The sequence below is a fragment of the Arachis ipaensis genome, chromosome B6 (genome assembly GCF_059453495.1).
Source record: "Arachis ipaensis isolate K30076 ecotype BB chromosome B6, ASM5945349v1, whole genome shotgun sequence".
NCBI lineage: Eukaryota > Viridiplantae > Streptophyta > Magnoliopsida > Fabales > Fabaceae > Arachis > Arachis ipaensis.
The window spans coordinates 19,074,754-19,209,569 of NC_142441.1; the positions used below are offsets into that span (position 1 = coordinate 19,074,754).

The window sequence follows — 134,816 nt, forward strand, 5'->3', positions numbered from 1 at the left end:
GTTAATTATTTTTTGAGTTAATTATTGTTAATTATTATTAATTATGTTAGTTAATTTTAACTTTTTAATTTTCTAAGTTAATTATTGACTTATTGTTAGTTTTTGTTAATTTTCTGAGTTTATTGTTGTCTGAGTTAATTGTTTTCTGAATTAATTTTGCTGAGATTGATTGTTGTTAATTTTGTTGAGTTTGTTGCAATTTACTCATTTAAATATATGAATTATGATTGGTTTGTTTAATTATAATTTGTGTGTTGATTGTATTTATAGCTTGCAATTGAAGGTGTACAGCCTACTATTCCAAAAAATGTGCTTGTAGGCGGTAGGTCTTCAGTGCTAGTAATTCTTTATTCATAGATTAATAGTTTATGATGCAAAATCTCCAACTAATTTTGTAATAAGTTGCTGAAATTGTATAATCTTAAATAGATATACCATTTGAGAGATATACATATGCATGTTATTGGATTACTTAAAATCTTAATGTATCATGATATGTTAATTGATTCTTTGTGAATTTGTCCCATTTGCCTATAACTTGCACTCTCTTTGTATAATTAATTTGTCCTGTTTGCAAATAAACATGAATTACTTATAATTTTAATTTGTCCCATTTGTATAATTAATTTTTTCTTTCAACATTTTATTGTCTAGAGAGTTTCAACTATACAATTTACTTAGCTACTATGAGATATCTTGTTTTTCATATCAAACCTTATGTAAGTTTATCTATTTTGAATTTAGAGTATATGTTTATAGTGCTACCTTTTTTCTTACACAAGTAATTATTATTATTTTTTTGGTCTTAAACTTTGATGTGTGAACTTATTTGTAAACTTTAATGGAAAATTATTGACAAATTATTATGAAAATTTGTCAAATTTTAAATTTTGTTTGTTTAAAAATTATTGAATCTAAATATTTAAAATTATATATTGAATTTTTAAATATTTTTTTAAAAAAAATAAAATTTAAGTTTACCGTTGGATTTATTAGGGAATAAATTTGACGGTAACAAATTGTAGAATGTCAATTAAAAGTTAATATTCACCGCTAAATCTGCCGGTAATTAGCGGTGAACAAAAAAAATTCGCCGATAACTAATTTATTAACGAGGTTTATACGGTCAAATTTATTCCACTACTAAATTCGACGATAAACAGATTACCGAAAGATTTTTTGTGATAAATCTGTCAGTAAATCTAATGGTATCTGAAGATTTTCTTGTAGTATTATATCTGAAGATAATAGTGTATCAGTTTCCTTGCAAATGTTATTGTCACAGCCCAAAATGAGCCATGACTGGCGCTCAGGAAAAAGAGTTTCCTAGCAAGCCTAACAGATTCGAATATAAGATAAATAAAAAGGTTACAAATCATTTTTGATAAATTTACACTTTCTAGAATGAATAATTACATAATTTAACAAAAATAAAATAAATAAATATAGATAGATCCGGCCTGTGACATATGGAGCAGATGACGTCTAAGAACTCAACAAACAATAGAACCCATTGCAGATCATTACTCTTGCATAGAAAGGCTCATGTAAGTAAGTACTTATTCCTGAAAAATATTTTTTTTAAAAAATTGGTGAGTTTTGCAACTCAGTGACTAGACAGTACATCTATAATTCACATGAGACAATCTAAACATTATTATGAAAATAATTTTAGTTACAAAATAATAATTTATATGAATAAGTGAATCAATATAAGGGAGTTCTCATGCAGAAATCAAATCAAATAGTCCACACTTGGGCGGCTCCACCTCTAAAGGTAGCCCTTTGCTCTAGTGTGTCCGTATGGAATAACAGATCCAACGTGTGGCCTACACGTTAGGCTAGCAACGCCCCTGCTAGCTGAGGTCTGAGCCAGATGCATCTAGGTTAACATCATAACCGCCGTTAACTACGGTTTTCTAATACGAGCCTCCCAAACCAATTCAAAACATATAATTTCAAATACAACCAATCTTTGATCTTTCAAATATATACAGTATCAAATCAAATCAAATAATACTCTCTTATCAAATATCCTTTTTAGTCGTATGAAATGTCAAATATACTTTACAAATTCATAGTATATGAGTGAGTATTCACAATACTTTAAAATTTTAAAAACACATATTCAATAAAATTGAATATTCTAAAATAATACAAAAATTCATCAAACATGTATATAGTCTCATGTACAGATTAAAAATTCGAATTTCACAAAAATAATATTTAGTTCTAATAAATCCATTATTAAAATCAAATTCAAATCCTTTGTTAATAACTTGTAAGTATAGTCATAAATTCAAGCAGCATATATCAAAATAATTATAGATGTAAAGCCAAATAATTATAAATGTAAAGTCTACTCACAACTTAGTCTCAAGGGACTGAAGATACCAAACCTGGAGTACCAAACTAAAGGGTACGAAAGAGCACAAAATTTGGACGGAGGCAGTCGCAGCTCCAATAGGCAAGCAAAACAGCGAACAGAGGCACAACAGAACAGAAGTGACAAATGGATAAAAGTAGAGCAACGACAACAACATCAACAACTGTGGTAAAACAATAGCGAAATAGAAACAAAACAGAACAACCACTAACCAGGCTAGAACGGTGGTGAAATAGAACTGATAGAGGTGTGAGACGCTTCCTACGACGTTTTCAAAGGGCAAGGATAATGGCGGAACCAGTGGAGGAAGAATGGTGAATATAGCATGGTCGGATAGGACAGTAGCTTTTCGACAAGTTCTCCTCCAGCGGTGACACAGCAGCTCAACGACGAGCTCCTTCAGTGACGACGGCAACCACCGTGACAACCCCAACAGCGACGGCAGCGTCACTGCTCTCTCTCTCTCTCTCTCTGCTCGATCTCTCTTTCCTCTGGTGTGCAACGGTGGCTTGGCGAGTTTGGCGGTGACGCGGCAGAGCATGGTGGCGGTGAAGCAGCAACAAGGCGGCGACGGCTACGCGACGGCGACTTGGTAAGTGCGGTGACGGCAGCGACGAGGCCCACCAGCACTTCTGCATCTTCTCCTTTCTCTCTCTCTCAGATATCACTCTCAGATCTCCCTCTTCTCTTTTCTCTTCACCGGTCTCCCTTCCCCTCTGCTCTCCCCCTTTCCTTCTTCCCCTCTTCCTTTATTTTTTTTCTTTCATTCCCAGCTGCTGCTATTAGGTGTGTGTGTGTGTGTGTTGCTGAAAAAGAAAGGGGACTAGGGTTTCTTTGGGGTAAAGGGATAATTGGGTGTTAATTAGGGTTAGGGTTTGGTAAAAGAAATAAGGGTAGTATAGAAATTTTGATAAAATTGGAGGGTTGGATAGTAATAAAAGAAATCAAATGTAAAAGGTTTTAAAAAAAATTCAGGACATTACATTCTATCCCCCTTATAAAAAATTTTTCCCTAAAAAATTAATATAGTATGCAAAATGTTATGTGATTTTAACACTTTACGAAACATGAGAAAGAATTTTTAATGGGGTGCAAAAGTTACAAAATAGATTTGTGTTAAAATGACGTGGTTGACATTCATCTACTCTTGTTCCCTTGACAACTCACTATACATAGCACTTTTCACTTTGTTCATCACTCCTAAAATACATCCGAACGTTAAACATCAGGACTAACCTTTCAACTTGTACCAAAATCTCCTTAATTTCCCCCTTATAACACTCCTACTTCATAATCTTCTTATGACATCGCATACTTACAAGTTTCACCTTCCAAGTCTATGAGCCGTGTCCTAAAAACTAACGTATTGCTTGCTATATCTAGGAATCGTACGTGACAATGAAACAAGCTCAAGTTCACTCAAAAGGATACAAAACTTACGAAGCGAAAAGCAAACATCATAGATGGAATTCGCAAGAACTTGGAAGGATGTATAAGATTGCAATTAAGCTGTACAAAAACAATGAAGTGTGCCAGAAAGAGTCAATCACATCCTAATAAGAAAATCTGAATCAAGGATCTTTTATAGAAGCAATAAAAGAAGGATGGAGTATTAAATCGAAACAAATTCAAGCTGAATAAAAAGAGCAACTAGCTCAGACGAGATGACCACTAAAGTCGATGGCAATGTTCACGAAGGTTTAAGAGAATTATTAGGAACACAATCAAGCAGGGATATGCATAAGCAAAAGGACAAAATCAACAACAGAGAAAGCAAAGTAAAACATAAATTAAAAATACGACAACACAATTTAGAATAGTGATAAACCACTATTTTATGGTTTATCTTGTGCTAATTTGAGTGGTTTTTATCAAGTCTTTGCACACTTATTCATACAATTTGCATGATTTTACCATTCCTTCCCAATTTTGTTCTATGGTTGAAAACTTGCTTCCTAAGCCTTTAAATTGTGTATTTTAATTCCCCTTTTATACCATTCGATGCCGTGATCTGTGTGCTAAGTGTTTTCAGGCTGTATAGGACAGGAATAGCTTAGAGGATGGAGAGGAAGCTTGCAAAAAATGGAAGGAGCACAAGAAATAAAGGAGATAACCAGCAAGGATCGACGCGCACGCATAACTCACGCGCGCGCGTGATTTGGAGATTTTCACAGCGACGCGTACGCGTACCTGACGCGCACGCGTGACACGCGAAGAAGACTATCGACGCATACGCGTGACTGACGTGTACGCGTAACATGTGCCACGTGCAGAAATCGCAGAAGACACTGGGGGCGATTTTGGGCTGAGTTTGGACCTAGTTTTTGGCCCAGAAACACAGACTAGAGCCAGGGGACAAGCAGAGACTCAACACACATTGACATTTACACAGTTTTTAGTTTTAGTTTGGAATCTGAGAGAGAAAATACTACTTCCTCTAGGGTTCTTCATATTCATAGTTTTAGAGTTTTACGCTTTTGATTTGGATATTGAGAAGAGTTACTACCTCCGTTGAAGTTTCTATCATTCTAGATTGTTTCCTTATTTCCTTACTCTTTTATCACCTATTTACCCTGTTCAGATTTACATATGGATATCTTTGATCTCTGAAATTATTAATGCAAGAATTATTTTTACATTTAATTTCATTATTGGCTTGAGTATCATCTTTCCTTAATTTATTACTTGAAAATTAGCTTTTATTAATTTAAATTTAGTTACCATGTCTCTTCTCTTTTCCCTTTACATATCTGCGACATTGGCATCCATGTCAATGGAGTAGGCTCTTAACTTGACCTTGGAGTTGATTAATAGGAGACCCTTGAGTTGAAATAGTGTTAATTTGCAATTAGAAGTTATTGGCTAACTCTCTAGTTACTAACGCTAATCCTTCCATAGGAGAGGATTAGGACTTGTGAATTAGAGTTGGCTCAATTACTTGACTTTTCTTTATTCGGTAAATGTTAACTAAGTAAAAACAACAACCTCTTACTATTACACTTGGGAGAATTCAACAAGGATAGAACTTCCGATTAATCTTCTCCTGGTCATGGATTTTTTATTTCAATTACACAAAATCTCTTGTTAATTTTCATTACTTTAATTAATAATTATTTTATTTTCCCGTTCTCCAACTCTAAAATCTCTCAGAAAATTCCTGACCAATAAAATAGCACCCTTTTGTCAACTCGTTGGGAGGCGACCTGTGAATTCTACTCCCAGTATTTTATTCTTAAATTGTGACAACTCTTTCTAAATTGATAAGTAGAATTTTCGTCGGTTAAGAAGTGTACTTGCAACGCTGTTCTTATTATAAATTCTTAATCGGCAAATAGTCAACTTGACAGTAATAAAAATTGAAAACAGTGTCACAAAAATCAGTATGCTTCCTTTCCCGTTCTATAGAAACCTTCAACAAAGTGCCTTTAGATTATTATCATGACCTTGGATATTAAGTAACTATGTCATTAATAGATAGATTATGTAAAACATGACGGAAGAATGTAAGCAATCATCTCATTATCCTCTAAGCCAACATTTACATCTAACTTATTATCATTGTAAAATACACTCAAATATTTTCATATGATCACACAGTTATGACTTAATTTACAAATAAAGCACATATAAGATAATGAAAATAAAACTAAAATTTGACGTGATTGCAATTAACTTAAACTAACATTAGTTATAATAACAGCTACTTTTTATTTTGTCTAAATCTTTAAACGTAATTTAGCTTTCAATATAATTCAAGCACATAGCAAAAGAATTTTATGAATTTAAAGTAATAAGACTAGAGTTTTATTTAAAACTAGTTCTATTTTGAAATTCAAACTGGAGAATTTCCAGTAGAGGAAACAAGTTGCTGTTGTGTTAAGCATTCTGCAGAAAAATCATATTTGACATCCAGAATTCAAAAACTCACCATAAATCATAAACTTAACAGAAATGTCTCAAATTCACCAGTCCAACTCCTTATATTCCCAAGCTTAATCTAGACTTGGTCCCATACAATTTTGATCATTACAGAATTAGTTATAGATTTTCAAAGTTTCTAATTTTGTTTAAAATAATGCAAAAATCAGATTTTATAATTCAACTTCGAAAAATCATAACTAATTCTCCAGTTAATATGAAACCTTCAAAATTGAATTTTAATAACTATACTTGTTGTAGTTTGCTTAGCTTTTAGTCTCATATCATTCCAATCACTATTAAGTTACTGGTTCACTTTCAAAGTTGTCGTTTTATTTCAAAACTCAGATTTTCAGCAAGTAGTTTAGTATTTCAAAATTCAACCCTTTTAATACCTCTCAAAATCAATTCCAAATCAACTATCAGTCAATTTCACCATCATTACAATATATCAATCAACCAGTTTAGCGGCAATCAATCCAATGTAATCCACCAAAAATTTAGAATTCCCATTAATTATTGGTCAAACAATTCATGATTCACATAATCAATCAATATCACTAAATCAACAATTCCAATCACATTTTCACAGTCACAATTCAACCTTCATTTAATCAATCAATTACTCACAATAATTAAACATATTTGCAGTTATTCAATAAACTTTATGGGCATTCTAAAATTAAAATTATTTAAAATTAAACCCCTTACATATGCAACAATTCAAGGTTTAAACCAGAACATGGTTAACTTGCACAAGGTAAAGTAATTTCAAGCAAAATGCTTTTCGGATCATAAATTCGGAACTAGGAAATAGCTGAAAATCAGTAAACAGATTAGGAACTTGTAAGTAAAGGGTCTTCAATGAAAATTCAAACAAGCAAAGTATTACAGAATTGCGAGGGTAAAACTTGCATTGATTAAAAGTTTAAAACAAAGGTTTATAAAGGAAGGAAGCTTGAACATTCAAAGCACTTTCCCATAAAATAAATAATGTTACAGTATTAAAAAATCAAACAAATAAAATGCACAAAAAGAGAGAACTAACCAACAAGTATAAGTTCAAAACTTTTGAAAGGTATTGAAAACAATGCTCAACTTGAGTGTTGAAAAACAACAAAGAATCTTAGATTTCAGAACATGATTGAAAAACAAATGAAGGAGAAAAGAAAGACCCTTCTTTAAAATTCAATGCAATATTCAGTACACAATAAACTAAATTGGTTTGAGTTGTTTTTCACAAGGTAAAGGTATTAATCCAAAGCAGCATCAACCAGTAGGAAAACGAAAAAGGAAAAGAAAAAAGAAAGCATGGGTTTTGAAAAAGTGATTACTACATAGAAATTTCTATTCACAAAAATTCATGCCCCTAATTTGCATGCTATTTTGAGTTATTTTACCATGAAAAATATGAAGTGCTGTCAGTAACTGAGCAGAAACAAAATAAGACAAAATTGAAATCTAAAAATTTCAGAATCAAAGGAACCCTAAGATTGAAAAGGAAAGAACTTGAAGGTTCCTAGAAGAAATAGTGCAATTGAAAGAAACGCCATGTTCAACAAACAAAGCCATAGCAGAACAAATTATCAAATAAAAAAAAGTTCAACCAAACTTTCAGATCGGAAAAGATCTTCAATTCAACTAACAGATCATAAAAAAAATGTTGCCACACCTAAACAGAGAAAATTATAATTCCAATCTAGCAAACAAAAATAACACTCCATGCATATATTCGTCATGTAGTTCTTCTACTTGAGCAACCGAATAACAGTTTTTTTTTAAATTATTGATTCGAAAGAAAGAATCACGAGTGATTCAAAATTATGTTAACTTCAAAGATCATCAACATAAGAAGAACAAACTTGTTTTATTGAAATCCAAAACAAAGCATCTCAGTCAGCAACTAAGTGAATCCACAATCCACAAATCCAAATACTGTTCTATGAGAGGAATAAGATAATAATTCACAGCAAAAACATATCGAATCTTCTAGATAATGGATGAAATCTTGAAATCAGAAACCATAGAAAACAACATGAAGATGAAGAAGATTAAAGCAAATATTCACAAAAGCGAGGAAGATTAGAACTCGCTACAAGGCAGGAGTTGCAAACCGGAACCGAAATTAAAGTCATTGCAAAAGCAAGTTCAAGACAAGCTACCAAATAATAACTCAAGGGTGGGTACAAAGAAGAGAAAAGAGGTGGCAAGAATCGACAGATGACTCGTGATGACAGGAACCAAAAGACAAGAATAACAAAAAGAGAAGGATGACATTCCTATAGGCCTCTGATAGTGCCACAATTTGTACAAATAGGCACGCTTCTATTTATACAATTGTGATCCTACCATAGGACACTTGCTCCATATTACACAGATTAAACCTAAGCTCTGATACCACTCTGTCACAGCCCAAAATGAGCAATGACTGGCGCTCAGGAAAAAGAGTTCCCTAGCAAGCCTAACAGATTCGAATATAAGATAAATAAAAAGGTTACAAATCATTTTTGATAAATTTACACTTTCTAGAATGAATAATTACATAATTTAACAAAAATAAAATAAATAAATATAGATGGATCCTGCCTGTGACATATGGAGCAGATGACGTCTAAGAACTCAACAAAGAATAGAACCCATTGCAGATCATTACTCTTGCATAGAAAGGCTCACAAAAGCAAGTACTTATTCCTAAAAAATATTTTTTTTAAAAAAGGGGTGAATTTTGCAACTCAGTGACTAGACAGTACATCTATAATTCACATGAGACTATCTAAACATTATTATGAAAATAATTTTAGTTAGAAAATAATAATTTATATGAATAAGTGAATCAATAAGGGAGTTCTCATACAGAAATCAAATCAAATAGTCCACACTTGGGCGGCTCCACCTCTAAGGGTAGCCCTTTCCTCTAGTGTGTCCGTACGGAATAACAGATCCAACGTGTGGCCTACACGTTAGGCTAGCAACGCCCCTACTAGCTGAGGTCTGAGCCAGATGCATCTAGGTTAACGTCATAACCGCCGTTAACTACGGTTTTCTAATACGAGCCTCCCAAACCAATTCAAAACATATAATTTCAAATACAACCAATCTTTGATCTTTCAAATATATACAGTATCAAATCAAATAAAATAATACTCTCTTATCAAAAATCCTTTTCAGTCGTATGAAATGTCAAATATACTTTACAAATTCATAGTATATGACTGAGTATTCACAATACTTTAATGTTTCAAAAACACATATTCAATTAAATCGAATATTCTAAAATAATACAAAACTTCATCAAACATGTATATAGTCTCATGTGCAGATTAAAAATTCGAATTTCACAAAAATAATATTTAGTTCTAATAAATCCATTATTAAAATAAATTCAAATCTTTTGTTCATAACTTGTAAGTATAGTCATAAATTCAAGAAGCATATATCAAAATAATTATAGATGTAAAGCCAAATAATTATAAATATAAAGTCTACTCACAACTTAGTCTCAAGGGACTGAAGATACCAAACCCGGAGTACCAAACTAAAGGGTACGAAAGAGCACAAAATTTGAACGGAGGCAGCCATAGCTCCAATAGGCAAGCAAAACAGCGAACAGAGGCACAACAGAACAGAAGTGACAAACGGCTAAAAGTAGAGCAACGACGACAACATCAGCAAATGTGGTAAAACAGTAGCGGAAATAGAAACAAAACAGAACAACCACTAACCAGGCTAGAACGGTGGTGAAACAGAACTGACAGAGGTGTGAAACGCTTCCTACGACGTTTTCAAAGGGCAAGGATAATGGCAGAACCAGTGGAGGAAGAATGGAGGATAAAGCATGGTCGGATAGGACAGTAGCTTTCCGACGAGTTCTCCTCCGGCAGCGACACAGCAGCTCAGCGACGAGCTCCTTCAGTGACGACGGCAACCACCGCGACAGCCCTAACAGCGACGGCAGCATCACTGCTCTCTCTCTCTCTCTCTCTCTCTCTCTCTCTCTCTCTCTCTGCTCGATCTCTCTTTCCTCTAGTGTGCAACGGCGGCTTGGCGAGTTCGGCGGTGACGTGGCAGAGTGTGGTGGCGGCGAAGCAGCAGCAAGGCGGCGACGGCTACGCAACGGCGACTTGGCAAGTGCAGTGACGGCGGCGACGAGGCCCACCAGCGCCGCTGCATCTTCTCCTTTCTCTCTCTCTCGGATATCACTCTCTCAGATCTCCCTCTCTTCTCATGTCAACAGCGGCGGTGACGGTGACAGTAACACCCACCACTCCCCCTCCTCCCTCTTCTCTTTTTCCTTCACCGGTCTCCCTTCCCCTCTGCTCTCCCCCTTTCCTTCTTCCCCTCTTCCTTTCTTTTTTTTTTCTTTCATTCCCAGCTGCTGCTGTTAGGTGTGTGTGTGTTGCTGAAAAAGAAAGGGGGCTAGGATTTCTTTGGGGTAAAGGGATAATTGGGTGTTAATTAGGATTAGGATTTGGTAAAAGAAATAAGGGTAGTATAGAAATTTTGATAAAATTGGAGAGTTGGATAATAATAAAAGAAATCAAATGTAAAAGGTTTTAAAAAAAAATTCAAGACATTACAGATATTTATCTGCTAAAAAATAATATAACCTTTTTATTTATATATTAGGGCGTGTTTAGATGATATATTCTTAAATTTTTTATATGTTAAATATAAGGGTAGCAAAACTTTTCGAAAACGCAGAGATATTTGTAAGTATTGCCTCAAATGAGGACTCGAAGATGGAGAATTTTTTCTGCAAGAATAGGAATGGGATAGAAATTTTTTCGAGACAATTGCAGGGACCTAAGCGGGAATCCCACCTCGTCTCCATGATCTCCGAATAATACGAATTTACTTAATTATCTTTAATATTTTAGCTATTATTATAGGTATTTTAATAATCTCATTTATTATATATATTTTTGTTAGAGTATTTATTTTATTTTTTATATTATGTTATTATTTTATTTTTTTGACTTGGATATTAAATTTAATTAATTTATTATTTTAAAATTTAGACAAAATGTATTTATATGATGTTTTTATGTATTATATGTTTTTTTTTATTTTATAAAGTTTTTTATTAAATTTTTTTTATAAGAATACAGGAAGGTGGAGAATGAGAATTCTTATGGAGACTATGGAAAAACAAAAAATAAAGGTGAAACCCAGTTATTCCCACAACGAGGATCAGGGCAAGCACAAGGAGATTTTGGGGGTTCGAAGACATGGAGAGGCCCCTACTTCCGTCCTATTCGGTTGACATTTTTAGTTGAATATATAAAGATTTTTCTGTTATAATTAATTTTTTTAATTTAATTTTTTGTGTGAAAGCAACTGTATTAAGCTTTGTTTGAAAAAGATAGATTATTTAATTCATAAAATATATAATTGATTTTATTATTTATTTTTTCTATTTTTAAAGTGTTAATGCATTAAATACATTTTGAAGGAGAGAGAGAAAAAGAAAGAAATTGAAATTATTGTTTTTGGAATAGATCCTTCAATTTTTTTTTTTAAATTTGAGAATGTAAAATATAATTTTTAATCTTTTATCTTTAATATTTTTTTTGTCTCGCTTATAAAATATACGGTGAGAAATCACACTTTATTTTCTCAAATGAGAAAAAAGTTGAAAGGATCGAATCTATCTCTGTCTTTTGGGATTTTAGATTTCTTATTCTTATCAAACTTAGGTTGGTTGAATTGTCAGCTCACTTGTTCGTTAACAAAGTGTTGGAGGTTCAAATCATACCTTATATATGTAACAACCGCGGTAGACTCTAAATAAAATTCAAATTCGCAACAAATTAATCCTTAATATGTTAGGACTTAAAAAATATGTAACAACCGCGGTAGACTCTAAATAAAATTCAAATTCACAACAAATTAATCCTTAATATGTTAGGACTTAAAAAATACTGTGTGAAAGCAAAAAAATTCCTCATTCTTAATAAATAAATTTCTGTTAAAATCTCTTGAACCTTGAAATTCTTCCTAAAACCTATCTAAGCATCTTATTTTGCTATTAAAAATTGAAAATATTCTCTCAAATTATTTTTCTCCTTTAATTATCCCATCTAGACACACTCTTAAACATAAAAACTAGAGGATAATTTAGTTTTGTTATTTAGTTGTGGATAATATATAGTTTTTCAATTTATGCAACAGTACATTGTAAATCTACTGATTACTGAATTAGTAGTTGTGAGAGATAAAATTATGTAACTGTTGTATGATTACCATTTGTCCAAATGTTGGTCGCATTTGCTTGGTAAGATGTTGATCATAAATGCAAAAGTATTTGAGGCAAAAATTCCATCCATTTCACATATGAACCAAATTACAAGGGAAGTGAGAAAAATGCACAAGTACACTGCCAATATAAAAATGAAAAAGAAAAAGAAAATGTTGTCTAAACTGGGAACATCACAGGGTGGCTTCATTTCCTTTGATTTATCAACATCACTTATGATGTCCATCGTCTTCCTACAAACTCAAAACAGTTACTATGTGCATGTTTGGACAAGCTTATTTTAGCTTCAAAATTCAAAATCAAAAGCTTATGAAATAGCTCTTGAAAAAAAAAAAGAAAGAAAAAAAAGAGAAATTAGTATTTCCCTTTTGGAAAGAAGCTGTACCAAAACATGCTCTATGTTGTTTCTTACATTCTAAACTATGTATGCAAATTTCATGAAGAAGAATATTCCGTTGTGTTGGAAGGGAATATGGTGTCGAAATCCACTTTATCAAGCAGCATATCGAAATCCATGATTGGGGAATTGGTTACTGAGGTTGGAGTTGAAAGTATCTCAGTTATATCAGATTCTGAGGATTGGACTATTCCATTATTATTGCTGCTTCCAAATTGGCATGGTGATAAACAGAAAAGGTCTGATTCTGAAGTTGATGGTGATATGAATGATGCTATATCAGAGGAAAAGCTTTCCAAGAACATGGAATCAGATAACAACATGTCGTTATCACCGTTTTCGGATCCCATTGAAGGAGAAAGGTAGCAGAACCATGGGAAGATATCATCATCCTTGGTTGTGATGTTGGTGTTAGTGTCCAACTCAAGCTTTGGTTCAAAGTTGAAAATTTCCTCTTGGGTTTGTTCCATTTTCTCCTGCTTTTGAGGTTGGTTGTTTTGGAACTTGTGGAATTGGTTCTTCTCCAACACTGGCAACATTGTTTTTGATGGAAACGCTTTGTTGGAATGCTTAGATTGGGTGCACGTGTGTCTTCCTCTGTAGTTCACCTCAATCATTGTTGGGTCTACATCTGATCTTTGAACTTGTTTTGTTGCAAGGCACCCTTGTACATTTCTGTATGTGCATCTGTAATATCCTCTGCAATGCAAAATCAATGGTTTCAGATTTTGGGGAATTCACAAAGGAATGCTCAAGGAAACAAATAAGAGAAAAGAAAGAAGAATTGTGAAGATTCTAACCTTGGGAACTTGGCTCGAAGAATATCCTTTTGTCCATATTTTCTCCAGCTATACCCATCATCCAAAGATCCCTCAAGTCCTGTTTTTGAACATACTTTCACTTTCTCTGTCCATTTGGGCATAGTCTTCCTGTAATGGGAGGTGGAATCAGACTCTAATTCAATTCTATCAATCTAGGAATCTCAAAAAGTAAAGAAAAAAGTAACTTGTTGAGATTAGTTACCTCTTCTTGAGGGGGGGTTTGTCCTTGAATTCTTCATCATTATCAATGAGGTCACTCCTTGAAGGGCTCCCATTTATAGAAGAAGAAGAAGAATGGGAATTAATGAGATTGGTAATGGTGGAGTCAGAGTTGAGCATGGTGAGGGCTTTCTCATAGGTGGAAAGTATCTTGTCAATTAAGATTTCTTTGGATGATGAAGAAGAAGAAGAAGAGAGGAGATTGCATAGCTGCTTTGCTAGCTCCTTCCCTTGGATGAGTTCATTGATGAGACCATGTTCCCCATTCTCAGTATATTCCATTATGCTAATGTTGTGTTCAAAAGATGCAATGGAATGACACTAACACTTTTTGATGCACCTAAAATTAAGGTTGTGAGAAAATGAGCGAGTGATGAAGGTTATAAGGGGCTTGCTTAATGCTTAGCGAAGGTGAGGCGAAAAGGGGGATATAAATAAGTGTGAAGTGTGAACATAGTTTTGACTGTCCAACCTCACTTAGTTTTCCACAAACGTGGTCCCTCGATGTGGGACCATGAACATAAGAAAATAGTAGTGCATAAAACGAGAGTGATGACCATTTCAAATCAAAGCCAATGGGGAGGGCACACACGTAAGGAGTCAGCAACAACGACGAAGGGGGATCGAAGATTCTTTGCCATCATACTACTGAAATCTCTGACTTGCCAATAACAAATCCCTTCTTTCTTAATTATTCAATGTGCAATAGTCACTTCATTCATTCGTTCATTCACTAAAAGTGATGATTAAACAGAAACAAAATGACGATGTTGGTAACGTAATCTGGCATCGTAATGCCTACGTTGATGTGGATACTTATCCGTTCCAATGGGACTACTCTTGAGTTGTTGTTTATCAACTCTTCAATTCACTATTTACTATTTAGTATTTACTAACTTGGATGTGTATGGAATTCTCATTTATTAAGGCCTTAGATATATACATAGGTAGATACAGACAGATATACAGTAAATATTTAAAACATAAACATGCACATGCGTTGGTAGAAGTACAAACTACTTGTGCCATTTTTATTTAGTTTACAGAATAGCTCAGATGATGTTAATTTTGATACTGTAAATCAAACCACTTTTCTAAAAGATACTACTTAAGAACTACAAATAACATAAATAAATTAATTAGACTTTAAATTTACTCAATTGTAACTTTTTAAAACAATTTACATATTTACAATTTTTTTAATTCTATGTAAATCGCTGAAGAATAGTACATATTATATGAAAAAAGTGTAAAAAAAAAAAATCGCTAGAGGGTGTAGCAGTTTTTAAAGAATCTGAACTATACTATAATGTACGAATATTGACACAGACACAGAACACGACACGATACAGGACACCCGGACACACAAGAATACGGGGACACGGTATATATATAAAATATAATGTATTTTTTAGATAAATTATAATAATATTTTAGTGTTTTATTGATATTAATAAATAAATATATTTTTTAAATTATTTTTAACATTTTTTAATTATATAAAGTATTTAAAATATTTTTTGTTTTAAAATTAATAATATATATTATTTCTAAACTCATTTCAAAAATATATGTTAAAAATAAGGCTGGACACACTGACATATGATGGTATTTAGGTGTGTCTAAATATGTCCGAAGAAGAATTTTTTATTTTTTATTAAAACACGGTTAAACACAAAAGACATGCGTGTCGAACGAGTATTTATGAGTGCTGTATCTGATATGCAGACACGCCAAATCGAAAAAGTGTCCATGCTTCATGTATAAACCACTAATGGATATACATTAATGTTATCCAAATCTCTCAAATAGATTACGGTGGAATGGTTAAAAAGGTTTAAATTAATCTGTTAATTTAAAAAAAAATTTTAAAAATGTAAAATTTAATAATTAGATCTGTATCAATATTTGTTGGCAAAATTAAAGATAGCTATAATATAATTAACATTTGACTGCTGAAATAATAATATGATTATTTATCAAATAAAAAACAAAAATACCATTAAACTAAGAATAGAAGGTAGTGTTGCATAGTGGTGCATTATTTTATCTTCTTTTGATTTTTTATTTTGATTAATTATATAATGTTTATGAATTGGTATCTAATTTTGTCTAATTTATTTTTTATAGCAAATTTTAAATTTTTAAAATTTATTTATTTTTATAATTTTTAAATTAAATATTAATTTTTATTTTTTTAATAAATTAGATACTATTTTTTAAGCACAATAAGTCAATAACAATCACCTTTATTTACTTAAAAAATAGAGAATACATTACTCTTTTATTCTAAACAATAATAAAAGTACAATATTCAACTGTTTGTTTTTAAAAGAAATTAATTCATTCTTAAAAATTGTCTTTGAAAATATATTATTTTAAAATTTTAAAAGTTTAATTTATCCAAATAATTTATTCTTACAAAAAATTATTGTGGTAAAATTGAAAAATTTTATTTTTATTCTAAAAGTAACAATAAATATGTATAAAAAATATATTTAAAATTATTTTTTAAAAATATTAAAAAATTATTTTTATTATCTTTTGAGAGTGTTTAAGAAAACAATTTAACTTTTTTGTTCTATAAAATAGAAAAAGTTTATAAATATAATCAATAGTATATAGAGTATAGACATGTAAAAATAAATAAATTTTATTGAATGATAGTAAAAATCTTAAATTTTTATTTATTAAAAAAATATAAAATTTAAAATTTTAATCCGCTACAGGTGCATTGTCAAAAATTATTCTACCCATTATTTTTTTCATAAATTACTATATTGGTTTATGTATAGTACATATTTTTTAGAAATCACTACGCTTTCTAGCATTTTTACTTTATACTTTTTTACCATACTACCTATAACAGATGACATGCAAGTTAAAAATCGTTATACTTTGTAGTAGTTTACATAAAAAGTTATAAATATATCTGCTATTTTAAAAAATTATAATTGAATCAATTCCAAACTAATTCGATGTATTTAGATAATTTGTCCATTTATTTATTCTTGAATAATGAAAGTGGCAGTGGTAGAATTAAACCTTATTTTATATATATATGGAGTTGAAAATGCAAATGGGACACCACAAGGTAATTAATTAGGCGAATAGGACCGAGATTCATTCGTCGTTGAAGTTTTCCTTCCAGCGTATTGTTTATGACTGTATTATCAATACCGCGTTTTTGTACATCAACTTAATGATTGCTGAGCCCTGAGCCCAAGACTATATATAAGTTTTACTTTATGTATACCACTGAAATTTGTTGAATTATTACCTGCCACTCAAAGTTGAATAATTGTCTATATTAATAAAGAAAAAAATGATATATATATATATATATATATATATATATATATATTTAAATTTTTTTATAAACTAACTCTAATTAAATTAAATAATAAGACTTAAAATAATACTATCTATAACTGATTTTATTGATATTAGACTAATTTAATGAGTGAACACACGGGCCTATAATTGGAATCACAATATCACATTCTATAAAGGTTAGTGGGGATTCAATTTTAGGATTTTCTAATGTCTTAACATTATGGTTTAAGAATATAAAAAAAAGTTTGAGTTTATTATTTCTTTACATTCATTGTTATTAGAAGCTTATACATTTTAATATTTTTTCAATTAAAGCTAACCTTCTTCTTAAGCATGAATACATCCTTAAATAGTAGTGCACTTTTAGGTTTTAGCATAATTGGAACTTCAATCCACAACTATGGTAGAAAAAATAAATTGGGAAGAGTTTAAAATTATTGGTTGAGAAATTGGGTGCACTTATTATTGTGCCCAATTTTTTACTTGAATTAATGGAAACCCTAACAAAAATTATATCTAATTAATTTAAAATTTAATTTTCAAAATTAAAATTAATATTTTTTTTAACTTATTGTTTGTGTTGTTTAAAAAAAAAACGTTGTTCTCTATACTTTCTCTCATTATATTTTTAACCAAAAATATGTAAGAATTAAGAAGAGTAATGATTGAGAATCATAATTCATCATCTAGTTATCTTTTTTATATTTAAATAAATAAAGTCAAATATATATTATTTTTATAAACATAAACAATAAAAAATTCATTTTTTAAAAACTTAAGAATGAAGGGCCCAAATCATTTTTCAATTAATTAAATATTTGTCAAAAGATTAAAACTTTCACAAATCCATTATTATATCTGGTAAAAATAAAACATGAAGGCTTTTCCGAATATAGGCCAAACATAATATTGTTGCAGCCAGAAAATGTACATATATATTGATTAATAATAATAACAAATACGAAAAAGAAATGAGAAAAGGAAAGGGCCACAAAATTTCCATGAAATTGCGAGGTTATTCTTATGAAAGGTGATGGCGACTCTCTCTCAATCTATATTTACGCGTTTGGCTATGCCTTTAAAATTTGATGTCACGTTGCTTCATGATTTGGCTTGTTATTCCTTGAAAATATTTGTACGGTTAGGGAAATAAAAGTAAAAGGAATCTAGAAACTTTAGAAGCCGTTAAATAATCAGTTACCCTAATATTTTAGAGAGGGCAACTAAACGAGTAAGCAGTGTGAACGCGAAACATGGTCCCAATTCTAAGATAATGTTGAAAAAGGAGACAGCAGTAAACAAAGGGTTCAAATTAAAAATTTTTGCCGTGTCCTTTGTCCTTACTCCTTAAGACCTTAACTACTAACGTGTTTCTTTGAATTTTCAATTGCGAATCAAAGGGAAAACTCACGGTATATATCATATATAGTACACTCATCTGTCTCATAATAAATTAAAGATGGAAGGGTAATTCATAATTTTTTTTTTGAATAACACAAAAAGTGGAGCATAGAGGACAACACAGAAATAACAAATAAAGCAATGAAAATTAAGCAAAACAAAAAAATAGACATAGATATTTTTCTATCACTTTTAATATTGTCATTAACAACAGAAGGAGTCTAAATCTAATCACTCTTTATAGTTCAGAAAGGACATGTTGATAATCTCCTCAACTCCTTTTCTTTTGTTCTGAAAAATCATCCGGTTCGTTCCAACCATATATTCTAAATGATCGCACAAAAATTCATCATCCATCTCTTGCACTCCTCTTTTTTATTTGAGATCTCAGTCCAACTTTGGAAGTGTTCCTTTATTGTACCCGGACAAGTCCATTGCACACCAACATATGATAACTAAGCACACCCATACTTGCCAAGAAAAACTACAACCAAGAAACAAGTGGTAGCCACCTTCAACACCATTGTTACATAAAACACATAAAATCTCTTCTTGGTGAATAACCCCAAACTGACTCAGTCTCTCCTTCGTACTGACCCTGCCAGTCAGAACAAACCAGACGAACAACTCCACTCTAATTGGGACAAGTCCTTTCCAAATAGTCCTAGTAAAGCTATAGCTTGATATATCCTCTGGGACCATTTTCACCTGCAACACCTGCACAAATGAGTTAGTAGAGAAAATTTCTTGTTTATCATATTTCTAAACAACTCTATTCTCTCTTCCATATGCAAGTTTGACTAGCCTCAAAGTTTGGTGAAACTCGTTCACTAGATCCAACTCCCATTAGAATAGTTCTCTCCTCCACTAGAAGTTCCATATCCAAGCTAACCCATCCCAAAACCCACAATCCCCTATCACTGATCCTGTTTGGTTCGAAACTGAGAAGAGCCTTGGAAAGCGATCTTTCAAAGAACCTCCATGAATCCAGACATCCTTCCAAAACCGAGTTCGTCTCCCATCCCCCACCTCCATGAACAACCCAGTAATCATCTTCTACCGTACTTCTTGATTCTTGAACTATATCTGACAAATATCCTTCTACGGACCCCCCGAACAGGTAATTCCTGTGAGAATAGAAGCTCATTTGGATTCAAGTTGTTACAGGAGCAGGCCACCTTCTTCCACAACGAACACTCCTTTTTAGAGAATCGCCACCACCATTTAAACAGAAGAGCTGTGTTTCGTATTATAGCATCCCCAACTCCCAACCCGCCTAACTTTTTAGGAGCTTGTACTACTTCCCACTTAACCAAAGACATACCATTCCTCCCATCCTCTTTACTCCATAAAAATATCCTCTGCAAGGAAATCAGTTTCTCTGCAACAGCCTTTGCCATCTTATACAAGCTTAGATAATAAACCGGAAGGCTATTCAACACCGATTTGATAAGCACCAACTTACCGGCTGGTGCACGAAATTGTGATCATCAACAATGGCGCCAAAGGACTTGGAGCTCTCAAACGTGAATCACACTTTGTCACAATTCCGCACAACTAACCAGCAAGTGCACTGGGTCATCCAAGTAATACCTTACGTGAGTAAGGGTCGATCCCACGGAGACTGTCGGCTTGAAGCAAGCTATGGTCACCTTGTAAATTTCAGTCAGGCGAATTCAGATGGTGATGGAGAATTGATAATTAAAAGATAAATAAAACATAAACTAAAGATAGAGATACTTATGTAATTCTTTGGTTGGAATTTCAGATAAGCGTATGAAGATGCTTTGTTCCTCCTGAACCTTTGCTTTCCTATTGCCTTCTTCCAATTATTCATACTCCTTTCCATGGCAAGCTTTATGTTGGGCATCACCGTTGTCAATGGCTACTTTTCGTCCTCTCAGTGAAAATGTTCTACGCACGCTGTCATCGCACGACTAATCATCTGTCGGTTCTCGATCATGTTGGAATAGGATCCATTGATCCTTTTGCGTCTGTCACACGCCCAACAATCGTGAGTTTGAAGCTCGTCACAGTCATCCCTTCCCAGATCCTACTCAGAATACCACAGACAAGGTTTATACGTTTCGGATCTCAAGAATGGCCGCCAATAATTCTAGCCTATACCACGAAGGTTCTAATCTTAGATTAGAAACCCAAGAGATACACATTCAAGCTTGTTTGCATGTAGAACGGAAGTGGTTGTCAGTCACGCATTCATAGGTGAGAATGGTGATGAGTGTCACATGATCATCACATTCATCATGTTCTTGGGTGCGAATGAATATCTTGGAGAAGAAATAGACTTGAGTTGAATAGAAAAATAATAGTACTTGTATTAATTCATGAAGAACAGCAGAGCTCCACACCTTAATCTATGGTGTGTAGAAACTCCACCATTGAAAATACAAAAGTGATAATGGTTTAAGCATGGCCGAATGGCCAGCCTCCAAGGTCTAGGGACTAAACGTCCAAAGATCTCCCCCAAATACAATAGCAAAAAGTCCTATTTATAGAGAACTAGTAGCTTAGGGTTACAGAAATATGTAATTAATGCAGAAATCTTCTTCCGGGCCCACTTGGTGTGTGCTTGGGCTAAGCATTGAAGCTTCCATGTGTAGAGACTTTTCTTGGAGTTAAACGCCAGCTTTTGTGCCAGTTTGGGCGTTTAACTCCAGCTTTTGTGCCAGTTCTGGCGTTAAACGCCAGAATTCTTGAGCTGAGTTGGAACGCCTGTTTGGGCCATCAAATATCGGGCAAAGTATGGACTATTATATATTGCTAGAAAACCCAGGATGTCTACTTTCCAACGCAATTGAGAGCGTGCCAATTGGCCTTCTGTAGCTCCAGAAAATCAACTTTGAGTGTAGGGAGGTCAGAATCCAACAGCATCTGCAGTCCTTTTTCAGCCTCTGAATCAGATTTTTGCTCAGGTCCCTCAATTTCAGTCAGAAAATACCTGAAATCACAGAAAAACACAAAAACTCATAGTAAAGTCCAAAAAATTAAATTTTAAATAAAAATTAATAAAAATATAATAAAAACTAATTAAAATATACTAAAAACATACTAAAAATAATGCCAAAAAGCGTATAAATTATCCGCTCATCACAACACCAAACTTAAATTGTTGCTTGTCCCCAAGCAACTAAAAATCATATAGGATAAAAAGAATAGAATATACAATTAATTCCAAAAACATCTATGAAGATCAGTATTAATTAGATGAGCGGGGCTTTTAGCTTTTTGCTTCTGAACAGTTTTGGCATCTCACTTTATCCTTTGAAGTTCAGAATGATTGGCTTCTATAGGAACTCAGAATCCAGATAGTGTTATTGATTCTCCTAGTTAAGTATGTTGATTCTTGAACACAGCTACTTTATGAGTCTTGGCCGTGACCCTAAGCATTTTGTTTTCCAGTATTACCACTGGATACATAAATGCCACAGACACATAACTGGGTGAACCTTTTCAGATTGTGACTCAGCTTTGCTAGAGTCCCCAATTAGAGGTGTCCAGAGCTCTTAAACACACTTTTTTTGCTTTTGGACCACGATTTTAACCGCTCAGTCTCAGGTTTTCACTTGACACCTTCATGCCACAAGCACATGGTTAGGGACAACTTAGTTTAGCCGCTTAGGCCAGGATTTTTATTCCTGTGGGCCCTCCTATCCACTGATGCTCAAAGCCTTGGATCCTCTTTTATTTTACCCTTGCCTTTTGGTTTTAAGGGCTATTGGCTTTTTCTACTTGCTTTTCTTTTTTCTTTTTTTTTTCTGCAAGCTTTCTATTCACTGCTTTTTCTTGCTTCAAGAATCAATTTTATGATTTTTCAAATCATCAGATAACATTTCTCCTTTTCCATCATTCTTTCAAGAGCCAACAATTTTAACATTCATGAACAACAATATCAAAAATATGCACTGTTCAAGCATTCATTCAGAAAGACAATAGTATTGCCACCACATCAAAATAATTAAACTGTTTTAAAATTTGAAATTCATGCACTTCTTTTTCTTTTTCAATTAAAAACATTTTTCATTTAAGAAAGGTGATAGATTCATTTTTATAGCTTTAAGGCATAGACACTTAGACACTAATGATCATGTAATAAAGACACAAATATAAATAAACATAAAGCATAATTTTTGAAAAACAGAAAATAAAGAACAAGAAAATTAAAGAACGGGTCCACCTTAGTGATGGCGGCTTATTCTTCCTCTTGAAGATCTTATGGAGTGCTTGAGCTCCTCAATGTCTCTTCCTTGCCTTTGTTGCTCCTCTCTCATGGTTCTTTGGTCTTCTCTAATTTCATGGAGGAGGATGGAATGCTCTTGGTGCTCCACCCTTAGTTGTCCCATGTTGGAATTTAATTCTCCTAGAGAGGTGTTGATTTGCTCCCAATAGTTTTGTGGAGGAAATTGCATCCCTTGAGGCATCTCAGGAATTTCATGATGAGGAGTTTCCTCATGCTCTTGTCCATGAGTGGGATCTCTTGTTTGCTCCATCCCTTTCTTAGTGATGGGCTTGTCCTCATCAATGAGGATGTCTTCCTCTATGTCAATTCCAACTGAATTACAGAGGTGACAAATGAGATGAGGGAAGGCTAACCTTGCCACAATAGAGGACTTGTCCGCTACCTTGTAGAGTTCTTAGGATATAACCTCATGAACTTCTACTTCCTCACTAATCATGATGCTATGAATCATGATAGCCCGGTCTATAGTAACTTCAGATCGGTTGCTAGTAAGAATGATTGAGCGTTGGATGAACTCCAAGTCTCCAACCATCCCCTAGCCACGGGCTTGAGGTCATGCCTTCTTAGTTGAACCGGCTTCCCTCTTGAATCTCTCTTCCATTGAGCGCCTTCTTCATAGATGTCCATGAGGACTTGGTCCAACCTTTGATCAAAGTTGACCCTTCTAGTGTATGGGTGTGCATCTCCTTGCATCATAGGCAAATTGATGCCAACCTTATATTTTCCGGACAAAAGTCTAAGTATTTCCCTCGGACCATTGCAAGCCAATTCTTAGGGTCCGGGTTCACACTTTGATCATGGTTCTTGGTGATCCATGCATTGGCATAGAACTCTTGAAACATTAAGATTCCGACTTGTTGAATGGGATTGGTGAGAACTTCCCAACCTCTTCTTCAGATCTCATGTCGGATCTCCGGATATTCCCCCTTTTTGAGCTTAAAAGGGACCTCGGAGATCACCTTCTTCTTGGCCACAACTTCATAGAAGTGGTCTTGATGCACCCTTGAGAGGAATCTCTCCATCTCCCATGACTCGGAGGAGGAAGCTTTTGCCTTTCCTTTCCTCTTTCTAGAGGTTTCTCCGGCCTTTGATGCCATTAATGGTTATGGAAAAACAAAAAAAGCTTTAGCTTTTACCACACCAAACTTAGAAGGTTGCTCGTCCTCGAGCAAAAGAAAAAAGAAGAGAGTAGAAGAAGAAGAAATAGAGGAGATGGAGGGGGCTTTGTGTTTCGGCCAAGGGGGATGGGTAGTGTGTATGTTGTGTGAAAGTGAAGGAGTGAAGATGGATTTATATAGGAGTGGAGAGGGGGGCATGGTTCGGCCATTATAGGTGGGTTTGGATGGGAAAGTGGTTTGAATTTGAATGGTGAGGTAGGTGGGGTTTTATGAAGGATGGATGTGAGTGGTGAAGAGAATGGTGGAATTTGATAGGTGAGGGGTTTTTGGGGAAGAGGTATTAAGGTGATTGGTGAATGGGTGAAGAAGAGAGAGAGAGGTGGGGTAGGTGGGGATCCTGTGGGGTCCACAGATCCTGAGGTGTCAAGGATTTCTCATCCCTACACCATGTGGCGTGCAAAACGCCCCTTGCTGCCAATCCTGGCGTTAAACGCCAGGCTGCTGCCCATTTCTGGCATTTAACGCCAGCTTCTTGCCCATTCCTGGCATTAAACGCCAGTCTGGTGCCCATTTCTGGCGTTAAACGCCTAGAATGGTGCCAGACTGAACGCCCATTTTGCTACCCTTACTGGCGTTTAAACGCCAGTAAGTTTCTCCTCCAGGGTGTTCTATTTTTCATTCTGTTTTTCCGTCTGTTTTTTCTTTTTCGATTGTTTTTGTGACTTCACATGATCATCAACCTACAGAAAATATAAAATAACAAAAGAAAATAGAAATTTAACATAGATAATTAAAGATTGGGTTGCCTCCCAACAAGCGCTTATTTAATGTCAATAGCTTGACAGTGGCTCTCATGGAGCCTCACAGATGTTCAGAGCAATGTTAGAACCTCCCAACACCAAACTTATAGTTTGACTGTGGGGGCTCTGTTTGTCTCTGTATTGAGAGAAGCTCTTCATGCTTCCTCTCCATGGTTATAGAGGGATATCCTTGAGCTTTAAACACAAGGGAGTCTTCATTCACTTGAATGATCAATTCTCCTCTGTCAACATCAATTACAGCTTTTGCTGTGGCTAGGAAGGGTCTGCTAAGGATGATGGATTCATCCATACACTTCCCAGTCTCTAGGATTATGAAATCAGCAGGAATGTAATGGCCTTCAACCTTTACCAAGACATCCTCTACAAGTCCATAAGCCTGTTTCTTTGAATTGTCTGCCATCTCCAGTGAAATTCTTGCAGCTTGTACCTCAATGATCCCTAGCTTCTCCATTACAGAGAGAGGCATGAGGTTTATGCTTGACCCTAGGTCACACAGAGCCTTCTCAAAGGTCATGGTGCCTATGGTACAAGGTGTTGAGAAATTTCCAGGATCTTGTCTCTTCAGAGGTAATCTCTGCCTAGTCAAGTCATCCAGTTCTTTGATGAGCAATGGAGGTTCATCCTCCCAAGTCTCATTACCAAACAACTTGGCATTTAGCTTCATGATTGCTCCAAGGTACTTAGCAACTTGCTCTTTAGTAATATCTTCATCTTCTTCAGAGGAAGAATACTCATCAGAGCTCATGAATGGCAGAAGTAAATTCAATGGAATCTCTATGGTCTCTGTGTGAGCCTCAGATTCTCATAGTTCCTCATCAGGGAACTCCATGGAGGTTAGTGGACGTCCATTGAGGTCTTTCTCAGTGGAAATCACTGCCTCTTCCTCCTCTCCAGGTTCGGCCATGTGGGACGTGTTTATGGCCTTGCACTCTCTCTTTGGATTCTCTTCTGTATTGCTTGGGAGAGTACTAGGAAGGAGTTCAGTAACTTTCTTACTCAGCTGACCCACTTGTGCCTCCAAATTTCTAATGGAGGACCTTGTTTCAGTCATAAAACTTTGAGTGGTTTTGATTAGATCAGAGACAATGGTTGCTAAGTCAGAGGGGCTTTGCTTAGAATTCTCTGTCTGTTGCTGAGAAGATGGTGGAAAAGGTTTGCCATTGCTAAACCTATTTCGTCCACCATTACTGTTGTTGAAACCTTGTTGAGGTCTCTGTTGATCCTTCCATGAGAGATTTGGATGATTTCTCCATGAAGGATTATAGGTGTTTCCATAGGGTTCTCCCATGTAATTCACCTCTTCCATTGCTGGGTTCTTAGGATCATAAGCTTCTACTTTAGAGGAAGCTTCCTTAGTACTGCCTGTTGCTGCTTGTATTCCAGACAGACTCTGAGAAATCATATTGACTTGTTGGGTCAATATTTTATTCTGAGCCAATATGGCATTCAGAGTATCAATCTCAAGAACTCCTTTCTTCTGAGTTATCCCATTATTCACAGGGTTCCTTTCAGAAGTGTACATGAATTGGTTATTTGCAACCATTTCAATGAGTTCCTGAGCTTCTGCAGGCGTCTTCTTTAGATAAAGAGATCCTCCAGCAGAGCTATCCAATGACATCTTGGATAGTTCAGACAGACCATCATAGAAAATACCTATGATGCTCCATTCAGAAAGCATGTCAGAAGGACACCTTCTGATCAATTGCTTGTATCTTTCCCATACTTCATAGAGGGATTCTCCTTCCTTCTGTCTGAAGGTTTGGACTTCCACTCTAAGCTTGCTCAATTTTTGAGGTGGAAAGAACTTTGCCAAGAAGGCATTGACTAGCTTTTCCCAAGAGTTCAGGCTTTCTTTAGGTTGTGAGTCCAACCATGTCCTAGCTCTGTCTCTTACAGCAAAAGGAAAGAGCATAAGTCTATAGACTTCAGGGTTAACCCCATTGGTCTTGACAGTGTCTCAGATTTGCAAGAATTCAGATAAGAACTGATGAGGATCTTCCAATGGAAGTTCATGAAACTTGCAATTATGTTGCATCAGAGAAACTAATTGAGGCTTAAGCTCAAAGTTGTTTGCTCCAATGGCAGGGATTGAGATGCTTCTCCCATAGAAGTCGGGAGTAGGTGCAGTAAAGTCACCAAGCACATTCCTTGCATTGTTGGCATTGTTGTTTTCGGCTGCCATGGTTTCTTCTTCCTTGAAAAGCTCTGTTAGGCCCTCTAGAGAGAATTGTGCTTTAGCTTACGGCGCCAAAAAAACTTGGTGCTTTAGCTTCTCTTAGCTTTCTCTTCAAGGTCCTTTCAGGTCAGGATTAGCTTGAACAAGTATGCCTTTATCTTTGTTCCTGCTCATATGAAAGAGAAGAGAACAAGAAAGTAGAGAATCCTCTATGTCACAGTATAGAGATTCCTTGAGGTGTCAGAGGAAAAGAAGAATAGAAGGAGGAGGTAGATAGAAGAGAATTCGAACTTATCAAGAGGGATAGAGTTTGAATTGCACCTTAAGGAGGAGTGTTAGTCCCTTAAATAGAAGGATGTGAGAAGAGGAGAAGAATTTTTGAAAATAAATTAAAAATATTTTGAAATAATAAAAAGAAATTTGAAAATTTGATTGAGATTTTCGAAAATTAAGATTGGGAAAGAAATTAAGTGATTTTTGAAAAGATTTTGAAATTAGAAATAAAAAAGATATGATTGAAAATTAATTTTGAAAAAGATGTGATTGAAAAGATATGATTGAGAAGATATGATTGAAAATCAAATTAAAAAGAGAAAGTTTTAAAATTAAAGTTGATTACTTGACTAACAAGAAATTAGAAGATATGATTCTAGAATTTAAAATTTAATCCTTTCTTAATAGGCAAGTAACAACTAGAAAATTTTGAAGTAAATCATTAATAGTAGCAAGGATTTTCAAAAATAATAAAAAAAATGGAAAGAAATTGATTTTGAAGAGATATGATTGAAAAGATATGATTTGAAAAAGATTTGATTTTGAAAAATTATGAAAATTTGAAAAAGATTTGAATTGAAAACAAAATCTTCCCTCTTGTGTCATCCTGGCGTTAAACGCCCAGAATGGCATCCATTCTGGCGTTTAACGCCCAAAATCCTACCTTTTTGGGCGTTAAACGCCCAGCCAGGTACCCTGGCTGGCGTTTAAACGCCAGTTTTCCTTCTTCATTGGGCGTTTTGAACGCCCAGCTTTTTCTGTTTGATTCCTCTGCTGAATGTTCTGAATCTTCAATTCTCTGTATTATTAGCTTGAAAAGACACAATTTTGAAAATATTTTTGAATTTTTAATGATGAGAAACAATAAAAATGCAACTAAGATCAAATAAACAATGCATGCAAGACACCAAACTTAAGAATTGACACTAAGATACATAAAATATTTTTGATTTTTATGATTTTAAAATTTTTTTTGTGATTTTTCTAAAATTATATGGAAAAGAGAATAAAGAGATTCAAAACTTTTAATAAGAATTCCAGGAATCATGCAATGTTAGTCTAAAGCTTCAGTCTAAAAAGATTAGACATGGCTAGCCAACTTCAGCAGGACATTACATTCAGCAGCTAAATTAATGAGAATCAATCAGCTTTTGTGATGATAAGAACATCACCTTGAAACTCTAGAATTCATTCTTAAAAATAAAAAGAAAATTACCTAATCTAAGCAACAAGATGAACCGTCAGTTGTCCAAACTCGAACAATCCCTGGCAACGACGCCAAAAACTTGGTGCACGAAATTGTGATCATCAACAATGGCGCCAAAGGACTTGGAGCTCTCAAAAGTGAATCACACTTTGTCACAATTCCGCACAACTAACCAGCAAGTGCACTGGGTCGTCCAAGTAATACCTTACGTGAGTAAGGGTCGATCCCACGGAGACTGTCGGCTTGAAGCAAGCTATGGTCACTTTGTAAATCTCAGTTAGGTGAATTCAGATGGTGATGGAGAATTGATAATTAAAAGATAAATAAAACATAAACTAAAGATAGAGATACTTATGTAATTCTTTGGTTGGAATTTCAGATAAGCGTATGAAGATGCTTTGTTCCTCCTGAACCTCTGCTTTCCTATTGCCTTCTTCCAATCATTCATACTCCTTTCCATGGCAAGCTTTATGTTGGGCATCACCGTTGTCAATGGCTACTTCCCGTCCTCTCAGTGAAAATGTTCTACGCACGCTGTCACCGCACGGCTAATCATCTGTCGGTTCTCGATCATGTTGGAATAGGATCCATTGATCCTTTTGCGTCTGTCACACGCCCAACAATCGCGAGTTTGAAGCTCGTCACAGTCATCCCTTCCCAGATCCTACTCAGAATACCACAGACAAGGTTTAGACGTTTCGGATCTCAGGAATGGCCGCCAATAATTTTAGCCTATACCACAAAGGTTCTAATCTTAGATTAGAAACCCAAGAGATACACATTCAAGCTTGTTTGCATGTAGAAGGGAAGTGGTTGTCAGTCACGCGTTCATAGGTGAGAATGGTGATGAGTGTCACATGATCATCACATTCATCATGTTCTTGGGTGCAAATGAATATCTTGGAGAAGAAATAGACTTGAGTTGAATAGAAAAACAATAGTACTTGTATAAATTCATGAAGAACAGCAGAGCTCCACACATTAATCTATGGTGTGTAGAAACTCCACCGTTGAAAATACAAAAGTGATAATGGTGTAAGCATGGCCGAATGGCCAGCCTCCAAGGTCTAGGGACTAAACGTCCAAAGATCTCCCCCAAATACAATAGCAAAAGGTTCTATTTATAGAGAACTAGTAGCCTAGGGTTACAGAAATATGTAATTAATGCAGAAATCTTCTTCCGGGCCCACTTGGTGTGTGCTTGGACTAAGCATTGAAGCTTCCATGTGTAGAGACTTTTTTTGGAGTTAAACGCCAGCTTTTGTGCCAGTTTGGGCGTTTAACTCCAGCTTTTGTTCCAGTTCTGGCGTTAAACGTCAGAATTCTTGAGCTGACTTGGAGCGCCTATTTGAGCCATCAAATCTCGGACAAAGTATGTACTATTATATATTTCTGGAAAGCCCATGATGTCTACTTTCCAATGCAATTGAGAGCGTGCCAATTGGACTTTTGTAACTCCAGAAAATCCACTTTGAGTGAAGGGAGGTCAGAATCTAACAGCATCTGCAGTCCTTTTTCAGCCTCTGAATCAGATTTTTGCTCAGGTCCCTCAATTTCAGCCAGAAAATACATGAAATCACAGAAAAATACACAAACTCATAGTAAAGTCCAGAAAAGTAAATTTTAAATAAAAACTAATAAAAATATAATAAAAACTAATTAAAATATACTAAAAACATACTAAAAATAATGCCAAAAAGCATATAAATTATCCGCTCATCACCGGCCTTATTGAGTACCTTGGCCTTCCAGAGGCTAAGTTTCCCCTCTACTTTGTCTATTATTGGCTTCCACGTCTTAACCATCCTTGGGTTTGCTCCTAGCGAGATGCCCAGATATTTAACCGGAAGAGTGGCTTGCTTACAGCCCAACACACTACACATACGTTGTACCCACTACTCATCACAGTTAATAGGAATCAAGCTTGATTTATCAAATTTAATACTTAAACCTGACATCAACTCAAAGCAGCGAAGTAGCCTTCTGTAATTTTTGATCGTCTCTTCCTCAGGAAGGCAGAATAAAACAGTGTCATCTGCAAACTGAAGATACGACAACTCAATATGATCTATCCCAACCAACAATGGCGATATGCGACCGTTTCTCACAACCTCTCCAATTATCCTATGTAGGACATCAACAACAAGTACAAACAAAAATAGGGACAGCGGATCACCTTGTCGCAGGCCCTTTTCCATCTTGAACGGCTTGGATGGCGAACCATTTATCAATACTGACATAGAGCACGTACTGACACACTCCATAACCCATCCCCTCCATCTTCGTCTAGAACCCATCTTCTGCAATACAAGGTCTACAAAACTCCACTTATCTCTGTCATACGCTTTCTAGAAGTCTAGTTTTATTATTGCCGCTTCTTTCTTCCCCTGTTTGATCCACTGAATCGTTTCGCACGCGATAAGGGCCCCGTCATGAATCTTCCGACCCTTGACAAACGCACTCTGCGTCTCGCCTACTAACCCTGGCATAATATGTCTCATTCTCCTAACCAGCATCTTCGATATTACCTTATACACACACCCCACCATGCTAATCGGACGCAGATCTTTGATTTCCTTAGCACCAGTAAACTTGGGGGCCAGTGCCACCCAAGTGACATTAGCATCTGGCGGCAACCTAGAAGATTGGAAAAAGCCCAGTACCGTTGCCAAAAACTCCGAGCCAATTTCATTCCAACACTTCTTTATGAAATTTATGTTGTAGTCGTCACTTCCTGGAGCCTTGGAAGATTTACAATCCCACAATGCCTCTCTAACCTCCTCAAGGGACGGTAGCACCTCTAATGCCAAAGCATCCTCCTCGCTAATCCTTTCCACCAGACCATCTCTGAAGCCCACCATAGGAGACCTCTCTTGATGATATAAGCCCTTATAAAATTCCCTGATGGCAATCTTAATCCTAGCCTAATTCCTTATCAATCTTCCATTAATAACCAGAGTATCAATCCTATTATTTATCCTTCTCGCAGAAGCTAAGTGGAAATATCTCGTGTTTTTATCCATGTCCCTCGCATGCCTCGACCTTGACATCTGCTTCCAATTTAGTTCTTTTCTCACATACTATTTCTCGCAATAAGTAACTAGAGCCTTCCTTCTTGCTTCCACTGTCCCATCATAACTCCCATTACCGACCGTGTCATCAATCTTCTTAATCTCTTCCTCAAACTTCATAATTTTCTTGTCCATATCACCAAAGTTGTCTCTATGCCATCTTCCCAAAGGAACCGTGGTACGCGAAATCGTGATTACACTTTAACTATGTAAAATTCATTGCTCTTTCTTTCCCTGGCAATGGCACCAAAAACATGATGCCAAGACCATGGTTCACAACTCCGTGTAACTGACCAGCAAGTGCACTGGGTCGTCCAAGTAATAAACCTTACGTGAGTAAGGGTCGATCCCACGGAGATTGTTGGTATGAAGCAAGCTGTGGTCACCTTGTAAATCTCAGTCAGGCGGATATAAAATGGATATGGAGTTTTCGAATATAATTAATAAATAAACAGAAATTAAAGGATAGAAACACTTATGTAATTCATTGGTGAGAATTTCAGATAAGCGTATAGAGATGCTTTCGTTCCTCTGAATCTCTGCTTTTCTGCTATCTTCATCCAATCAGTCTTACTCCTTTCCATGGCTAGCTTTATGCAAGGGCATCACCGTTGTCAGTGGCTACATCCCCTCCTCTCAGTGAAAATGGTCAACGCACCCTGTCACGGCACGGCTATTCATCTGTCGGTTCTCGATCATGCTGGAATAGGATTCACCCTCCTTTTGCGTCTGTCACTAACGCCCAGCACTCGCGAGTTTGAAGCTCGTCACAGTCATTCAATCATTGAATCCTACTCGGAATACCACAGACAAGGTTTAGACTTTCCGGATTCTCTTGAATGCCGCCATCATTCTAGCTTACACCACGAAGATTCTGATTAAGAGATCTAAGAGACACTCATTCAATCGAAAGTAGAACGGAAGTGGTTGTCAGGCACGCGTTCATGGGGAATGATGATGATTGTCACATTCATCACATTCAGGTTGAAGTGCGAATGAATATCTTAGAAGCAGAATAAGTTGAATTGAATAGAAAACAGTAGTACTTTGCATTAATCTTTGAGGAACAGCAGAGCTCCACACCTTAATCTATGGAGTGTAGAAACTCTACCGTTGAAAATACATAAGTGAAAGGTCCAGGCATGGCCGAGAGGCCAGCCCCTCTGATCTAAGAACCAGGCATCCAAAGATGATTCCAAAGATTCAAAGATTCAAAGATTCAAAGATTCAAAGATGTCTAATACAATAGTAAAAGGTCCTATTTATAATAAACTAGCTACTAGGGTTTACATGAGTAAGTAATTGATGCATAAATTCACTTCCGAGGCCCACTTGGTGTGTTCTTGGGCTGAGCTTGAGTGTTGCACGTGTAGAGGTCCTTCTTGGAGTTGAACGCCACCTTTTGTGCCAGTTTGGGCGTTGAACTCTGGTTTTGGATCCTTTTCTGGCGTTGGACGCCAGAATTGGGCAGAGAGCTGGCGTTAAACGCCAGTTTGCATCGTCTATTCTTGGCCAAAGTATGGACTATTATATATTTCTGGAAATCCCTGGATGTCTACTTTCCAACGCAATTGGAAGCGCGCCATTTTGAGTTCTGTAGCTCCAGAAAATCCATTTTGAGTGCAGGGAGGTCAGAATCCAACACAATCAGCAGTCCTTCTTCAACCTCTGAATCTGATTTTTGCTCAAGTCCCTCAATTTCAGTCAGAAAATACCTGAAATCACAGAAAAACACACAAACTCATAGTAAAGTCCAGAAATGTGAATTTAACATAAAAACTAATGAAAACATCCCTAAAAGTAACTAAATTCTACTAAAAACATACTAAAAACAATGCCAAAAAGTGTATAAATTATCCGCTCATCACAACACCAAACTTAAATTGTTGCTTGTCCCCAAGCAACCAAAAATCAAATAGGATAAAAAGAAGAGAATATACTATAAATTCCAAACTATCAATGAAACATAGCTCCAATCAAATGAGCGGGACTTATAGCTTTTTGCCTCTTGAATAGTTTTGGCATCTCACTTTATCCATTGAGGTTCAGAATGATTGGCTTCTATAGGAACTCAGAGTTCAGATAGTGTTATTGATTCTCCTAGTTCAGTATGATTATTCTTGAACACAGCTTCTTTATGAGTCTTGACCGTGGCCCTAAGCACTTTGTTTTCTAGTATTACCACCGGATACATAAATGCCACAGACACATAATTGGGTGAACCTTTTTAGATTGTGACTCAGCTTTGCTAAAGTCCCCAATTAGAGGTGTCCAGGGTTCTTAAGCACACTCTTTTTTTGCTTTGGACCTTGACTTTAACCGCTCAGTCTCAAGTTTTCACTTGACACCTACACGCCACAAGCACATGGTTAGAGACAGCTTGGTTTAGCCGCTTAGACCAGGATTTTATTCCTTTAGGCCCTCCTATCCACTGATGCTCAAAGCCTTGGGATCCTTTTTAATTGCCCTTGCCTTTTGGTTTTAAGGGTTATTGGCTTTTTGCTCTTGCCTCTTGGTTTTAAGAGCTTTTGGCTTTTTCTGCTTGCTTTTTCTTTTTCCTTTTATTTTTTTTTCGCCTATTTTTTTTTCTGCAAGCTTTGTTCTTTACTGCTTTTTCTTGCTTCAAGAATCATTTTTATGATTTTTTAGATTATCAAATAACATGTCTCCTAGTCATCATTCTTTCAAGAGCCAACATATTTAACATTCATAAACAACAACTTCAAAAGACATATGCACTGTTCAAGCATACATTCAGAAAACAAGAAGCATTGTCACCACATCAATATAATTAAGCTAAGTTCAAGGATAAATTCAAAACTCATGTACTTCTTGTTCTTTTGAATTAAAACATTTTTTATTTAAGAGAGGTGATGGATTCATAGGACATTCATAACTTTAAGACAAAGTTACTAACTACTAATGATCATGTAATGAAGACACAAACACAGATAAGCACTTAACATAGAGAAAACGGAAAACAGAGAAAATAAGAACAAGGAATGAATCCACCTTAGTGATGATGGCGTTTCCTTCTTGAGGAACCAATGATGTCCTTGAGCTCTTCTATGTCTCTTCCTTGCCTTTATTGCTCCTCCTTCATTGCTTTTGGATCTTCTCTGATTTCATGAAGGATGATGGAGTGCTCTTGATGTTCCACCCTTAATTGCTTGCTCCATCCTTTTCTTAGTGATGGACTTTAGAGATGAATCTTTCCATCTCCCATGGCTCAGAGGTGAAAGCACTTGCCTTCCCTTTCCTCTTTGAGGTTTCTCTGGCCTTAGGTGTCATTAATGGTTATGGAAAAACAAAAAGCTTATGCTTTTACCACACCAAACTTAGAATGTTGCTTGCCCTCGAGTAAAAGAAGAAAGAATAGAAGAAGAAGATGAAGATATGGAGGAGATGGAAGGATGTGTGTATGGATGTGAGTGGTGAATGGAAAACAGAAGGGATGACCATGAATGGAGAGAGAGAGGGTGAGGTGGGTGGGGATCCTGTGGGATTCACAGATCCTGAGATGATCCTGTGGTGTCCACAGATCTTGAGGTGATCCTGTGGTGTCCACAGATCCGGAGGTGTCAAGGATTTACATCACTGCACCCATTAGGCATGTAAAATGCCCTTGCACACAACTCTGGGAGTTTAGCGCCAGGTTGGTGCCCATTTTGGGCGTTCAACGCCCATTTGTTGGCCATTTCTGGCGTTGAACGCCAGAACCATGCCTGTTCTGGGCGTTCAGCGCCCAAATACTGCCCATTTTGGGCGTTCAGCGCCAGAACCATGCTCTGTTCTGGCGTTGAACGCCAGACAGATGCTCCTCCAGGGTGTGATTTTTCTTCTGCTGTTTTTGATTCCATTTTTAATTTTTTTGTTTATTTTGTGACTCCACATGATCATGAACCTATAAAGACATATAACTAAGAAAAATATAGTTAGATAAATAAAAATTGGGTTGCCTCCCAACAAGCGCTTCTTTAATGTCAATAGCTTGACAGTGGGCTCTCATGGAGCCTCACAGATGTTCAGAGCATTGTTGAAACTCTCCAACACCAAACTTAGCGTTTGGATATGGGAGTTCAACACCAAACTTAGAGTTTGGTTGTGGCCTCCCAACACCAAACTTAGAGTTTGACTGTGGGGGCTCTGGTTGACTTTGTTTTGAGAGAAGCTTTTTATGCTTCCTCTCTATGTTGACAGAAGGATGACCTTGAGTTGTAAACACAAGGGAGTCCCCATTCAATTGAAGGACTAATTCACCTCTGTCAACATCAATCACAACTCTTGCTGTGGCTAGGAAAGGTCTTCCTAGGATGATGGATTCATCCTCTTCCTTTCCAAGACTATGAAATCAGTAGGGATGTAAAGGCCTTCAACCTTTACTAACACATCCTCTACTTGTCCATAAGCCTGTTTTCTTGAGTTATCTGTCATCTCTAAGGAGAATTTAGCAGCTTGCACCTCATAGATTCCCAGTTTCTCCATTACAGAGAGGGGCATGAGGTTTATTCCTGAACCAAGGTCACACAGAGCCTTAAAGATCATGGTGCCTATGGTACAAGGTATTAAGAACTTTCCAGGATCCTGTTTCTTCTGAGGCAATGTCAGTTGATCCAGATCACTTAGTTCATTGGTGAACAAGGGAGGTTCATCTTCCCAAGTTTCAATGCCAAATAGTTTGGCATTCAGCTTCATGATTGCACCAAGGAACTTGGCAGTTTGCTCTTCAGTAACATCCTCATTCTCTTCAGAAGAGGAATACTCATCAGAGCTCATGAATGGCATAAGGAGGTTTAACGGAATCTCTATGGTCTCTAGATGAGCCTCAGAGCCCTTTGGTTCCTCAGAGGGAAGCTCCTTATTGATCACTGGACGTCCCAGGAGGTCTTCCTCCTTGGGATTCACGTCCTCCTCTCCCTCTTTGGGTTCGGCCATTTTGGTTATGTCAATGGCCTTGCACTCTCCTTTTGGATTCTCTTCTGTATTGCTTGGGAGAGTACTAGGAGGGATTTCAGTGATCCTTTTACTCAGCTGGCCCACTTGTGCTTCCAAATTTCTAATGGAAGACCTTGTTTCATTCATGAAACTTACAGTGGCCTTAGATAGATCAGAGACTAAGTTTGCTAAATTAGAGGTATTTTGTTCAGAGTTCTCTGTCTGTTGCTGAGTGGATGATAGAAAAGGTTTACCATTGTTAAACCTATTTCTTCCACCATTATTAAAGCCTTGTTGAGGCTTTTGATCCTTCCATGAGAAATTTGGATGATTTCTCCATGTTGAGTTATAGGTGTTTCCATAAGGTTCACCTAAGTAATTTACCTCTGCTATTGCAGGGTTCTCAGGATCTTAGGCTTCTTCTTCAGAAGATGCCTCTTGAGTACTGTTGGATGCAGCTTGCATTCCATTCAGACTCTAAGAGATCATATTGACTTGCTGAGTCAATATTTTATTCTGAGCCAATATGGCATTCAGAGTATCAATCTCAAGAACTCCCTTCTTCATAGGCGTCCCATTATTCACAGGATTCCTTTCAGAAGTGTACATGAACTGGTTATTTGCAACCATGTCAATGAGTTCTTGAGCTTCTGCAGGCGTTTTCTTTAGGTGAATGGATCCACCTGCAGAGGTATCCAATGACATCTTAGATAACTCAGACAGACCATCATAGAATATATTCAGGATGGTCTATTCTGAAAGCATGTCAGAAGGACACTTTTTGGTCAGTCCTTTGTATCTCTCCCAAGCTTCATAGAGGGATTCACCTTCTTTCTGTCTGAAGGTCTGAACGTCCACTCTAATCTTACTAAGCTTTTGAGGAGGAAAGAACTTGGCTAAGAAAGCCTTGACCAGCTTATCCCATGAGTTCAGGCTATCCTTAGGTTGAGAATCCAACCAGAGTCTAGCTCTGTCTCTTACAGCAAAAGGGAAAAGCATGAGCCTGTAGACTTCAGGATCTACTCCATTAGTCTTTACAGTATCACAGATCTACAAGAATTTAGTTAAGAACTGAAAAGGATCTTCAGATGGAAGCCCATGAAACTTGCAGTTCTACTGCATCAGAGAAACTAGCTGAGGTTTCAGCTCAAAATTGTTTGCTCCAATGGCAGGAATGGAGATGCTTCTTCCATGTAAATTAAAATTTGGTGCAATAAAGTCACCAAGCATTCTCCTTGCATTGTTGTTGGGTTCGGCTGCCATCTCCTTTACTTGTTCGAAATTTTCAATCAAGTTGTCTCTGGATTGTTGTAATTTAGCTTCTCTTAGTTTTCTCTTCAGAGTCCTTTCAGGTTCTGGATCAGCTTCAACAAGAATGCCTTTTTCCTTGTTCCTGCTCATAAGAAAGAGAAGAAAACAAGAAAAGAAGAGGAATCCTCTATGTCACAGTAAAGAGGTTCCTTATTGTTAGTAGAAGAAAAGAAGAGAAAAAATCTGAACTCAGAGAGAGAGAGAGAGCTCGGATTTTTTATGGGTGAGGAAGAGATGTTAGTAGATGAATAAATAAGAAGAAGGAGATGAGAGGAGGGAAATTTCGAAAATAATTTTTGAAAAAAGAGTTAGTGATTTTTGAAAATAGTTTTTGAAAAAGGTTAGTAGTTTTTTTTTTCGAAAATTCAAAATAAAAATAAAATAATTAGTTAATTAAAAAGAAATTTTGAAAAAGAGGGAAGATATTTTTGAAAATTAGAGAGAGAGAGAGAGAGAGTTAGTTAGGTAGTTTTGAAAAAGATAAGAAACAAACAAAAAGTTAGTTAGTTAGTTGAAACAAATTTTGAAAATCAATTTTGAAAAGATAAGAAGATAAGAAGTTAGAAAAGATATTTTGAAAATCAAATTTTTGAAAAAGATAAGAAGATATTTTTGAAAAGATATGATTGAAGTTGGTTTTGAAAAAGATTTGATTTTTAAAATCACAATTAATGACTTGATTCACAAGAAATCACAAGATATGATTCTAGAACTTAAAGTTTGAAGCTTTCTTAACAAGTAAGTAACAAACTTGAAATTTTTGAATCAAAACATTAATTGTTATTGTTATTTTCGAAAATTTGATATAAAAATAAGAAAAAGATTTTTGAAAAATATTTTTAAAATTTTCAAAAATAACTAAGAAAAATGAAAAAGATTTGATTTTTGAAAAAGATAGGATTTTTAAAATGAAAATTTGATTTGACTCATAAAAACAACTAGATTTTAAAAAATTTTGAAAAAGTCAAATCTAATTTTCGAATTTATGAGAGAGAAAAAGGGAAAGATATTTTATTTTTTGAATTTTTATGATGAGAGAGAAAAACAAGAAAAATGATGCAATGCATGAAAGTTATGGATCAAAACAATGAATGCATGCAAGAATGCTATGAATGTCAAGATGAACACCAAGAACACTATGAATGTCAAGATGAACACCAAGAACATATTTTTGAAAAATTTATATGCAAAGAAAACATGTAAGACACCAATCTTAGAAATCTTTCATGTTTAGACTCTATGAATGCAAAAATGCACATGTAAAACAACAAAAGATGCAAAACAAGAAAACATCAAGATCAAACAAGAAGACTTACCAAGAACAACTTGAAGATCATGAAGAACACTATGAATGCATGAATTTTCGAAAAATGCAAGATGCATATGCAATTGACACCAAACTTATAACATGACACATGACTCAAACAAGAAACACAAAAATATTTTTGATTTTCTAATTTTTTTTTGGATTTTTTCGAAAATTTTTGTGAAAAATGAAAATAAGGATTCCAAAATCTTTAATATGAATTCCAGGAATCTTGCATTCTTAGTCTAAAGCTTCGGTCCAGGAATTAGACATGGCTCACTAGCCAGCCAAGCTTTCAATGAAAGCTCCGGTCCAAAACACTAGACATGGCCAATGGCCAGCCAAGCTTCAGAAAGATATCAGAATATACTGCTCATTACTTATCAAAGTAACTTGCCTCTATGCTGATGGTTTGGAAGCCTCAGTCCAAGAATTTAGACATGGCTTTACAGCCAGCCAGGCTTCACATGCTTCGTGAAACACTAGAATTCATTCTTAAAAATTTTGAATAAAATTTTTTTCGAAAACAGGTGAGAAAATTTTGAAATATTTTTGAAAAATTTTTAAAAAAAGAAAACGAAAAGAGAGTTACCTAATCTGAGCAACAAGATGAACCGTCAGTTGTCCAAACTCAAACAATCCCCGGCAACGGCGCCAAAAACTTGGTACGCGGAATCGTGATTACACTTTAACTATGTAAAATTCACTGCTCTTTCTTTCCCTGGCAATGGCACCAAAAACATGATGCCAAGACCATGGTTCACAACTCCGTGTAACTGACCAGCAAGTGCACTGGGTCGTCCAAGTAATAAACCTTACGTGAGTAAGGGTCGATCCCACGGAGATTGTTGGTATGAAGCAAGCTGTGGTCACCTTGTAAATCTCAGTCAGGCGGATATAAAATGGATATGGAGTTTTCGAATATAATTAATAAATAAACAGAAATTAAAGGATAGAAACACTTATGTAATTCATTGGTGAGAATTTCAGATAAGCGTATAGAGATGCTTTCGTTCCTCTGAATCTCTGCTTTCCTGCTATCTTCATCCAATCAGTCTTACTCCTTTCCATGGCTGGCTGGCTTTATGCAAGGGCATCACCGTTGTCAGTGGCTACATCCCCTCCTCTCAGTGAAAATGGTCAACGCACCCTGTCACGGCACGGCTATTCATCTGTCGGTTCTCGATCATGCTGGAATAGGATTCACCCTCCTTTTGCGTCTGTCACTAACGCCCAGCACTCGCGAGTTTGAAGCTCGTCACAGTCATTCAATCATTGAATCCTACTCGGAATACCACAGACAAGGTTTAGACTTTCCGGATTCTCTTGAATGCCGCCATCATTCTAGCTTACACCACGAAGATTCTGATTAAGAGATCTAAGAGACACTCATTCAATCGAAAGTAGAACGGAAGTGGTTGTCAGGCACGCGTTCATGGGGAATGATGATGATTGTCACATTCATCACATTCAGGTTGAAGTGTGAATGAATATCTTAGAAGCGGAATAAGTTGAATTGAATAGAAAACAGTAGTACTTTGCATTAATCTTTGAGGAACAGCAGAGCTCCACACCTTAATCTATGGAGTGTAGAAACTCTACCGTTGAAAATACATAAGTGAAAGGTCCAGGCACGGCCGAGAGGCCAGCCCCTCTGATCTAAGAACCAGGCGTCCAAAGATGATTCCAAAGATTCAAAGATTCAAAGATGTCTAAAACAATAGTAAAAGGTCCTATTTATAATAAACTAGCTACTAGGGTTTACATGAGTAAGTAATTGATGCATAAATTCACTTCCGGGGCCCACTTGGTGTGTGCTTGGGCTGAGCTTGAGTGTTACACGTGTAGAGGTCCTTCTTGGAGTTGAATGCCACCTTTTGTGCCAGTTTGGGCGTTGAACTCTGGTTTTGGATCCTTTTCTGGCGCTGGACACCAGAATTGGGCAGAGAGCTGGCGTTGAATGCCAGTTTGCGTCGTCTATTCTTGGCCAAAGTATGGACTATTATATATTGCTGGAAAGCCCTGGATGTCTACTTTCCAACGCAATTGGAAGCGCGCCATTTTGAGTGTAGGGAGGTCAGAATCCAACAGCATCAGCAGTCCTTCTTCAACCTCTGAATCTGATTTTTGCTCAAGTCCCTCAATTTCAGTCAGAAAATACCTGAAATCACAGAAAAATACACAAACTCATAGTAAAGTCTAGAAATGTGAATTTAACATAAAAACTAATGAAAACATCCCTAAAAGTAACTAAATTCTACTAAAAACATACTAAAAACAATGCCAAAAAGCGTATAAATTATCCGCTCATCAAACCGTCAACGCCTTCAGTTTATTGGTGAATTGTACCTCTCCTAATCCTCTCCATTCCTCCTTGACCATCCTTAGAAATCCTTCATGTGTAAACCACAAATCTAGACTTCGGAACGGCCTTGGTCCGTCCCTAAGCCTCTTATCTTCCACTATAATAGGGCAGTGATCTAATAAACCCTGTGGACCACCTCTCAAATGAGTTTCTGGAAATGCCTCAATCAATTCCAAGCTAACCAAAGCTCTATCAATACGGCTACAGGACTTTCCTCTGAACCATGTAAACTTACGGTCAGTAATTGGCAAGTCCACCAAACCCATGTCATTTATCCAATTCTCAAAATCTTGCGTCGATAAAGGTAAACTATCTGATCCTCGCCTTTCTTCCACCTGTACAATTTCATCAAAGTCCCCCCAAAAACAATAGGCGCCTGGACACAAACCAGCCACGTAACTCAACTCCTCCCACACAAGTTTTTCATCTCTAGTATGAGCACCATAAACTAAGAAAAAAGCACAGTTAATAGGATTTTTCGACAGTATCCCTTCAACACATAACCATCGATCACCTTTATAGTAATTTCTCATTTTAAAGAAACCATCTTCCCACATTAACAACAACCCACCAGATGTCCTGTCAGACCCCACATACTCCCACCCCGCACAACCATTTCCCCAGATTTTCATAACATCAAACCTTGTCACTTACTGTCTTTTAGTCTCTACCAAGCCTAACATATTCAAACTATGTTTTCTCTTAAGTTCTTTCACCATTCTCAACTTCCCATCACCCCTTAACCCCCTAACATTCCACGAACTAACGATCATTTTAAATTATTATTACCCACCTTATTGTGATTTTTGGGTCTGCTCCGTCTTGCTTTAGCCCTCTGTTTTTCCAATCTTCTTTTTTAAGCAATTTCTTCATTCTGTTCTTGGAGGATAGCCATAATGTCATCTTCTTCATTACACAGCATTGCTCCTGATTCTTTCGCTAACTCTCAAGTCTTTTGGTTTTCCAACAGTTGCTCATCCAAATTTACACACTCATTACTGCTGTCCTCATCATCGTTGGCATGTCCTTGTTCCCCTTTATGGTTGTCTCTGTCATTGTAACCCTCCTCCACATTCTAAGCTAGCAAATTTCTATCACAAACCGAACCACTTCCCAAGCCTTCATTCGCTAACTCTGCATTAGCATCACCACCGGTTTTATGATCGGCACCATTACTGCGTCTGTCGTTAGCCCCTATGTTCACGATCGCGTCCTCGTCCCCTTGTACCTCCTCCAATGGCAGCACATCCCCCTCCTCCCTAACAACTTGTTTTTCCAACCTATAAGCCCCTGCCACCACCGATTTGGCTTCTCTTCCAGCCTTCCTCTCACCAGCAGCGGCGCCCATCCCAGACACACTACCAGCAGGCATTGGGATTACTTCACCCTGGATCAACTTCCGCCACGAGATTTCTCCACCATCGAGCGCAGCATAACCTTCTCTTTCATCGCAGATGGCGCCTTCGCACTGCTCCGAGTCCACTGCCTCCAACCTGCACAACTGACGTCGTGTCTCACCACGTTCAGCGTGCAAGACTCAGCAGCCTCCATCTTCTCCCTCACTAAGCTTGTTGCCGTGAACCTCCAATACACAAGGTCTCCCTAACGGCTGATGCGTGAGCATCTTTCCTATCTTTTCCTAGTGAATTTAAATCTAATTTGTTGAGTTTTATAAAGAATTAATTATCTTTTAGCCAATATGGATACTACTTTGAGTCTTGTGCAATTTTGTTTATTTTAGGTAGCATTCGGCTGGATTTGATGGAGTTTTTGCAGCACAAGAATCAAAGGAGATGGCAGCGAGGATCGACGCGTACGCGTGACTGACGCGTACGCGTGATTTGGAGCTTTTCATGGCTACGCGTGCGTGTGACCGACGCGTCCGCGTGACTCACAGAAAAGACCATCGACGCATGCGCGTGACTGACGCGTACGCGTGACATGCGCCACGTGCAGAAAATGCAGAAAAACGCTGGGGGCGATTTCTGGGCTGTTTTGACCCAGTTTCCAACCCAGAAAACACATATTAGAAGCTACATAATGGACAAAACAAGTGGTCCCCACCCATCAACTGAAGACTTGTTAATTAATTCAAATTTAAATTCAAATATTATTTTTAGGAAAATATATTATTTTAGTTTTAGATAATAGATTTTAAATTATTAGGATTGGATATAAAAAGGAAGAGGAACCTCTCTTTTGGGGGATCCCCATTCCAGACTACCAAAATACATTTTATCAGAATCCTTATTTTCTACTCGAAGTCATGAGCAACTAATCCTCTATTGTTAAGGTTAGGAGCTCTGTCTATTTGTATAGATTGATTTTATTGCTTTTTCTATTTTAATTTATGTATGGATTTATAATTTAAGAATTGTTTTCGCTCTTTATCTTATGAATTTGGGTGGAACGGAAGTATGACCTTCTTTCTATTTGAGTTCTTGTAAAACTTGGAAAAGCTCTCTACTTGAACAATAGCTTGAAAACATATTCTCCTAAATTTTAATTATCTGGACATATAATCCTTTTATTTTTGGGTAATTAGAGTTTTTGTGGCATATAAACTGGAATTTGATCATGTAGCTTCTAATTGGAATTAATTGACCAAGGAATTGGCAGTTAATAAATTTTAGAGGAGACTAGAAAGGTCTAAGGAATTAGGGTATAGTCACATATAGTTTGCCATAAATTAAATTCTACATGATTAAAATAGTTAGTAAGAAAAGTTAATTCGGAAAAATAGATAACTCTAAAACCTTAACTGTTTCTCAATATTTTATTCCCAACTTATTCACCTGCCTGTCTTCAAACATCTAAATTTATTAATTAATGCTTTTGAACTCTCAAACACTATTTTCTATTTGCCTAACTAAGTAAATCAATTAACCATTGTTGCTTAATCCTTCAATCCTCGTGGGATCGACCCTCACTCACTTGAGGTATTACTTGGTACGACCCGGTGCACTTGCCGGTTAGTTGTGGGTTAGAAACACTGCACCAAGTTTTTGGCACAGTTGCCGATGATTGACTGTGATTAACAACTATTAGTTGCTTGATTGCTTAGATTAGGCGTTTTGATTTTAATTAGTTTTATTTTATTATTATTAATTTTTATTTTTCATTTTTGTTTATTTTCATTTCCGTAAATTTTTTTTTCTTTTCTTTGTTCTTTCGTTAGCACCCCCTCCCCTGTTTCGTTTTCTTTTTCTTTTCTTTTATTATTTAGTTTTAAAATTAAATAAATAAATAAATAATAAAAAAATAAAAAATAATAATAAAAAATAATAAAAAATATATATAATTAAATTAGTACTAATATTTTTTTTTATTTTTGAAATTAAGTTTGGTGTTCCCTAGTTAGTCTTATTTTAATTTTTTCTTATTTAATTTGCTTAATAATTTCAAAAATTTTTAGTCTTAATTTTAATAGTAATTTTTAAATTTTAGTGTTTGTTTTATTCAATACCTTTATCTCTTTACACAGGATACCTCACTGGGAATTCTCTATACTCTGACATAGAGATTCCCATCTTTTCTTCTTTTCTGTTTGTTTATGCGCAGGAACAGAGACAAAGAACATCTCTTGGACTTTGTTCCTGAACCTGAAAGAACTTTCAGGCGGCGTTTACAACAAGCAAGACTTTGCAAGGCTGCAGAATCCACTATGGATCACAATAATGCTGTTAATGCCAATGTGGCAAATTCGAATGGGGATGATCAACAAAGGAGAGTGCTTGGCTCTTACTCTGCTCCTACTGCAGATCTTTATGGAAAAAGCATTGTGGTACCTCCTATAACTGCGAACAACTTTGAGTTGAAGCCATAATTGGTCACCCTGGTGCAACAAAATTGCCAGTATCATGGTCTTCCCCACGAAGACCCAAATCAATTTATTTCTAATTTTCTACAGATTTGTGATACTGTGAAGACAAATGGAGTGAACCCAGAGGTGTACAAACTCATGCTCTTCCCGTTTGCTCTGAGGGATGGAGCAAAGCTATGGCTAGAATCCCAGCCCAAGGAGAGTTTGAATACTTGGGACAAGGTTGTTACTGAGTTTCTTACTAAATTTTTTCCACCAAAGAAGCTGACTAAGCTTAGGGTGGAGGTTCAGACCTTCAGGCAGAGGGATGGTGAAACTCTCTATGAAGCTTGGGAGAGGTACAAGCTACTGATTAGGCAATGCCCTCCGGACATGTTCTCTAAATGGACCCAACTAGACATCTTTTATGAAGGCTTGGGTGAAATGTCCAAGATGTGCTTAGATAATTCTGCAGGTGGTTCATTGCACAAGAAGAAAACACTGGAGGAGACTATTGAGCTGATTGAATTGGTTGCTAGTAACCAATATTTATACTCATCTAACAGGAATCCTGTGAACTCTGAGGCTCCTCAGAAGAAGGGTGTTATGGAAGTAGAAGCTCTTAATGCTCTTCTTGCTCAGAACAAGCTTATGTCTCAGCAAATAAATTTACTTACTCAACAGATGGGTGGCATGCAAGTCTCAGCTATCAACACCCAAAATCCACCACAGGAAGTCTCTTATGACGTGGCAGGTAATTTTGTGCAAAATGATAATTATGATTATGCTCAACCCTCTTCTGAACAGGTCAATTACATGGGGAGTGGTCCTAAGAATCCCAACAATGATCCATATTCTAAGACATACAATCAGGGATGGAGAAATCACCCAAATTTTGGATGGAGGGACCAATCTCAGAAACCTTAAAGCTTCAACAATAATTCTCAGGGCGGCTTTCAATAGAACAATCATAATAACCGCCAATTTCAGTCTCAGCAGCAACAACCACCTCAGCAAGCAAACTCTAAATCCCAAGAAGATTCTAATTGGGAGATGATGAAAAGTTTTATGCAGAAAACTAGAGCCTCCATTAGAAACTTAGAGGTGCAAATGGGCCAACTGAGCAAGCAAATACCTGAGAGGTCTGTAAGTACATTTCCAGGCGATACAGTGGTGAACCCAAGAGAAGATTGCAAGGCTATTCAATTGAAAAGTGGTAAAATAGTTGGTTCTGAGACAAGGGCCAATGAAGAACTAGTTGAAAAGAAAGCTCCAAAGGAGAAAAAGGAAGAAGTAGAGCACGTCCCTCCTAAGCGTGCAGACAACCCGTTCCCTGACTCTCTTGACACGTATCCTACATTGCCAAAGGCTCCTAAATACAAGCCAAAAATGCCATATCCTCAGAGACTTCAGAAGGCTTCCAAAGAAAAGCAGTTCTCTAAATTTTTAGATGTCTTCAAGAAGCTACAGATCAACATTCCTTTTGCAAAGGCTCTTGAGAAAATGCCCCTTTATGCTAAATTTATGAAAGAATTGTTGACTAACAAGAGGAATTGGAAGGAGCAAGAAACCGTGGTGTTAACCAAGGAATGCAGTGCTATTCTTCAACATAAACTGCCTGAGAAAATGCAAGATCCATGGAGTTTTGTGATTCCTTGCACCATTGGAGATGTCAACATTCAGAGAGCTTTATGTGATCTTGGAGCTAGCATCAATCTCATGCCACTTTCAGTGATGAAAAAGCTTCAAATTGAGGAGGTAAAACCCACTCGTATTTCTCTTCAACTTGCTGATCTCTCTATTAAATTACCTGTGGGTGTTGTTGAGGATTTACTTGTGAAAGTAGGACCCTTTATTTTTCCTGCTGATTTTGTCATATTAGACATTGAAGAGGATGTCAAATCCTCTATTATTCTTGGTAGACCCTTTTTAGCTACAGGTAGAGCTCTAATTGATGTGCAAAAAGGTGAATTAACCCTGAGGGTCAATGAAGAACAGGTGGTCCTTAATATTTTTGAAGCTCTCAAGCACCCTAATGATTCTGAAGGGTGTATGAGAATTGATGTTGTTGAACCACTTGTTCAAGTAGTACTGGAAGCTGAGGTACTTGATGACATTCTGGATCCTGTTTCTGAGTATGAATTAGTTGAAGTTGATGATTCACCACCCCAGAAGGCTATAGTTCACACGCCTAAAGCAGAGGAGGAAGCCCCCAAGCTTGAGCTCAAACATTTACCTCCTTCTCTGAAATATGTGTTCTTGGGTGGAAATGATTCCTATCCAGTGATTATTAGCTCTTCCCTGAAGCCTGAAGAGGAAGAGGCGCTTATTTCAGTGCTCAGAAACCATAAAACAGCTATTGGGTGGACCATTAGTGACTTGAAGGGGATTAGTCCAACTAAGTGCATGCACAAGATCCTCCTTAAAGATGATGCTAAACCAGTTGTGCAACCACAAAGGAGACTCAATCCAACTATGAAAGAGGTGGTCCAAAAAGAGGTAATGAAACTATGGAAAGCAGGTATTATTTACCCTATTTCTGACAGTCCTTGGGTAAGTCCTGTGCAAGTAGTCCCCAAGAAAGGAGGGATGACAGTGATCAAGAATGAAGAGAATGAGCTTATTCCTACAAGAACAATCACAGGATGGAGAATGTGTATAGACTATAGGAGGCTCAATACTGCTACAAGGAAAGATCACTTCTCCCTGCCTTTTATTGATCAGATGCTTGAGAGGTTAGCTGGTCATGCTTTTTACTGTTTTCTAGATGGATATTCTGGATATAACCAAATTGCAGTGGACCCTCAAGATCAAGAGAAGACATCATTCACATGCCCCTTTGGAGTATTTGCCTACAGAAGAATGCCTTCTGGACTTTGCAATGCTCCAGCAACTTTTCATATGTGTATGCTTTCAATTTTTTTTATATGGTTGAAAAATTTATTGAGGTATTTATGGATGACTTTTCTGTTTTTGGTAATTCTTTTGAATCTTGCCTTAAGCATTTATCTCTTGTCTTGAAACGGTGTCAAGAATCAAACCTTGTTTTAAATTAGGAAAAATGTCACTTTATGGTTATAGAAGGTATTGTTCTTGGACACCGGATTTCAAGTAAGGGAATTGAGGTTGATAGAGCAAAGGTGGAGGTAATTGAAAAATTACCCCCACTAGCTAATGTTAAGGCAGTTAGGAGTTTCTTAGGTCATGCAGGATTTTATAGAAGATTTATAAAGGATTTTTCTAAAATTGCTAAACCTTTAAGCAACCTGTTAGTTGCTGATGTTCCTTTTGTCTTTGATTCTGATTAAATTGCATGCTTTTGAAACTCTGAAAGCAAACCTTATCTCTGCTCCCATTATAGCTCCCCCTGACTAGGATTTATCATTTGAGTTGATGTGTGATGCCAGTGACTTTGCTATAGGAGCTATTTTAGGACAGAGGCATGGTAAGCTTGTACATGTCATTTATTATGCTAGTCGTGTGTTAAATGATGCCCAAAAGAATTACACAACTACAGAAAAGGAATTATTAGCTGTTGTGTATGCTGTTGATAAGTTTAGGTCCTATTTACTTGGTTCTAAGGTTATTATTTATTCTAATCATGCTACTTTGAAGTACCTTCTAACCAAGCAGGACTCTAAACCAAGATTAATCAGATGGGTGTTACTCCTTCAGGAGTTTGATATTGAGATAAAAGACAGGAAAGGGTCAGAAAATCAAGTAGCTGACCATCTCTCCAGAATTGAGCCTGAAGCAGGAGTATAACCACCCACAGCTGTGACTGAGACATTTCTAGATGAGCAATTATTCCTCATTCAGCAGGCTCCATGGTTTGCAGACATTGCAAATTATAAGGCCATGAATTTTATTCCAAGGGAATACAGTAGGCAACAAGTGAAGAAGCTATTAACTGATGCAAAGTACTACATTTGGGAGGAACCATACCTTTTTAAAAGGTATTCAGATGGTATCATCCGGAGATGTGTCCCAGATGAAGAAAAATAGCAGATTCTTTGGCACTGTCATGGTTCTGAGTATGGAGGCCACTTTGGTGGTGAAAGGATAGCTACCAAGGTCCTTCAGAGTGGGTTTTACTGGCCGACTCTCTTCAGAGACTCAAGAGCATTTGTGAAGCACTGTGATAGATGTGAAAAAGTCACAAATCTCCCTGCCAACCATGAAATGCCACAGCAGGGGATTCTTGAGGTTGAGTTGTTTGATGTGTGGGGTATCGATTTCATGGGACCTTTCCCACCCTCACACTCAAACAACTATATTATAGTGGCAGTTGATTACGTGTCTAAGTGGGTGGAAGCTGTGGCTCTACCCACCAATGATGCCAAGGTTGTAATGAGCTTTCTTCAGAGATACATCTTTAGCCGGTTTGGTGTCCCAAGGACACTCATTAGTGATGGAGGAAGTCATTTCTATAACAGACAGCTGGACTCTCTTCTGCAGAGATATGGAGTCCATCATAAAGTGGCAACCCCCTATCACCCTCAGACAAGTGGACAAGTTGAAGTTTCCAACAGGGAACTTAGGAGGATTCTAGAGAAGACCATCAGTGTTTCAAGAAAGGACTGGTCTAGGAAGCTTGATGATGCTCTCTGGGCATACCGGACAGTGTACAAGACTCCCATTGGCATGTCCCCTTATCAGTTGGTCTATAGCAAAGCCTGTCACTTGCCAGTTGAGCTGGAGCACAAGGCTTACTGGGCAATCAGGTACCTGAACCTTGATTTAGAAGTTGCAGAAATTAAGCGAATGCTTCAGTTGAATGAGCTTGATGAATTCAGATATTCAGCCTATGAGAATGCCAAGCTTTATAAGGAGAGAACAAAGCTACTACATGACAAGAAGATTGCCATCAGAGTCTTTGAGCTAGGACAGAGAGTGCTTCTGTATAATTCAAGGCTCAAATTCTTTCCTGGGAAGCTGAAATCCCGGTGGTTAGGACCGTTTGTGGTTACCAGAGCTTCACCATATGGTCATGTGGAAATACAGGAAGAGAATTCTGACAAAAAATTTACAGTGAATGGCCAGAGGCTGAAGCACTATCTTAGAGGCGAGATTGATCGCCAGAGGTCCACTCATCTGCTAAACTAGCAGAACTGACCGTCAAGCTAGTGACGTTAAAGAAGCGCTTGTCGGTAGGCAACCCGATAAATTCGTATCCTTAGCTATTTTTTGTAGTAGTAGTTTTCTTCCTTATTTAATTTTCACTAAGTTTTTAAGTTTTTTCAGATCATGCAGCTATCTTAGAACAGGAGTGATAGCAAAAATTATTGTCGGTAAGGAATTTCTCTTATAGAAAGAAGAATTTCGTTGTAAGCATAGCTCCAAACCAACAAACAACTCTCACATCAAATTAAATTTGGTTGTCACAAATAACAAACCCCAATTGAAAATTAACCGAAGTATTTAGACTCCGGGTCGTCTCACAAGGAATTGCAATGAAGTGAATGATTATTGGCTATGAAGGGGTAAAGGGGGGTTTGGTTGATAATTGGGCAAGAAAATAAATGGCAAGTGTTGAGATCATAGGCTTTCTATCCTAGTCATGCAATGATTAATTCATCTTATTTAGTCAACTCCAACAAATAGGGAGAAAGTCAAACAAGACTAATCAATCATACCACAATAATAACAAGAATTCATCTTATTACGTCATCTCCAACATTGGAAGAAGGTATCATATTATCTTCCATGAGAGAAAGTCTAATAAGATTAGCTAATCTCAATCCAAAAATCCTAATCAACTTACTAATTAAATTAGCAAAAGATTAGCGTCAATAGAAATAATATTAGCTAACAACTCTAGATCACCAACATAAGTTGAGTTTTCATGACTCAAGATTGCCCAATTACTCTTTCCAAGCCAAGAATGCTCAAAATCTACTCTAAAGCCCAACCAAGCATTTTGTCAAACACTTGGTGGGTACAAAGGGAAAGCATGGTAAATGTGCAAGAATAATAAAATCTACCAACTACCAATTGCAAGAAAAGTAAATCAACAACTCAAATCATCAATAAAAGAACATCAAACATTAAATTTCATTAAAGAAAAGATCCAAATCCAACAAATGACTCATGAACATAAAAAGAGACACAAAAGTAAAATTGACAAGAGAACTAAGAAGAATAGAGTAGTAGCAACAAGAAATTAAAAGGAGAAACTAAATTAAAACAAGAATTAAAAGTTGGATTTAAGAAAATTAAACCTAAACTACCCTAAAATCTAGAGAGAGGAGAGAGTCTCTCTCTCTAGAATTCTACCCTAAAATATCATGAAAATTAAACTATGACTACTTGGTTCATTCCCCCCTCAATCCTTGGATTCAATAGCATCAGAAATGAGTTGGATTGGGCCCAAAATGCTTCAGAAATCGCTGGGAGCGATTTCACTAAAGTGGACCCACGTGCTCCATCGGCGCGCATGCGTACATGGCGCGTGCGCGCCCCTATGCGTCAGGCAACATATAACAAATTTTATATCATTTCGAAGCCCCGGAAGTTAGCTTTCCAACGCAACTGGAACCGCCTCATTTGGACCTCTGTAGCTCAAGTTATGGCCGATTGAGTGCCAGAAGGTCGGGCTTGACAGCTTTACGGTTCCTTCATTTCTTCATGAGTTCTCCCACTTTGTATGCTTTTTCTTCATTCCTTCCATCCAATACTTGCCTTATAAACCTGAAATCACTCAACAAACATATCAAAGCATCAAATGGAATTAAAGTGAATTAAAATCACCAATTTTAGGGCCTAAAAAGCATGTTTTCGCATTTAAGCACAAATCAAGGGAGAATTGCAAAATCATGCTGATTTATTGAATAAATGTGAGAAAATTTGATAAAACCACCCAAATTAAGCACAAGATAAACTACAAAATCGGGATTTATGAAGGAGCCGAAAAAAGGCACCCGACGCGTACGCGTCAGATGGGTCTGCGTGAAAAATAAAACTAAATAGAGAGTTACGCGGGAGTGGCGCAGGAATGATGCCCTTTGCACAAACAAGCCCACGCGTACATGTACCCCATGCGTGTGCGTCATTGGTGATTTTGGCACTCCACGCGTACGCGTGACTGACTCGTACGCGTGACCCTGAAAATCGACATAAATGAGTGATTGGACAGAGAGTTGTGCTGGCTTGGGGCTGGACGTGTGCTAGAAGCCCAAAACTTGTTCATGCGTACGCATCCCTGATGCGTGCGCGTCATTTGCATGAATTCCCATCCACGCGTGCGCGTGGATGATGCGCACGCGTCGATTGAAAATCTGGGTTCCCAAGCCATGCGAACAGAGAGTTACGCGTGTGCGCGGCTGGCTTCGCGCGAATCGCACAAAACTCAGGGCACGTGGATGCGTGCCTGACGCTTACGCGTCATTAAGAAAATCTCGCGACCCACGCGTACGCGTGCCGTACGCGTACGCATTGCCTGCGCCGCATAACTACACTAGTTCGCCGCCCAGTTTTAACTTTCTTTCTCCCTCTCCCAATCCTAATTCTCTCTTGTTCTTTTATCCTTTTCTTTTTCTTTCATCATAATATTTATCTCTTTCTATTTTCAGTTCTTCCTTGCTTGAGGACAAGCAAACCTTTAAGTTTGGTGTTGAAGCTTCGCTTAAGGATTTTTTATTTATTTTTATGGTACCAAAAGGGAGGCGAATCATCTTCATTGAGGATCACAACCTGAAGAATAAAACGACCGCTAGGATAACTAAGGTGGTTAAGTTCCTTTCATTTTTTATTCCTCCCCTCTTTTTCTATATTATGTTCCAGTCTTCTGCTATTTTTACTTTGTTTGTTGCATGATCCTTTATTAGTTAGAATCCTAGGTCTAGTTTAGTTTTCTCTAAATTGCTTTAAAAGATGTCTCATGTATTACTCACTGAGCTTGAATTCAAATAAAAAATACAGAAGTGATGTATTGCATGAGAAATTGAGTTAATTTTAAGAGTAGTCCTATTTACTTAGATGTGGTGGCAATACTTTTTGTTTTCTGAATGAATGCTTGAACAGTGCATATTTTTTATAGTGAAGTTTATGAATGTTAAAATTGTTGGCTCTTGAAAGAATGATGAAAAAAGAGAAATGTTATTGATAATCTGAAAAATCATAAAATTGATTCTTGAAGCAAGAAAAAGCAGTGAAAAACATGAAGCTTGCGAAAAAAAATATAAAATAAAGAAAAAAAGGATCCAAGGCTTTGAGCATTAATGGATAGGAGGGCCCAAAGGAATAAAATCCTGGCCTAAGCAGCTAAATCAAGCTGTCCTTAACCATGTACTTGTGGCGTGAAGGTGTCAAGTGAAAAGCTTGAGACTGAGCGGTTAAAGTCGTGGTCCAAAGCAAAACGAGTGTGCTTAAGAACTCTGGGCACCTCTAACTAGGGACTCTAGCAAAGCTGAGTCACAATCTGAAAAGGTTCACCCAGTTATGTGTCTGTGGCATTCATGTATCCGGTGAAAATACTGGAAAACAAAATGCTTAGGGTCACGGCCAAGACTCATAAAGTAGCTGTGTTCAAGAATCAATATACTGAACTAGGAGAATCAATAACGCTATCTGAATTCTTAATTCCTATGGATGCCAATCATTCTGAACTTCAAAGGATAAAGTGAGATGCCAAAACTATTCAGGATTGCAGTTGTAAACCCCACTATAAGAAGAGACATGAGCTTAATTGAACTCTCATTCTCATGCAAATTCACATCCTAAGCTTATATTAGTTTTGGTTGCTTGAGGACAAGCAACAGTTCAAGTTTGGTGTTGTGATGTGTGAGCATCCTTCCTATCTTTTCCTAGTAAATTTGCATCTAATTTGTTGAGTTTAATAAAGAATTAATTATCTTTTAGCCAATATGGATACTACTTTGAGTCTTGTGCAATTTTGTTTATTTTAGGTAGCATTCGGCTAGATTTGATGGAGTTTTTGCAGCACAAGAGTCAAAGGAGATGGCAGCGAGGATTGATGCGTACGCATGACTGACGCGTACGCGTGATTTGGAGCTTTTCATGGCGACGTGTTCGCGTGACTGACGCGTACGCATGATTTGAAGAATTGCACAACGACGTGTGCGCGTGACCGACGCGTGGCGTGACTCGCAGAAAAGACCATCGACGCTGCGCGTGACTGACGCGTACGCGTGACATGCGCCAGGTGCAGAAAACGCAGAAAAATGCTGGGGGCGATTTCTGAGCTGTTTTGACCCAGTTTCCAGCCTAGAAAACACAAATTAGAAGCTACAGAATGGACAAAACAAGTGGTCCCCACCCATCAACTGAAGACTTATTAGTTAATTCAAATTTAAATTTAAATATTATTTTTAGGAAAAAGATATGATTTTAGTTTTATATAATAGATTTTAAATTATTAGGATTGGATATAAAAAGGAAGATGAACCTCTCTTTTGGGGGATCCCCATTCCAGACTACCAAAATACATTTTATCAGAATCCTTATTTTCTAGTCGGAGTCATGAGCAATTAATCCTCTATTGTTAAGGTTAGGAGCTCTGTCTATTTGTATGGATTGATTTTATTGCTTTTTCTATTTTATTTTATGTATGAATTTATAATTTAAGAATTGTTTTCGCTCTTTATCTTATGAATTTGGGTGGAACGGAAGTATGACCCTCTTTCTATTTGAGTTCTTGTAAAACTTGGAAAAGCTCTTTACTTGAACAACAGCTTGAAAACATATTCTTCTAAATTTTAATTATCAGGATTTAACAGGATATGTGACACATAATCCTTTTATTTTTGGGTAATTAGAGTTTTTGTGGCATATAAACTAGAATTTGATCATGTAGCTTCTAATTGGAATTAATTGACCAAGGAATTGGCAGTTAATAAATTTTAGAGGAGACTAGAAAGGTCTAAGGAATTAGGGTCTAGTCACATATAGTTTGCCAAAAAATTAAATCCTACATGATTAAAATAGTTAGTAAGAAAAGTTAATCCAAAAAAATAGATAACTCTGAAACCTTAACTGTTTCTCAATATTTTATTCTCAACTTATTCACCTGCCTGTCTTCAAACATCTAAATTTATTAATTAATACTTTTGAACTCTCAAACACTATTTTCTATTTGCCTAACTAAGTAAATCAATTAATCATTGTTGCTTAGTCTTTCAATCCTCGTGGGATCGACCCTCACTCACCTGAGGTATTACTTGGTACGATCCGGTGCACTTGCCGGTTAGTTGTGGGTTAAAAATACCGCACCATCGGCGTTGAAGGAGAGTCAGCCCTAGGTCTCATCCGTTGGAGCAGCCTAACCCGACCCACAAGCTCACAGTCCAGCCCAGGATAGCCAGCAACGGTGCCTACCTTTCCACATGTTAATGAACTTGGGCCTTCTTGGCCCAACATACTATTTTTGCATTTATTAACATAGGTGGCCCGATCAGGAATTCTCTTGCATTTATCAAATTTTCCCCCCTTATTAGCCCATTATGATTACAGCTATAGCTCCACGGAATGCTGAGCTCTGAATCCACAAAATCTCCCAAGCCTTCAATATCACCATAAATTTGCTTATTCGTTGCTAAATTTCTTTGATTGAGCTTTAAATTGTCATTACTCCATTCGTTTAAAATTAATTCTGAATTTACCAACATATCCTCATCTTCAACCTCCTACCGTAGCCCTTCCATAACTACTATCGCTGCCTGATCTCCGTAGTCTATCAAATTTATAAGGCTAGACGACGATATAGCTACATCATCAGAAATTCTAGTTGTTTTGTTATTTCCGTGAATGGAACCCACAGCTTTACCCCTTCCCCTTTTTCCAAATTACATTATGAACTATAGACTTCTTGTCCCACCTCTTTTACCAAAATGTCGAATCCACTGGTACCTAATATGATATGGACCCATTCATTGATCACATCCATGACATAAGTATCAATTAGTACACGGCCGACACTAAAAGAAGCACATGATTCCGTCCCTTTATCACACCCAACCACCTCTCCCCATTGGCCACCTATCTTCTTGAAGGTATCCATTGTCCAAACATGTAACGGAACACCGAAACACTCTAGCCATACTTTTCGAGATTCACTTCTCTCCGATTCGTCCCACCTCCATACACTATGAAATATCTGTAGTAAGTTATTCATTTTGAATGTATATGTCTCTTCAGCGTTCAATAGATTGTCAAAAGTCAGCAAGGCTTTATATGCTCCCAACTCGTGTACCTGAATAACTTGCGGAAAGTTCTTAGCAACCATATCTTGTAAAGACCTAAAGTCAATAGCCGTTGTCGTTCCTCCTATTAGAATTTTCTGCAACCAGTCCAAGTTTTCTTTCGCCATAGCCACTTCTATTTTCTTTGTCCACCCATTCCCATGTGGATCTTAGATCTTCTTATCTTTTCTCACATCCCTAATACTACTAGCTGCGGGAACCAAGCCATCCTCACGTTCCCGTTGTGGCTGGCGGACGCTTTCATTTCGGATGTCACCTCCTGTCTGTACATTTTTCGTTTCCTTAGTAGCCGATAATCTCCTGTATTTTGCTTCTCTAACAAGTACAACCTTACCTCTCAGTCTCATACGATTTATCTCTGTTATGGCCTTCAAAGCTCCTCCCATGGTAGTGTATTGTATGAACGCAAAAATGTACATACTATCACTTTTTTGCGTATGAGATAGGTATATGTCATGCATTTATGCGTCCGGTCCAACTGAATAGCTGAAACAGTTCTCTCTTCGAAATGTCCTCTGGAAGGTTATCCAAAAAGATCGAGAACGACTCTTTCTCCAATCGATGATACTCTTCTCGGTTCCAAACTCTAGGATCTTGGATCTAATTCCTAAAATTACCCCTCACAGTGTTTTCCACCACTCTCTCTCTCTCTCCCTCTCTCTCTCTCTCTATTGCAAATATGGTAATTCATAATTCTATTTTTAAAGTGTCACAATATATATAAATTACTAATATTAATATTAGATAAAAATTTACATACATTTATCTTAATGTAAAATTGATAATTAATAATTTTGATATGATAATTTAATCAAATATATTAAATTATTTAACAGTTTTTAACTATTATTTCATATATAAAGTCATGTGAGTTTTCACCTTAATATTAATATTAACGATTATGTTAAATGTACACTAAAATCAGTCACCAAAGTTAGTCACCAATATAAAATACATATTAAAATATAAATACATATTAAAAATAAACTAAACCACATATGTATATATTTTATACATAAATACATTGAAAAAAAAGAGAAGGTAACCACTTGTAAAAAAGGACAATTAGATAGCACGTGCTAATTGTTGTATGTTGTTAGTTAGTGAATTCTGTAGCTACTGCTTCGAAACCGATGATATGCTAACTAATAACCTACGACCACGCTGACACACAAATTGTACAATAACAAGAACAAGAACGAAGAACTAGATCGGTGGAACTGAGGAAGTTGTATCTTCAAATTTATTAATGATCATGTAGAAATTCATAATAGTATATGGCTAGGCATAAGGTTTAGCCAAGAGGGACATTATATTTTGTCAACGCAGTAATATACATATAACTAAATCAAAAGGAAAAGCGTAGATATATGTTTTGTATCAGACCCAAACCCAAAAACTGAGATTCTAATGAAGAATGGACATGAATTCAAACTCAATGAAAATACCAAAAAGTCCTATTTCACGAGATTGAGAGAATATTTTATTCGAACCACATGCACGGATTAATGCATCGGCGATTTTTCAATATGTATTTGTTAGCACAAAATTTGGCAATAATAAATAGTTCGATTATGATTGTTTGACTTAAAAGTGAGTTGATAATATGTAAGTCAAAATGTCATAGCATGTGGATTGTTCCACGAGAATGTAGGTCGAAGTATCACAAGGGTTGTTCTATGAGAGCGATAGCACAAAGATTCAACTTATCATAATAGGAGTCGAGTCGATGACCTCCAAAAATCGAAATGAGTAATTACACGAAGACTTTATCCAAAAGCAATTCATAAAACATGGGATTTGAAGACTAAAGTAAGAAAAGACGTGGGACCACTACAACAAATAAGGGTTCTCGCAACGGTCGAAAATCATTACCATAGATCGAAAAACCATTCCTAAAACGTTAGACAATGCTTTGGCAACAGTTTTTGACCTGTGATATATGTGGCCGTTGCCAATGCTCATAGGCAATGACTTTTTACCTAAACCAACGGCAACCAAAAAAATCGTTGCCATAGTTACTAGCATAGACAACGATTTTGACAACAATTTTTAAAGAAGGTTTAGAACCGTTACTGGATAGGCAACGATTTATAATCATTCTCTTGCATGACGTAACGGTTTAAAACCATAATTGGATAGGCAACAGTTTTAAGCGGTTGTAGTTCTGTTATTCACAAAGACAATGGTTTAAAAGCATTGTCTTTAGTGTTATTTTTTTACAACGGTTTTAATACCATTGACATTTTGTAGCTGTCTTTGACAACGGTTTTAATATCATTGCCTTTTGTAACTTTTGACAACGTTTTTTTGTAATTATATAATTCTTTATTTACAATAGTTTTTTCATGTTGCATTGAAATTAGTTCCAACTTTTTTTTTTAATTTAGTGTCAATAAATAACCTTAACTATTTGAATCAAATTACTAAAGAAAACTAATTGAACATTTACTATCAAATTTGGTTTATAAAGTATGAATAAATAACCATTTTTGACCATGAAAAATTGAGGCGCTCACAATATTGACCATGACTAATTTAAATTAACTTTGTAACCATGAAAAATTTATTCCGATTGATATTTCTAACCAAATGTCAATTTTTTTTAAATTTGCCGTTAGTTTGGCTTCCTATGTGGATGTTCATTATCCTACGTGTCATTATTTTATTTTAATTTAATAATAAAACACTCATTTACTAAACTAATTACTCATCAGTGAAGGAGTTGGTACCAAATTAAAGAAAAAAGGGTTTCGTGCGCAAAGTAAAGGTTCTTCATCAATGGTGAAGTCGATTCTCCTTTAACCCAACGGACGTCGTCTCTCTTCATCGGCATTCATCGTTTGTGAGCGTCGCCGGTGTAGTCGCCGTCGTGGAGGCCCTCTGTGTTGTGTATTCAAATAGGAAAGATTAAGGGAGAAATTAGAGAAATTAGGGTATGAATTTTATCAATTATTATAAGACTTGTGTTGTGCTTCCTTTCAATCATGTTCCTAGCATTTAAAATGTAGAATTAGGGATTGATTTGGACATCTTCTTTTCCTGGGTTGATGTTGAATTGGAATGGAAGTAGAATATAGCGTTGAAAAGATCTTGTATGTTCACAATTTTTTTTATAAAAGTAACCTGATAAGTATATATTTGTCGACATATCTAACCATGGAAAATTGAGAATTTGACAAAAGTAACTATTTAAAAATTCAATATTCAACATAGTTGGTTATATTTCAGGTCATAAATACTGATCTAACTTTGACATAGCAATATATGAGTTGCGAATTGCGATAATTAATAGTTAATGAAAATTCGTGAACCGAATGAATGAAAATTTGACAAAAGTAACAATTAGAAATTTGAAATTCGACATAACTGCTTATATTTCAGATCACAAACTCTAATCTAACCTTGACATAGCAATATATATGAATGGTGACAATTACTAAATGAAAATTCTTGAACCAAATCAATGTAGGAAAAATTCAAATATGTAATCATCCCTTATTAACACAATATACATATAAGTTCATGCTAATTCATCATAGCTGTTTGATGAGAATTAAGTAACAAAACAAACCATGGTCTATGTAACAATACCAAAACAGTGTAACTAAGTTCCCAAAAAGATTAAAGTGCACATGGTCTATGTAACAGCCATATCTAAATACTACAACAAAAGTTTCTTAATCCAATCAATCTTAGGTCCTAATTGGGTCTGAAATTACTACTGCCACTAGAAAGTCCAGTTGTTGGTGCTCCAAGTCTTAGAGTCAGCATAAATTACATGAATCTGGTAGCAGTTCCAGAACTTGCACCATGCAAGGTCTCTTGGCTAACAATAGGCCTAGTTGAGAGGTTGCTTATTGAAAGAGGCCTCATGTTGTTGAATAGAGTTGGAGGAGGCCTCTTGGTATTCTTCCTTTTGGTTGACCTCTTGCTATTAGAGGGCATATTTTGCATTGAAGGTCTGATTGGTGGTGGTCCTATAGGTGCCAGTTGAATTGGAGGTTGGTTGTCTTAAAGAGAAATAAGTGGAGTAGAATTTGGTAACACCTGTTTAGAGAGGAAATAATTGCATTAACAATTAAAAAGTATGGGGAAAATAATAAAATTAACAGTTAAAAATTATAAAATTGTCAGAATCACCATAGATGGCGCTGCAACAGGTGCGGCTGGCGTTGCATTTGGGACTGCTGCTAGTCCTGCTTCTTCGACTACAGCCATGTCATCCTTCCTTTTTTTATAGGTTCTACTATTATGTTCGGTCTGAAGAAGCAAGAAACAAGTAAGGATACAAATATAACATTGTATCTAAATAACACCAATTGTAAGCAATCATACACTAAGACAATATTTGAAAACTATTTGTCCATATTTTCGTTGACTCTATGAGGATCTGGTTGTGGCTCTAGTGTATTACTCATTTTGTTTCTCTTCTCTGTTGGTCTTTCGCTCGACCTTTTACATGCTGGAGGCAAAATATTTGCATAGCCATGCTTGTCCCAAAACTCCTTGCTAGGAATAGGTTGAACCAGGAACTCATATGTTTTGTTGTATGCTCCAACAGTGAGCCAATTGTTCACATATTCATCGGGTCTTCTATTTTGATATGCTAGAGCAGCACAAGCATGTCAACAGGGGAGACCATTTAATTGCCAAAATCTGTAGCCGCAAGTTTTCTTGCCCAAGTCTACGTTGACCTTAACCGGCAAGCATTAAACCTTAAATATATTATCAGCTAAATCACCTGTTGGGAAAGACCTCTAACAATTACTCTCCCTCTTCTCGACTTCCAATCTACTCTGCTGAACCGGAGTAATCCTGCCCATATACCCTACTAGTGCCTTCTTATTCTTGGCCAAGATGCGCATAATGTAACATCTAATCTCTTCAAGTATGGTGATAATTGGCTTTTTTCTCATCTTTTTTATGTAACCGTTGAACACCTCAGCATTGTTGTTTGTGATTTTATCGCTCTTCGGCCACTCACTAAAATGTGATCGACTCTATTGAGAAGGTGCAATTCTCTGGAGATATTCACATGCGTGAAAGTTCATCCTCTTAACTCTATCCATGGCAGCATCAAATTCCTGGGGAGTCATAGATTTTGCACAGTTGAACAGTGCTCCCTTGAAGTCAAGACCATTCCATTTTTTTGCAAAATTCTATCATATATACTTAGAAGAAAATCTATGATGTGATTCTGGCATAACTTCCTGTAGAATAGGTGTAGAATAGGAATAAGATCCTACAAACCCAGCACAACTCAAATATGTTACAGCTATATATTATAATACCAACATACAATACAATAATATAAATATGTTACAGCTATTACAACACCAAAAAACCAAACAATCTTATAAAGCATATAAATATGTTATAGCTATTCATCACCAAATTTTAGTATAATCATAAAACGTATATAAACTATGTTACAGTTTTTTCAAGTCTTATACCTTTTCAATAAGCTTACTTATTTACACTTTTTTTGAAGTTATCAAATTATCAGTTTCAGGTTAGGAAATTATCACTTTTGCTTTCACTGTACTCTTAATTGAATGGTGATTGCTGAATTATCCTTATTGGATTAAATGCTATGGTGGACACTTTTACTCAAGAAAACTTGTTACTCATTTTACTATATAGCAAGTTTTGTGAAGACAAATAAACTCTCTAATGGCAACAACAACAATGTTGTCCCAGAAAATTATGTGCAGATATTAAAATGAATCTTTTATATCCACTTGATCATGTTAATAGATAAATGATGGTAAATGAGTCAATTATGAACTTAGATAATTACACCATTTATGTATACATGGTTATTAGAGAACGTGTGATGTTAAACAAGTAATAAGGTTTATAATTACTTGTAGTTTTCTAATTAATAAAAACTACTTAATGATAATCATGTTAATGATAAAGAGGTCATTAATTCATTTTGAATTTAATTAAATAGGATAATCACAGTGCATTGAACTAAAGTTAATAAAACGTGAATAATGTTAACTTTTATTGATCACTCAAAACTAAATCCATGTGATGTACCATCACCAAGATCCTCTCGTAACAGATGAAGAAACTATTTCCAACTATCTTTTGTTTTTGCAATAACAATTGCATAGGCTATCGGGTAGATGTGGTTGTTAGCATCTTGCCCGATTGCCGTCAACAACTGCCTCCGTAATACCCTTTCAGAAAGGTCCCATCTAAGCATATAAACGGTCGACATCCACCCAGAAAACCCTTCTTGCAAGCATCAAGACAAATATATATTCTCTTAAAAAGATTGTCCGAATCAGGCATCAGCATTGTCTCAATAATGACAGTTGAACCAAGATTACACCTTAAAATCTCATCTCCATAGTCTCGAAGTAATGAATATTGTGCCTTCTCCGATCCTTCAATTCTCTTCGTATTTATACACCGGTAGATCTTTCTCTCATTTACAATTACATCATACTCTTCTCTGAAGAATTGCTCAGCCTCTTTCAGCATCAATGCTGGATGAGTTCTTATCTTCTCCTCTTCTCATTGCTTACAATAGATTGTGAACACTCATGGATTCAAGCCAACTATCTTTAGGAATCTCTAGTTTCAGAAGCTTGAACAATAGAAGGCATCTTTGTTTTTGTGGTGAGGTAGTTATTGTGATGTCTTTTTCGACAATGACAAGACCTGGAAGGAGGTATGTTGCTTGTGGGAGGACGCTAAAATACAATTTTTTTGAGTGGATTAATGACGAAGAAGACCAGAAGAGTGAATGGTTGAAGCAAAAAGAACAGAGAGTTCGTTGCTTTTGTGGAGACACCCTCATTCTCCAGAGTTCAAGTATAGCAAGAAATCTAGATAGAAAATTCATTTCTTACCCTAATAGAAGATGCAAGTTTTTTGAGTGGATTAATGAAGAAGAAAAAAAAAAGTTTTTTTCTGGAGATGATGCATTAATGAGTTCACAGCAAGATTTTGGCAGGGTTAGAGAATTGGAGGCACAAGAAAAAAGATGGATAGATTAAGTGTGGAGCTAGAGAGATTAAATGTGGAAATTGGACAAATAGATGCTTGTGTGGAGAGGTTGTGTATTGAGATGAGTTCTGTACATGAGTAAATTGGTAGCATGAAAGACACTATGAGAAAGAAAAATATGATGCAAATTATGTTGATATTGTCTTTTGGTGTTTTAGTTGTTGTTGTGTTATATAGAAGGATGTAGGGATTATGGCTTTGTTGTATATCCTTGGGTATCAATAAGAATGTAATAGTCTATGAAATTGAAAATATGAATGCAATAAAGATACATTATCTATTAATTAATTTTCTCTAATGAATATTGTTCTTTTGCTATTCAATAGGTATGGAAAATATGATATAGATGAAAAGAGAATCACAACAACTCATGCATTGAATTATGGACAGGATGTATATAAAAAGTAATTTTGGCTAATATATATATATTCAAAGTCACATGGATAATCACAAAATAAATGGTCCACCAACTCATAACAATGATCATCATAACAGTAGTCCACTCACATAAAGAGACAACATCAAAAGTGGTCCATACCATAAACAAAACAGTGTTACATATCATAATATAGTCTAAAAATCCTACATAACAATATCACATATAAAAAAGAAACCCTAGATAGTTTGAAGCCTTAATCAAGTGTGAGGTCTACATGTGCAAGTGGCTGAGTTTTTGCCTTTCTAACTCCTAGCTTGAGTCTTTCACTCCTTTTCACACCAAAGACTTTGGTCTTAGACAAAGACTAAGATACTGGTGTAGCTGGAATAGCTGGCTGAGATAGTGTTGTAGGGATGGAAGCTAAGTGAGATAGTGTTGTAGTAGTGTTTGATGGCTGAAAAGGTAATGCAGTGATGGAAGCTGGCTGAGATGGTGGTGCAGTGGTGTTTGGTGATTGGGATGGTAGTACAATGGTGTTTGGTGGCTGAGATGGTGGTGCAGTGCTGAGAGCTGACTGAGATGGTGGTACAGTGATGCTTGGTAGTTGAGATGGTGATGCAGTGGTGGAAGCTAGATGAGATGCTGATGTAGACCTTTCTTTATCCCTTTTTCTGTCCATCCCTACTACTCTTCCTCTGCCTCTTCCTCTAACCACCCTAGATCCAGTAGCAATAGCAACAGATCCTTGTGCTATAGCAGCATTGCCAGCTTGGACATCAGCAATAGTCTCAACTCCATTTTCAGCAGTAGTCTCAGTCCCAGAAGCTGCAATAACAAAAGTCAATTGTTAATAGTTCAATCAACACATAATCAAATTAAACCAAAGGCATTATCTGTCACAATAGGATTTAGGCAATGTCTCCTGTTATGTTCATATTGACCACAATTACTGTAGGTAACAAAAGTTCCAGTTCTTCATTATTTTGTTTGTGACTTATTCTCATCAGGCTCTCTTATTCTCGCCATCTTTGGTATTCCTGGTTTAACTCTGAATACTGCAGGGATAATGGTATCACATTGAATTTTTGGCTACATGTTCTCTCTATTAATTGGTGATACTGACTTTTCATAGGTGGCAAGATATAATGTTGGATTGTAAGGGTTATCACCTTTCTCAAATATTGCACAGCAAGCATGTATGCAAGGCATACTACACAATTCCCAGAATCTACAACTACAACTTCCAGGCAGCAAATCCGCAACAAATCTCTCTATTATCATCCTATTCTTATGGTGAACTTCAAACTTCAAGTCTCCTGCCAACCTAGCTTGCCATTCCATAGCTCTAACAATAACTACATCCAAAATCTTTTCTTGGGTTTGGGTAAAACTGAACCTTCATACCTCTCTGCCTTTTTTTTTTCTTAGCAAATCTAGACATCCAATAGCACCTAATCCATTCAAACGTGGTTAGAATTGGCTTGTCTCTTGCTTCTAGAATTCTTCCATTAAATGCCTCTGAGATGTTGTTCATTAATATGTCACTCTTGGCCAGAAATGTGAAGCGACTCTTTGTCCACAATATTGGATCTAGAGCCACTAGCTTGTCATAGCACTCTATGTTGATGTTCTTCATTTGATTCATCCTTCTCTCTCATTCTTCCACATATGTAGCTTTGGTAATAATATACAGAATAAGATCCCTCAAAACAGTTACACCCCGATAAGCCTTCTTATAGTTAGCATATAAGTGCCTCAAACAAAGTTTATGCTCCAATGTTGGCAACATCTCTTGAAACACTTGCATCAGCCCTTGAAAAAAAGTTTTTCAATACCAAACATAGAAAAATATCATTACAAATTAATCAGTCAACTTCAAATTAATTACTACAAAGGATTATACCTTTTGCTGGTCTGACATAAACACCCACTTTCTTAATTCTCCAGTCATTCGACAACAAATCCAAGAACCATCCCTAGATGTCCTTGATCTTTTCCTCTACTGCAGCCATATCAATTCAAAAATAGTTGTCTTTTGGATCTCTTCCTACAGCAACCAGCAGCTGTTGTCCATGGTGACCCTTCAAGTGACAACCATCCACTCCAATAATAGGTCTACAACCTGCCAAGAAGCCTTGCTTCACTGCATCAAGGCATATATACATTCTTAGAAATCTTAGCTGGTGTGTAAGAGAAGGTCCATCAATGATTATTTTCAAGCTAGACCCTGGGTTTGCCCTAAGTATCTCTGCACAGTAATCACAGAGCTTGGCATATTGCAAGATTGCCCTCCTATGCACCTCTTTTCTTACCTTTCTTCTTGCCCAATAAGCCTTGCCAACACTGATGTTTGCCATATATTTGTCTTGAATGGTCTGGATAACTGTTGCAAGCTTCATTTCCTCCCCTCGGCTAATGTTGTTGGCAATCTTCTTTGATATCCAATTGCTTGACGCAAGCCTGCCACGTAATTCCTTCCACAAGTAGGCTTTTCATGCAATGTCTTGATCCTAAAACAGTCAAAACCCACAACCTTACTTGCAAAATACATCTACTTGCACTTTAACTTTCTTCCAATGAAAATAACTCTACACCTCACCTTGTCATTTTTCTTAAACCTGATGTCCCTACTATTCAATAAGGCATGTTCCTTAATAACATCTTTAAAATGATTTAGTGATTTGAATTCCAACCCCACCCGAAATTCATACTCTCTACTCATCTCTGCCTCGTTGTATCTTAGAAACCTCTTCTTCTTTATCATGTCATCAGAATCTCCCTTATAACTATCTATCTCTTCAGTTTCATATCCATCATAAATATCCCCAATTTTCTCATCAACCTCCCCTAAACCTCTATCACCTTGAGCAACCCCAGTTGCAAGAACCTCTTTATTCAATGGCCCATTGAATGCCCCGAAGGCATTTGATTGTGGATCATTATCCTCCACCTCAAACCCAAAGTGATCCTCGTGATCACCATCATCAGCACTATCATCAAATGCCTCTTCCTTGGTAGAAGGCTCTAACTCAGCGTCCACTTCAACTTTTAACAACCCGTTGCCACTGTCCTCACCTTCCTCTGGCATATAATCAACATCATTAGAAGTGATTTCAATCCATTTACCTTCTTTGACTCCATCAACAACATACACCTCACAATGCTTCACAGAACCAGACACCAACAACCTAGCTATTCTCATCACATTCGCATCAGACTTCATTTCTCCAATACCTGAGTTCAAATTCATCTCAAGTTCCTTATACCATAACCTGGCATACCCCTTATACCCTAGTTTCTTTAGCTCTCTCACAATGTCTTGCAAAGACCATTCATCAACATCAAAATATAAATCATCTACAACCATTCCACCTAAATACTCTAACCCATGTCTGTTATCAACAAAATTTCTCTCGTAATGGACCTCAATGGTGAAGTCTGAATCTCCTATAACTACATGAATAAACAAAAAATACAACTACATAAATCTCTAAGAAACAATATGAAATCCTATTCAAGCATTTTCAGAAATAAAAAAGCTCCAATAAACAACCCAGCAAAATCACACATGTATAAAACAAGAAAAATATTTCAGTGAATGAAAAAGATATGCATTGTCTTATCTGGAGGTAGTAGAAACACCTTCAACTGTGGTGGTGACAATGGAGAAGCGACACCGTCTACCAATATTCCTTGGCAGAGTTGAGCTCGGCTGACTATGGTGTACTCAATGAAACGACAAACCAGAGAGGGAAGGGAAAGGGAGGGGTTTTCATCTAAGTGTGACAAAAAAAATGAGAAGGCTAGTTTTATCATTACAAAATAGAAAGAAAGTGACAATTAAGGTATATTTAATTTGGGAACGAAATATTCTATTAAATCAAATGCTTTACTCATGATAGGGACTTAATTGAAAAAAAAATATTGGTTCAAGGACCTAATTGAAAGCAAAAAAACTATAGGGATCTAATTGAAAATTTAGCTAAACTATAGGGACTAGCAGAGTAATAAAATATCAAAATAACTACTTGTGCAATAAATTAGGGTTCAAGTTTAGGTTCAGCCACACTCAATAAAATTAGGGTTTAGGGTTTAACTACTCTAAACTAGCTAATGAATAAGTTGCCCAGAGATAGTGGTGGTGCATAGGACATTTCTGGCATAGTAGCAGCACGGACGGTATAGTGACGGTGACAGTGACCAATCGACAGGTTGCATTAGGGGTTTTTAAATAAATTGCAAAAAAATAATAGGGAGAGGGAGGAGGACAACCTACCTAGAAGGAAGAAGGAGGGAGCTCCGGCAGCACAAAAAGCAGCGGCAACAGTGGCAGGAGCGACGAAAATGGCGGCAACAGAGCGACCAACATGATGCAAGGAGTCCATGCAATCTTTGGAGATTGTTGGTGGCGTCGGCGCAGGCAAATAGGGTTGTTAGAGGTGGTTTGAGGGAGAGAGATGCAAAGAGAGAGGATGTTTAGAGAGAGAGTATGTGTGTGGGTTTTTCGAAAGGAGGGGAGAAGGCACGCTATTTCAATTTAGAGCAAATTTACTATCAGATTTATCAGGGGATAAATCCGACGGTAATACATTACGCGTGACCAAAACACAACATTCCATTAAATTGAGCTTTACCGGCGGATAAATCCGCCAGTAATTCCGATAGTAATGATCGCGTCAATTTTTTTTTTTTCCCTCCAACTATTACCGGCGAATTTACTATCGAAAAATTTAATACAATAGTAACTTTTTTATTCGACAAATTTATTGCCAAATTTGTCATTAAATCTGCTGGTAAATCCGACGGTGTTCAACGTTTTTTTTTTGTAGTGATAATAGTAAGATTCTTTTTCTTTCTTTTATTGTTTTTAAGGTGATTAAATAATAATAATAGGTTTTAAGAATGAGAAATGTTAGTGTGTCATCAGAATTTATTTGTTTTGACCATCATTCCGCTATGAACTAAATTCTTTTATTCTAAAAATTCAACAACGTATTTTATCTCATACTTTTAAATATTGATGGTTAACTGATGACAAAAAATAATAAATTCTGATGGCCCTAACATTTCTCTTTAAGAATATGTTATAAGAGAAAAATCAACATTAATAATACTTATTAAAATTTAATTTAAATATAATTATTCTAATCAAATTTTAAAAAATCATAAAAAAAATTCATATGTGCTAATTTGTCCTTCGATAAAAATTAGCATTATTTTTAAAATTCTAAACTCAATTTTAAGATAATATAATTAAGAAAACTCAAACAAGAAAACACCATTACACCAATTTATCACATTAATTATTCTAAAAATTCTTAATAAGAGAATTCACCACAATCTATTAATTTGTTCTATGAAAATTATCATTATATTTTTAAAATTTTAAATACAAAGTTTTATCATCAAAATAATCTTGAGAATACAAGTTTAAGAAGATAACACCAAATTAGAAACATTTAGAAAAATATATAATTTTGAATAAGCGTTTAAGTTTGTAATTTAAAAAGTGCATATATATTCTTTTCTTAAAAATAATTATTGTTGCATTTGTACTTACATGAAACCATATAAACACACAAATCAATTGTTCCATGCAGCAAATGAATAACAAATATTGATAAGATTTATCTAACTTATAATATATTTTTACGAGAAAGGTTCATTCTTGTAATTAATTAGAGGCTAAGGGAAAATAAAACAATATAAGTAGCAAGTCATCGTTCACTTACAAATATAAATAATAATTACTATACAAATACTTTTAATTAAATACAACTTAAACAAAAGTAATTTTACAATAATTAGTAGAAATTTTTTATTACATATTTTTTTTATATAAAATATATATATTAATTTTGTTGGTGTTATGCAAGCATTATAAATCTAGTATTATTAGGAGAGTTAATTCTTTTAATTTTTTTAATTGTTTGAAAAAATATAATTTTTTATATTTAATATTTTTATATATTTTTTATTTTATTTAAAAATGTAAAATAAAAAATTATATTTTATTAAATAATTAAAAAAAATTAAAAGGATCTATTTTTCTGTTATTAATAATAATAATTAGCAAGCCACTGTTAAACTAAAGAAAGAACGGAAGAGTCACTACCCATAATTGAAAATTGAGGTTGCTTGTTAAGCAAGCAACTTGTACACTAAGGAGACCAAAATTCCAATCATTTCATTTGGACGAATGTGGTGTGGTCCCTACTCCCTAACACAGTCACTTCCTCCTCCCTGCTATATATATAGTTAATGCAACTTCACTCCACTCACATATTGATCCTCTAATTTATATCATACCACAAAATCTTCGTACGGATATATATTTGCTGACACATTGTCATGGAACATTCTGGTAACTAACTGGTTACTTTACTTACTAACATCATCATCTTATCTTTTCTTATGGTATATTCGGCAGTTACTTCTGATTTCTGAAACAGTTTTGACTAAAGTTTTCACTTTATTATATTAACAACTTTAAATGACATTTATACGCAGGTAATAATGAACCACAACCCAGATATGTGCCATCCGAACTGGTCAATTGTTCATCAAATGCAGATTGCACTGTAACATACCATTGCTACTTGATTGAGTTGAAGCAGGATTATGAGTGTAACGTATCGGTTCAGGACATTGTTCTTGCAATGAGGACTCAACTTGACTCGGAAATAATAGCAAACACACAATTATTTGAGTTATCTGCCCAAAGAGGGAACATCTCAGTCAATTTCAGACAAGTAGAAACCATTGATCTTAGCCCACATGAGGTAACCTTACTTACATGAAGAACAATATTTGGGTACTACAAGCTTCTTGTTCTTTTGGGGATATATTTGAACACTTAAATTCTACAGGTTCAAACTTGTAGAAGATTTCAGACCACCCTCTTAAGGATCCTTTTGCATGCTGATGTGAATCCAAGAGATGAGTTCTGTTTTGGAGATAATCCTGAAATTGATTATCTTCTGCTCCCAGCCACAGCTGCAAACCAGAGACTTTCAAATTCAGTTGTTGATTGGAACACTATCTCTTGTGTTCCTTTTTCATATGAAAGTACTTGTGACTGTAAGGATCATCATGCTGATGTTATGACCATAAATGGACTAGTTTGCTATTGTAAACTTAGGAATTGTGTGGTCACTACCCCTCATAATAATGAAATTTACATTATTCATGGTATAACGGACTTGAATGGAAACTCACCTCTAAAGAATGGAGGTAAGAAAGCAATTACATACAAGGATCACTTCAAAAACAAGTAAGTAGTATATCTTGTATGTTGTATCTGGTTTATCTACTTGATGTGTTCATAGAGGGCTATAGATAACATGGTTCTTGTTTCAAATTTTCAGACATATTGAACTACGATTTGAACATCAACCCCTACTTGCAGGAACGAGTGTTTTTAAAGTGGGAAATTACCTGCAGAAGAACAGACAAAAAAGGATGAAAGGTTTAACTCTTTGTTGCTCATAAATTCTAGTGAAATTTGTAATACAATTCATTATCAGTATGATGTGAAATGTTTTTATATGTTTTGCCTATTTAGAACCAAGCATGGGATCTTATGAGCTGCCACCAGAACTTTGTAATATAATCATGTCACCAATATCAATCAGAACCATATACTCATTCACATTTGTTCCATCAATCATGCATCGGCTCGAGTCCTTGCTCATTGCTTTCAACTTAAAGAAGATGCTTTCGGATCATTGTACGCAAAATGATATCCCAATCATTAAGGTGTGCTTCTTCTTCCTGTGAAAGATGCATGCCATCACATTATATTTCTTGTTTAAACTTATGAATATATTATTGTTAATTGCAGGTATTGCAAGCAATTACTACAAAGGAATGTCAAGAGGTTTTTGACTATGATTCCTTGGAGACACTTGGAGATTCTTTTCTCAAGTATGCTGCTACCCAACAACTTTTTAAAACCAAACAAAATCTTCGTGAGGGTCCTCTTACTGAAGAGAGGAAGAACATGATTTCGAATGCTCAATTGTTTAAGTTAGGGTGCAGCAGCAGGCTTCAGGTACTCTAATTCCTTAATATTTGTTTTCAAACATTTTACATGTTTGATATCAGTTAGTAATAGATTATGTTGTTTTCTCCTTTATTCAACACTACCATTTTTGTGCTAGAAATTAAAAAATGTTGCTGGATTCTTCATCACTCTGCAATCTGAGTATTGAAGTAGTTTATGTAACAAAGATGGTTATACTTATATGAGGTGGTTTAATTTTTATTCCTTAATGGAAATCTATATGTTGCAGGGCTTCATACGAAAAGAAACTTTGAATCCGAAACAATGGATTATACCGGGTGATAAGTCAGAAGATCTCTCACTTAAAGAAGTGTGTGCTTCTAGCAGAACCAGAGTGTATGCTTGTGGAAGAAAAACAAACATGGAGAACAAGGTTGTTGCTGATGTTGTTGAGGCACTAATTGGTGCCTTCCTTAGCAGTAGCACAGTATCAAGAGGTGAAGAAGATGCTATGGCATTTATGAATTGGATTGGAATTGAGGTTGATACCAACATTATACCATATCAAAGCCACATTAGCATCCCCCTGGAGAATCTTGATAAGCTTTTAGAATCCGAATCCTTATTGAACTATACATTCAAAGACCCTTATCTTTTAGTAGAAGCTCTGACCCATGGTTCTTACAAGCGCCCGGGTGTTCCATCATCTTATCAGGTACTTACAAGACTACTTAGATTCTAATCAGTAAGAACATTTCAACAGAACTAGTATTACTCATTTTCCCTCTTTCTTGTATTGTGATGATTGAAATTTCGAGTGTTAACTTGCCCTGCAGCGGCTAGAATTTCTTGGCGATGCGGTGTTGGACTATTGCATCACGCAGCATTTTTACACGGAGTATCCTGATGCATCGTCTGAATTTTTGACAGTCATGAGGACTATTTCTGTGAATAATGAGTGTTATGCAATTTCAGCCATTAAAGTTAAGTTGCATGAACACATACTCCACAACTCACAGGAACTAGACAAGCAAATTGCAGACACAGTGAATGTTGTTGAGAAGTTAAATTTAAAATCAACTTTTGGATGGGAATTGGAGACATCTTTCCCTCATGTGAGCTTTTATCCTTCAGTGCAAGATTTCTTTCTGATCAAAAGTTGCTTATTCACATTAGTATCATATTCATGAATCTCCTCATTATTAGACTTCTCTGGTATCTTAAATATTTGTCATGAGATAGTATTTCTGTTTCTAACAGGTAGTTGCAGATGTTATGGAATCTGTAGCAGGAGCCATTTATGTTGATTCAGGATACAGTAAAGAGGCTGTGTTCAGAAGCATAAGGCCTCTTTTGGAACCCCTGGTTACACCTGAAACGGCACGGCTTCATCCGATTGGGCAATTGCATGAACTATGCCAAAAAGAAAACTATAAAAGGACAAAAACCCTGGTGTCCCGCAGCAATGGTGAAGCTTCAGTCAAAGTTGAAGTGAAGGCTAATAATGGGATCACTAACAAATTTACTGCTAAAGCTGCAAATGAGAAGACAGCTGAAAAGTTAGCCTCCAAGGAAGTCTTACAGAAACTCCTGAAGGTTCTGAACAAATTATGAATGAATAAAATAGTATTGAATGGAAGTTTGTTTTGGTGGTTATGTGATCATTACTTAGTGTGATTTATTTGTCATTACAAAGAACAAATATTAGAGTCAGAATGAGTTATGGAGAATCATGCTATGGTTATGCAATTGTATTGTTAATGTGAGTTACAGAAGAATGTTGTGAGAGTTGTTGAATACATTAAGTCTCTTATTTTTCATATTAATAATGTATGTAATTTGAATCTTAAGTTGGTTACATTAGTCCTTCCATTGCTTCCATCACTTCAGTGTGGTATCACTTAGCATACTACATCAACAAATTTTGACGCCCTCAACAATGAAAGCGGTGAAAGGATTAATGTGACCAACTTAAAATTTTTGAAAGACAAATTTGATTAAAAAAAATCTTTTAAGAACCAATTTGACATTTACTCTTATTTATTTATACTATTCTTTCACTCTAACACAAGATAGCCAGTTGTAAGAGCAAACAATTTTTATTCCCTATATTAGTAAGAAAAATCACAACATAAGTAATATGAAAGTCAACTCTATAAACTATCCATCAATTACAAAAAGATTGTCGAAAGTAGCATAAATTGAAGAGTATTCACAAAAGATTGTAAATAATACAACCTACCACATGGATCTTATCTTCAACCTAAAATGCTAGGTAAGTTTAAGATTTTTTTGTGGCAAGACCATTGCATTGTACATAAAGATTTTGATATGGCATTGGAAATTTTACACAAAAGATTCCCTGCTATATAATTCTCTTCCTGGTATACAACAACAAAATTCTAGGGCTGTGAAGGGCTAGGAGATGTTGGAGGCTTGAAATCAGGATACTGCAAGTCAAAGAAGGAAAAGGGAGGATAAGCATATATGAAGAAAACAATCTCCTAATTCATTAATTATTATTGGAACAATGTAGTACAAAATTTCTCATCAAAACCATGCACACAAGCTAAAAGTTATACTATACAGGACTAAAACTTCACTCTGCTAAAAGCTTCAAACTTCGATAGAAACCACAGAAATAGGCAGAGATAAAAGAACTGTGTATTGCTAACACTCAAAGGAAGTTAAAATTTTATGAAGCATGGAAGTTGGGACATACGCTTGGGTATGGTGAAAGGGGTCTTGGTGTTGCTGGAGGTGCTTGTGCCTTAACTTCGGCCGAATTTATTTCAGGAGCAGGTGTTGCTACTGCTTCTACTTTGGACTCGGATATAGTGTCCGGAGGAGTAGCTTCTGCTTTCTGTAAATTGGGCTGTGAAGGGGTGGGAGATGTTGGAGGCTTCAAATCAGGATACTGCAAAGTAAAGAAGGAAAAAAGGGTAACACTGATGAACATGAAGAACAATAAGCATATGTAAAGGAAAAACAAATTATCAGAGGGGTCTCAGGATAGATGGTTACGGTTAATTACAAAACAAAATCATATATGGAAGATCAGTTCCAAGAAAATTGGCTGCTATAAGTAAATCTAATCAATACAGCAAGTGAAAATTTTATGAAGCAATGAAGCTGAGAGTTGAGACATACACTGGTGTATGGTGAAAGGGGTGTTGGAGTCCCTGGAACTGATTGTGCCTTAACTTCGGCCGAATTTATTTCCGGAGCAGGGGCTGCTACTGCATCTACTTTGGACTCAGATATAGTGTCAGGAGTAGCTTCTGCTTTCTGTACAGTCGTATCTGATGTAGTAGGCTCGGAGGTTTGTTCCGTTGGTGCAGGAAGAACCTTATTGTTGGTGGAAGTCGGTAGAAGAGCCTTTCCAATTTGCTAATGTTCACAACCATACAACAACAACAGGATATGAAGGGGCAGAAATGAGTTTCACATTAAGCAATTTTTTAGAAATAGCTATGTTATATTGTTTATGAATTAATGAAGAAGGGAAAAAATGTCATAAGTACCTTTATTTCATCACCAAGCTCCTTAGGGGCAATCTTGGTGTTCAAGAACTCATCGATCTGTTGTAGTGTTCGCTTTCGATCCTGTCATATAAAATAAAAGAACTTACATGGAATGCTTTATGTAGAAAAATAAACATACACTGTATCCATAGACAATTTGATGACTCCACTGTATTTACCTCAGCATATAGAAGCTTCCTGCTAGCAAACTGAATAATTGCAGCTGATCCTAAAAGTTGGAGAATTGTTTCTATCTGTACAGTATAGATAGAGAAACAGCATCAACAAACAACTCCACATCAGTATAGATGTGTCAGAATATGATTTTTTCTTGGGAAAAAGAGAAATAGTATGTAAAGTAACTCATCAAGTCAACCTCGGTAAAAGCTAATACACCGAGTCCGGTAGCTGCAGCAATCCCAAGAGTAACAGCCAAACCATCAGAGCTCTCCTGCAGTAAACTTCCATCAATTAGAAATTCACAGAAATGTAGTGATACATTAAGATCGCAAACAATGACTATCAGTTTTAAATCGAAAATATGTTATGAACATCAAAATCTTGTATTTCCATATGATAATTTTGTCCTCCAATCCAATGAACCAAGTAACATTATGTAAGTAAATTCAATATCTCAAGCAGGATGCTACAAAACATATTCAAAGTGATGAAACAAGTGCTTCTGATCCAGAATCTAGAACAACATTAATATAAACATCCGTACATTTATGAACATTATGCATAAGAATATAGATAAACTTTAATAATATAATGAAAAGTGTATCCATCTAAGACAGCATCATACGTTGATAAGTTCCTTTTCTCACCAGCTTAAATTCTCAATTGAACTAAGCTATCAATATTCATATTATGAGTGTGCATCCAAATCGAAAATTAAAACTAATATTAGAGAAAGAAGAGATACATACTCCAATAGCCTCTGCCAAATTGCCAAAATCCAAACTCAAGCCTTTCTTTGGTGGTGTCCAAGGAAGCCCACTATTCTGCAGTCCATTCAATCAGATTGAGAATATGGTAAGCAGATAAAAAATTAACATCTCTAAGTTGAAAAGCGGTGAGTGACACTAGATACCTTCCATCCCCGTGGTCCTTCTGCACCATCCTTGATTGCATAAGCAGCTTTAAATCCATTAGCAGTGACCAACTCAGCAACGAGTTCGGCGTTCCCATCAAACCTAGCTTCCATCACAAGTTCACTCAATCAGCTGCAAGTCTTTACTCTTCGTAACTCAAAAGAACAACAAAATAGGTAGTTGAATTAATTAAGATGCCAATGTAGACTGAACTTGGCAGCTTCATTAACTCCTTACTCAAGAATTTCATTTTAAAAAGTCTTGTTTCTATTTTAGAAAGATCTAGTCATTTAAACCAAGCTAATTGACAGCCCCATTAACCTTTCAACATCGAAAAACATTCTTTTTCCACAATCAATAGCCAAAATGAAATGATAGAATGTGATATATATTAATGGCAAACAAAACAATGAAAAAGGAAACTGCTTTGAACTCTACTCACTTGTCCAGAATGAACAGAGTAGAATTCTCTGGATCCTTGAACTTCAAAGAAAGTTTCTGCAGGAATCTTGGCTTATCATCACCATTGTAAGCAATTGAAACTTGTTTCTTCCTCAAACCTCCAACATCCGGTGTACCCTCAATCCTAAATTCTGAAGGTGCTCTTATATCAAGCAACTGAGCATTGTCATCAGCACCAAGTTTTGCATACGCATTCTTTGCAGATTCAACTCCCCATGGCTTAGGCTTCTTCAGAACCTGTGACAAGACCAGAGGGACAGCCAAAATAGCTACTCCTCCAGCTATAACAGCAGGATTCTCTGTTCCAAAACTGATAACACTATCTATAACTCCGTTGATATCAAAATCCCCAGAACTAGAAGGAACATTCACTGATTGCTGCAAAGCCTCTTCATATGTTAAAGCTCTAGCGGCAAGTCCAGTGTTGAAAACAGAAGCTGCAAGAATCAGACCCTTGGATAAACACTGTTGCAAAGTAGGTTGGGTGTTGTTAGAAGTGGAAAAGTTTGAGACTTTGCACGCGGAAATTGTAGCAAGTGAAGAGAATTTTCTGGGTTGTTTTCTTGTGTCAGAAAGCACAGATAAAGGGGTCAAGCCAACAGCATTGAGGGCCTCCATAGCATAATTATGTGCCAAAGATTTTATCTTTGGGACTCAGATTACGAGCAGAAAAGGTTCAAGTGTATGAATGTGAAGTAGTAACATGAGAATTTAGATGCTGGTTTTGTTTTTGTTGTGGCTGTGGGTGTGATTTGAGTGGAGAAAGTGAGGAGTAAGAGAGACAGAGAATGGGTGTGCTTTTGGGTGGAGGTAGGTGCTGACGTGGAAGGGATATGAGAAACCATCCATTGAGTGGTTGACACGTATCGAATGAGGATGAGACGCTGAAAACTTTGGAGGCTTCATGGTTTACGAGTGTGTGGCCTAGAAACGTTGGAGAAGTGTTTAGAAACTAGTAAACTACCACACTGAATGTTATTTATGGGGAATGCCAAATAGAAAAAATGTGGTAAATGACTGAGAAAGTGTGGCCAAATAAGATGATACATAGTGACCGAGTCGATGAAAAAACTTTATGAGCTTAATTTTAAATTTAATCAATTATTCGAGGAGGAAAAAAAAGAAAAGAAAAGAAAATACATATAATAAGACAGAAAAAGAAAGCCTCTCCTAAGAAAGGTAGTTAAGTTAGATGCAGGTTGTAGCTCAGAGGTGTGTATAACTACTTTAACTAACGTTGTGATATGTTTAATAAGTAATAACAAGCTCACAAACATACCTATCAATCTATCATTATACAACACTCGATGTAAAACCAATAAACATGTGCTGTTTAACTACTGAAATAAAAATCAGTGTTGCTGAAAGAGCCGATAAGTTTGCTTCATGTTCATCTCTGATTCTGTTTCTAGTACTCATGAGGCTTAAAAAATTAAATAAAGTCTAAGATTAGTGCGAGGAATGATGGTTTGAAAACTCTCTTGCTTGGATCATGAAAGAAATGCATTCCCATGTGACCCTAACAGAGAGGATGTATCATGAAACAAAAGCGCTTTATGTATTTACTATTTAAGGATCTGGATGGGGATGATAAGATGGTTGTGATTAACGTGACTATTGTTGGCTAAAAAATAAAATAGAATTGAGTGGTGTTATTCTCTAATATAGTGGTCTTTACTTCTTGTATTGTCCGAGATGATTTAGTAAATTTAAAAAAAAAAAAAAAAATTTGCATATGCATCTTGCATAATACAGGAAAACATTTGAAAAATATTTTTAATAATGTATCTCGCTTAGTGCGAGAAAGTTTCTTTTTTTTTTTTAAATAAAAATCAATCATTAATTGCGAAAAGCGTTTTTAAAATAAAAACAGAAGAAGAACAAATTAAATAGAGTATTAAATTAGCTATAGTACTTGTTACGTTGGGTAACCGGAGATTAATGGGTTAGACTTGTGAGGTTGGCCCAAACGTCAGAAGGAGGTGATCTCCGACTTGGCTTGCGTCTGGAGCTGCCATCCAACTTGTATGTATGATGGAATGGGGGTGGTACCTGCAAAGACACTCCGATATCTAAGTCAGATTTAGCAGGTTTGGAGAGTATTGGAACTTAGAGATACCTGAGGGGTGTCAGTGTATTTATAGTGGTGAACCAATAACCACCGTTGGAGTAGTTCCACTTTTTAAGGTGGATAACCGTCCCTTTATCTTAGGGTTGTTGAGATATGACTCATGGAAGTGGATTGAGAGATTTTAGGGGCAGTTACTTATTTGAGTAAGTGTTATCTGTCAGGTATCCTTTGATCCCGACTTCTTTGGAATGGAGTCTGTATTTGATCCGACCTCTTTATAAGGATGTCGGTGGATAGCGAAGGCCAATCTTTGGATTGGGCCTTTTTGGTTTATTTGGACCTGAGTCTTAGTGTTGGGTCAGGGTATAAACAGTGCCCCTACTCGAGTCCGATCTCTTTCACTTATGAGTTGGATTCGAGTATTTGAACTTGGACTTGTAGCCGACGTGATTTTAAACCGACGTGATTTTGAAACCGACGTGATTTGAAACCGACATGATTTGAATTTCTCAACAGTCGCGTCTAATCAAACGTCGTGTCTGTTACGGGTTTTGCATTTACACGTGGGAGCAGTTACATTGGTAACAGCGCATTTCTTTAATATTGCGTCGCTTTTTACCAAGTTGCCCTTGGTGTGTTTATAAATGATTTTCCCTCTCTTTTCTTTATTTTCTTTCGCCTTCTAAAAAACTTCCTGCATATACTCTCTGTTTCTTTCAAAGGAAAAATTCTCTACTCTTCCTTTTTTTTTTTTTGGAGTGCTTCGCTGCTGCTTTGTTCGTTTTCCTTCGCTCTTATCAAAGGTTAGTCTCTTCTTCTTCCCTACTTTATTATTTGATGCTTTATTTTGCACATTGGAGGAGTTTTTTATGTGTTCGTAGCGAGTCTGTCTGTAGCTTTAGTGACTCTGTTTTATTGAGGGATTGATTTATTCTTTTAGAGACCCCGTTTTTTATCTTTTTTTCGTTTTTCTTTGTAGATCTCGTTGTCTTTTTACCTATTTCTTTTTTATTGGAAAAGATGTCTTCCCTCGAGTCCCTTTCGCAATGGGTGGATGATACTGTTATGGAGGAAAGTCCTTTAGTAGATGTAGATTATATCACCGACCTTCGCACCCATCATAGGATCTATAGCGATGAGATTGATAAGCCTAAATATGAGTTGGTAGCCCCGGGTCCTGAAGACCGGATTTGTTTCAGGAGGGTTTTTGAATCAGATCCCCATTTTTTCTTCATGTATGACTGTCTTTTCACCCGTCTGGGGTTTTTTTGCCTTTTTCTGACTTTGAGATAGAGGTTCTGAACCATTGTCGAGTTGCTCTTACTCAACTCCACCCCAATTCTTGGGGTTTTATGAAAATTTACCAACTTGTCAGCCGAGAGATGGACTTCCCGACCTCCACAAAAATCTTTTTTTATCTTTTTCATCTGACCAAGCCTTTTAGTGGTCAAAATAATAAGCAGCAGTGGGTGTCTTTCTGGGCCATTCAAGGTCAGAAAGTTTTTTCTATCTTTGACGAGTCTTTTCATGATTTTAAAAACTTTTTCTTCAAAATTCAAGCCGTAGAGGGTCACCATCCTTTTTTCTGGACGAAAATTCTTCTCCCTGCTTTCCTCTTTATTGGTTAGAGGCCTCTCTTGTGGAGAAATATGGCCTAGATGACTTGGATGAGGTTGAGGAGGCCGTTGTGGGGTTCTTCCGAGAAGTTTGGGGAAGGGCCCCTAATCTGGACACGAAAAAGTTTCTTCTCGGTTCTCCACGTTTTGTGCAGACCCAATTAGGTAGCTTTCATTTTTCCTTTTTGTTGATTTTGGTAGCTTCCGACTTATAGTCTTCCGACTTGTAGTCTTCCGATTTGTTGACTAATCCTTTGTTTTATTCTTTTCAGAGATGGTGAAAGAAGGATCCAGCACCTCCTACTAGAAGGTTCAGGATGCCAAGAGAAGATCGCGAGCATGGGTTGATGCCGCGAGGGCTGCCGGCACTCTTCCTCCTCCTTTTCCTCCTCCTCCTCGTGATCTGGGGACCTCTTCTCGTCCCATTATGGTAACTTCTGCTTTTGCTTCTTCTCTTCCTCCTCCCATTCTTCATGCCGAGCTTCCCCTGAACCTGAGAAGAAGAAGCGTAAGACTTCGGGGTCTGGCTCTTCTTCTAGGGATTTTGATGGTCTCCAATTTGTTCAGAATCACATCTTTTACCATACTCAAATTAATATGGATGATGCTTCCATTCGAAACCATCTTAATATCCTGGTTCAGGGGAGTGTTCAGGCTGCAGGGGTATGTACAAAACTTCTTGATATCTTGGACCAAACTCCCCTCAACTCTTTGGGTTCTACCCGAAAGGTTGAGGAGTTGGAGGGGAGGATTGGCCTCTATCAAGAGGAAGAGAAGAGGCTCCAGGGGGAAGTTACTTGGTTGAAGGAGGAGAGGTCCCAACTTCAGGAGAGGGAGAAGAAGTTGATGACCCAGTGTGCCATGGCAGAGGGCCTGAAGGAGAAGGCGGAGCAGAATTATGTTAGGGTCTTTACCGAGAATATTGATCTCCAGCGGGAGTTGGAGAAAGGTCGGGAGGCTTATCAGGATTTGGAGGACTCCGTGGTGGAGAGCTCGGAGGAGGCCTGGAGAATTTTCAGAGAGCAAGTCGAAGTTATTGCTCCTGGCCTGGATCTTTCCCATCTTGATCCTGATAAGATTGTTGTGGATGGGGCTATTGTTTCTCCTCCCCGACCTGAAACGAATTCTGAGCTGAAGACCCGTGGACAAAGACTTGTAGAATCTCCTCCTCGTAAGGATCAACCAGAGGGATCTCAGCCCACGTCTTCAGATGTTCCGACCCCTGCTGCCGAAGAGACTGTTCTGTCCTCTCCTGCCGCTGATCCGACCTCTCTTCCTTCTGATGACTCTTAATTTTTTCTTCTTCTAATTGAACTGAGCTATTTGGGGCCCGGCTTGTGGGCCCCTTGTTGAACAATTTTATTTGTTGTTGTGGTGGTTTGTTGTTGACTTCTCTGGCCTCTTTAGGCCGTTAACAAAAAATGCGCTTTTAACTTTTTGCCCTTTTTTGGATAAGAGCTTTATAGCATATTTGGTGCGTGCATGCTTTCTGCAATTTCTTTTGCTAGGTTTCTCGTAGAAAAAACCTCTTCGATCTTTTTGCTTTGAAAAAACCTTTCATCTTGACAGGCTGTATTTTATCTAAGTTACTTGATTTACTTGAGACAGCTTCTGTCTTTGATTTTTTATGGGTTTTCTTGTCTCTTTTTGTATTCCTTGTACTCAATTTTCGCTTATTGAGTTTTTGTAACTTAGGTTATTTTTGCGATGCATTTCTATTTTCTCGGTTCCTCTGACTAAGTAGTCGTTTTAAGTTTTGGAATTCCGAGTTACTATGATCGATCGTGTAACCTCTTTACACCAACTTGTACCTCATCGTTTTATCCTACCGACCGCGTAGGTCGAGCATGGGATTTTTACGTTTTATCAAGCTTAAGTTTGTGCATTTCATAGAATAATGATAACAGCTATTGGAATTTATAAAGAGATGTGGTAAAAAGATCTTTATTCATTTGATGAAGGTACTTTTTTGCTACTAGGGGAGTCTTCAACACTTATTCTTCCCTAGCTTCCACTTTGATGCCTCGTTAAAACCCCCATCAGGAAAACCCTTTTTGGAAAAAAACCATGAAGTCGGGAAAAAGAGTACACCAAGGAGTGAAGTTCGCTTTTAACTATAGTACATTTTCATATTACAAGCATGCCACGACCTTGGTAGCTCAGTACCGTTCAAGTCGGTTACCTTGTAGTATCCCTTTCCTAAGACTTCACTTATCTTATATGGCCCTTTCCAGTTGGTAGCGAGCTTTCCTTCTCCCGACTTGTTGACTCTGATATCATTTCTGATCAAAACCAAATCTTCTGGGGCGAAGCTTCTTCGAATGAATTTCTTGTTGTACCTGTTTGTCATTCTTTGCTTTAATGACAAACAGATCAAAACCTCGTCGTAGAAGGTCACCCTTGGACTTTGCTCGTTGATTTCGACTAGTATCATGGCTTATATACCATAAGCAAGTCGGAAGGGTGTTTCTCCTGTGGCAGACTAAGGTGTAGTCCGATAAGCCCATAGTACTTGAAGGAGTTCTTCAGCCCATGCTCCCTTTGCATCTTGCAGCCTTTTCTTCAACCCAGCCAGTATGACTTTGTTAGCTGCTTCAGCTTGTCCGTTTGCTTGCGGGTGCTCTACCGAGGTGAACTGATGCTTGATCTTCATACTGGCTACCAGTTTTCTGAAGGTGAAGTCAGTGAACTGAGTTCCATTATCAGTAGTAATGGAGTCAGGGACTTCATACCTTGTGATAATATTTTTGTAGAGGAACTTCCGACTTCTTTGGGCTGTGATGGTGGCTAATGGTTCTGCTTCGATCCACTTCGTGAAGTAATCTACTCCCACTATTAGATACTTTACTTGTCCAGGCGCTTGGGGAAAGGGTCCCAATAGGTCCAATCCCTATTTTGCAAAAAGCCATGGAGAAGTTATACTAATGAGCTCCTCGGGGGGGGGGAGCGACATGGAAGTTTGCATGCATTTGGCATGGCTGACATTTTTTCACGAAGTTGGTGGCATCTTTCTGCAAGGTCGGCCAGTAGAACCCGGCGCGTATGACTTTTCTAGCCAACGACCTTGCTCCGAGATGGTTCCCACAGATACCAGTATGGACCTCTTCTAAGACTTCTATTGTCCTTGAGGTCGGGACACACTTCAACAATGGTGTAGCTACTCTTCTTTTATAGAGGATATTTTTTTACCAAAGTGTAGTTTTGTGCTTTCCTCTGGATTTTCTTTGCCTCTTTTTCCTCTTTGGGTAGGATGTCGAATTTGATGTATTCGATTAGTGGGTTCATCCATCCGAGGTCCAATCCGGATACTTCAAGGACGTCTTGTCTGCCCTCTGTTTTTGTAACTGAGGGTTCTTGGAGAGTTTCTTGAATCAGGCTTCTATTATTCCCTCCTGGCTTGGTACTTGCTAGTTTGGAGAGTGCATTTGCTCTGCTGTTGAGATCCCAAGTTATGTGTTTGACATCGGTCTCTGAAAAATGCCTAAGATGCTCCAAGGTTTTGTCTAAGTACCTATTCATGTTGGGGTCTTTAGCCTGATACTCTCCATTTATTTGGGAGGTCACCACCTGGGAGTCGCTGAATACGACTACTTTGGTCGCACCGACTTCTTCGGCCAGATTTAACCCTGCAATCAATGCTTCATACTCTACTTGATTGTTAGAAGCCGGAAATTTAAATTTGAGGGAGACTTCTACTTGGGTTCCCTCCTGGTTGACTAATATTATGCTTGCACCGCTTCCGACTTTGTTGGAGGATCCATCCACGTATAGCTCCCATGTAGTGGAGGCTTCCTCTTGATCCCCTGCATATTCTGCCATGAAGTCGGTGAGGCATTGGGCTTTAATGGCCATCCGAGTTTCGTACTTAAGGTCAAACTCGGATAGTTCTATGGCCCATTGAGTCATTCTACCCGCAATATTTGTTTTCTGAAGGATTTGCTTCATGGGCTGGTTCGTTCGAACTTTAATTGTGTGTGCTTGAAAATAAGGTGGTAATCTTCGAGAGGCTACGATTAAGGCATACGCAAACTTTTCAAGTTTTTGATACCTTAATTCAGGGCCTTGTAGGACTTTGCTGGTAAAGTATACAGGATGCTGCCCGTCCTCGTCTTTCCATATTAGGGATGATGCTACAGCTTTGTCGGCTACGGACAAATACAGGACGAGTTTCTCCCCAACTTTAGGTCGGGTCAGAATGGGAGGTTGGCTTAAAAACCTTTTGAACTCCTGGAATGCTTCTTCGCACTCAAAAGTCCGTTCGAACTGGCATCCTTTTCTTAGTAGAGAGAAGAGAGGTAGGGATCTTAGCGCTGATCCTGCCAAGAACCTGGAGAGAGCTGCAAGTCGACCATTCAACTACTGGACCTCTCTTAAGCAAGTCAGGTTTTTCATTTCTAGGACTGTTTTGCACTTGTCGGGGTTGGCTTCAACCCCCCTTTGTGTAAGCATAAATCCCAAAAATTTTCCTGCCTCCACAGTAAAGGTGCACTTTGCGGGATTCAACCTCATCCCATGCATCCTAATGGTGTTGAAGACTTGCGAGAGGTCAGTCAAGAGGTCGGCCTCATCCTTGGTTTTTACTAGCATGTTGTCTACATAGACTTCCATTAGATTCCCAAGGTGAGGTGCAAACACCTTGTTCATCAGCCTTTGATATGTGGCTCCTGCATTTTTAACCCAAAAGGCATGACCACATAGCAATAGTTTGCTCTTGACGTGATGAAAGATGTTTTTTCTTAATCCGGCTTATACATCGGAATTTGGTTATATCCCGAGTACGCATCCATGAACGACAAGTATTGATACCCTGAGCTGGAGTCTACCAAGGTATCAATGTTTGGGAGTGGATATGGGTCTTTAGGACACGCCTTGTTCAGGTCGGTGTAATCGAAGCACATCCTCCACTTGTCGTTTTGCTTTTTGACCAGCACCACATTTGCCAGCCACGCCAGATATTTAACCTCTTTGATGAAGTTGGCTTCTAGGAGGGCTTGTATTTGCTCTTCCACCACTTGGGCCCGTTCAGGTCCAAGCTTCCGTCTTCTTTGCTGAACAGGTCGCGATCCGGGGTACACTGATAGTCTATGCGACATGAGTTTGGGATCTATCCCTGGCATGTCGGACGCTTTCCAGGCAAAGAGGTCGGAATTCTCTTGTAGGAGCCTTATAAGCTTCTGGTTCATATTTTCTTGCAGGCTGGCTCCTATGTTGGTATTTTTTTCTTCCTCTTTTTCGACCTGTACCTCTTCAGTTTTTCCCCCGAGTTGTGGTCGCAACTCTTCTTTAGCTCTGATTCCTTCGAGCTCAATTCTGTGCACCTCCTTGCCCTTTCCTCTCAGGTTCAGGCTTTCATTATAACATTTTCTTGCCAATTTTTGGTCTCCCCTAATGGTTGTAATTCTCTCTGTTGTTGGAAATTTCATGCAAAGGGGGGGGGGGGGTGGACACCACTGCTCTAAGCCGATTTAGGGTTGTTCTGCCTATTAGAGCATTGTAGGCGGAACCCACATCAACGACTAGGAAGTCGATGCTCAGAGTTTTTGATTTTGCCCCTTTTCCAAAAGTTGTGTGTAGGGGTATGTATCCTAGTGGCTTTATTAGTGTATCCCCCAGCCCATATAGAGTATCGGGGTAAGCTCTTAACTCCGTTTCATCCAATCCCAGATTATTAAATGCTGGTTTGAATAGGATATCGGTCGAACTCCCCTGATCCACCAGGGTTCTATGTAGATGGGCATTGGCAAGGATCATGGTTATCACAACTGGATCGTCATGTCCAGGAATGATACCTTGCCCATCTTCTTTAGTAAAAGAGATGGTTGGGAGGTCGGGAATTTTGCCCCCGACGTGGTAGACTTCCTTCAGGTGCCTTTTGCGAGACGACTTTGTCAGACCACCTCCAGCAAACCCTCCCGAGATCATATGTATATGTTCCGGGGTCTGTGGTGGCGGGTCTCTTCAGTCCTCGTCGTCTCGCTTTCTCTTGCCATGATGGTCCGACCTTTCCATGAGATACCTGTCAAGCCGACCTTCTCTAGCCAGCTTTTCTATCACATTTTTTAGGTCGTAACAATCATTTGTTGAGTGACCATATAGTTTATGGTACTCACAGTAGTCACTATGATTTCCCCCCATTTTGTTTTTAATGAGCCTAGGGGGAGGTAGTCTTTCAATATGACAATTTTCCCTGTAGACATCAAGTAAGGAAACTTGTAGAGGAGTATAGGAGTGATATCTCCTAGGCCTTTCAGGGCCGACTTCCTCTTTTTTCTTGGGCTCTCTCTCTTTCTCATTTGATGAGTGAGAGTGCTCAGGTCGCTAGTTCAGCTCTCGCAGTCTGGCATTTTTCTCTATGTTGATGTACTTTTCAGCTCTCTCCTGTACATCGCTCAGAGAGGTCGGGTGCCTTTTCGAGATGGACTGAGAGAAGAGACCTTCTCGGAGTCCATTTACTAGGCCCATAATCACTGCCTCTGTGGGTAGGTCTTGGATTTTTAAACACGCCTTGTTGAACCTCTCTATGTAGTCCTTTAGAGATTCTCCGACCTCCTGTTTTACTCTCAGGAGGTTCGATGCGTGCTTTACTTTGTCCTTTTGGATGGAGAATCGCATCAGGAACTTCCGAGAGAGGTCGTCGAAGCTAGTGACTGACCTTGGTGGGAGGCCATCGAACCATTTCATTGCTGCTTTCGTCAGGGTTGTCGAGAAAGCCTTGCAGCGAGTGGCATCAGAAGCGTCGGCTAGATACATCCGACTTTTAAAATTGCTTAAGTGATGCTTTGGGTTAGTAGTTCCATCGTAGAGGTCCATATCAGGGCTTTTAAAGTTCTTTGGAACTTTTGCCCTCATTATACCCTCGCTGAACGGGTCTTCCCTTCCTAAGAGAGAATCTTCTCGGTCACTGCAAGAGTTTCAACCTCGGAGAGAGGACTCTAATCTTAGGAGCTTTTCTTCAAGCTCCTTTCATCGCTCGATCTCACTTTTCAAATTCCTCTCTGCCTCTCGTTGCGGTTCCAGCTCTTGCTCCAGCTGTTCCAACCGTCCCTGGTGGCCATGAACAATCCCATGAAATCAGTTGCATAGGGTTGTCCTCCTTTGCCGGATTCGTGTCCCTCAAAGGAGTTTTTCTTTGGGTCTTTCACCCCTGAGGTACCTTCTCAGTGCTGATTAGTCACTCCTTGGTGAGTGACTATAGCTCTGTCATCGTTACCAGCATCTTGATTCTCTTGCTCAGAATCAGACGCTGTGTTTCCATCCTCGTTAAAATTGTCCGCCATTACTGGTTGATCTCTCGGGTCCCTGGCAACGGCGCCAATATTACGTTGGGTAACCGGAGATTAATGGGCTAGACTTGTGAGGTTGGCCCAAACGTCAGAAAGAGGTGATCTCCAACTTGGCTTGCGTCTGGAGCTGCCGTCCGACTTGTATGTATAATGGAATGGGGGGTGGTACCTGCAAAAACACTCTGATATCTAAGTCACCAAAGGGTTTGGCAGGTTTGGAGAGTATTAGAACTTAGAGATACCTGAGGGGTGTCAGTGTATTTATAGTAGTGAACCAATAACCACCGTTGGAGTAATTCCACTTTTTAAGGTGGATAACCGTCCCTTTATCTTAGGGTTGTTGAGATATGGCTCTTGGAAGTGGGTTGAGAGATTTTATGAGCAGTTACTTATTTGAATAAGTGTTATTTGCCAACTATCCTTTGATCCCGACTTCTTTGGAGTGGAGTCTATATTTGATCCGACCTCCTTATAAGGAGGTCGGTGGATAGCGAAAGCCAATCTTTAGATTGGACCTTTTTGGTTTATTTGGACCTGGGTCTTAGTGTTGGGTCATGGTATGTGTTAGTGTTGCAAGTGTGAGGAGTGTTGAAGTTAGTCCCACATCAAAGAAAGCATGGAAGAGTGAGGAGTTTATAAGATGAGAGACCCATTAACTTGACACCTTAAGGTTTTGAGTTGGATGTGGTGTCTTCTCATTTTATGTTCTCTCACTTGATTCCTCCCCGAATTCTCCCCGGTTGTCGAGAGCTCCCCACGGTGGCCCCAACAAAGTGGTATCAGAGCCGATGGTTTAATCGGTCTGGTTTAAGGAGTATTCAAGGTGAAGCATCGAAAGTCTTCCCGGCAAAGGTGATCCGGGCGGCGTGTCCCGCGGTGTTTTGCGGCGGTGTGATGGACGAATACTCGTGGTGGTGGAGGAGCTAGAAAGAGGGGGAGTTGGTACTTGATGTGGAGGCTCACACTTGAGGGGGAGATTGTTAGTGTTGCAAGTGTGAGGAGTGTTGAAGTTAGTCCCACATCAAAGAAAGCATGGAAGAGTGAGGAGTTTATAAGATGAGAGACCCATTAACTTGACACCTTAAGGTTTTGAGTTGGATGTGGTGTCTTCTCATTTTATGTTCTCTCACTTGATTCCTCCCCGAATTCTCCCCGGTTGTCGAGAGCTCCCCACGGTGGCCCCAACAGTATGAACAGTAGTCAATGTCAAAATAAAAAAAAAATTATATTATTTTTTTTTTACGAAAAATAGGAAGACTCGAACATGCAACCTCTTAGGTGAGTATGAGAAAACTATACCATTTGAGCTATAATTTATTGACAATAATTTTATATTATTTATAAATACCTCCACTATATTTAAAATGAAGTCAATGAAGGTGGGTAAAGCTCTGATTGCTACTTGAACTTTTGGACTAAATTTTTTAATTAATTTCTGAAATTCATGATTTTTATCATTTTAATTCTTTAGATTTAAAATTTATTGTACTGATTTTCGAAATCTAAGTCTAGATATTATATTGATTTTTATATTCTTTTTAATATTGAGTTAACATATAAAATATTGAGCTAGTTATGATTTGTTATGCTAGACACATGACTAAATAATATCTTTTTATTTTTGCTTTTAAATAAGGTAAAAACGAGGTCGTTTTAGAGAATGAAGGAAGATATAATAATTTGTACATCATATAAATTTTTCTTTCTCTTTTTGTTTTTGCCTTATTTAAATGTCAAAATAAAACGATAATATTTAGTCATGTGTCTAACATGGCAAGTAAGAACCAATTCAATACTTCGTTCGTTGATTTAATACTAAAAAAAAGTTCATGGACCAAAATAATATCTAAAACTAAATCTCAAAAATTAGTATAAATAATTTTGAATTTGAAAAATTAAAATTATAAAAATTATGAATTTAAGAGACTACTTTAGAGATTTAGTCTGAAGCTATGCTTCCACCTTCAAATTCTTAAACCGGACGTCCATGATAAGGATTTGAATTTCAATCCTACAAAATAATGTCATCCAAAAAAAATTTAGAGGAAGTTATTTTTTTCCTTTTAAAAAATATTTACATGATATTTTGATTATTTTCCCTCTCACAATATTAAAATAAATTATATAACTATCTTTTAATAACAATTATATATATGCAAATCAATTAGTAATAACCATATTAATGCAATAAATAATTATATTTATTTTTAATGTTTCATTTTTAATCATTATATATATATATATATATATATATATATATATATATATAGTAAACTACTATTTGTACCCACAAAAGTTTAAAACGCTGACATATCTACTCATAAAAAAAGAAAATTACCATTTGTACCCATAAAAAATGGTTTTTACAAGCAAAATTATCCAAATCCTAAAAAATTAAATAAAATTCCTAAATTATCCTTCTCTCCACCACTACCATTATCATCTCCTCCCCTCCCCCCTCTCCTCTCTCTCTCTCAATGTTCTCATCTTTTCCCCACCACTGCCACCACCACCACTAACCCATCCCCTCTCTCTCCTTCATTTTCTGAGCTCGTCGTCGCCACCATAATTCGTCAACTCTGCCAACTCCTTCCTCTTTCTCTTTCTCTCGCTTTCTTTCTGTGTTTTGCTTTTCTCTTTCTCTTCTGCTTCTTCGAATTCTCAACCCAGAAAAAGGACTTCACCATCATCAACAACAACAGAACCATCTTCAGATTCTTTGCCCCCACACTCTCTCTTACCTGCAAAATTCCTTACACACCCCCACCCGAGGAAGAAGAAGAGAAGAGGAGGGGGAGCGAGACCGCACTGGCAACGTGGGACTCGCTGTTGCTATCGCATCATTGTCGCCATTGTTGAGGGAGCCCAAAGAGGAGATGCGAGCCAGAACCAAGGAAGGGGGAGCTGTCGCCGCCATCGCACCCTGCTGCTGCCGGCTCCGTCACATCTGTTGCCGCCATTGATTAAGTTTGTCGCTGTCGTTGTCGCTGGTTTGGAAGAAAGAGAGCGCGCAAGAGATCGGAGAAGGAGGAGAGGGCGACGCGACAGCGTCGGTGGGTGTCACTGCCACCATCGTCGTCGACGCTGTTCAATGAGGAAGAACCGTTTTTTCTCTGCTTTTTCTATTGTTGTTGTTGCTGCTGCTGCTGCATGTGAAGAAGATGATGATGGATGTATAGTAGTGGTGGTGATGGTGGTGGAATTTGAGATTAGAAAGGAAAAGGGGGGTGATGGCTGGGTGAAGAGGGTTAGGGTTAGGGTTAGAAAGGTGATTGGGTGAAAGAGGTGGTGTGGTGGTGAAGATAAGGGTAATTTAGGGATTTTAGGTAATTTTTTAGGGTTTGAATAATTTTGCTTGTAAAAATCATTTTTTATGGGTACAAATGGTAATTTTCTTTTTTTATGGGTAGATATGTCAGCATTTTCAACTTTTGTGGGTATAAATGGTAGTTTACTCATATATATATATATATATATAATATTTTTTTAGAAGTTAAAATATTTATTTCATGTTGTAAAATATTAAAACAATGCAAATACTTAAATACGTTTACTAAATTAATAAAATACATAATTTTATATTATTATTATTATTATTATTATTATAATTTGAATAATAAACAAATAAATGATCTCTAACATACACATATAATTATTGTCAAAAGGCATTTACTAAATTATTTAATTTTTTAATATCTCAAAATTAAAATTTAATTAAATATATAGACACTAAAATATATAGTTTTTTTTAACAATGAGATAGTTAGATAGAAATAAAAATAAAAATAGAGATACAAAATAGAATGACAAAATTAAAATATACGTATCAATATACATCTTAAAAAGAATGAGACCAATCTTTTTATTATCAGTGTCGACTACGCTACGTATATATTAAAATCAGTCATTAGTATAAAATACATGTTAGAATATAAAATATATATTAAAAATAAATTAAACAACACATGTATTTATACACAAATATATTGATAATTGGTTTTAGTGGATAATTTTGGTGTACGAATAATATTTTTGTTTCAATATATATCGCATCGTACCTTATCACTCGCGGGTAGGTCATGGATGCGGGACAACTCACCAACATCTTACTATAGGTGAGAATAGGGGTGTTCATGGATCGGATCATATCCGTATATTCGCGGTAAATATCCGCATCCAATCCGAAAATTGTGGATACGATCCAATCCGCAGTCTGATCGGATCGCGGATATCAGCTCTACATCCGCGTATTCGATCCGCAGATCCTTAGATCCACACAATAATAATTAAAAAAAGTAAATATATATATGGTATTATATTTACTTGTTTGTATGTTTTAGTTAGTAGTTATTATTCATATATTATTTTATTTTATTTTTGTTATTAAAAAAATTGATTAAAAATATTTTAGGAATAAATAGGTTTAAAAGTGTGAAGGAAATATTTTTATTGAATTTTTTTTACGTAGAAATATGATTAAAAAGAGAATGCTTAATTATGCAGATATACCTGATATTTGACCCGATCTGTTCCGCAAATATGCGGATCAGATCGGATCTGACACTAAAAAATGCAAATATCATATCTGATCCCATCTGATAGAAATTATGTAGATCGGATCGAATTTCCGACCATATCCGATCCGACCCGATCTGCGTACACCCCTAGGTGAGAAGATAGTATCAACAACTCGTGGACTGCGAAAAGCTCAGCCACCCTACATTTAACTCTTTATTGTGTTACTCATATACATATCACCAATAATAAACTAATATAATAAATAATTTTTGGACTATTGTTACACTATATAATTTTAGTAATATTTATGAGAAAGAAAATTAAAATAATATTTTTTAGTTTGAACAAAAATAAAAATATTACTAAAATATAAAAATATCTTTTACCTTTTTTATGGCAGGATGAAGGAAGCAAAAATATTATGGTATTAATAAACATAATTAATTTTTAAATTTATTATTCTAAAAATTTAAAAATAATTAAAAGTTTTAAATTTATTTTTTAATTATATTTCTAATTTTAAATAAAGAAAATTTTAAATTTTTTTATATTTTTAAAAAATAATATATATTTAAATTTTTATCTATTTAAATATTAAGAGAATAATTAGAACTTTCAATCCTCACTCAAAAAAAATTATTTGAATGTATAAATTTAATTCAAAGATTATAAAAAATTATCAATCCATCAAAATTAAATTATAATAAATATTAAACTAAATAATGGAAAATTATGATAGAACAATTATCCTTGAAAAAATTTATTGAAATTTTTCGTTACATGATTTGTTTTCTTCATATGTGTTTACTGTTTAGATGTCTTTAAATGATTAGGAAAAAAAAATGTTTGAGTTAATCGAGTAGTTAGTTCACTTATTTGTTTAAATAAGTTTTGGGGTTTGAATTTCGTTTGTTGCATGTAGCAACCTGCCACCCTATTAGCTACAAACCTTTAAATTGAGTTTCGATTTACGACGAATTATTCCTTAATTTGTTGGACTAGTAAATATTATGGAAAACAAAAATAATAGAGTAAAATATCGTTTTTATCCTCAACGTTTGGGGTAAGTTCTAAAGTTGTCCTTAACGTTTTAAAATTGGCTCAATGTTATCCTGCCGTTAGGGATCCGTTAACAGAATTGCCGCTGGGACAAAATTGAGACGATTTTGAAATGTTAGGGATTTAAATAGAACGAAAACGTTGGGGACATAATGATACATAGAAATAAATTTTAATTTTATCCTTCGATAATATCAATTTTTCTGTACATAATATACAATTATTTTTAATTACATCTAAGTAAATTACACTTAATCACATTACTTTTATTATAAATAATTTTTTTATATTTTTATATTAACTTTTAACTTTAAGTGTAAAATTATAAAAAGATAAATTTATTTAAAATGAAAGTAATGTGATTAAGTGTAATTTACTTAGATGTGATTAAAAATAATTGAATACTATGTACAGTAAAAAATTGATATTATTAAAGGATAAAACTAAAATTTATTTCTATGTATCATTTTTGTCCTCAAAGTTTTCGTCCTATTTAAGTCCCTAACGTTTCAAAATCGTCTCAATTTTGTCCCGCCGTCAATTCTGTTAACGGATCCCTAACGTCAGGACAACATTGAGTCAATTTTAAAACGTTAGGGACTTAAATAAGACGATTAAAACGTTAGAAACAACTTTAGGACTTACCTCAAACGTTGGAGATAAAAACGATACTCTACTCAAAATAATATTAAAAAAAAAATATTTTTAATACAAAAGATATTTTTTAAAATTTTAGCGTGTTTCACAATTTTTTTTTTAAGTAAAAATACCATGAAAATAAAAAACATATTTTCTGAAGACCACAATTTTCAACTTTTTAAGAAAGATATTGTTACTTAAAAAAAAAGTCTTTTATCAAAATAAATAAACATAAAAACATTTTTAAATTAGTGTGCCTAAATATAATTTATAAAAAAACTACACAACTGAGTAATTTTTTAAACAAGTTCAATTAAGTCACTTTACGCGTGCTTCTTTTTTTTCATCCTCTTCCTATTCTGTTATCGTCGTCGTCGCCACCTCCTTTTTTTTTTCTTTTTTCGTTTGATTTATTCTTCTTTTTTCTCCTCATTCATTATCATCGTCATCATAGCTAAATATCATAATTAGTTCAACGATAATAAAAACATATAATTTAATTGTAAAATAACACATGAATTTTTTGTGAATGACACATGAATTTTGGGTGATTGACATATAATTTTTTAGTGAGTGATACAAGAAATCTTTAAAAGATCATAAGTCTAAAATTTTAACTCATTCAACTAACAAAATACGTTTAAATGTATTTCAGATTCACACATTAAATTATTACAAATAACACATAAATGACTAAATCTCTTATATTAGTTCAATACAATACAATCAATTCAGTGGTAACAAAATCCCATTATTTAGTTGATCTGACATAGGAATTTTTAGTGAATGATAAAATAAATCTTTAAAAAAAACACTAATCCAAACCTTAACTCGCTAAACTAGCAAAATATATTTAGGAACCCAAAAATTACATTAATTTGATTTGATGTAAATAACACAAAAATAGTTAAACCTCTTATATATGAATTCAATACCACTCAACTAGTTTAATAATAAAAAAATACTTTATTTAGATAAAAATGATATAGTTAAAATTTTTTTATCATGTTTAAAATTTTTTTATGTCAAAATTAAAAAAAAAATTGTAACATAATATATTTTGGTGTTATTTTTTTGATAAATTATATGTTGGGAATAAGTAGTATGACTACAATTCAATCAATCACATGTCAAATAATTTGTTATTGTTATTATATTAAAATGTTAATATAATAAGGTCTTGATTAAATTTATAGATTTATCATTGTGATAGTGATCATAATATTGAGAGATAAATCTTTTATAATTTAATCTAAATTGTTCTTGGTCATAAGATTATTAAAAAGGACATTAATAATCCGAAAAGATCAATATATATATATATATATATAATGGTCTTCATTGGATGAAAATTAATAGATCTCATTTATTAAATTATGAGTAATTCTTGGCATACAAGCGATTAAGGCTTGTAAACCTTACAAGTTCAATTAAAACTAACGCTCAAAACACGCTTCGAACCATTCTTCTTCCTCTTCGTCTTCTCCTTCTTCTTTTCTTTCGTTTCTTGCCTTCTCTTTCTCCTTCTTCTTCTTCTTCTTGCTGCACGTTCTTCTTCCTCTTACTCTTCTTCTTCTCCTTTTCTTTCGTTTCTGCATGTTCTTCTTCATCGTCTTCCTCTTCTTCTTCATTTACATTCTTTCTCTCTGTTTTATCTTTTTTTTTTCGATTTTTCATGGTGAAATCGTTTTTGAAGAAGAAGAAGCATTAGAAGATGAGGAGGAGAAAGAGAAAGAGTTCTGAATTATGCATAAGATGTATTTTAACAAATTTTGGGTGTATTTCTTTAAATCCTTTGGGTGTATTTTCTGTAATCCTTTGGGTGTATTTCTATAATCGTTTGGGTAAATTCCTGTAACCGTTTGGGTGTATTTCTCTAATCATTTTGGGAGTACTTCTGTAATCGTTTGGGTGTATTTCTGAAGTTCCATTATCTTCAAAAGGATTACAGAAATACACCCAAAGGATTACGAAAAATACACCCAAAGTATTTAAGAAATACACCCAAAATTCGTTGCATAATTCAGAACTCTTTCTCCTTCTCCTCATCTTCTGCTGCTTCTTCTTCTTCAAAACGATTTCAAAGCTTGATTTCAGAAACTATGAAAATCGAAAAAAAAAAAACGAAGAGGAAGAGGAAGATGAAGAGGAAGAGGAAGAGGAAGAGAAGAGGAAGAGGAAGAGGAAGAGGAAGAGGAAGAAGAAGAAGAAGAAGAGGAGGAAGAAGAAGAAGAACCGTTCTGAGTGCAGCGCTTTGAAAATAGGAAATGTTGAATAACACATTAAAAGGCCTAGTAACTTGTAAGACTTGTAAGTCAAAAAGACTTGTATGTGTAGCACTCCTCTTAAATTATATATATAGATGGTGCATATAGAAATATGACCATTGAACTGACTCATTTTGAGAATTCCTAATGGTTATAATTACCGTATATTTGTCAATAGGATATTCCCAAGATGAACATAGTAATAGAGTCTCCTTTGACCTGTGATTGTCATAGTAATTAACAATGTATTTATTATACTTTGATTCCGGACACCTAATACCCTAGGGTGCTAGTTGAATGGATATTGGGTATGATTTAAATATTTGTAGAATTAATGATTAGTCAATAAGGAATCCGTCAACTCTCGGTAAAGAGTTTGAGCTCTATGATTATAATGATTGAGATGAATAAAACCTTGGCCAAGGGGATTGAATGAATGAAGAAATAAGTTTCTTAGGTCATTCACAGTTCATTATAATAATGGTAACAAGTTAGAGTTTGACAATTAAACCATACTCTAAGGGTTAACCAAGAGCTGGAAAGATGGAAGGAATTACTTTGTTCTTCTAAGGTTCTTAGTAAAAATTATATTACTTCATACTATCGGGTCGTTAAGGAGTGTTGTTAGACGCCAACCTTGATTAGTAAATTTAGTATGACTAATTTACTACCCGCTTAGTATTGAATCTATGGGGTTACACACTAACGAGTGTTCTAATCTTTACTGTAGAATTATTTAATTATTATTTTGATTTGATCAAATAAATAATTATATTAATTCAGATGGAATATTATTATATTTTTTGCTAGCACCAAGAATATAATAATAGTATGATAATTGAGAATATTAAATGAGATTTGAGAATAATTAGTTATTTTATTTCTGAATTTGAATTTTAAATTTGGATGAGATCCTAACTGATTCTGTTTCAAATTGAGTTATGATATGATTTATAAAATTTGAAAGATTCAGATTTGGAATTTAAGATATGATTTAAATTTGAATTGAGAATCAAATTTAAAATCAGTAACAAATCTCATTCTATATATATGTATGCTAAGAGTAGAAGAATGTAATACAGATGAGAATAATGTTTTATTCTCTTACCTCTACACACAAAAACGTATGTGAGCCTGATTCTTGGAGAAGAATTTTATGGCGTGCAAAGAGTTGCAAGAGGTTTCTCAATTTAGATCAGATGTCCATTGGTCAATGGGTTGACAGCAAAGATTAGTCTCGGTGTGGATACGCATAGCACCTTCGTACCATCGATGGAGAAAGTGATTTTTACTAACGTACACACATGTATTTAGATTTGATCTATATATTGTTTATTATTGGAATAAAGTTTAAACACAAAATAAATTTTTAAGGATTACTTTCTTTTCTTCCGCTGCGTATTATGAACACATGGTAATCCTTCGTTATACATAATTTAAAATTTTATTTTCTTTTTTTTTATTATTATTTTATTTATTTATTTATTTTTTATTTTACATTCTCATAATCATTGGCAGATTTACGGGGCCTAAGATGGTTATCGCCGTTTGTTTTTAAAAAATTAAAATAGTAATGTTATATGCATCTAGTATATGTATATTAGATTTTAAAATAAAGTATACTATAGAAGCTCATTAAGTATAATTTATATTGAGTTACCAAAAAAAGTATAATTTATATTGGACTATTGGCAATTATAATATGTTAATAATAATAATAACTAACAAGTATCTCATTATAATTAAAGTAATGCTATTAACATGACCCATCTTCCAACTAAAATTTTAATTATTTTTCTAATTCTCTATAAAAATACAATGTACACTTTTTTTTTCTACTGAAAATTAGTATAGAGTTTTTAAAATCTCATTGCAATTCTCTCTATACCCATACAGTGGAAAAAAATCATTGAAAAAAATAATAAGACTATAAGTGTATTGACTATTGGATACACAACAAAAAAATACATTTCAATTCTCTATGAGTAACTATATCAAGTATTATTTATATTATTTATTTAAATTAGTTTAATTTAATTTATTTTATAATGGACAATGAAATTTAAAAATTGAACTAAAAGCAAAACTCAATAGTTAGTTTTAGTTGAGATTTGGAATACAAAATAGCAAGATAAATCAATATTTTTTATTTAATTTTAACCTTATTACTCTTGGTTATTATTTATTAGCGTTTTAAAATTATTTGTTATTGCTCAATAGGTTCGATTTAAAAAAAAAACACATGTATGCAATATAATATATTGACTTAAAATATGTAGTTAAATATTGAATTTGTATAATATAATTATTTCTTTGACATATATGTTATAAACTATATTTTATTAATTTTTTGTTTTGTTATATTTTAATTTATTTTGTATTTAATTTGTCCCCTTTTATAAAATTTATGGTTCGGTCATTACTTATAATTATTCTTGTTTCACCCTTTTAATAAAAATCTGTTACGATTAAAAAATTTCTATTCAAAATTAAGAAACTTCTTGTATCGTGATTATAATATTTTAGTGTTATTTTTTGATAAATTCTACACAATTAAAAATTTTTTTTCCTCCATTTCTTTATCATTATCATCTTCTTCTTTTTAAGAAAAATAAAAACAAAAAAATTACTGCAATAATTATTTAGAAAGAGAGAAAAAGAAAAGAATTTTTTTAACAATAATATAAAAAAAACTGCAATAAACATTCAGAGACAGAAGAAAAGAAAGAAATAATAATAATAAAAAAATACAGCAACAACAACAGTAATAAAAAAACGACGATGAAAAAAAAAATATGTGAAAAAAGAAAAGTGTGTAATTTTAGGACACGTTATGTGAGGATATTTTATTGAGTTTTGATCAATTTGATTGAATTTAGTTGACAAAAATACTTAAATGTGTAACGAAATCGATATAATTAATATTTTAACATATATTTTTACATGAATCTAAAATATCTTCTATTTTTTTTAGAATTTACCAAACAAATCCAGTATTTAGTAAATAAGAAATCAAGTTTTTTTTTTTTTTTCAATATTCAAAACTATAATTCACATATTAGAGGATTAGTCAAGTAAAATAATAAGCTAATACACTTATAAAAAGTGAAGATGAGATCACAATATTGTGTGTGTTTGGTGTATCTCAACTCTCAACAAGTGTGGAGCACAATAGGAGTTGCCAAGAAAACAAAACACAAGAAAATCTCCCTCATAGTCATAGTCATCGTCGGTTGTCTTTCCATCTTCGGACACACACTCAACTAAGCACGCACCAAACAGCTTCTTCGTTAAGGCTCCGATCACCTTCTCTCATTGACTCAAAAGTCAAAACTTTGGTCAACTCTTAACAAGGTTACTCGAACTGTAATCCTGCACTACAACTTCTCATGGAAGAATTCGGTAACTCTGATTATTTTGAAATTGATACTTTGGCAATTAATTTTGGTTATGGTTCAGAATTGATATTTAATTGGATTTTGCAGTTAACGATGCATATATCCCTTCCGAACTGGTGAATTGTTCATCAGATGCTTGCACTGTAACATACTATTGCTACTTGATAGAGCTGAAGCAGGATTATGACGATCCCATAGGGGTTCATGACATTGTGCTTGCATTGAGGACTGAACTTGACCCTGAAATTGCAAGCACAAAATTCGAAATGCGCGTTGAAAGGGGAAACTTGTTATTAAGCCTCAGACAAGTAGAAACCATTCATCTTAGCCCACATTTGGTAGGATTACTTGTTCTCATTTCCTTGTAGCTGTGTTGTAGAAGATTTGAATTTGAATTTGAATGTTTTGATTCTGCAGGTTCAAAGATGTAGAAGATTTCAGACCACCCTCTTTAGGATCCTTCTGCATAACGATGATGTCTCAGATGAGTTCTGTTTGGGAGATGAACCCCAGATTGATTATCTTCTGCTGCCAGCTACCACACTGAACCAGAGGCTTTCGAATTCAAGTATTGATTGGAAGACTGTCTCTTCTGTTCCTTTTTTATCTGAAGATCAATGTAACTGCTGGTATTATCCTCATCCTGTGATGACCAAAACCGGATTGGTTTGCTCTTGCAAACTTCAAAATTGTGTGGTCAAAGCTTTCCACAATGGTTCTATTTATATCATTGATGGCATAATGGACTTGAATGGAAACTCGCGTCTGCGGAACGGAGGTAAGAGAGCTCCTACTTACAAGGAACACTTCAAAAACAAGTAAGTATGTTTTATAGCTTAGTCATCTGCTTATTTTGTTTCCCATTCAGGGCTATAGATAACTTGATTCTTGTTTCATATTTTCAGCTATGGTATTCAATTGCAGTTTGAAAATCAAACCCTACTTGATGCAAGGAGTCTTTTTAAGGTGAAAAATTACCTGCACAAGGGCAGACAAATGAAGCAGAAAGGTTAGCTTTAACCCTTAATAGTTAGCATATAGTTTGCTCATATCTTCTATATCTAGAATTCTATCTTTGGCCCTTTCATGCTTTATCAGATTAGGATTGAAAACAAATCAACTTATGTTCATGCCTGCATGTTCATTTTTAGGGTCGACGAGCATGATGCCTGCCGAACTGCCTCCAGAAGTTTGCTCCGTAATCATGTCACCAATATCAATTAGTACCATATATTCGTTTACATTTATTCCATCAATCATGCATCGGCTTGAGTCCTTGCTCATGGCTTTCGGATTGAAGAAGATGCTTTTGGATAATTGCATGCAAAAGGATATCCCAGTCTTCAAGGTGATTACCATTACATAATTTATTTATTTTATTATTATTATTATTATTATTATTTCTGTTTCAACTATCTGAATTATTCCCTGTAGCTATTGAAAGCAATCACTACAAAGGAATGTCAAGAAGACTATGATTGCGAGTCATTGGGGACACTTGGTAATTCTTTTTTAAGGTATGCAGCTACTCAACAGCTTTTTAAGACCAATCAAAACCTTCGAGAGGGCTCTCTTACTCAAATGAGGGACAAGATCATTTGCAATGCTGCTTTATTTACCTTTGGTTCTAGCCAAAGGCTTCCGGTATTGTTTTGTCCTTAATGTCTTTTTGTTATCATTTTACTAGTTTGTTATCTATACTCTCTACTTTATAAAACTTGGACAATACTTTTATTTTATCAGCATTCCGAGTATAGTAATAGTTTGTAACACAGATGGTCTAGAACTTTATCCCAATGGCTATATTTATGTTGCAGGGTTTTATTCGAAAAGGACATTTTAATCCAAAACAGTGGATTATACCAGGAGATAATTCCAAATTTCTCTCATTGACAGAAGAGGTTATTTCCAGCAGAACAAGAGTATATGTTTGTGGAATGAAAAGAAAAATGAAGCACAAGGTTGTTGCAGATGTTGTTGCGGCACTAATTGGTACCTTCGTTAGCACAGGACTGGGAGGTGAAGAAGCAGCTTTATCATTTATGAATTGGATTGGCATTAAGGTTGATACCAACGTTATACCATATGAGATCCACCTTAACGTTTCTCCGGAGAAGCTTGTAAATGTCACCCTTTTAGAATCCCTATTAAACTACATATTCCGAGAACCTTCCCTTTTAGTAGAAGCTCTGACTGATGGTTCTTACAACTGCACAGAAAATTATCAGGTACTTTCAAGTTTCAAGTTTCTATATGTACTAGTAAGAAGTAAGAACATTGTATGATTTTTCTTATCGAATCAGCACTGCTCATTTTCATTTGGTGTAACTGAATATTTTAAGTCTCAACTTGCACTGCAGCGACTAGAATTTCTTGGTGATGCAGTGCTGGACTATCTCATCACGCAGTATTTCTACAAGGAATATCACAACGAGTCGTCTGAACTTCTGACTATCATGAGGACCATATCTGTGACTAATGAATGCTTTGCACTTTCAGCCATTAGAGCTAAGCTGCATGAACACATAATCCGTGACTCAAAAGAACTAGACAAGCGAATTGCAGCAACCGTGAATGAAGTTGAGAAGTTGTCTGTAAAATCGACTTTTGGATGGGAATTGGACATATGTTTCCCTAATGTGAGCTTTTTGTCATTCAGTGCACTAACTCTTTGGGCTATCATAACAATTTCAAACACTTCTTATTCACATTACTGTCAAATTTGTAAATCTCTTCATCACTAAACTTTCCAATATGCAAAAAGAAGCATTTGGTGGATGGAAAGAACTGAATTGGCATTTTGTTTGTTTGTTTGTAATACAACTCCATGAAATAATATTTCTATTTTGGACAGGTGCTTGCAGATATTATAGAATCACTAGCTGGAGCCATTTATGTTGATTCAGGCTACAATAAGGAGGCTGTGTTCCAAAGTATAAGGCCTCTTTTGGAACCCCTAGTTACACCTGAAACGGCACAGCTTCAACCACTTGGGGAGTTGCATGAACTATGCCAAAGAGGAACCTATCAAAGGAAAAAGTCCCGGGTGGCATGTGGCAATGGCGTAACAGTTTCAATAGAAGTGAAAGCTAAGGAGATCACCTGCAAGCACACTGCTAAAGCCAACAATGAGAAGACAGCTGAAAAGGTAGCTTCCAAGGAAGTCATAAAACTCTTGAAGGTAACCAATTTTGACAGCATGCAATTTTTACTCTTCGGTTCACTATTTTGCATTCTTTCTGTTGTTTTGGTTTGTAAAAAACAGAAGGGATGTAACCAGGGCTTACACTATTTTTTAGCCACAATGATAAAAAAAAATTGTTGACCAAGTGCAAATAATAAAAGTGTTTATTAATATCTGATGTCCAAGCCCAAATAGATGGATCAATTAGGTTAATTACGATTTTCTTCTTGATGAGGGCAATAGGACAAGAATATTGGAGAGGATGCCTCCGGTCATGAAGAATGCCATGCTGAGGAGGAGCAACCTTGCATTGACAAGGACCAAGTTGAGGGAGAAAGTGCTGTGATTTGTGAGACACATTTTGAAGAAGAGGGCCCTCTTATCAATGAGATGCACTCCCAACAGCTTGAGTCGGCTTCCAATGGTAATGGTTCCTCCCTATTGTCTCTACCTTCTTCATTGCTCCCTTTCTGTTATCTTCTTATAACAAGTTATATAAACACACACATCCTCTCATGTGCTTCTTTTCCATTTATTTTTAATATAGGTGTTAGGAAAAGCTGTGAGATAAATTTTGAGGCTGAGCTTATTGCCTTGACACAGCAAGGTATTCTTAAAGTTGAGCATGTTCCTCTTCTTGCATCCTTCTTGACCGCTCAGCCCTCCATGCGCTTAACAGATCTTCCCTCAGTGCGCTGTAGCTTCGGCTACTATGTCTTATGGGAATTCTTGCACTATATTGAGTCTACACCTTTGAGAGTTCTTTTGGAGGATGGCTGTGCTCGTTTCTTGGGTTTCTTTGACGCTCTCTCCATGTTTCCTTTTGACATAACATGGCTCAACAAGTACAAGATGCAGATTGTTTCTCCTCCAGCGGATGCTCCTTCTCGAGCCTTAGAAAAGGCCGTCAAGGAGATAGAGATCATTGACCAACAGCTAGCCATTCTTCAGGCCAAGAAGGCTGACTTGCAAGAACGTGCATCAGAGTTAAGTTCTATATTGGATTCACCTTATTCTGTATTTCAGCAGTGACCACTGATAAGCGTTAAATACTTGTCAGATCTACACTTGCAGCCGTTTTATATCTATATTTCATGTGATGTTCATCACTTTGTGAAGTGAATTTTTGTGGTCTGAAGAACAGCAAGAAAGCTCTATAACAGAACGGGAAAGCAGTGTGAATCTTTTAGCGTACGGCACTGGTAAAATCAAGAGACTCAGTGCTGTTGTACCTTAAATAACATTACGGTAGCATATTGGGAAAAAAAGCCACCAAAAGTAACCCCAAGACCCAATAAGTTTTTCTTTTTTTGCATCTGTGATTCTGTTGCTAATTAATAGTCTAACATTAGTGCTGGAGAATATTAAGATTAATACTACCTGGCATAAAGTAGGTTTAAGTAAAACTTTTGTTCCAGGATCAAATAATTTTTCAGGACTTCCTACAACTTAATTTCATATCGAGTTATCTTCTTTTTTATGTTTTTCAATTTGCTTGACCTTGAAAGGTGTTATATAAATCGATTTACACTTTAAGTTTGGACTTTGGGGCATGTTCCCAGTTCCCACACGGCCATATCAGTTTTACGAATTTAGGGTATCGCATATTTCGCCCGTAGAGTTTCAATAAATGTAATAATTGAAAAAAGATATTTGGCCAATTTAAGTACAATTTAAAAAGGATAGTCTTGTAATTTTGAATACTAGAACATGCATTGAAGTAGGTTCTAATCTACAGAACTAACAGTAACAGCTACCTATTAACTCTGAATAAACGATTAAACCTGAACACAAGTATTAGGCATACATGGACTCTTACAGAAGGTCAAAAAAATAATCCAAACCTTGACCAATTTCCCAGATGGAGATACCACAACCCCATGAACGTGCTTCCTCTAACCGCAAAGAAATTGACTTCAAAGATGGGTAAAATACGGCATGCCTGATATCTCTGTCATCAGCGTAAAAGAAAAAATGTTCCCCACTGTTCTTATCCCACTGTAAATCAGGCCTGTGCTTTTCCAACAGCGCGAGGTAATCCCTTCCAATAATTGCTCCGCCACCCCCACCTGAATCTGTAATTTCACATTTTAACAAAAAGTTCTCACATAAAGTAAAAAAGGAAAAGAGAATCCTTATATAGATTGTCTTAAACTATCAAATAGAATCAATGCCACTCATGCAATGATGTATGGAACAATCAAAATGGTGACATAACGAAACTAAACAGAGAAAAGAGAGAGGAATTTACCCCTTGAAAGGGAGAAATCATTTCCATAGAAGTTGATGCCTAGAAGTATCTTGGAGGCAAGGCTATTTGATCTACTGCCGGAGTTGCCAAGCAGCAGCCGTAGAACAAATTGAATCCACTTCAATGGTGCATTAGGTCCTGGGTTATGAGGATTCGAGAAGTCATATGTCATTAACGAGAATCCATCTACAGCTTCACTTAGAGTCTCAAGATCTTTTGGACCAAAGTCATGCTCTTGCAGCCTCTCAGAAGATGGTGGACCTATAACATATATCAACTGCAGCCGCTGCTCATTATTTCTGTGCGAGCTTGTAGAATGCAGTGTCTCTCCAAGCTGTTTTACAAACTGCAGTGCCTGTGCTTGCAAAAGAAGAAGTGCCATATTGACAATCATACAATGAGCATTGAGCAAGAATAAGCTGAATTATGGGCAAGTTCCAAATCACAGCTTAGCTGTATCAAAAGTATCTAAAAAAGAAAAAAAAAAAAAAAGACAAGCAGCAAATTCTCACCAAATTCCGTATGCTTGGATCATGCAAGATACCATAGGCTGCCCACCTTGACCATGATTCCAAGACAATACCATCATATCCCATTTCTCTACATAAGCACATCATTCACATGAAAAAATACAGAAATGAGAAAATGTATCATGGAAGGAAGTGTTTTATACATAGATCTGGAATGCAGAATATTTGCTGCCATTGGCAACTTCTGATAAACAACGTTTAGGTAAAAATGAATAATAGAATTACAAATGAGAAATTATTAGTAAAGATATATTTTGTCTGGGAACAATCAGAACCTTGCTCAAGATATATATCTATACTCTATAGAATCAATCAAAGCTTACTTGCACTCTGTTACTATGATATTAATAGCTTTGTTCCTTTGTTTCTTCTTCAGCAATTCTGCTGGAGATGCTTCCAGAACAACTCTTGGCAAGATCTACACAAAACAGAAAATAAAGGAAGGATAAGTGAAGCCCACTACAAATAAGGGCACAAGAATAGTTTAGAGCAGCTAAAAAAGTATAAGATTCAAAGTGTAGAGAAATAGTTAACTGTACCAAAGCTTCTCCCGCCTTTTTAAGATCTGAGATCCATCCTCTGTCAACATTATGTCTCCCCTCCAGAATCAAATTAGTCTGTTCGCTGGCAATAACAACTGATGAAGCAAAATCATAAAACAATATCCAAAAAGAAAAATCTCACTAGGAATCCCAGGATTTACCATCAGGTATTATCCACTAAAATTTCGATGTCGCGCAGAAAATAAATATATTAACAAGGATGGTGAAAGATTGAGTAAGAAAGTTGATGAGCTGGATGATAGTTAGTTAGAATTGGTTTAGAATCAGTTACTGTTAGTTATGCCAGGCAGGCAGTGTATGTGATAGTTAGTTAGTCAGTTGTTAGTTAGAAGGAGAAACTTATTGTTCAAGCCAGAGCAATAACTCACTGATTCAATCATCAATAAAAAATATCTTTTCAGATGGAAAACATTTTCATGATACTTCAGGTTAATGTCAGTTCAAATCGACCCTGGTTATGCTATTCCTCAAAGGAAGGAAGGCGTGCCAGATCAGCGTGCGATTTGAATAACAGAGGCCACACTCTAAAGCTGATAGAAATTTAGTGGAAGTTGCAAAATTACATTTCTTGAGTAAAGTTATTTAGGACAGAGGTGCATACCTCTTTAATTCATACCAGACAGGCGATAAATGCGTAAACTTAGAGTTGAACCTTTTGGCCATTTCATAACCATGAGAATTCCTGTGATATTTAAGATTCAGAATGCAGAATGACATGGAAAAGAACTCACTATATAGCAGACAGATTCGTGAAAGAAAATGGTAATACCAGGGAGTAATGTAAGCAAGCACGGGATAAGTATAATGGCGCTGAGAAATATTTTGCGACGCTCTGGAGTTCTCCTGATTCATTCACAAATCGCAATTACATGTGAATGCTTTCTCGGCAGCCAAACAGAAACAGTGTAGTTTTGGGCGAAAAGGATACTCACAGAGAGAACATCGCGGTAGTTGACATCCGCTGTGACGAGGCCTCGTGAATAAACATATGATCCCTTATGCGAAGAAGAAGAAGAAGAAGAAGAAGAAGAAGAAGAAGAAGAAGATTCTCTCAAGCGGTAAACGACCACGGCAATGACGGAGGACACGAAGAAGAAGAACAAGAACAAGATTACTAGTTTGCTGCCATCAGGAGCTGAATTAGCTCGCTCGAGTTGCCTGGAAGATGAGTGGATTCGGTTTTCACGGCGACCCGAACTCGGGCCGGATCGCTGATCTCGCTTCTTCGCCATTTTGAACTTCCAGTCGATTGCAAAGCTCAGCCACACCCACCCACACCCACACGGCCACACATACTGGCCTCTGTGTCTAGGCTTGGCAATTTCCCTGGCGGGCCGGGTACCCGCGTCCCGCCCGGACGGATATGGGGAGGATTTTCTACCGCGGGAACGGGAGACGGGGACGCGAGAAATAAATGGGCGGGTCCCCGCCCCGTGTGTATCCATCCATACAGTACCCGTATATACGAAATGACTAAAATACCACTATTATATATACTAGTTTTGAAAAACCCTAAATCCCTAACCCTTCTCTTTGCCGTCCCTCCCTCTCATCTCAGATTCTCTCCTCTCAAAATTGAAACCCAAATTTCAGATTTTCTCCACCTCTCCTCTCACCGTCGTCCGCCACCCTCCTCCCCTCTCACCGCCACGCTCCTCCCCTCTATCCGCTACCCCCTCCCACTCTCCAGGTCACCGCAGAATCGTCGTCGCGCGCCTGACACCCAGCCCGAGCAGAACGTCGTCATCGCGCTCCTGACCCCCAGCCGAGGAGAACGTCGTTGTCGCGCGCCTGAGGAGAATCGTCAGACGCAGAATCGTCGCCGTCTTCGTCGCGTCAGAGGAGAATCGTCTTCGTCGCCGTCCAGCAAGCTCGTCAGAGGCAGAATCGTCTTCTGAAGCTCTCCGCTGGGGCTGAAACTCGTTCCTCCCGCGTCGGCGATCGCTCCTTTGTCTCCTCCCGTCGCTCGCAGCAAGCCCCGCCTGAAGCTGTCCAATGCCACACACTTCTTTCAGGTTCAAGTCCCTGTCGGAAGCTCTTCCCTGTTCTCTTACTGTCTTATATATATATATGAAATTATCAACATATGGATTGTCATTTACACCTGTTAAATTTCTTTTTTTACTGTGAATCTGTTGTAGTATTTAGTGTTGTTTATGTGATTGAGGGATTGCTAATAGGTGATTGAGAGATTTTGTAATCGTTGCTTATTGTTCATTGAATTTTTGTTTCTGAGATTTTGTTGCTGTACTCAGATTTTGTTCCTTTGTTTAGGGTTATGTGAAGTGAGTAAGGTTGGTAGCAGCTACATCACATGGTGATGGACCCTAAATTCTTGCTCCCGTTATCCAAATTCTCTTCATCACACGCTTCTTTACCCTTGTTTATTTCAAATCAACTTCCTTTCCGGCAAAACTCAAACCTTTCCGCCAAACCGTGTTGTTCCCTCCAAAAGTCTCAATTTTGGGGTAGGGATTTGAATTCGGTTGTGTTACCGGCAAATGTTAATAGCATTAGAAAGGTGCATGCCCCCTCGCCCTTTGGGCCAATAAGGGCAGCTGTGAAGAGAAGGAAAGAGCTTCCCTTTGATAATGTGATTCAGAGGGACAAGAAGCTCAAGTTTGTTCTCAAGATAAGGAAGATTTTGGTGAGTCAACCCAACCGCATCATGTCGCTTAAGCAGCTTGGTAAGTTCCGAAGGGATTTGGGTCTGGATAAGAGGAGGCGGCTTATTGCTTTGTTGAAGAAATTCCCTGCGGTGTTTGAGATTATGGAAGAAGGGGTTTACTCTCTCAAGTTCAGGATGACACCAGAGGCTGAAAGGCTTTATTTTGAAGAGTTGAAGGTTAGGAATGAGATGGAGGATTTGGTTATTACAAAGCTGAGGAAACTGTTGATGATGTCGCTCGAAAGGCGGATATTGTTGGAGAAGATAGCTCATCTCAAGACTGATTTGGGTCTCCCACAAGAATTCCGCGACACCGTTTGTCACAGGTACCCGCAGTACTTCAAAGTTGTTGCAACCGAGAGAGGCCCTGCTCTGGAGTTGACACATTGGGATCCTGAGCTTGCAGTTTCTGCAGCTGAGCTATCTGCAGAGGAAAATCGGATTCGGGAATTGGAAGAGCAGAATTTGATCATAGATAGACCTCTCAAGTTCAACAGGGTCAAGCTTCCTAAAGGTCTTAATCTTTCTAAGGGTGAGATGAGGAAGATCATGCGTTTCAGAGATATACCTTATATATCGCCATACTCGGATTTCTCAGAGATTAAACCAGGAACACCAGAGAAAGAGAAGCATGCTTGTGGTGTTGTACATGAGATATTGAGCCTCACTCTTGAGAAGCGAACCCTCATTGATCACCTTACTCATTTTCGAGAGGAGTTCAGATTCTCTCAGCAACTGAGGGGGATGTTGATAAGGCATCCTGATATGTTTTATGTCTCCTTGAAAGGAGACAGGGATTCTGTGTTTCTGAGGGAAGGTTATCGTGATTCGCAGTTGGTAGACAAGGATCGTCTGTTGCTAATAAAGGAAAAGCTTCGCTCTCTGGTTAATGTTCCACGATTTCCCAAGCGAGGTGCTTCCAGAAGGGTTGGAGATGGTATGGAAGACACAGCTGGCACTACCAGAGAAGATGAAAGTGGTGAAGAGGAAGAACACTGGTCAGATCTTGATAGTTTTATGAGTGATGATGGATTTGAAGAAGACAATGATGGCCAAGACGATGACTGGAGCAATGATGACGATGACGACGACGATGATACACCACCTGATTTTGATGAGGATGATGGAATATTGGAGATTTCACAAGGAAAGACGATTAAACAAGCTGAAGATTCAACGGCAAATGACAAAAAAGTCCTTGCTCCTGTGTTCCCTGACGGTCGTCCCAGAGAACGGTGGTAGTCTTTCTAGATCTTTCAAGCTGGAATCTTTTATGCAAGACAGCATCTGGCTTTAACTTTGGATTAGCTGGATGATTTTGTGATCAATGTTGTACGCCAAGAATTTGACTTGTCTACCTTGGACACATATGATGCTTTCTCTTACTAATGAGTATTCTTCATTGTCCATTTACAGTTCTTGTCTGTAAGCAATAATAGCAGTTGATGTTATGTCCAGACTCCAGACCAATACTAGAGATTTTTTGTATAGCCTACCACCTGCTGTACTGTATAATGGATTGATACTTCTTAGACATGGTTATATGTTCAACAGGGTGATATCCACTTTTCCGTGAATTCTTTCTATTGATTTCTCGTTGAAATTTGCATGTTGGACATCTATGACTGCTTTTTTTTCAGAATTCAGATTAACAATTCATTGCATTACAAGTGTTATAAGGCAAAATCTTGTCGTATGGGTTTAAACTTTAAAGGGTGTTTTTGTTGGAGTGTTGAATCCACTCCACAATTCTAAGTTTTCATTTTCTTGATTTTGCCCGTGTAGTGATGACAATTAATATATGTAAGACGTTTTTAATCCCTCAATGATCGAGGTGTTTTCTCTTTCCACCATTGCGCCCTCCTTGCTCTATTTTAATACATATAAATATACAATGTTGAAGAGGAGAGAATCTCAGAAAATTTTGGCTTGGTTATTGATTAACTATAGTAATGTGTCATGCTTCGTTGAGGACAGGATTGTGGCGGTCACTTACTATTTATGATGTTCATGCTTGTGAAGCCTCCTATAATTGATTTACTCTAAGTAAATTCAATTATAGAGTTCAGAAAGAGAATAAAAATGAACTAATTTTGAGTGTCTTTGACAGAAGGTGACAAGAAATGTTGAAAATTGGAGACAAGTTTTTTTTTATTTTTATTTGGATGTAACTTAAGTAACCCTTCCTCTGTTTGAGTTTCAGTTGTTCCAAGAGGAAGAATGAGATGCAGCCTTTCACATAACCCCTTTCCATTACATGTAGTCATGTAGCAAGCTGCTGCTGAATCTAGAAGGTAGCTACAAAGCTATGACATAATGACCTGAACAGAATAATCACTTTTATTAGTATGTTCATTCTTAGAATATTATGGCAATTTGGCAGAGGCTATTGGAGTATGTATCTCTTCTTTGTCTAATATTAGTTTCAATTTTCAACTTAGATGCACACTCATAATATGAATATTGATAGCTTAGTTCCATTGAGAATTTAAGCTGGCAAGAAAAGGAACTTATCAATGTATGTTGCTGTCTTAGATGGATACACTTTTCATTATATTATTAGAGTTTATCTATATTCTTATGCATAATGTTCATAAATGTACCGATGTTTATATTAATGTTGTTCTAGATTCTGGATCAGAAGCACTTGTTTCATCACTATGAACATGTTTGTACCATCCTGCCTGAGAAATTGAATTTATTTACATTAAAAATATTACTTGGTTCATTGGATTTGAGGACAAAATTATCATATGGAAATACTAGATTTTGATGTTCATAACATATTTTGGCTGTTACTCTTGGGATTGCTGCAGCTACCAGACTCGGTGCATTAGCTTTTACTGAGGTTGACTTGACTTTACATGCTATTTCTCTCTCTTTTTCTCAAGAAAAATTATATTCCGACATATCTACACCGATGTAGAACTTATTGTTGATTCTGTTATTCTATCTATACTGTTCAGATAGAAACATTTCTCCAACTTTTAGGATCAGCTGCAATTATTCAGTTTGCTAGCAGGGAGCTTCTATATGCTGAGGTAAGTACAGTGGAGTCATCAAATTGTCTATGGATACAATGTATGTTTGTACATGAGGCATACCATATATGTTATTTTATTTTATATGACAGGAACGAAAGCAAACACTACAACAGATCAATGAATTCTTGAACACCAAGATTTCCCCTGAGGAGCTTGGTGATGAAATAAAGGTACTTCTAAAACACTATAGTATAGCTACTTCTAAAGCACTGCTTAATGCAAATCTCATTTCTGCCCGCTTCACATCCTGTTGTTCTTGTATGGTTGTGAACATTAGCAAATTGGAAAGGCTTTTCTACCTACTTGCACCAACAATAAGGTTCTCCCTGCACCATCAGAACAAGCCCCAGAGCCTACTATGGCAGATATGACTGTACAGAAAGCAGAAGCTACTCCTGACACTATATGAGTCCAAAGTATACACAGTAGCACCCTTGCTCCAGAAATAAATTTGGCTGAAGTTAAGGCACAATTGGTTCCAGGGACTCCAAGTCTCCAACACCCCTTTCACCATACACCAGTGTATGTCTCAACTCTCAACTTCATTGCTTCATAAAATTTTCACTTCTGTATTGGTTAGATTTACTTATAGCAGCCAATTTTCTCGGAACTGATCTTCCATTTATGATTTTGTTTGGTAACTAACCATAACCATTGCCAATTTTCTTTACATATGCTTGTTGTTCTTCATGTTCATCAGTGTTGCCCTTTTTTCCTTCTCTGCTTTGCAGTATCCTGATTTGTAGCCTCCAACATCTCCCACCCCTTTACAGCCCAATTTACAGACAGCAGAAGCTACTCCTCCAGACACTATATCCGAGTCCAAAGTAGAGGCAGTAGCAGCACCTGCTCCTGAAATAAATTTGGCCAAAGTTAAGGCACAAGTACCTCCAGCAACACCAAGGCCCCTTTCACCATACCCAAGTGTATGTCCCAACTTCCATGCTTCATAAACTTTTAACTTCCTTTGACTGTTACCAATATACATAGTTCTTTTATCTCTGCCTATTTCTATGATTTCTGTCGAAGTTTGAAGCTTTTAGCATGGAAGTTTTAGTCCTGTATAGTATAACTTTTAGCTTTTGTGTCCATGGTTTTGATGAGAAATTTTGTACTACCTTGTTCCTAAAATAATTAATGAATTAGGAGATTGTTAATATAATTTTCTATATATATGCTTATCCTCCCTTCTTTCTCTTTTTGAATTGCAGTATCCTGATTTCAAGCCTCCAACATCTCCTATCCCTTCACAGCCCTAGAGTTTCGTTGTTTTAGGCCGTGAAGAGAATTATATATATAGCAGGGAATCGTTTGTGTAAAATTTCCAGCACCATATCAAAATCTATATATACAATGCAATGGTCTTGCCACATGAAAATCTTAAAACTTACCTAGCATTTTAGGTTGAAGATCCATGCGGCAGGTTGTATTATTTACAATCTTTTATGAGTGCTCTTCAATTTATGCTACTTTCTACAATCTTTTTGTAATTGATGGATAGTTTATAGAGTTGACTTTCATTGAAATTTATGTGTTGGACATCTATGACTGCTTTTTCCCCCACGCAAATCACTTGAAACATTCACACAAAACAAGAAGGGGTGCGTGTGGTGTGTGTGTGACCATATATACCCTTGCATAGAGGCATGCCTCTATTGATGATGTACTCAACTTCATGCAGGTAGCCTGAGTTAAAAAAAAGTTTCAGGATATGATCTTGAGCAAATTGGTTGTTCGCTCTCCCTCAAAGGCTTCCAAGTTCCTGCACTGCCTAGTGTAGTCTTCACCGTAAAATGGCAAGGCAGGTTTAGTTGGATGTCTTTGAAGGGGCTACGAACAACTTTCATGTTGCTTATATGATTTACTTTGGTAACTGTCATGCACTCTTCTCGCCAAGAGGAGGTTGAACTTTCAATGGATTTCAACATGAGTCTTTCCAAATCAATATGTTGTTCTTGGTCTTCAGGTGGCAAATTCCGGATTAAGAATCCTTTGTTGCTCTTGTGTGCATGTTCACATTTCTGATTAATGCAACATGAAGACCCTCGAACCTTGATAAAAGGCAACTATATTTTTTTTAAGGTTGATTCATATTAAGCAAAAGATTTACTAGTGTTTTCTTTCTTTTTATGATGCAATTTCAAGAATGACCATGTGTGATATTTAACCGAGGAATAAAATGCATTTTGGTGGTGAGATCTGTCGCAGCTGCTGACGAATTGTGGAGTATCCGGTTCCAAACTGCGTAAGCTTAATGTATCCAAATGTGTGGATGAAGATTTAAAGGTAGATTCATGAGATTTGCCTATTTACATTTCCCTTGGGATCTTTTTTGAAGGTAAATATGATAATTACTTTAGTCCCATCAGTTATCCACCTTCCACCCTAGTATTATGAATCAATTCTTTTTGTCTTTTGCTTAGGTAGAACTCATAGGACTATTGATTATGAATTATGATACTATACTTCAATAGGCAAAAGTGTAATCCATGAAGAGAAGAACTAAATTCTACAAGAGCAGAATCAAACTTTGGTGTTCTAAACATAAAATCCAAAGCAAGGAAAATGTATAATAGATAACCAGATATCTTACATAAACTACAATACTCATACAAAAGCAGCAACCAGCAAGGTTCAATACACTATCTCCTGCTATCCTCTAGCCACAGATACGAAACATTGAAGACTGCAGAGTGTGTTTTTCACTCCCAACAAAAATATTTACAAAGTAACACACACCACACCACCATTCACTAAAAGCAGCAAGAACATAGCAGAGAAAACCAACTAGCTAGTAGCTACTCCGATCACAACGCCTACTAGAAAATCTCGTCCAACTCATGAATTGGGATGATCATGAACTGTACAAAGCCGGGTACCAAAATAGCCTCATTGGTTGATGAGATGATCGTAATCCTGCATAGCCATCCTCTCAGAAACCGTAGCTAAGGAGCTTAGGTTGCACCTGATGAGAGCCTCCACAAAGTAACAAGTCTCATCAACGGTGTTCCCATCTGGCACATCGACGACGAAGGATTCTATCACCATTGTTCCCGGTCTTCCCTCGATGACCTCCGGATGGACAGTAATCAGGGAGGAGTAGTTCTGCAAATTCCAGAAAACAAAGATGAAGAGGTTAGCATTGGTTCAGGGTATGATGATGGAACAAGTAAGTAATAGGAATAGTGAATATACGTTGAGTCTATGGTCACCACCAACGATGGTGACACCAAGAATACGTTGGTGATCGTCGAGTTGTTCCAAGCGCTCGGTGCTGGTGGTGGCAGGGAGGCCGGATTTAACGTTGACTTGTCTGAGGGAACCAACAGCAAGGTCCCCTTGACCTTGTGGGTGTACGGTACACCTGCTAACAAAAGGTTTATACTTCTGCGGCTCGTCGAATCTTCGAACCAGCGACCACACCACAGGAGCAGGCGCCTTGATGTGCTTCACCAGAGCAGAACTGCACTGCTGAGGCTGAGGCTGATGCCTATTATGATGCATCCTAATATATTCACTCTCCATGTCTTGATGTTGTTGTTTGTAGGGTGCACAGTGAAGTGAAGAGAAGGAAAGAAGGGATAAGCTTAGGAAGCTCTGCTACTCACAAAATTAGATTCCTTACAAAAACTAATCTGCACTCACTCAACCAACCGACACTCAACCCCCCTCTTCTTATATTTGCTTTTTTTTTTTCTTTTTTTTTTCTTTTTTTAATGGAAGTGAGACGAGTAATATTCTCAAACATGGTAATTTTTTATTTTTTTAAATGGTTTAATTATTCTATAGATCTCTATCTTTTTACAAAATTTTTAATTAAATCTCTATATTTTTTTTTAATTAGGTTTTTGTACCAATTTTTTTTTCAATTAGGTTCCTCTTAACAGTAATTGGTTTAATTATATAGGGAACCAATTAAGAAAAAAAATTGGTGCAGGGACTCAAATAAAAAGAAAAAAAAATATAAAGACTTAATTAAAAATAAAATTTGGTGCAAGGACTCAATTAAAAAGAAAAAAAACATAGAAATCTAATTGAAAATTTCGCGAAACTATAAAAACTAACAGAGTAATTAAACCTTTTTAAATTTGTGAAAAAGTACAAATTAGAGAATCTGATGTATTTTTAAATTTTTAAATTTTTTGAAATAGAAATTGAACGGTTTGATTTAAAAATTAAAATGTCTAATTTTTTTATTTTATCATCCAATTATTTTTATTCCTTTTAGAAATTAGAAGGTCTGATGTCTTTACTCCAAATTAAATTATTATATTTGAGATTAACATCCTAATTTTCTATAATTCAAAAAAATATTATTGTCAATCCAATATCAAAATAAAAAGTATCATATCTTCTCCTCTTTTATTTTTATATCTTCACTCTTGTACTACAAAAATATAAGAAAAATGTTAGACAAATAAACTATTTTTGTAATTAAGTTTAATTAAATTTTTTATATATTTTTTTCTTCTTTTTTCAACTAAAATTCTAAATTACCAATTCTTAAGTTATTGAACTAATTTAATTAAATTTGCTAAAATGATTTGGTCATGCGTAAATATAAATATATTGTTAGAAGCCAATACTTTTAGTGAAAAGACTAGAAAATTGGTTAGCGTTGGTTTAGATATAATACAAATAGATCTGAAAAATGTTGGTTTATTTAACTTATTATATAGTAATCTTTAAAAATTTAAGATGATCATATCCTACTTTCTTTTTTGCTCATTATTGTTGTGCTAATTTTTTATTGTTATTATTTAAAGAGTCATGTTTGGTTAGAATTTTTATTTTTTGGACACTTTTAAGCATTATTCTTTTTACTAAATAAACGAATTTGAATTCCATTCTTTAGTTAAGAAAATTAGTTAAATATGTAATCTAAACCAAATAAAGCTAACAAAAAGTGATTAGTGACATTTTGTTTGATTCATATCTAAAGGAACAAAGGTTGGGCAAGTGGATTTATAGCTATATTATATTATTATATGTTACAACTTGCATCCTTGGATTAGAATAGATGCCACCACTTGACAAACAATAGGAAACATATGTGTATGGCGCATTATCAAATACCGTCCACTTAGAGATAGTAGAAAGAAAAATAATAATAATAAAATAAAATAAGAACCCAACTTTCCCAGCTTCAGTTGCATTGAGTTACGAATGTGATTGTCATCGAAACTTTAGAGTACGGTAAATTTTAAAATGTTAGATTTAATTGTATTTGTATAATTTTTTGAAATATTTAAAAATGTTGTAAATAATTTTAGAATATTTTAGAATGTTTTAGAAAAATTTAAAAAATTCTAAAAGATTTTAGAAGATTTTGGAAAGTCATGGAATAATGTAGAATAATATAAATATATATAAAAATATGAATAAGAGTATGAAATAATCTAGAAGTTTTAAGAAAAATGTGATAGGATAGATATTTGTAATAAATGTTCTAGATGATTAATTTAGATCATTGATTAGATTTAATACTAACTGATTCGTCTGTGTACTAGGGTAGCCGAGCTTTAGCAATTCCGAGTAGACTGCTATCAGAGAAGAAGAGCTATACGTCGGCCAGGATCGAACACCGCGGCGGGAATACCTGCAAAAGATACTCTGACGCTCAAGTCAATAATAATCTCTAGTGAGTGTATCAAGTAAATATGAAGACTGAGAATCGAACCTGATTTTAGCCGAGGTTATGTGCTCTGCTTTATAGATGGTGTTATACTCGTTAGTTGCATATTGTGCCATGATTCTCGGTCAGTTACTGTGTTCTGTTTCGGAGGATAAGATTTCGCTGACTACTTCTCTTGTTTCAAATATTCGGCTCTGGATTTATTGATTTTTTCTGAGCTTTCCGGGTGGCCGAGGTTAAGGTTACGTATTATAGCCCCCAAGCTTGCCTTGGTGTGGACAGGACTAAGGCGAACTTTTATATCGGTGATGTCGTGTACCTCGGCCACTAAGTTGTTTGTCGTGCCCATTCCTTATAGCCCCCAAGCTCGGCTTGGTTCTGTACGGCATCCCAAACGTTTTCGTAATTAATAGTTGCTTTGTTCTTCACGCCATTTTGACATGATTGATGTGAAACGTGCCCCGTTTTTCTTGGCACCCCTGTCCGTTGGATTTCACAAGTAATTTAATGCTCCTCTTTTTTGACGATCTGGATTAAATGCAAATAGTTTAGTAACCGTTTGGTCTATAGGGGTTACTTTTTACTGCACTCGTTTTTGTTCCATATTACTGGTTATTGGATAAGAAAAACTTTGTTTCTCTTCCTGTCTGAGAATGAGTAAAAAAGGTCAGTGGTGACTCTTCGTTGCTTTTCTTCTGCATTTTCTGTCTTTTTCTTTTCTTGTCTTTGATGGAGAAATGTGATGTGAGTGATCTGAGTGGGTGGGTTGATGCTAGGGTGAAAGAATATGCATCTCAATTTGATGATGATGAGTCGGTGAGATTGCTGGGGTCGGATTTGTGTGTTAGGGAAGGTAGTGGTGCTAGGATAGAACTGTTGCCTTGTGGGAAAGATGATCGAGTATGTGACCGATTGAGCGATTGGTCCTTCTTTTACATGTATAGCTATCTTTTCACCGAGTTAGGCGTCAAGCTTCCTTTCACTGAATTTGAGTGTGGGGTTTTATATTGGTTAAACTGTGCCCCAACCCAACTTCACCCGAATTCCTGGGGATTTGTTCGGGCGTTTGAGATTTTAATGGAGTTGCTAGAGCATCCCCCTTCTCTTAGGTTGTTCTTCTCATTGTTTCAAGCCAAGGGGGTGGGGCGGGGTTTGTGGGTTAAGAGTTTAAGAGTTTCTTGGTTTTCTCTAAGGCTGCTTGCTTTTTCTCTTCTCCGAGGTTTCTCTTCTTTTGCGCCACAGGTCAGATTGCTTTGTCAATTGCTAACTTATGGCAGATGACCTTAGAGTTTATTCCTGGCATATCATCAGGCATCCATGCAAATAAATCGGCGTTGCTTCGAAGTATTGTGATTAGTTTTGCTCGCTCCTCCCCCTGTAGGGCTTCTCCGATTTGTGTGCACTGCTTTTCGTTGTCTGTTAATGTTATTCGCTGAAGGTTGTCCATTGGTTGAGGCCTTTCATTGAAATCCTCCCTTGGGTCGAGCTCGGCTAGTGTTAAGACCTCGGCCGTGTTGTGGATTGTTTGCACCTGTGGACGAGCTGCTTGTTTTGTCGCGTTTTGCTTTAGGCTGGCGTTGTAGCATTGCCGAGCTTCTTGGTGATCCGCGTATACTGTTGCTATCCTGTTTTCCTGCACAGGAAACTTGACACAAAGATGTAAAATAGATACTACTGCCCTGAATGTATTTAGGGCTGGTCTTCCAATGATTATATTATAAGGGCTATAACAGTCTACTATTAGATATTGAATATCAATTGACTTTGACATGGGTTCTTCCCCCATTGTCGTTCTCAGCCATATGTGTCCCATGATGGGACTCTTTCTCTGGAGAAACCAACCAGTTCTCCAGAGGAATGTTGTATTATTTTTTCTGATAATTTCATTTTTTTGAAAGTAGAGTAAAATAAAACATCAGCACTGCTACCTGGGTCTAGTAGTGTTTTTCTTACCAACAGCTCTCCAGCTTGGATGGAGATGACTACCGGATCGTCAAGGTTAGGGTTTGTTGATTTGAAGTCTGATTGGTTGAACGTTATTGCGACGTCCGGGTCTTTTTCCTTTTGGAGGCGGGTTGTTCCTTCAATTGCCATCATCGCTCTATAGCTTCGCTTCCTGGCCGAACTCGTTTGACCTCCGCCTACGTAACCTCCCGATATGTGGTTGATAACACCTCTTGGTGGATTAGGTGATGTTTGTTTGCTTTTGTCTTTGTCTGCTGATGTTCTCTGGTGTTCGTCTCTGTCTGAGCCGATTTCCTTGTTTTTTCGTCCATCGACATACTTGTCGAAGAGTCCCTGGCGTGCTAGTCTTTCTAGTAGGTTTTTGGCGACGATGCACTCGTCCGTGGTGTGTCCGAATTTTTTATGGAATGCACAGTGCTTGCTTCTATCCACGAATCTTTGGTCTTGGTAGCTTCCTGCTCGGGCCGGTGATTTTACCATTTTGGCATTGAGAAATTATTTGATGATGTTTTCCCTCTTGGTGTTGAACCTAGTGTACGTATTGTATTTCGGTGTGAGCTTGAAAGGCTTCTTTGGATCCTTGTTGCTCGGTGGTCTGAAAGCTTTCTCCTCATCTCTTCGGTGTGGTTGTTTATCTGTTTTTTGGGCCTCGCGAAGTTCTTCAATCTCCATCTGACATGCAGCCCTTTCTCGGAAATCTTCTAGTGTTTTTGGTTTTGTTATCGTGATCGTCTCCCGAAACTTGCCAGGTCTGAGGCCAGCTTTGAGGGCATGCAGATGGACTGCCGGATCTAAGTCTTGGATCTCCATGGTTACCTCAGCAAACCGAGTCATGTAGTCCTTTAGGCTCTCGTGTTGGCCTTGTTTGATTGTGCATAGGTAGTCTGATCCGTGTACATATATCCTGGATGCAGCAAAATAGTCGATAAAAGATCTCGCCAGCTCCTCAAAGGAGGAAATTGAACCTGCAGACAATTTAGAGAACCAGAGTAATGCAGCACCATTAAGGTAAGTGGAAAAAGCTCGGCAGAGCACAGGCTCATTGTTAGCACCGTTAAAAAACATCATGGATTGAAATTTCTTGACATGAGCTCGGGGGTCACCGAACCCCTTATATGGCTCCAATGTTGTGGGTAATACAAAATTTTTTGGCATCTAGAACTTAGTGATCTCCTTGGAAAAGGGATTTTCAAGGGTGAGCTTTTCCTTTACCGGAGTGATGTTCAGGGGATCTGTGTTGCCCTGGGCCGAGCTTTTGGAGCTTTCGCCTTCATGTTTTTCATTGTTCTGTGCGGACAACTCGACTATCCTCCGCACCTCCGCTTGAAGTTCAGCGATTTGAGCTAGGAGCTCTGCTTGTGTGGGTTGAGGGTTCTCGTTGTCAGCCATGCTCGAGGATTGGGAATCCTGTGAAATAGAGTAAGAAACTAGGCAAAGAGAATAGTGGGGTTAGATAACTTCGGCCCCACGGTGGGCGCCAAGTGATTCGTCCGTGTACTAGGGTGGCCGAGTTTTAGCAATTCCGAGTAGACTGCTATCAGAGAGGAAGAGCTATACGTCGGCCAGGATCGAACACCGCGGTGGGAATACCTGCAAAAGATACTCCGACGCTCAAGTCAATAATAATCTCTAGTGAGTGTATCAAGTAAATATGAAGACTGAGAATCGAACTTGATTTTAGCCGAGGTTATGTGCTCTGCTTTATAGATGGTGTTTTGCTCGTTAGTTGCAGATTGTGCCATGATTCTCGGTCAGTTACTGTGTTCTGTTTCGGAGGATAAGATTTCGCTGACTACTTCTCTTGTTTCAAATATTCGGCTCCGGATTTATTGATTTGTTTCGAGCTTTCCGGGTGGCCGAGGTTAAGGTTACGTATCACTAACCATCTATTGAAGAGGTGGATGTCCATAAATAAGAATAAAAGTTAGAATTTGAGAAAATAAATCATTTGTAACAAACACTTAAATAATAAAATATTTTTTTACCAAAATTTCATTTTTCGTTTGTTCTTAATTTTCTTACTAAATACTTAAAGTTAGGCTAATTTACTTGAAATGTGTTGAAGTGTATCAAAAAAATGTGACGTTGGATGAGAATGCACCCAATAATAATACAAAGGCTAAAAGTCAACGAAATTGCTACTAAATTTCCATGGAAAATTGCATTTTAACTGCAACCCCTCCATATACTGGTTTACATGTCCAATGAATTAATCACTTGAAGCGGTTGAACCTGGCACGATATAACCCGCTGCATAAAAAGCGTAATGTGTGAATTTCATTATAAGTAGCGTGCCTTATCTGTTTCAAATCAATTGGCAATTGGTGCCTCTTTGTCTGCGACAAAATAATTGCATAAAACGTCCTTTATGCCACTATGCAAAACCACGTGCAATACAAGCCAATTTTGCTCATGAATCACTCTCCAAAGCTTAGATTAAACACTTGCAATCTTCACATGATGTTGCACGCGTTAAAATTTGTCATTAATATGTCTCTCTAATCTCTATATGGATAAGTATGTTTATTTTAGAAGAAAAATAGCATTTTCCTGATTAATAATGTATTAGCATCAAAGTCGTCCCTGGTGAGAGGTGTGGGATATTTTCAAAAGGATCGATTTTTCAAAATCTGAGCATTTGGTTGGATGAATTCCAAAAGTTTATCCTCCGCAAATGAAGCTTATTACTCTTTATGTTTGATACTATTTAATAAATAAAAGCCACTTTTTTGCCATAAACCAATGAGAGGAAAAAGATAAATTAAAGGGCAATTATATAAGAGAGAAAGAAAAATATGTGAATGGTACGAAGTATATGAACTGAAATCCTTATCCTGTGTCCAACGAATTGTTGGACCACACCAACCACTTTCAGTGTTGTTCTTGAGCTGCAGAGAATTTAACTAATATTTTCGGAACACGTTGCACAATGGTCACATCAATATATAAGAACGAGGGTACAGGTGTTCGTTTCTGGTAGGTCAAATAACATGGTAGGGCTCATCATGATATGATATTTGGGTCTTCTCTTTAACATTATAGGAACCCATGTTTAGCCATCATGGGCAATTTGATCTTCTAGAGAATCCTAGCACATAGCATGTATGATTTGATGTTTTCATCTACTCTCTACTCTCCCGTCTAGTCATTTGAATTTTTCATTTTACCAACATGTAATTACCTTACTTATAACTACTTATGGATATAGCTATCATGATCAAGTTTTCTTATCAAGTATTTTGCTTACAGAAATGTTTAGTAACCAAAGAAAATTAGTCAAAAACAGTCATAACTTTCTTTATTTACTATTTATTAATTGTTACGACAATTAATAAATACTAAATAAGACAAATTTTAACTATTTTTTTTGTCTCTCTAACATTACCCTTTGCTTAAATGGGATTTTTTTTAATCAAATGAGACAAACATTAATTAGCAACCGGATATTATACGTATCTAGTCTGGAGCAATTACAATAACTTAAATGTAAGACGTAGAGCTTTGACTTAGGATAGGAGAACATACACTCAATGACTCAATTGTCTTCATAATATTCAATTGTTGATAAATTAAAAATGAACAGAATATAATAATAGGATCCATCTTCTTAACAGTTTTTGTTAGGCGGATATGCTCATTTATGAGAGTAACAATTTACTTTGTTTCTAGAGAAGGCATCGATCTCTCTTTCTTTTCTTTTCTTGTTCTATATTCATTTCTTTTGTCTTTATTTCTATGACTTGATTGGAAGAATTTCTTTAAAAAAGTATATATTAAAGAGTTTTTGAAAAAATAAATAACTTTTTGTTTGAATGACTTATTTAAAAGTATCTATTTAAAAAGAATAATGTGTGGATAGAAAAATATTTACTTTTTGTGCCTATCAATTATTTTAAACATTTTTTAGGTAAAAAAGGACATTTTTCTTAATATAAAAATAATTAGTTTATGCTTTTTATTTTTTTTATTTTTTGCTTATAAAAAGATATATATTTTTTACAAATTTATAACAATCCAAACACATTCAAAAAGCAACCTTATAATATTTTTTACCAATAAAATAGATCTAAAATATATGCACTCTATTACAAATTTACAACAGAACTTCCAACTCAAAAATTTAGAAAAGAGATAGTCACCGGCACTTTTTAATTTGAGTATTTATTCATTTTGGTCCTAAAGAATTTTAGATTAAACACCTTAGTTTTTAATTAAAATTAATTATTCGATTGATTTCTAACAATTAATTCTGTCAGTTATATGGGTTCTTTATTCCGTCAACTCTACGAAAAACAAAATAGTCTTTGACAACTCTAACGGGGGACAAAATTGTTCCTGCCTCTTCTGTTTGGAAAAGACGTCGTTCTTCCCTAATTTTCATCGTATCTTTCATAACCCTAACATTCATACTCTTCTTCTTTACCTTCATAGTCTTCTTCTCCATTTTCTCCTTCCTCCTCTACAACTCTCAGATCAAGTCATGATGTAACTGTCACGCGTGTCGCACCTACCTCAACATGTCATGGATCACACATTTTCTAAATCTCTGTGATTGGTACACCTACATCTTCCGCACTTCACCCACCAAAAACATCCACTTCCACGTTTTTGATAACAGCATCACCTCCAATCCCGACAACGTCTATCACATCCTCAATGTAAGACCGTGGATTTTTTCTTTTTGAAAATTTGAATAAGTTATTTGAGATTTTGAAAAATATTTTATGAATGATAAGAAAAATATTTAAAATATAAACTCAAACACTTATTTTAAAGATTTTGAACCAAGATAGGGCCAAAAGATCAAAAATCACAATCTGGGTCCAACAAAGCCCAAACCCAAGGCATAAAACCCCCACACTTAGTAAACATTTCAGCCATTCACCTTTATTGAGAGAGTAAGGCATAGAGAGAAGAGAGGAAGAGAGCAAACCTAAGTCACTATTCACTTCAATTTTTCAATCCACATAACTTTCAAACTGTAGCTCCGATTGACAAGCCGTTTGCGGTTACGCGTCACTTTCCTCATCCTCTTCAATTCTATGTAAATATTATGGTGAGTAAATCCAAAATTCCTGTTCTATTTTCGAATTCTTTTCTGTTTTGTATTTTTGGGGTACATGGCGTTGAAATCTTGTGATTTGGTTTTTTAGGGGTACTCTAGCATGGAAACTTCTTTTTTTCTTTGAATTTTCTAATTCTATAAACCTAGGTTGAGGAAATTGTAAATCTTGTTGTGAATAGCTTAATTGTTGAGTTGATCGTTGCGGGTTGGTGTCTCGTTGAGGAACTTGGTGGAGCTTGGACTGGTGGAGGTTGGGATTGACCAAAGAAAGGATTCAAAAGTTGGAAACCATTGTCAACGAAGTAGAGGTTTTTCTTAAAACTATTTTATTACCATGAATTGTTATAAATCGATATTGATATGAAAATTATATTTTTGGTGATTATGTGAGTCTCATGAATTGATATTATGATTGTTGATGTGCTTGAATAGTGAATTGGTATAAATGTTGGGTTTGATGATGGTTATTGTTGTGATTGAGTGATTGCGTTATGTGAGTTGAATTGTTATTGAGTAACATAAATGTGTATATGAATGAATTGAATATGAGTAAGATTGAGCTTGATTATATTGAGTTGATGGCCTACTGAGGCTTGCATTGTTATAAGAATTTGGTCTAAAGTTGTGATAGGGTGAGGTACCTCTATTTAGTAAGTTATGGTAAGTTGGATAATTGTCATTGTTGTGATTGGTTGTGAAATGATGATGTTTAATTGAATGATTGAATTGTTGATGGAAAACTTTGAAAAATAGATTAATTGTAGTGGAATTGTTTGATTAGGTATTGAATGGATAGAAATTGATAAATAAGTATTGAGAATATAGAGAAATGGTTTTGAAATAGTTTGAAACTGATTTGAATTGAGTTGTGGTAAGAATTGGCAATTGAGTGAATTGATAGAACTAAGATTTTTGACCAACTTCGACAGATCATAACTTAGCGTTCAAAGTTCAAAATTTGATAAAATTTATCTTGAATTAAAGATAGTAAAAAGATCTTTAAAATGGTTTAAGAACGAAGGAATATAAAATTTTGTAGCAAAAGTTATTGACATTTGAAAATGGGGTAAAAAACCGAACTATGCAGAGTTGTACAATTTTTGGCAAAATTGAATTTTGCGCGTAAGCATGGGTCATACGTACGCATAAATGTGAAACAGAATTGAAATCACGCGTACGCATAATGAATGCATACACACGATGTGTATCCTGGATTGAAATTGTGCATACGCATGCTGATTTTCTAAAAATTATGTTTTTAACTGTTTGACTTTTCTGGCACGCTTGTAAACCCCGGTAAATCTCATATTATGTCTGATAACTTGTTTTTAAGCTCTGGATAGAGTGTGGCTAAGTACAAACAATTAAATTGAATTATTCCTGGATAAACACTTGGTGAAATCAGATGATATGGTTGCGGAGATAATGGTTCGTTCAGCCCGCAGTGAGAATAGTGATATTATCCAGATCACGAGTTAATGGGGTTGGTAATTGATAAAAGATTGGAATTAATGAGCATAAGTGATAAACCCCTTTTTAGGGTTTATCCTGTGCTTAATCTAGTGGATTTTATCCATTATTCTCACACTTATTCATACAATTCACATGTTTTACGTTTTCCTTCCTGATCTTGTGCTATGATTGAAAACATGCTTCTTTGACCTTATATTTGCTAATATTAATCCTCTCTTATTACCATTCGATGTCGTGATATATGCGTTAAGTGATTTCAGGGATTACAGGGCAGAAATGGCTTAGAGGATGGAAAGGAAGCATGCAAAAATGGAAGGAATACAAGAAGTTGAAGAAATTGCTAAGCTGTCCAGCCTGACCTCTTCGCACTCAAACAGTCATAACTTGAGTTACAGAGGTCCAAATGACGCGGTTCTAGTTACGTTGGAAAGCTAACATCTGGGGCTTCATAACGATATATAATTTGTCATAGCTGCCCCGAAGATAGGTGACGCGCATGCGTGGATCACGCGCACGCGTGACCTGGCAAAAATCCAATCCACGCTCACGCGGGGACGACGCTCACGCATGACAGTGCCGCGACCTGTACGTATTAGAAATCACTGAGGGTGATTTTTGGGCTGTTTTTGACCCAGTTTTCGGCCCAGAAAACACAGATTAGAGACTATAAAGTGGGGGAATCAATCCATTCATAGGGGACACCTTTCATATTCATAATTTTAGGATTTAGGATTAGGATTTCTCTTAAAGGTTAGGTTTACTTCTTCTCCAATTCCAGGTTCAATGTTCCTTTAATTTAATTTCTCTTCTACTTTTATTCATTCTATTATTTTAGTTGATTACTTGATGTTGTCAATTTGGTTTATGGATTCCTATGTTTAATTTTATTTTCTATTTAATATAATTCGAGGTATTTCAGATTTATGATATTCTTAGATTTAATTGATAAAAAGGCATTTTTATTCGAGTAGATTTTTCCCCTTTTGGCTTTGGTTGAGTAATTGGTGATACTTGAGTTGTCAAACTCAACAGTTGATTGAAAATTGGAATTTGCTGATTGATTTGGATCCCTCTAAAGCTAGTATTTCCATAGGAGTTGACTAGGACTTGAGGAATCAAGTTGATTAGTCCACTTGACTTTCCTTTATTTAGTAAGGGTTAACTAAGTGGGAGCAATAAACAATTCTCATCACACCTGATAAGGATAACTAGGATGGGATTTCCAGTTCTCATACCTTGCCAAGAGTTTTCTTAATTATTAATTTATTTTTCTTGTCATTTAATTTACTTGTTCTTTAATTCAAAAACCCAAAAATATACCTTTTTCCATAACCAATAATAAATCATACTTCCCTGCAATTCCTTGAGAGACGACCCGAGGTTTAAATACTTCGGTTATAAATTTTATTGGGTTTTGTTACTTGTGACAACCAAAGTTTTTGTACGAAAGGATTCTTTGTTGGTTTAGAAACTATACTTACAACGTGATTATTTTTATAAAATTCTTTACTGGCAAAAGTCCTCTCGTCAATAAGCTTGATAAATTAACAATGATTTGGGGGTTAACGAGTTTGGTAACTTATGAAATTGATTAAAGACATTAATGTTGATTGATTATGGTCTGAATGACAAGGTCGGAGGTTCGTTCCACTTGCGAGGCAAGATCGTGGGTTCGTCCCGCTTGCGTATTTGATGTGATATAGGGACGGTGGTCTCATCCTGCCTACACACACATACACACACACACACACTCTCTCTCTCTCTCTCTCTCTCTCTTGTTGCAAGGTGTACATGGCACTCTCCTTGCGAGACATGTATACGGTATTCACCCTACAAGGTGTACAGGGTACTTACCCTGCAAGGTGTGACAGAGCACTCTCCCTGAGAGATATGCACAGGGTATTCACCCTGCGAGGTGTACATGGCACTCTTCCTGTGAGACTGGCTTGTGATAAGCCCAGAGATACTTTCCCTCTTGGGGATGCCCAACAGAGAGACAATGATCAGGTTAGCTACTGGATGTGTCGAGTTCTGGCACTATAACTGGCAAGTGAGCTCAGGGTCAGTAAAACAGACATGCATCATAATACGTTTGTTTGTATTTGCTTAGATCTGCATAATTACTTGGCTTGCCTAATTGACATTTTGTTAATTGCTAATTATACTAGTTGTCATACTTGTTCTCTACGTGTGATTATTTGTTTCTCTGTTTGATTGCTTGTGATGGTGACTTATTGGTTTGGAGTGTGGTGGTGTGTAAGTGATTACATGTGGGGGCAGAGGCCGAGATTTTATATTTTTTGGGCTGGATGCCGAGACTTGATATTATTTTGGGTTGGAGGCCAAGACTTGATATTGTTTTGGGCCGAAGGCCGTAATTTGGTAAGTTGGTAAAGGTTGATACGCGCATTGACTTGTGGTGGTTTTTATGTTGATTGATTTTGCTTGGATCAGAGGCCGTGATTGATTATGTGATGGACCAAAGACCGTGAATGATTTATGTTTAAGGTTTAGTAAAGTATGAAAAATCAAACTGATTCAGTATAAACTTAATGAATCTATGCTTGAAACATGATGGTCTTCATACAGTTTAAGTAACTTTTAAGACTTTATAATAAAAGTAAGAATTTGGCATTTGAATAAGTAACTGTTGGTTTTTGAAAAGCTTCATAAGATGAGCGATGATCACTGCGGTTGAACTCCATTCTTTTCCTTACACATATCCTCTTATGACAATTCTAAACTTTCTGGTGAGACCGTGTGGTTAGGTTCTCACCCCTTACAGCCTTATCCTTTTTCAGAAAACAGACGAAGAAGCCAATGAAGATTCTACTAAACTTTTGATTGTGATTTTCTTTGATATATTATCTTAGTTATCGATTTTTCCTCGTTATTATTATTACACTTTTGTCAAGAAGGATAGGAATGTTTGAGTTGATGGCTTTCTATATACATATATGCTTGTAGAAGTTATTCTTGTGAATGCAAAGTGTAATGAGATATATTTGTGTATATATATTTTGTATGTATATATAATATATATACGTCGTAATGCTAAGGCCCACACTCTTCACTTCCGATTGGGAGCTTAAATTTCATACATTTTTTTGTAGTAATATATACCTATAAAAGAAAAAGTATTTTTGGTTTTTCAAAGAAAGCAACGATACATTTACGTGTTAAAGGCTCCTATTTTATCATTATATATGTATGGGAGTTGTCATAATATCCTTGCTATCAGAGCGGCGCAACCGGAAGCGTGACATTCTGATAGTAACAGTGTTACACTCAAGACAAAGTTCCACAACTACCTCAAGGGCACGCCTTTCTCCACTTTCCGGCAAGCAATATAGATTGTTGGACATTAGGATATCATGAGAAGATTTTCCTTCGACATCATATGCAATTCTCATTTGGAATGGACCCCGAGTGTTTCATTCCTTCTCCTCAGAGTCCATGCTGGAAGACAGCTTTGACTTCGCATCCAAGCTATCAGTACAGCAACCAATCTCACCGTCGCCACTCATACGGAAACTGAAGTGATTACTAAACATTGGTTTGGAGAAGAAGCTGAAGAAAGTGATCGGAGTAGTGACAATATGGCCATGGAGATGATAGTGCAGAGGAGGAGGAAGATAGCGACGATGATGACGGGTCTTAACAAATCAAACTTGCTGTCTAGATTCATTGTATCCTTCGAAGACGACAAGTACTTGAAAAACATAATCATTAGTTTTCTGAGTAAGAATTGGTTGAAAACAAGTTGAGGATTTTTCTTCTTGTGAATATTGAAGTTGCAGTGTTAGACTCTGAGGGTTATGTGAGATATGATGGAAATTGGGGAAGAATAGTGTCATTTCCAAACAGAGGGGTCAGGGACCATTTTGTCCTCCGTTAGAGTTTCCAGAGACCATTTTGTCTTTTGTTAGAGTTGACGGAGCAAAGGACCTAAGTAACTGACGGAGTTAATTGTTAGAGACTAATCGAGAAATTAATTTTAGTTGAGGACTAAAGTGTCTGATCCAAAATTCTTTGGGGACCAAAACGAATAAATACTCTTTTAATTTTGATATTTGGGTTACATGATGTTTTACAACATTATTAGAGGGAGAGGTGTTTTATTAAGCTTTGAAGTACAGATAAAGAGAAATCAAGCCGTCTAATTTAAGGAGAGAGAAATTGAATTGTTCATTTATGATATAGAAAAGAAATAAGACTCTCCAATTTCGTACTGTTTGCCATGCATTGCGCATGTGACTGGTGGACCACCGCTTCTCTTTGTAGCAAATATCTCCTCTCATGCTTAGTCACTTACAATTTATCACTCACGCTCCCAACCCAACTCTTTCGCAAAACCAAGGTTCTAAAAACCGGACCGGACCGGCCGGTCGAACCGGTTCAATCGGAAACCGGCGATGCAAACGGTCCGGTCCTTCCCCTATAACCGCTCGCAGTAAAATTGCCAGAAAATCGTCGAACCGGTCGGTTGGGATGGACCGGTAATCATCCGGTTCGGATAAAACGGCGTCGTTTTTTAATTTGAAAATTAAAGGGAAACGGATCCAGTGATCCACTCGTAAGTCGTGACCCAACCTCCCTCTTCCCCCAATCATTCATTCATTCCTAACCCAGGTCCTCAGAGAAACAGAGATGAGAGAACTATGAATCGAAGAAACCCTAGCCGCCTAGCCCTCCATCGTCGCTGCCTAACCCAGGTCATCAGCGCCGCCGCCATCCCAGGTCCTCAGCACCGCCACTTCGTCCTCTTCCCCGTGTCCGAAACCCAGTAACTTGGCAGGTCCTCTTCGGCTCTTCATCTTCGTTGGCTTCTCGGCACGGACCCAGGTTAGTGGCTTCTCGCCTTCATCTTCACTGAATGTTTAGTCATCTTCTTCAATTTTTTTGTTGTTCTTCTTCTTCTTCACTGAACCCTAGTCTGCTTCGGTCTTGGTTTCAACTATTTCAAGTTTGGTTTTGAAGGTTGGTTCTTCAATTATTCTTTTGGTTCTGTCTTGTATTTGCTGGTTGCTAATGGTGGAAATTTTACAAATTTACAAATTTGTATGTATGGTTCTGTATGTATGGTTTTGATGGCAGTTGCTGATAGTGTTTTACCAGTTGTTGTTCGTGGCATGGAGTAGCTTGCCGTCGGGTCGCCGGTTTCCATCGTCTCGCCGGTTGCCGTCTGTCGAAGGTTAGTGGCCTCCGCTTCTTCCTTTTAATTTCTGAATGTTCAGTCTTCTTCTTCGTTTGACGTTCTGAAATTACAGGTGGCTGGCTCTGTTAGTCTGATTTAGTGTTTCCTGTTTTGTAATTGTTGGATTTAGTTTGAAATTTTTGTCAAAAACTTTAATAAGACCATTAACTTGTTTTACTGTTATCACATTCAAGAACTTTAATAAGAGCATTAAGTTCATCAGGTTGTGCTTTCCATCTTGCTAGACTGAAGGAGGAGTTTGTGGTGCTTCATTGCTTGTTTAAGAACTAATCTTGGTGTGCACTGAGCCATTGATTTTGTGTTGTTATGCTGTTGCTGCTATTTTTTTTTGTTGCTAATTGTTCTTGATTTCTAAATGTGAAATTATTTGATTTGTGTTACTAATTAGAGTTTTTGTGAGTAGTTATGACCAAACCAAACATAATTGAGCAGTTAAGAAATACTCATCTCATAGGAAAGTTTCATCTTTTGAGACCGAAGATTCTTGATGTGCAGGAGGAATGAATGCTTGACCCCCGACTCTTGATTTTGTATCCTATTAGCCTAGACATGCCATGTTGTATCAAGTTTGTAACTAATACACCTTCTAGTTTATATTTATCAACTTGCAGTGTCATCTTTTCAATGTGTAGACAAATCAAAATTGATTTTTCATTTCTTCACATCCTAGACAAACAAATGTTATGTTTGCAGTGGAGACTCTCTTTTAAATTCAAATAATAAATTGTTCTTCTCTCGGTTAGTTTTGCTTTGATTTCACTGAATACTTGCATACACTTCAAGCTTTAATATGTTTTGAGCGATAATATTAATATGTTTTGAATTATCTACTTGAAACTTTATTAGGGAGCAGCTCAAAGTTGGGAGTAGAGTAGCTTGCAGCATTGAAAACCATCAGCACAATGAACAACACTGAGTGCTTCAGGAAGTATGGTGATAAAACAGAAGTTTCTTAAGTATCCTGGATTTTATATTTTAGAAGCCAAATGATTGATCCTATTTTAGGTATCTTTCTAAAGATGGTTTACACAGACTCAATTTATGAATTGTCACCATCATCTAAAAACACATTTGATTGGAAGCTTGGAAAACATTTAATATTATCAATGTATTAACTATTAAACAAACATGTTCTGAAAGTTTATATTATAGTAATAAATATGTTTTATAATTTTTATTGTGTTAATGATTTATTGATTATTTTTTATTGTGTTGATGAGAGTTGTTTTATAATTTATTTATTATTTTATTTTAAAATAGTTTTTTCAGTTGGAGCACAGTTGGACCGATTAGACCAATAAACTAATAAATCAGTGAATAAAACGGTTCGATAACCGATCCGGTTCTCAGAACCTTGTACAAAACTAGAAGAAAAGAACACTTTTTATATGGCTCCCTCATTATCATCAATAGAGCAATGTCTAGGTGACCCAGAATTAAAAATATCGATCATTCTAAAATTTATATTGCTAAATATCTTAGTTGTTCTAATGATGTAAGTAATTATTTTTTAATTTTATTTTAATTTTTAATAATAATAGTGATAATGTTATACATTAATTTTCTTTATATTAATTAAATAATATTATTATAATATATTATGTGTAGATAATATGTATTAGTCAGAGTTGGTTTATGTTGATGATATGAGTTAGTTTGTATATGTATACATATTAGAGAAATTAATGTATAACTCGCGCTACGGGCCATTTGATGATTCAAACAAAAGAATAAAGATTTAATTATTCTACTGGTCCTTATAGTTTCGAAAAATTTTTAATTAGGTCTCTATACTTTTTTTTTTAATTGAGTCATTGCACCAATTTTTTTTTAATTGAGTCTCTACACTTTTTTTTCTTTTATTTAGGTTCCTGTACCAATTCTTTTTTTTTTAGTTGGGTCCCTATAAAATTAAGCCAATTACTACTAAAAAGGACTTAATTGAAAAAAAAATTTGGTGCAAAGACTCAATTAAAAAGGAAAAAAGTATAGGGACCTAATTGAAATTTTCACGAAACTATAGGGACCAACAAAGTAATTAAACTAAGAATAAATTACCATTTGTATCCATGAAAGATACAAACGCTGACAAATATATCCATATAAGAATAGAACGATAATTGTACCACGGAAGATAGCTTCCGTGTGCCAAGAATACCTTAACAGACCAATTGTGTAACCAACGTTTGGATACTCTTGGCACACGAAAGCCATTTTCCATAATTATAATTATCGTTTTATTCTTATATGAGTATATTTGTCAACATTTATATCTTTTATGGATATAAATAATAATTTATTCGAACATAAAATCTGATAATTATTCTTCTCATCATAATCATTTTGTTATTTTAAACTGATAAAATAATTTAGTGTAAGCAACCGACATACCAAAAATTTCTTCATTCTATCAGCAGACATATAATTATTAGATTAAGTCATCACAAAAAGAAAAAAATATAAAGTAAAGATTACATTATAAAATTTTAAATTAATTTTAAACCAATTAAAGTCAATAAATTAAATTCTAAGATTTATTTTATTTAATTTTTGTGCTTTTTATTTTAAATCCACAAAATGCACAAGTTAATTGTTTTGTTAACCAAAAGTCATATGACCGTTACGTGATATTTAACAATTAATTAATTAACATGGAATACTTTAATATTTCATTTTGTTATTTATTTTTAAATCTTACAAAATAAAATTGATTGGATTACGTAAGCACAAAAAGGAAAATATACTAAAACATTACATTATAACAAATTATATAATTGGAGAAAAATTAAATTAATAAAATCAATTTCCTCTCCATTAGTAATTAGTATTAAATTTAAGAGAGAGACATTTAAGATGCACCAACTAATGAGAGAGAAAGAGAGTCATTTAAAGCATATCAACCAATCAAAAGACATTTAAGTGCAATTAAAAAAAACATTATGTTTCTTTCCCAAAAAAGAGGATTAGTAATTTAAATTATCACCGCCAACCATCATTTTTTTCCCAAAAGAGCTAAACCCAATTGAAATACCAGATGTACTGTAGCTAGTGTTTGGTATCCAGTTCAACAATAAAAAGACGGGGCTAAAGTACTAATTAATTATCATAGTGAGTATTTTACATATCAAAAATTTCAGATTTTGATTGAGTTTAATTGTAATTTGCAATGTGCTCTCTTTTTTATTCTCTTAACCAACACTTCTATAATTGATAATATATCTGTTGTGTGATAAGGTGAGTATTGAAGTACTGATTAACACCGTGTTGGCGCTGAAAAGTTTTA

At 36.3% G+C, this 134,816-nt stretch overlaps 10 protein-coding genes, 1 long non-coding RNA gene, 2 other non-coding genes and 1 pseudogene across 14 annotated transcripts; 6 read left to right on the plus strand and 8 right to left on the minus strand.

Annotated features, from left to right (window-relative positions):
• Positions 1-12,607: 12,607 nt before the first annotated feature.
• Positions 12,608-14,404, minus strand: LOC107645712 (putative WRKY transcription factor 41). Its single transcript, XM_016349793.3, has 3 exons — positions 13,981-14,404; positions 13,758-13,886; positions 12,608-13,656 (listed from the first exon to the last, which is right to left on the minus strand). Exons 1-3 carry the CDS (start codon positions 14,277-14,279, stop codon positions 12,996-12,998), a joined length of 1,089 nt encoding a protein of 362 aa, XP_016205279.1. The 5' UTR covers positions 14,280-14,404; the 3' UTR covers positions 12,608-12,995.
• Positions 14,405-26,603: 12,199 nt separating this feature from the next.
• On the plus strand, positions 26,604-26,711 carry LOC148554782 (small nucleolar RNA R71). The gene has a single exon (XR_015888287.1). It is a non-coding gene; the product is annotated as a small nucleolar RNA R71 (small nucleolar RNA).
• A 10,642-nt stretch (positions 26,712-37,353) lies between these two features.
• LOC148554783 (small nucleolar RNA R71) lies at positions 37,354-37,460 on the plus strand. Its single transcript, XR_015887100.1, has one exon. It is a non-coding gene; the product is annotated as a small nucleolar RNA R71 (small nucleolar RNA).
• A 4,060-nt stretch (positions 37,461-41,520) lies between these two features.
• Positions 41,521-42,207, minus strand: LOC148554784 (uncharacterized). Its single transcript, XM_088490493.1, has one exon. The coding sequence runs from the start codon at positions 42,205-42,207 to the stop codon at positions 41,521-41,523; it is 687 nt and encodes a 228-aa protein (XP_088346619.1).
• Positions 42,208-42,344: 137 nt separating this feature from the next.
• On the minus strand, positions 42,345-42,923 carry LOC148554785 (uncharacterized; annotated as a pseudogene).
• Positions 42,924-70,277: 27,354 nt separating this feature from the next.
• Positions 70,278-73,805, plus strand: LOC107645711 (endoribonuclease Dicer homolog 2). Its single transcript, XM_016349792.3, has 9 exons — positions 70,278-70,365; positions 70,512-70,783; positions 70,871-71,274; positions 71,369-71,469; positions 71,566-71,759; positions 71,845-72,054; positions 72,296-72,721; positions 72,843-73,121; positions 73,267-73,805. Exons 1-9 carry the CDS (start codon positions 70,353-70,355, stop codon positions 73,618-73,620), a joined length of 2,253 nt encoding a protein of 750 aa, XP_016205278.1. The 5' UTR covers positions 70,278-70,352; the 3' UTR covers positions 73,621-73,805.
• A 337-nt stretch (positions 73,806-74,142) lies between these two features.
• On the minus strand, positions 74,143-77,921 carry TROL (thylakoid rhodanese-like protein). Its single transcript, XM_016349791.3, has 9 exons — positions 77,067-77,921; positions 76,624-76,726; positions 76,460-76,534; positions 75,907-75,981; positions 75,710-75,784; positions 75,531-75,611; positions 75,157-75,396; positions 74,729-74,923; positions 74,143-74,456 (listed from the first exon to the last, which is right to left on the minus strand). The coding sequence occupies exons 1-9, from the start codon at positions 77,702-77,704 to the stop codon at positions 74,409-74,411; spliced, it is 1,530 nt and encodes a 509-aa protein (XP_016205277.1). The 5' UTR covers positions 77,705-77,921; the 3' UTR covers positions 74,143-74,408.
• An 8,237-nt stretch (positions 77,922-86,158) lies between these two features.
• Positions 86,159-86,695, minus strand: LOC148554786 (uncharacterized). Its single transcript, XM_088490494.1, has one exon. It carries the CDS (start codon positions 86,693-86,695, stop codon positions 86,159-86,161), a length of 537 nt encoding a protein of 178 aa, XP_088346620.1.
• Positions 86,696-87,091: 396 nt separating this feature from the next.
• Positions 87,092-87,622, minus strand: LOC148554787 (uncharacterized). Its single transcript, XM_088490495.1, has one exon. It carries the CDS (start codon positions 87,620-87,622, stop codon positions 87,092-87,094), a length of 531 nt encoding a protein of 176 aa, XP_088346621.1.
• A 12,044-nt stretch (positions 87,623-99,666) lies between these two features.
• LOC107645709 (endoribonuclease Dicer homolog 2) lies at positions 99,667-104,579 on the plus strand. The gene is made up of 11 exons (XM_016349790.3): positions 99,667-99,941; positions 100,025-100,275; positions 100,355-100,755; positions 100,843-100,946; positions 101,089-101,285; positions 101,372-101,581; positions 101,755-102,165; positions 102,298-102,576; positions 102,792-103,118; positions 103,365-103,545; positions 103,669-104,579. Exons 1-11 carry the CDS (start codon positions 99,929-99,931, stop codon positions 104,151-104,153), a joined length of 2,859 nt encoding a protein of 952 aa, XP_016205276.1. The 5' UTR covers positions 99,667-99,928; the 3' UTR covers positions 104,154-104,579.
• A 236-nt stretch (positions 104,580-104,815) lies between these two features.
• LOC107645708 (Glycosyl hydrolase superfamily protein) lies at positions 104,816-110,621 on the minus strand. Its single transcript, XM_016349787.3, has 9 exons — positions 108,640-110,621; positions 107,398-108,063; positions 107,235-107,308; positions 107,067-107,147; positions 106,442-106,526; positions 106,226-106,320; positions 105,885-105,972; positions 105,373-105,727; positions 104,816-105,196 (listed from the first exon to the last, which is right to left on the minus strand). The coding sequence occupies exons 2-9, from the start codon at positions 107,908-107,910 to the stop codon at positions 104,937-104,939; spliced, it is 1,551 nt and encodes a 516-aa protein (XP_016205273.1). The 5' UTR covers positions 107,911-108,063; positions 108,640-110,621; the 3' UTR covers positions 104,816-104,936.
• Positions 107,398-110,710, plus strand: WTF1 (Ubiquitin carboxyl-terminal hydrolase family protein). Of its 2 annotated transcripts, none has more exons than XM_088491962.1 (2): positions 107,398-108,063; positions 108,640-110,710. In XM_088491962.1, the coding sequence occupies exon 2, from the start codon at positions 108,780-108,782 to the stop codon at positions 110,373-110,375; it is 1,596 nt and encodes a 531-aa protein (XP_088348088.1). In that variant the 5' UTR covers positions 107,398-108,063; positions 108,640-108,779; the 3' UTR covers positions 110,376-110,710. The 2 variants fall into 2 exon arrangements, with proteins under 2 accessions (XP_088348088.1, XP_016205272.1); XM_016349786.3 differs by having other exon boundaries at positions 107,988-108,480; positions 108,740-110,710.
• A 1,339-nt stretch (positions 110,711-112,049) lies between these two features.
• On the plus strand, positions 112,050-112,690 carry LOC148554788 (uncharacterized). Its single transcript, XR_015885769.1, has 3 exons — positions 112,050-112,174; positions 112,267-112,347; positions 112,455-112,690. It is a non-coding gene; the product is annotated as an uncharacterized LOC148554788 (long non-coding RNA).
• Positions 112,691-114,687: 1,997 nt separating this feature from the next.
• PYL7 (PYR1-like 7) lies at positions 114,688-115,832 on the minus strand. Its single transcript, XM_016349785.3, has 2 exons — positions 115,373-115,832; positions 114,688-115,282 (listed from the first exon to the last, which is right to left on the minus strand). Exons 1-2 carry the CDS (start codon positions 115,700-115,702, stop codon positions 115,067-115,069), a joined length of 546 nt encoding a protein of 181 aa, XP_016205271.1. The 5' UTR covers positions 115,703-115,832; the 3' UTR covers positions 114,688-115,066.
• Positions 115,833-134,816: the final 18,984 nt, after the last annotated feature.

Excerpts from the sequence above, each read along its gene's own strand:
- LOC107645712 (XM_016349793.3), bottom strand. The coding sequence starts at position 14,279 with ATGGAATATACTGAGAATGGGGAACATGGTCTCATCAATGAACTCATC. Across the intron at positions 13,887-13,980 it reads AAACCCCCCCTCAAGAAGAG|GAAGACTATGCCCAAATGGA; the intron begins GTAACTAATCTC and ends CTCCCATTACAG. Across the intron at positions 13,657-13,757 it reads CTTCGAGCCAAGTTCCCAAG|AGGATATTACAGATGCACAT; the intron begins GTTAGAATCTTC and ends TTTGCATTGCAG.
- LOC148554784 (XM_088490493.1), bottom strand. The coding sequence starts at position 42,207 with ATGAAAATCTGGGGAAATGGTTGTGCGGGGTGGGAGTATGTGGGGTCT.
- LOC107645711 (XM_016349792.3), top strand. Across the intron at positions 72,055-72,295 it reads GGTGCAGCAGCAGGCTTCAG|GGCTTCATACGAAAAGAAAC; the intron begins GTACTCTAATTC and ends TATATGTTGCAG. Across the intron at positions 72,722-72,842 it reads GTGTTCCATCATCTTATCAG|CGGCTAGAATTTCTTGGCGA; the intron begins GTACTTACAAGA and ends CTTGCCCTGCAG.
- TROL (XM_016349791.3), bottom strand. The coding sequence starts at position 77,704 with ATGGAGGCCCTCAATGCTGTTGGCTTGACCCCTTTATCTGTGCTTTCT. Across the intron at positions 75,612-75,709 it reads GGAAGCTTCTATATGCTGAG|GATCGAAAGCGAACACTACA; the intron begins GTAAATACAGTG and ends TTTATATGACAG. Across the intron at positions 75,397-75,530 it reads AGCTTGGTGATGAAATAAAG|CAAATTGGAAAGGCTCTTCT; the intron begins GTACTTATGACA and ends TGTGAACATTAG.
- LOC148554786 (XM_088490494.1), bottom strand. The coding sequence starts at position 86,695 with ATGATCTCGGGAGGGTTTGCTGGAGGTGGTCTGACAAAGTCGTCTCGC.
- LOC148554787 (XM_088490495.1), bottom strand. The coding sequence starts at position 87,622 with ATGAGGGCAAAAGTTCCAAAGAACTTTAAAAGCCCTGATATGGACCTC.
- LOC107645709 (XM_016349790.3), top strand. Across the intron at positions 101,286-101,371 it reads AGGATATCCCAGTCTTCAAG|CTATTGAAAGCAATCACTAC; the intron begins GTGATTACCATT and ends TATTCCCTGTAG. Across the intron at positions 101,582-101,754 it reads GTTCTAGCCAAAGGCTTCCG|GGTTTTATTCGAAAAGGACA; the intron begins GTATTGTTTTGT and ends TTTATGTTGCAG.
- LOC107645708 (XM_016349787.3), bottom strand. The coding sequence starts at position 107,910 with ATGGATACACACGGGGCGGGGACCCGCCCATTTATTTCTCGCGTCCCC. Across the intron at positions 106,527-107,066 it reads GTCTGGTATGAATTAAAGAG|CGAACAGACTAATTTGATTC; the intron begins GTATGCACCTCT and ends TGTTATTGCCAG. Across the intron at positions 106,321-106,441 it reads AAAAGGCGGGAGAAGCTTTG|ATCTTGCCAAGAGTTGTTCT; the intron begins GTACAGTTAACT and ends TGTTTTGTGTAG.
- WTF1 (XM_088491962.1), top strand. The coding sequence starts at position 108,780 with ATGGTGATGGACCCTAAATTCTTGCTCCCGTTATCCAAATTCTCTTCA.
- PYL7 (XM_016349785.3), bottom strand. The coding sequence starts at position 115,702 with ATGGAGAGTGAATATATTAGGATGCATCATAATAGGCATCAGCCTCAG. Across the intron at positions 115,283-115,372 it reads GTGGTGACCATAGACTCAAC|AACTACTCCTCCCTGATTAC; the intron begins GTATATTCACTA and ends TGGAATTTGCAG.